The sequence below is a fragment of the Phocoena phocoena genome, chromosome 16 (assembly GCF_963924675.1).
Source record: "Phocoena phocoena chromosome 16, mPhoPho1.1, whole genome shotgun sequence".
NCBI lineage: Eukaryota > Metazoa > Chordata > Mammalia > Artiodactyla > Phocoenidae > Phocoena > Phocoena phocoena.
Window position 1 is genome coordinate 71,388,022 of NC_089234.1, and position 144,179 is coordinate 71,532,200.

The 144,179-nt window shown below is 44.3% G+C and overlaps 1 protein-coding gene across 1 annotated transcript; it reads left to right on the top strand.

Moving 5' to 3' along the window:
- Nucleotides 1–8,610: 8,610 nt before the first annotated feature.
- On the top strand, nucleotides 8,611–118,386 carry CCDC6 (coiled-coil domain containing 6). Its single transcript, XM_065894503.1, has 9 exons — nucleotides 8,611–9,048; nucleotides 62,709–62,858; nucleotides 79,855–79,983; nucleotides 95,549–95,652; nucleotides 97,570–97,730; nucleotides 102,574–102,730; nucleotides 105,793–105,893; nucleotides 115,834–115,958; nucleotides 117,034–118,386. The coding sequence occupies exons 1-9, from the start codon at nucleotides 8,740–8,742 to the stop codon at nucleotides 117,226–117,228; spliced, it is 1,431 nt and encodes a 476-aa protein (XP_065750575.1). The 5' UTR covers nucleotides 8,611–8,739; the 3' UTR covers nucleotides 117,229–118,386.
- The last annotated feature ends 25,793 nt before the right edge of the window (nucleotides 118,387–144,179 follow it).

Here is a 144,179-nt window from a genome sequence, read left to right on the forward strand (position 1 = left end):
AGGGTTAAACAAGTTAATACGTGTGAAGCACTGAAGCATTTAGCCAGTGCCTCGCACAGAGTAAGTGCCTAATAAATATGAGATATTATGTGTTGAGACTTGCTTTGAGACCTAGTTCATTGTCAGTTTTGGTAAATTGTGTGCCTGAATAGAATGTTTGTTCTATTAATGTCAGGTGCAGGTATACACACACACACACGCACACACACACACACACACACACATTTGATCAAGGTTGTTAATTGTGTTCAAATCTTCCACATTCTTTTTAATTTTTCATTTGCTTAATCTTGCAACAGAGATATGTGCTATGATCACATACAATGATTGTGGATTTGTCAATTTATATTTATAATTCTGTTAATTTTTAATACACGTATATGAAGCTATATTACTAGGTGCATTAACACTTCGTTAAATTTTCCTTTCTATTTGTTTCTTTAGTTATTACGTGTCTGCTTTCTGTTATAGTTTATACTGCTTATAGCGCTTTTGATTTCTTTGAGGGGCTTATTTTAATATGGCTTCTTCAGTTTTGGTAAGTTTTTGTATAATATACCTTTTTTCATTCTTTTAATTTTTTTAAGTCCTTAGTTTTAATGTCTTATTTAAAAAAGGCTGAATTTTTCTTTCTTTTTTCCCAATCTGATTATTGCTACGTTTTTATAGGTAGGGTCAATTACAGTTATCATGCTTTCTCATATGTTTGCATAAATTTCTCTAATTTTTGTGTTCATGTGTGTGATTTCTACTCATTCTGATTTTCTCTGTTCTCTTTACTCCTTTTATTTTTATTTATTTACTTATTTATTTATTTATTTATTTTGCAGTACGTGGACCTCTCACTGCTGTGGCCTCTCCTGTTGTGGAGCACAGGCTCTGGATGCGCAGGCTCAGCGGCCATGGCTCATGGGCCCAGCTGCTCTGCGGCATGTGGGATCTTCCTGGACCGGGGCATGAACCCGTGTCCCCTGCATAAGCAGGCAGACTCCCAACAACTGCGCCACCAGGGAAGCCCTCCTTTTATTTTTTTAAACCTCCTAGTGGATTGATCAGCATTTGCTGTTCTCTCTTATTCCCCTTGATTGATTTGGAAGTTAAAAATTCCATTTCTATTCCTTTAATGGTTTACTTTAAATTTTTAACATGCATTATTCAACTTAACAAAAACATGAGTCATTATCTCTACTCTCCTATTAAACATAAAGTTTTTAGAACGCCTTAACTCTAATTCCTCTCTACTAATTTGTTGTTGTTTTCTAGTATTTTAGTTCTCCCTAAAATAGTAATTATTATTATTGTTGGTTTTTAAACTCCCATTATTCAACATTATTATTATTATATATTTATGTAGATAGTATTTATTTAAATTTATCCACTTCCTTCCAGGTTTCTTTGCTCATGGTTCTTTCTTGTATCTTGTTCCTTCCAGTAGAACACCTAGAAATCCTTTCAGCTGGACTTTGTTAGTGGTATTGCATTTGTCTTAAAGTGTCTTTAATTGAGTCTTATTGTTAAACAGTTGTATAGCTGTGCATAGAATCGTAGTACAGTTATTTTCTCTTAGCGTTTTGATGTTATTATTGTACTGTCTTCTGGCTTTTATTGTTGCTATTAAGAAATCTGTTGACAGGAATTCCCTGGTGGTCCAGTGGTTAGGATTTGGCGCTTTCACTGTGGGGGCCTGGGTTTGATCCCTGGTCAGGGAACTAAGATCCTGCAAGCTGTATAGCATAGCCCAAAAAACAGAAAAGAAAAGAACCCAGAAATATGTTGACACTCTAATTTTAGGTAGTTGTCCTTTATAGGTAATCCCTGTTTTCTTTTTTCTCTCTGGTTTTACATAAGATCGTTTTTATTTTTTTTGCACTTGGTCTCCAGAATTTTTACTAGTATATGCATGAATTTCTCTTGATATAGCTTTATTTTTATTTATCCTATGCCATTATCATTTTACCTCCTGAATAGGACCATTTGTATTTTCTAACAATTATGGAAAGTTCTCAGCTATTATCACTTTGAATATTGCATCTTCATCCTAAATATCTATAATATGTATGCTAGACCTCGTCATTCTATCCTCTAAGTCTCCTATCTGCTCTTATAACTCTGTATGTCTCTATGCTGCATTCTAATTTCCTCAGATTTATTTTCTACTTTGCTAATTCTCTCTTCAGCTATGTCAATCTGCTAAATAATTTAACTCCTTGAGGGTTTTAAAAGTTAATCACTTAATAAAATAAAAAACTGATCAGGTGGAAGTTCAGGTGTTTATAACTGAAAAACGACAATGCTAATAGAGTAAAAACAATGACCAGATAACACCCCTCCATCTAGGTGTTTGGAACAAGACAGAAAGAAGTACACTCTGAAGCCATAAGAATAATTAAACATAGTACCCTTGACTAATGTGAGTGACTACTGCTTCTTTGACAATTATAACTCCAGCCATGCTTTAATACTTCTGCTTTTTACATAAAAATTATCAAGATATTCAATCACCAGATTTCCTCCGCTCCTCAACAACATCTGATCTAAAACCAACACCTGCTTTCTTAAACCCTGCTTAGTTCACCAAGTTCAAGTACAAATTCTATAATAAAGCCCTCCAACAACTGTTCTGGTGTACATTCTCCTTTGCTATAGCAAGCTAGATGAAGCTAGTTTTTTTTGACTGCAGGTGTGTTCCTAGTCTTTGGTTAATGGGTTTTACCATACTATGTTTTTAAGTTCTAAATGTTCTATTTAATAATTTTGTGATTCTGATTGTTCTGTCTTCAATTCTGATTGTGTTTTTTTCTGTCTTATGCTTTCTATTCCTTCCTTTGTGGCTCTAGTTATTTTAAACATACTTAATTTTATCCAATCCAACTCTGTCCAACACTGGTCTTAATTAAAGTTCTAGGGATAGTGATAACATCCTGTTGTTTATTGTTTGCTAATTTTTGTTCAAGGTGGATTCTTTCTCTGTGTGTTTTATAATTTTCCGTTGTAATCCCATCTTCATTTTGAGACTGCTTCCAGAGTAAATTTGTATTTGTTTCTGCCAGGTGCACTAGGGATATTACCATCCCTATGCCAACTATTTTTTGTCAGTTTATTTTTTTAGTTGGATTTTACACAGAGTATAAACACCCTTTTAAAGTATGTTTGATGAGACTTGACAAATGTATACATTTGTGGAACCGTCACCATAGTCAAGATATAGAACACCGCATCACCCAAAGAGTTCCCATGCCAGCCCAACTTTTAAGATATTATATCATTTCGGGGATTTCTGGATGAGGTAGCTAGTATGAGGTATATATGTGAAGCCCTTAACACCATGAGGGTTGGGTCTAGATTGTAACTTTTCCAAAGAGATTTTCTTTTAAACTCTGAACCCAGTTTAAGGAAAACAATCTTTCTTGTTATCTTCCTGTTTGCTGGTAGGAAGACATTCCCCTCCAATCCAGCCTTTCAGTATGGTGTAGCTCTTTGACAGTCTGGTATTTTGTAGGTATCTTAGATACATCTTCCTGCCTTATATGGCCTCAAGGCCTCAAAGTCCTGTCCCTGGTGGGCATTAAACTCAAATGTCATGGTTAGGAAGACTCACAAGTCCACTGTTCCTGTTTCAGCCACCAGGTTACTGCTCTGGTTTCTAGTGCGCTGCCCCTTCCCTTTTTGATTCACACATTTTATTGAAGTATAACATACATATAGAAAAGCACAGATTATAAATATATAACTCAATATCTTTTCACAAGTGAACATACCTATGTAACATGTACCCAGATAAAGAAAAAGAACATTACTAGAAATCTCCTAATATTCTTTCCAAACACTATTTCCTCCCCAGAAGAATCATTATTCTGACTTCTAGCATCATAGATTAATTTTGCCTACGTTTGAACTTTATATAAATGCAATCACGCAGCATACATTTTTTGAATCTGGCTTCCTTTGCTTATCATTGTATTTCTGAGGTTCACTCATATTGTTTCTTGGAGTTGTAGTTTGTTTATTCTTATTGTTGTATATTACTTCACTGCATGAATATAACAGGATTTATATTGTAGGTGGACATTTGGTTTGTTTCCAGCTTTCCTCTTTGCTTTTGGAGCCTGGGATTTCCCTTTCTTTCTTTCAAGCTCTGCTGTGTATTTAGTAGGATTTAAAAAGCATTTCCTGCTCAGCAGTTCTGTATGATCTGTGTCAAGATATGTTTTAGGTTTTTCAGACTGCCAGATTTTCAGACATGTAAGTCATATATTTCATTTTTTGTTGAAAATCTTGATTCTCACTTGATTTACTGATGACAGTTCTTTAGACTGCTGTTGGTAGAAATGGTTTTGATTCCTGTAAACAAATAATGAGTAAACACAAGTGTGAGGGTAGAGATGAGATATGTAATTAATCTTGTAGGTTTTATCTCTTGCCTGGGTTGGATACTGCATATGCAAGGGTAGTTAAATGTTAATAAGTGTAAATGTTGAAAAGGCATGTTAAAAGAAATGGGTGATTGAAGACAAACAGTAGTAAGAAGTGTAAGTGTGGATGTGACTGTTTGGGTCCAGGATCTCCTGGCTAGTTGACACTGGGAATTGGTTCGTGTTTTGTTTTGTTTTGTTTTTTTTCTGTAGCGCCATGCAGCTTGTGGGATCTTAGTTCCCCAACCAGGAACTGAACCTGGGCCCTCGGCAGTGAGAGCACGGAGTCCTAACCACTGGACCACCAGGGAATTCCCAGACACTGGGAATCTGATATGAGAGGGAGCCTCTCTTAATGGCTCACTGGTATGTTATCAATATGTTGCCTGAAGAGCCACTCCAAAGTGGGCCTGCTTTTGCCCTGCAAAAGTAATTGTCCTACTAGATCAGTGGTTCTCAACCTTGGGCAATTTTGCAACTTCTGGAGACACTTGGTTGGCACGCTATTGGTGTCTAGTGGGTAGAGGGTGGGAATGCTGGTATACGTCTTACAATGCACGGGACAGCCCCTCTATCCATGCCCCCAGTGAAGAATTTTCCAATGGACCTAGAGATTATCATACTAAGTGAAGTAAGCCAGATGGAAAAAGACAAATATCATATGATATCACTTATATGTAGAATCTGAAAAAAAAAAGATACAAATGAACTTATTTACAAAACAGAAATAGACCCACAGACATAGGAAACAAATTTATGGTAACTCAAGGGGAAGGTGGGGAGGGAGAAATTAGGAGGATGGGATTAACATATACACATTAGTATATGTAAAATAGTTAACAAACAAGGACCTGCTGCAGAGCAATAGCACAGGGAACTACACTCAGTATTTTGTAATAACCCATATGGGAAAAGAATCTGAAAAAGAATATATATATATATATATATATATATATAAACTGAATCACTGTGCTGTATACCTGAAAGTAACATGACATTGTAAATCAACTATACTTCAATTAAAAAAAAAAAAAAAGAATTTTCTGGCTCCAAGTGTTAATAGTGCTGAGGGTGAGAAATTCTGTACCAGACTTAGGGACTAGACTTAGCCTCTAAATCAAGATATATTTAAATAAACACTATCAATTACCTTTCAAGAAAAGATAGCACCCCAGTGGCACATTCTACGATTCTATCCAAATTCTGATAATCTGTGATAACCATCTCATACTTGGCTTCCTCCAATTCTTTTTAAAACTGCAATGGTGGGTTCTGCAACCACTAAATCCTTTCAGAGTTTGAATGAAATCACTTGTATCTCACACTAATGTAATTAGATACGTACAGCAATTTATTTAGAGCCACTAAAAATTAAACAACAAAAATCGCCTATGATTTATGCCCTTATTTTAACTTTATTATTGAAAGTTCCAAGGCCATGGAGTAAATCAGCCGCACAAATGGACTCAGACAGATTTCGATGTTGTGCTTTGTAATTAGACTCTAGGTATTCTTTATCTTTGTTGTCATATTTTTGCAGCTTGAATTTAGGACAAAAGAAAATTTTGTTATTTCTCCAATGGAAGTGACGATCTACATTTGTCTCTTCTTCCTCCAGGCAACACAGACTACCATTTAGTCTTCTGATTCATTTCCCCTGGAAAGCTGGGAAGAAGTTTTATAATGATATTATTGGTTTTGTAACTAGTGTTTTCATTGTAATGCTATTACTGAACCAGTGTTGTGATAAATGGTCTGCTTATAAGGGGAACCACTTTTATAAGTAGAAAATTAGACACACTTCTGCTTTGCAATAACAATAAAAAACCACAGTGAAAAAATATTCTCCAGTTTATTCCCATCTGTATCAGCAGGGAAGCTTTAGAAGATGGCTTTCTCCCTAAAGTCTTCTAAACACAGTTACTGCCTGTGAGTACCAGGTCAGGATGCTGTTTTCCTCCGGATCCTGTTCAAGACCAATCCATTTTAAGTTACCATAACCATGGGCCCTTTAAGAAAGTCAGGCACTTTAAACCCCACCCCTCTGCTGACTTGTAGCAGTAGGTCCTCTTTCTGAGGCAGTTGGTGATAGAGCTGAGAGCCAGCTTGCCCCCTGCTTTGCCTGGAAGGAATGTTTCTAAGTAAGCTTGAAAAGTGGAAGCTTTAAGATACTGTGGGATAGGGAACAATGGAAACTTGTGAAGTATGGAAGCCAGACTGGCTCTTAAGATTCTATCACGGTGCTGGATAAAGTGGAAAGAATGCTGTTAAGTCTGAGTTTCGCCTTGTGGCACTGCTCCCTGCTAGCATTGCTCCTCCATTTCACCCAGCAAGTGAGTTTTCCAGAAGCCGTTTCCAATTTAACGAGCTGCTTGTCTCATGTAGCAGATCCCCAAAAGGAAAAGTCAGCGAGAGGAGTCAGTTTCAGTGAAAATTAAACTGGATCACTTCTAACAGAATTATTTACATTGGTTGTATGCTTCTGAAGAGTAAAGCCAGCTCTCTAGTTTTCTTTTTGTTCCTGCTACAGCAACAGTGACTAAGTCCAGAAGTCCTCTAGTACTAAACTAAAAAATAATTAGGAGAAATTTGGGGCTTAATTGCAGTTGGCATTTTGGAGCTGTCTGCTAGAAGCAGCCATCTTGGTAAAAGACGATGTCATTTGGAACACTTGGAGGTTTCAGTTTACTCCCGGGTACCAATTTTCATTAGCCATTGAATAACAGTGTAATCATTAAGTCAAGTTTAGGTTTAAAGATAATGGAGGAGTTGGAATAAAAATCATTAAAGCCACTTCTTTATTCTTCCTAACACTTTATAAACTTTCCCCAGAGTTCAAAGCAATAGAAAAAATTTTACACTTTATTTTTTCCTATTTTTTGTTTCCATGTGTTCTTCCGTTGGCTAAGCTTGGATAATAAAACTAGTCTGGTCAGTTTCATTTTCTGATTTTTATACATAAGTGAAAGCTGTTCTGTGTCAACCGTGTAAAGTGTTTAGAATCATCTCACCTGCTGGGCCAATTTCCTGTAAGCCTTTGTTTGGGAGGGGAGAGGGGAAATACAACTTTTGATTTTGAATTTCTTATGCTTTTCAAAACTAGAACCCTGAATTAGACCGCAGTAGCATAATTACTCTGTTTTATTTTTGACCTACTAAACTTTCCTAGAAGTGGGCTAAATGATCGTAAAGAAGAATGATGGTTATGTTGTATTCCCACTTAGTCACCACTATTAGTATAGCCGAATGCTCTGTCTGCAGTTACTTTGGAAAATTGGCAGTTAAAAGAGATGTTTTAATCCACTTTCTCTTTTTTTCTTTTGGGATTAGATAAATGTTACTGTCTTAATCCTATTGCGCTACAGGTCCTGGCATTGTCTGCAAGATGCAGAGAGAGAAAAAAGTTGCACCTTGTTTAAACAATTGCGCGCAGTGTGGTTTACCAGATTAGGAGGAGGAGTAGAGAGGGCGGCGTGTCTCTTCTGCAAATTTTTTCTTAACGAGGTTAACCTGTGGCTGCTGTCGCCTCGCCCTACTCGGCTCCTTGCAGGGTAACTTTCTGTTCTGTGAGCGCTATCCGAAGCTTCCCAGGCAAGCTCACGGAGATCAAACTAAAAGGGTTGCGTGTATGTCTGAAACAGACAGAGGGAGACAGGAGCACACACTGTCGGCGGAAGATGGGGCCACGGGCTCGGCCGGGGCTGGATGCCAGAGCCGGGCTGACCTTTCCACGTGTCCCCAGCACCTGCGAGGCTAGTGGGGCGTTAGGTTTCCTTCTCCCAGGAGCTGGCCTGAGCCCAGAAGAGAATGGGCGGCCTCGGGGTTAGGCCAGGGGGCTGGGAGGCCCACCCTCGGAACACTTGTGGCCGGCGAGCGGCTGGCGCGTAGGCTGGCCTGGCCTTCCCGCCCCGGCCGGGCCCGCGCTTCCCCAGCCGGCCGGCGCACGCCAGGAGGAGGGCGGCTGCGGCGGCGGCGGCGGCGGCGGCGGCGGCGGCGGCGGCTGCGGCGGCGGCGGGGGGCGGGTCTCGGAGCTTTCGGCCGGCTTTGCAGGGCGGCCTAGCGAGCGCGCCAGGCCCGGCTAGAGCGAGCCCCAGTGCAATACTGCCCGAGCCCGGGCGGGGTCTCTGTTCGCTGGCAGAGGAGGTCCCTTGGCAGCGGGAAGCTCCCTCTCTTTCTCTCGCAGCCACTCCGAGTCTGCGCCCTGCTGCCAGGCTCCCAGCTCGGCGCTCCCCTGTGCTCGCCCGGCGCCCACTCATTCGCAGCCCAGCCTTCGCCGCCGCCGCCTCCCTGCTCCTCCTCCTCGTCGTCTCCCCAGCCCGCCGCGGCCATGGCGGACAGCGCCAGCGAGAGCGACACGGACGGGGCGGGGGGCAGCAGCGGCAGCTCGGCCGCCATGCAGTCGTCTTGCTCGTCGACTTCGGGCGCCGGCGGCGGCGGTGGCGGCGGGGGAGGCGGCGGCGGTGGGAAGTCGGGGGGCATTGTCATCTCGCCGTTCCGCCTGGAGGAGCTCACCAACCGCCTGGCCTCGCTGCAGCAGGAGAATAAGGTGCTCAAGATCGAGCTGGAGACCTACAAACTCAAGTGCAAGGCGCTGCAGGAGGAGAACCGCGACCTGCGCAAAGCCAGCGTGACCATCGTGAGTGTCCCCCAGGGGCGCGCCGCAGCGCCGACCTCCGCCCGCCCCCGGCAGACGCTGCGCCCAGACCCGGGCGGCCCCCGGGCTCCCCGAGGCTCCCGAGGACCCGCAGAGAGCACGCTCCCTGCCAAGACCCGCCGGCCCCAGAGGGTGGGGGAGAGGGAGGTGTCCCTTCGGGGCCGCGTGGGTCTGCCCTCCCCGGGGTCCAGGCCCCTGGCGGGGTGCGGGGGGAGGCTGCTGGAACCACCACCCGCGTTTCCTTGTCGCCTCTGGGGAGGAGGCCCCTCCCGGGCGGAGCTGGAGGCCGGCGGCGTGGCTGGGGAGGCGGGGTGGGACTTTTTTCAGTCCTAGTTTGCTTGAGGGGTGCGTGCAGAGCCCGGGAGCCCTAGGCAGAGGAAGAGGGAGGAAGCCGGGGCCTGTTCCGGGGGCCTGCGTTGGGGTTCGGGGGGTGCGCAGCTGGGCTGGGCACTTCGCTGGCATCAGGACGGCGCTATAGCTGGATCGCCCGGGGAGGGGGCGGGAGAGAGTGGCCGGGAATCCGGGAAGTGGAGTTTTTCTGGCCAGGATCGAGAGGGAAGGGCGGGTACCGGAGCTGATGCTCCCACCTCCGTTGGAAGCCCTTTTCTTGGGTGGGTGGGGGTGGGTGGCGGCGGCGGTGTACAGCCGGGAGAATGCAGCATCTTATACCAGCCTGGACAGAGTGAAGGCTACGAAGCCTGAACCGGCCGAAACCTGGGTGAAGGGGATCGACTGACTCCCTTGCTGAGCAAGATGTACGTGTGTTTGCTTCATTGGTGGTGGAGTGTCTTGGGATATTTTGCCTCGGAGTCCAGATACTTGACGGGAGAATGGGCTGTCTGTTCTGTTTCCACCTGGCCTCCAGAGGCGCCCCCGAAGAGGGGAAGTTTAGGGGTGTAGGTCTCCCTTTTAGTGTAGCAGGCCTTTAGAAAGGCCACTATTAGCTATGGTGAGGCGAAACATAACTGGAAAAAGTACATTGTGTGCTCTCACCTACCATCCCTGCCAGCTAGCCACATCATTAACTTGCAGGATCCCCATACAGACAACCCTGTTGAGATCAAAACAGATTCACAGCCAGGAGGAGAGAGGAAAGTGTCAAGAAACCAAGGGGATAAATTGCTATTGCTGCTGCAGAATAGCTGAACCTTCAGATGGAGAAAAAGGCATGAACTTGGGGACGGATCAAAGATCACGACCCTGGAAAGGAAATGGGGCGAGTTTAGGATGCCCCTGTGCCAGGAAAAAGTCTTCAGTGGAGGAGGGAGAGTGTGTGTACACTCCCTCCCAGTGCTAGCTCACACTTGGGAACTGGATGGCATTCTGAATTTGCTTAGAAAGCAGGTTTTCACCCCAGTTTCAGTGTGATGGGCAGCCTGAATAGAAATTGATTGTTGAAAGACACTCCGCATGCTCTAATCCAGCCCTGGTGAATGGCATTGGAGCCATATTCATGTGTCTGCAGACTGTAAAGTTCTTGAAGTGCCCTTTTGGTAGGAAGGGGGAGGAATTTGCAGAGGCAGCCACTTCCAAGCCTCTTGAGTAGCTTTTTTGGCTGAGAGAGATGTCTACGGTGAGTGGGGGTTTGAGAAGAGGGGGAAGCTGGTGGAAGCAATTTAGTTAAGGTTGGCGTTAGTAAATGAGAGGGTTCATTGGTCTCTTGGAGAATGTGAACCACCAAAAGCAGCAACACTTACACGAAACAGAATCTCTGGCTTCTTGCGTACTGTGAGCAATTCAGGCTGTTTTTGTTTGGGAGGGAGGATGGCGGGGGTGGAGAGACTAGGAAAGGGTTATCTGTTTGACACCTGGCCATATTAAAAAGTAGGTCTGTAAATTGTACACCACACGTTGGCTTTGCATGGACAAACACATTCGTTCCTGGTGTATAAGAACAGAGGCCTCTGAATACTTGGCGAGAAGAGTGTGCGAGGTGGTGGCTTCCTTGGCACTTCCCTCAACTAAAACTGACATTTCACTAAATACGCCTTGTGAAATGTTCTCTGGCCTCAGTGAGTCAAATTTTAAAATTGTTTTAGATGACAGCCTATACGTACCAGAAATTTCTCCATGCTTCTTTAATCTCTGATTAATATAATCAGGGAAACAAATAAAGTGCTTGTGGTTTCCTGAGTTCCCTAGTACTTGGCAGGTGTTACTAAGGCAAATGCAGAGGAGAGATTCCTTTCAGCTTTTGAGAGTTTTGTTAGAGTTAACTGACCTAGGACGAAGATTGTGTTTAGTGGGTTTGACCTCTAGGGTGTGTAATTTGCGAGAAGAAATGTGTGTGACCACATGAACTGGGTCTGTGGATGTAAGGATTCCATTGAACAACACTGTCATAGTCTGTGTCAAGGTTAAGGTGCACAGCCCCTGACAACTCTAACTGAAATATAGCCCTTGCTGGTAGCTGCCCAGGAAGTGTTTGACAAGGTCTAGATATTCAATTAAGTGAAGGCTTTGCTAGATTTTTCACTATCGAGTTTATTTGAAGGGAAGATGGTACCAGAATCCTATTAGTACTTGCCTTCATAGCTCTCACTAGTTCCTCTAATTGTGATATTAACTTTCATGTTTTGAACACAAGAGGCGATTATGGATGTCTTTCATTTTCCTTGAACGTATTCGGGAAGTTACCTTGCTAATCAGCTACACCCTGGGCAGAGAGCAGTGTGCTTTTATTAAAACTTTTTTTAGAGTAGTTTTAGGTTTGCAGAAAATTTAAGCAGAAGGTGCAGAGATTTCCCCAATATTCCCTGCCCTTCCTCCCATCCTCCATTATCAGCATCCCCCATCTGAGTGGTACATTTGTTACAATCAATGACCCAACATTGAAACATCTTAACCACCCCAAGTCTGTAGTTTACATTAGGGTTCACTCTTGGTGTTGTACATTCTATGGGTCTGGGCAAGTGTAAAATGACATGTAGCACCATAATAGTATATAGAGCAGATCCAGTGCCCTAAAAATCCCCTGTGCTCTGATATTTCATCTGTCCCTAACCCCTGGCCACCACTGATCTTTTTACTGTCTCCATAGTTTTGTCTTTTCCAGAAAGTCATATAGTTGGAATCATACAGTCTGTAGCCTTTTCACATTGACTTCTTTCACTTAGTAATACGCATTTAAGTTTCCTCCATGTTTTTTTTAATGGCTTGATAGCTCATTTCTTTTTAGTGTTGAATAATATTCCATTGTTTGGCTGTACCACAGCTTACTTATCCATTTACCTACTGAAGGACTTGGTTGCTTCCAAGTTTTGGCAATTATTAATAAAGCTGCAGTAAACATCTGTGTACACGTTTTTGGGTGGACAGAGGTTTCAGCTCATTTGGGTAAATACTAAGGAGCACAATTACTGGATGGTATGGTGAGAGTGTGTTTATTTTGTTGAGAAACTGCCAGTTTTTTTGAAGTGGCTGTAGCATTTTGCGTTCCCACCAGCAATGAATGAGAGTTCCTGTTGCTCCACATCCTTGCTAGCATTTGATGTTGTCTGTTTTGGATTTTGCCCATTCTAATAGGTGTGTAGTAATATCTCATTATTGTGCCCTCTTTTTTTAAGCCAAGTCCAAAGGCCAGTAGAAGTTCTTAACCAGTGGTCTTTTCTGTCTCTTTTGGTATGTAGACGTTTACTCTGGTCCAGCTACCCATTTAGTAAAGGACTGGTTTCATGGGTCTGTGTTCTCTGCATTTGTATGATAGAGGTAAACATCATCTGTGGGGAAGAACCAACTGTACGAGGCCCTTCATCCATGTCTACAAGTGTCTGGTGTTACCACTTGCCCCCGGTGTGTTTTCTTTGGCTTAGAGGTGGAATGGAATGTTTTGAGTGATTATCTGATTTCTCCCAGTAAATCAGCAGTGGAACCAGACTGCTTATTATCGATCATAATTTCTCCTTTGGGGTGGAGAAAATAAACAACAAATGCTCAGTCACGCTGTTGAGTAGCTTTTAGATGTTAGGCTAAGTCTATCTGGCTTGTCCTGTGAGTTAAAGTGTAATCGGAGACTATCTGACTCAGTGTAGTAAGATGTGTCCAGGGGTCGCGGTCTCTGAGAAGATGAGGAAATGCAATTGTGGGCAGTAATTGAATGGCTTGTAAGTTCTGGACTAGTTTCTCAGGGTATAAGCAGGGTCTCATACTTGGCGTGGCTAGTTCTCTAGTTCTCTAAGGTGTGTTTTCTATACCACTTCAGGCCTTCGCCATGTGTTTGGTTAGAAAATAAATGCCTATGTTAAATCACTAGAATTTAGTTGTCTTTTTCTATCTATAAAATTAGTCTTTCATTATAGAAGTTTAGGGAAATACAAAGGCATTTTGAAGTTATAGTAGAAAAACATGTTAGTACGGCATGATTAGAAAACCTGGCTATTTTAAACATCAACAGAGTAATGATTTCATTAACCAGTAAAAGCCACTGTATAGTTAATATTGTGGATTTTGGATTATTTGTTCTGGAAGCCTAATACATTATTTTCCATTTTTTAAGACTTTGTTTTGGCAGACTCTGTGAAGCTATCAGATCAACATTGCCCTTATAAAAAGGTGTAGTGTGTGTCATTTTTTTTTTTTTCCTGCTTTAAAACTTTTTTTCTTAGATTCTTATGGTAACACCCAACTTTAGACACAACTCTGAGAAAAGTATGACCTCACAGTTAGGTCTAATCATACACAAATCCAGTCTTCTTAAAGAGGCTATTCTTAGATTTCTTCTATATGTTTCATATAATCTCTTTGTATTTGATTAAAAAAAAATCCCCACAAAACCGTAGAGGACAGTTGTGACAGTCTTTTCTAGTGCTTTTATTTATTTTGCTGAGGATGGGGAATAGTTCAGAGAATCACCAGTATCTAGTTTGTGGTGACTCTTGTTCAAGACCAGAGACACTGGTCTGAAGCAGAAATCCAAGTTGGCCGTTGCTGGCTCACAGATTTCCAGTGGCTTCCATTGCCCTCTGGATCCAGGTAAACTTCCTGTGGTTTACCAGGCACTGTGTGCTCCAGCCCCTGCTTGCTTCACAGACACACCCTTCATGTTCTCAAAGCTCCCACTCTGCTGAACTGCTGATTCCTGGAATTTCAGTAGACTTCTCTGGCTTCTCTAAGATGTACCTCCTGCCCTTAAATGTCCTTTCCTACCCCTTCACCTAGTAAATGCAAGTAGACTATACTTCCTCCCCGACCCCAGCGTGCGCTAGCGCTGCCTGTTTACCAGCCACACGCTGGGTTACGTGCCCATTCATGAGACCGCCCCTTCTCCAGGCCCCCATCACATAGGTCTCCCCTTTGGGAGATGGGAGATGTGTTCATTCCTTCAGGGGCAGAATTTGCCTTGTTCACTTCCGTTCCTCAGTGCTTGGCATGCAGTAGACACTCAACGGGATGTTGGGTTGACCGCAGAGGCATTGGGTGATGAGGTGTTTTTGTTTTGTTTTGTTTTTTACTGGGCAAGGGCACCAAGACTGTCTCCTGACCTTGTGCTCATAGAGCTGCTCTGCTACCTGTGTCCGGAACAACAGCAAACGCCGTCTTCACCATCGTTGGACGGATGAGTGGATATATTTTATACTTTGGTGGAACACTACAAATCAGTGTGTGTCCCAAGCCTTTGCTTTCTAACTATGGATGATGTTGTAGGCTACTTTGTAGCATATACCTAGGCGTTCATGATACATTTCACCTCTAAAAGGGGACAAAGTGTCTTTGGGTTCACCTTTCCAAGGGCTTTGTTGGAAGTGTTCAGATTTGCCACCTCAGTTTTGGTGATGGTGGCAGGTCACTCCAGGTGTTTCTTATAACCGTATTTAATGTTGAAATGCCCCACAGCGGCCTCTGGGAAACAAGCATGGCCGTCAAGGGTGGGGAGGCATCAGGGCAATTACCAGGCACCTGAATCTCCAAACTGAGGAAGTTGCTGCAAACAGGATGGGGAGACTTGCTGAATTCTGTGGATTTCCACACGTGGCTTGCAGAGTGGAGTTTGGGGTGTTGATAGAGTGTCACACCCAGTGTGTACTTGCATTCATTTTTCTTTTTTTCTTCTTTTTTCTCAACTTATGCCTTGCAGCATTTACACCTAGAAATGCTAATATGAGCTTTTAGACTCATACAGCCAGGTTGAGCAAGGAGTAGCAGTCACCTTCCTTGTTCCCTCAGTGGATAGGTGTTGTATTTTGTTTTCAGTCACCGTGCAGTTGCTTTTAGATTGATTGATCATCAAAGCTAGCGAAGTAAACGTTCACAGGTTCAGGGTGTGCTTTCTTGGTGGTGGTTGAAATTTTCTTGACAGGGGAACGAATGTTCTGGAAGATATTTCTAATCGTCGGGATCTTGGAGTGGGGTTAACTTGCAGACTCTTCCTATTTTACTTCTCCAAGGCTGTCAGATTTTCTTATCTTTGATGCTTCTCAAGCCCACAGCTGTGGATTTTATCCCTATTTACTCCTACCAGTAAACTGGAGGTGTCACACTGTGTAGGCCTTCTCTTTTAGGGAGAGTATTAATATTAAACAAAGGGTTAATAGTTTGAAGGTTATTTAGAATGAACTCACCTCCTTACTTGTTATTAGTCCCTAGATGCGATGCATGGGGTGCAGTTTGGTGATTAAAGTTCATTTTAATGCTCACTCGTTGAATGCTGGGAAATGTTCACTTCTTCGGTATGGCACGGAATGGCGTGTGATAAGTACAGCCTGAAATAGGATTCAACCTCCAAGGACTTGGGAACTGCCTACTGTGTGCCAAATACTCTGAAATACCCAGAAGGAATGTAAGGCCTTCTCCAGCAGGACTGCACTTGACTTGCATTCTGCTTGGCCCCAGCTGGGTGCTGTAGGGAATTCAGAGCAGAGGGAATGGTCCTTCCCTCTCCAGCACTTTGCAGCCCAGAGAGTTGTGAAATGCAGAAATAACCAACGTACAAGTGGAAACAAGAAAGGTAGTTCAGGCAGACTGGTTCCAGGGAGGGCTGGCTTACCTTCCACCTTCCAAAATGAAGTTCATCTAATGCGGTGAATACATCTGAGGAAAACAATGTGTCATGTTCACTCACAGTTCAATTAGCTTGGAGTTTATTTTTACTTTGTAAGGCAGAGGTGGGGAGAACTGTTGCTCAATTTGTCTGTCCAGGTGGCACCGAAAGGCTTTTTGTTTGTTTTTAATTTTCCCTTTATGTGCTGATGATTGAAAAGAAATGGCATTGATGTTTTTAATTTCATAATTTACATCTGCCTGTAGATCAAAATCATGTAGGTGTTTTTTTTCATCTATTCCTGTTACACTCTGGGGCCCACCCACTTTCCTTACCTGGAAATTGTTGGATGGACCAAATTTCTTAAGTCTTTAATGGGAAACTGTGTTTACCTTAAAGTTAATTAGAGATACTAGTTTATGGACAATTTCAAACTCCAGTTTTTTAAAAAAGCTGTGTTGATTGATGGGATAATCTTCCACGCATCTGTTCCAAATCAAACCAGCCTCTGTGGGTGCCAGGTTTGTGTCACCAGTGAGCTGGTTAATACCCTTCAGGGCGTCTCAGGGCACTTGGGATCAAATGAGGCCATTCGCTGCTAAGGAGCAGAGTTGGCATATTCAGCTAGACAGACGTAGCTCATAATTCAAAAAAGTTTTCCATAGGAGGAAAGAGGAAAGTAAAAGAATGAAAACATGGAGTATGGGTGAGCCAAGGAGAGTTCTTAGAAATCTAAGACCTGCATTAAACCCTTCACGTGTTTCTTTCCTTAGTGAACAGTCTTGTGCCGTCAAGGTTTTTGAGACTGAATTAGAAGGGCTAAAATAGTCTTGAGAGAAAAATTATTTGGTGTTTAATTATAGGAAGAGCTTCTCAACTCATGAAATTATTTGCATGTAAGCAGTGGGTTTTTTTTTCAATTATCCCAATATACCAACTCAAATAATAAGTTTTATTCTATTGAGATTTTTGTTTTTGTTTGGGGTTTTTTGTTTGTTTTTGTTGTTGTTCTTCACTAGGCAGGCCTTAATTTATCTAAACAGACGTTTGCTAAGAGTCAAAACATTGTGTCTCTGCTTCGTTTAGTAGCTCCTGATTATAGAAACACAAAAATTTGAGGAAAAAAATCGGCTAGATGATTTTAACGTCTTTGTTAATCAGAGAATACAATTTTGAGTATATGTGCCATAAAGCAGAGATTTGGACTTCTTTAGGTCCAAATCACTACCTGGTAAGGTGCCATGTCCTTTGAAAAATATATTAAGTATTTCACATCATTTTAAACCTTCAGTGTGTGTAGCTTATTATTGAGAAATACCCTAAGTACCCAGAGAAGAGGGCCAGTGACTTTTTTTTTTTTTTTTGGTAATTTTTCTTTTTTTTTGGTGGTAATATATACACTACATAAAAGTTACCCTTTTAACCTTCTTTTTCCTTTTTTTTTTTTTTGCGGTACGCGGGCCTCTCACTGTTGTGGCCTCTCCCGTTGTGGAGCACAGGCTCTGGACGCGCAGGCGCAGCGGCCATGGCTCACGGGCCCAGCCGCTCCGCGGCACGTGGAATCTTCCCAGACGGGAGCACGAAGCCGTGTCCCCTGCATCGGCAGGCGGACTCTCAACCACTGCGCCACCAGGGAAGCCCTAAAATTTGTGTCTTTTTTATGGGAAAAATTTAGTCTGATCTACAGAAGCAGCTAGCTGCTTTTTCTTGTCTTGGTGTTGAAGTTGTGAATTAGGACCCAAAGCATTTTAATTAAAGTGCTGTTGATATCTTGCTCCGACTTTGATTTTTATTGCCTGTTGGCCATCCCACATCTGGTTCTTTTCTGTCATTCAGCAAACATGTGGCACCCCAGCTCTGGGCTCTGCACCATCGCTCTGAATTTGCCTTTAGAGTGAGCACCCAGATGTGGAGAACCTGGGGAGGGACTAACCCACAGTGAAAACTTGTCCTCTGGGACAGAGAAAGGACTGGGAAAGGAAAGAAACCTTGTAGATGATGGTTGCCCTTTTTTTTTTTTTTTTTTTAATGAAATGTCTCATGTTTAATTTCCTTGATGGCATTTCGAATAAACCGTAATTTAAGGAAGTCTGAAAAAGAAAAAAAAAGCTTGAGATTCTTCCTTCCAAGCATTGCTCTACTTGCAAGTCATTTTGTGCTGCTGTGACGACAGCTAATGTTTACCCAGTGCTTTTACTGTGGCAAAGGTGCTGTCTGGAGGGCTGGCATATATCCTCTCATTTAATCTGCACCACTGATGGGTAGCCTGCAAATTTGCAAATGTAGGCCCAGAGAGGTCATGTAACTTGCCTGAAGACCCAAGGCTATCAGCGGGGGCTGGAATTTGAACTCCCAGTCTGGCCTCAGAGTTTAAGCACAAGGCTACCCGTAAATTAATTTATGAACAGTTTTATTTTTGTCCTGTTGGGGGCGTTTTCCTCTTAGTTGTTCCCACACTGTTGTATCCCTTCGTTTAGAGTAGTGAGGGCTGCCCCATTAGCACAGCAAATTCCCAGGATGCCAACCCAGGCCTCAGGGAGTGTATCCAGGGTAGCAAACTCTCTGCTTTGGAAAAGAAACAATGATAAAGAGGGTGCCTTCAGTGGGTAGAGGGGCGGTTTGTCAGCACCTTTCTGGCTGTCTTACCCTCCAGTATTGGGCCTTGGTCTGTTCCATCCCTGACCCTGTCTGATGTACCCCAGTAGGTGCCACCTCTGCTGATAGCTCAGCCATCTGGGCGCCTCTCCCCACCTCCTCTCCCCCCACCCAATCCCAGGTTGGAACAAGTCCCGTTGTACTTCTGTTATAACCTCTACTTAAACATAGTCTGACTAGCACAGTAAGAGTGGATTGTTTTTCAGGCACTGTATTGATCACCTGCTGTATGCCAGGCGCTGTGCCACGGATCGCAGCTGGGAGGAGACTGCACTCGGGGAGCTGGGGGAGGGCCCCTGACTGAGGCCGGGAGTGGGAACCACAGTCAAGGAGGGCTGTCTCTCTCTCAGGAGGTGATGCTGAAGCTAAAACCTGAAGGAGAAATTGAAGTTCATGTAGGTGTGGGCAGGGGCGGTGGCAGGAGGAAGCATTCCATGAATGTGGGGAAAGAAAGGAAACTGGGGAGCAGAGCAGGGCCGGCATGGGCTCTTTTCCTGGGTCCCATCCAGGGGCTAATGGCAGAAGCGGGCGGGGGTGGGGGACAGTAGGAGCGTTTCTGCCTTTTCATAATCTGCTCTGGCTGCTTAGTGCAGACATTGGTGTTTCCCTTCTAAACTGCTGGGAGACAGGTACTTTGTCATTTGTCATCTATAAGATGATCTGTCTTATTCCATGATAATAATAGCTACGGATTATGGTCTCACTCTGTGCCCGGTGCATATCTGAACACCTTACTTTCAGGGACTCACTTCATTCTCATAGCAACGTTTTGCTGTCTCTGTGTCCCAGGATTTGAACTGGGCAGTCTGATGGTACCTTGGTCGGCGCATAAAACCCTGCCATTTGAAGCATCATTTGCATTTTTCCATAGCCTTAGCACAGCAGCTGCTCAGTAACGTTGGTGGAATTTATTTTGGGGGGTGCCCAGGTTTACTTCTTATTAAACTCTAATGGAGTTAAACATACAGTAAAGTACCCAAGCTTTGAATGTACCAATTTATGGAAAAGTGCTTAGTGAATTTACAAATGAATTCCCCAGTGTAAATCATTACCCCGATCAAAATGCATGCTGGTATCAGTACCCCCCGAAGTTCCCTTGTGCTCTGTTCCACTCATCACCCCTCCAAAAGTAACCTTGTTCTGACTTCTATCACTGTAGGTTAATTTTGCTTCTTTCTGAACTTCATATGACAAGTGACTTTATACAGAATGTATTTTGTATGTGTGTAGATTCTTTGATTTCTTATCCTGGTTCCTACACTGACTAATTAGTCAGCCTCCGTGTTACCTGTAGCGGTGGTTCTTTGCCACTGCTATGCACTGTCCCACTGTGTGAGAGTATCTGTGGAATTGTTTTCAATTTAGCTCTGCCCCCTGGGTAGCCCCACCCCCTTCCCTAGTGTTGATCACTGGACACTGGGAGGGGACACAGGCCCTGCAGAATGTGTCTCCCAGTTAGTTGAGGTTCTAGCTACCTTGCTAGTTATGTTATGCAGCCCTCAGAGCCTTTGAGCCTTGGTGGACTTAACCTGGTTAAACCAGAGTCTTTAGGGTTAGTACCTGTCTTGCTTCCACCCACTGTCGTTAGGAGGATCAGATGAAACAGTGCACATCAGAGTGTTTTGGTAATTTGTGAATTATTATTCTTGTAGAAAATGATATTAAAGATGATTAGTAACACCGCCCCCCATACACACTTTCTCTTGTTCTCCAGAATGTGTTTCAAGATCAAAACTGTTCTTGTTAATCCTGTATATAACATGATGGTGCAAAGCAGCGTCTGGCAAGCTGAGAGGCGACGGTTTGAGGCAGCAAGAACCAAGCTCTGCGGAGACCTCAGGCTGGGGAGCTCTGCAGCCTGGCTTCTCAGGGCCTGTGTTTTTCTGGCACTTGGGGATGCCTGGGAACTCGGCCGATTTCCTAGGGTTTGGTGAGTCAGGATGAAACCAGCCTGTGTGGCCGTGTAAAAGTAACAGGACAGCAGGAGGCAAACGCGTTTCCTAAAAGATCCATGTTTTCTTATAGGCCAGTTGTCGGGCTCCTTCCGTTATTTCATGAAAAGAGACCCAGCGTGTGCCTTTGCCCGGTTTTCTGCCTCTAGCACTGTGCGCAGCAGGCAGTCATCCTGCTTCTGTGTCGTGTGACCTTTGACCCTGTTTCATGGGGGTGTGGGTTCTAGAGGGCGGACTTTGACGGCTGAGACACGAATGCCTCTCCTGCTTAGCGGCTGGTCTGAAGAACGGAAAGCAAAAACAGGACTCTCTGAAACTGCCCAGCTTCGCAGGCTTGCAGTGCCCACGTGCCCACGTCCGGCCTGTGAGCCCAGAGTGGGTCTGTGGAGGCCGGCAGTTTGCTCGCTGGGGGCTCCTCAAGGGACTGGTTTTCTTTCTGTTGCCTCTGGCTCTCTCTCTAGCAGTAGAAATGGTAGCCTGGGGACTTCGTGAAGGTTGAAGGAGCGTGCTTTTCACCAGGACACCGTTGGGGTTTTACTCTCCTGCTATGAAGGCTTTTGGTGTGATGAGAGGGGGCAAGGAGGACAGACAGACAGACAGATGGGCAGTCGGTGTAATTCAGGGACTCAGCTGGCATTGTCAGTAAACGAGTTGCAGTAGGCCGTCTGGGACCCAGGGATGCCCTTCCCGCCTTCGCTGTCATCTGTCTGCTCTAGCCAAGGCTGGCAGGGTCTTCTGGTTTCTCCCTGCCTCGCTCCCGGGCTACTTGGAGTGCCTGCCCATCGAAGCCTTTGAAGTGAGGGAGAGAACAGCACTGATCACTTGAACCCCTGATTTGTTTGGTTCTTCCTTGACCCCGTGCCTTGCAGCTCTGGGTCCTTGGTACCTGATAGGTGATGTGAAAAGGCACCTGGAATCCACCTGCCAGCCCACACGCGGAAGCCAGTAGGCTGTGCTGATTTTCATGAGTACATTCTTTCTCTTGTTCTCGAATTCCCGTGGGTTCCACCACTCACATTTTTTTGTTCTTAGGCTTTGACATGTTTTAGATTAGCATGCTCCGTGAGGTCGTCTGTGTGAATCATCCCTTCTTTCCTTTTATGCATTAACTCCTTTCTGTTTTTCCACCCCTGGGTTCTTGGAGAGAACTTGGTGGAATGGAGAGAGACTCAGAAACCAGATAGGGGTGCCAGATTCAGCAAAAACAAACACAGGTTGAGGAGCTGTGCTTAAATTTCAGGTAAACAATGAATAGTTTTTTAGTGTCTGTATGTCCCCACTGTGGCATGGAACACACGTGTGCTAAAAAATTATTTGCTGTTTATTTGAAATGCGAATTTAACTGGGCATCCTGTATTTTATCTGGCAATCCTAAAACCCATTAAGACTTAAAATAAGAAACAAACAAACAAACAACTCAGTTCTGCTCCTGCCTCCCTCTGTGATCACATGGCATCTTACCTGACCCCCTAAGCCACTGTGCCTTCTCTAAAAAGGGCTCATGCCGTCTTAGCTCTCAGGTTTGGGGGATAACTGATGCCCTCAGGACACATTCCGTGTCTTCCTTTTCTGTGTTTATGGGGTGATGGTGGATTTCCTTGCCCTTCCTTTGCCTCCTCTCCTCCTCTGTGAAGCTAGCCCACACTGTCCTCTCCTTTAGTGTGGCTCCTTTTTTTTTTTTTTGGCTACACCGAGTGGCTTGCAGGATCTCAGCTCCCCGACCAGGGATGGAACCCATGCCCCCTGTAGTGGAAGCGCGGAGTCTTAACCACTGGACCGCCAGGGAAGTCCCTAGTGTGGCGCTCTGGGGTCTTCTCAGGGCATCACCTCCTCTTCTTCCTCAGGCTGCTCTCAGTTCGCTTTCACTTTTTCTGTCCTTCCTCCACCAGCTTCCTTATTTCTTCCTCCCTGCAAGCTGTCTTTGACTGTCTGTCTCAGGTGTCTCCCTTTATTTGGCCACATGTTACCAGCCATCTTCTTTCGTTTCTCCTTTCCTTCTGAGCCTGCAGTGGCACAGGGAGAACAGGGCCTTTCGGCCTCTCACTGTAGGGCCAGGCACAGATAACAAATATTTTTGGGGCCTCGGTTTTCTCCTCGGTTCACTGAGAAGGCTTGTTGAGAGTTCAGGGATTGCAAACTGGCAGGCTGCTTTTGGCCCACAGGTGAGTGGTTTGGCTTCAGAGTTTGGAAAGCCCCTTGGAAAGAGAGGTCTTAGGGCAGGAAAGGCACGGATGCTCTCGTTTGCCTTGGGCATCATCTCTGTCTGTCAGCTTCACAGGCTGGTTCATTTTGCATCTTCCTGGCAGTCAGGTTTGAAACCCCGGAGCTATGTTTCAGGTAATGGCTGATGAAGCCAGCATGCACTGTTTCATTGAGCTCTTGAAACAAAACCACAGGGCACAGTTGGTGCAGATTTACAGATCGAGAGAGCTGAAGTACACAGAGGTTACCTTGCCAGAGTCATTGGATTGGCAGGCCGGCTCTGCAGCCCCCATTCTTCGCCACTGTGTTGTATTTCTGTGACCACTTGCAGCTGTGAGGTTCCGTGAAATTCCTTGTAGGAGTGCAGAGTAGAGCAAAGTTTGTCTTTTACATTCATAATCTTAAGTCCTTGTCCTGTCATCTGGGCAGTTGCTCTATATTCTTGGGTAGTGAATCCTTAGACTCAGTTTCCTCTCAAGGATCCTTCTTCTTTCCCTTTGTTACCTGAAAACTGGGTTTGCCTCTTGGTGGGTTTCAGGTCAAAAGATACAACCAAGCCAAAGAGGGGGAGAAGGAAAGATTTATTACTTGTGGCAAGTAAGGAGGACACCGGGGATCTTTCCCCAAAGCAGTGTCTCCCCAACAGCAAAACTGGGGTTCGGGATAAGGTTAGCTAAGGGCACATGCATATTTGTGAAGTGGCTTGAGCAGAGACTTCAGCATAGAATTGGGGCAGAGTTTGACAGAGTCCAAGCTTTAGTTTATTGAAGTCACGAGGGTCAGAAAAGGTCATTATCATTCCGTCCCCCACCTGGGTGGGGACCTTTGTCCCTGCGGAACTCAAAGATAGGTATCAGATTATATATCCCTTGAGGAGGAACTAGGACTCTGTTTTATTGCTCAGCTTTTGTTTCCGGGCTGCTTTTCCTTTGTTTCTGCATTCCCTCACTTCCTTTAAGATCGTTAATTACTGAAACCTGTTCAAGGGCAAGCACTGTGGCTAGGCTTTGATCACAGGATGGCTTAGGCCCAAAATGGCTTCCCTTATGTCAAGAAAGCCATGCCTGGTTCTCTTTCTCCAGGGACCCCCTACCCTATCTGCTTCCACCGTAAAGATGTTTCCAAAAGTTTTCTCTTCCTGCGGCCTGCCTCTAGCGCTTAGAGATGATCAAGTGTCCTTGGCGTTCATTTAACTCAGTTTAGTTTTTGGACACCTACTAAGTGCCGGCTGTATGCTTGAGATGTCCTTTTAGGAGTAAGGCAGGGCATCCAAAGCTCAAGGAGACTTTGTGAAGGAGCTCAGAGGCTGCTAGGAGACAGGTGAGAAAGCAGTGACCACAGCATGGTTGAAGGAAGATGGAACCCATTTAGGGTTCACACAGGAAAACAGACCCTGCAGAGTAGGAGGGAGAGAATTTAATCCGGGGAGTTGGTTATCCCAATGATAGAGTCGCTGAGAATACAACTCACCGGGAGGTGCGGTGAGACAGGCCAGGGGTTTGGAGCGGCAGGACAGCACTCCTATACCTCCTCCTCCAGAGGGCAAAGGGTAGAGGTGGTGTTATCAGAGCCCAGGGCAGGGGTCACTCAGGGAGAGAGGGCTGGAACCATGGGGGCCTTGAGACAGGAATGCTGCCCAAGGTGGAGAGGAGAGGGGAGAAACACCCCAACCCTCCCTCCTTCCACCCTTCCAGCCTCCGGCCTGTGCTTTTCATTGGCTGAATCGGCTTGAAGATCTCCGATTCCAGGGAACAGGGAGATGCAGCCTGCAGAGGTTGCCCCTCCCCCGCTGAGCAGGAGAAGGGCAGTCAGTGCAGGCCTCTTGAGCCAGACACGCCCAGGACTGGCTCGGGCAGAAATGAAAATGGAATGAGTGGCGTCGGCCTGGGTGGTCGCTGAACGCTTCACAGATGGCAGAATGTTGGAGGACTTGTAGGTTTTCATGGCGAAGGGCATTCCAGGGAGGAGGACCTGCAGGGACCAAAGCACTGCAGCCGGAAACAGCAGGCTCCGCTTGCAGCATCGCAGGTGGCTCCAAACGGCTGAATTGGTACCTGCGGTCTTGTTCTGTCCCTCTTTCTTCTGCATCAGAAGCCCCTTTCCCAGAGTGCTTTCTCGTGTCCGTGTTCTCATTTATGGCTGAAGTAAGTTTTCCCGCGGGGAAGGCCGAGTGGGGAGCTCTGCACCTTGCTGCCTCCTTCACAGAGCACATGTCCTCTCACAACAGCTGGGGTGCCTCGCCAGCCCAGAAAGCAGTTTATGGCCAATGCCAGTTACACATGGTGCCTGGGACCCTTCCCGCCCCAGGGCTCTGATGCCTTGGGACGAGACAGAGCTGCTCACATTAGTGACTCTTCGTGGCTTGTCTCCTAGCCCCGAACGTCTGGCACTCGATCATGCTGTTAGAATCCATTTCTCACTTTCCCCTGCTGTGAAATCTGTTTTTATGATGATGGAGGATTTTGTTTAAACTTTTTTTATGATGGAAATTTTCAGGCATGCACAAAAGTAGAGTGAATGTACAAACCGCTTAGTTTCACCAGTGATCAACAGATGGTCAGTCTTGAAGTGGTTTCACCCAGAAATGGTTCAGTTTGCATCTCTGATAAGGATTTTATAACCACCATACCATTATCACGTTTGAAAAAAATAGTAGTATTTACTGTAGTAAATTTGTGTTTGAAAGGTAAACAGCAAAGGCTTTTCTGGAATTAAGTGTGTTATCCTTGTGCCCCCTCTGCTTTAATGCTTTACCCCTGTGCCCTGAGGCACAGATGGAAATCTCTTCCTCACCAGTGTGCTGACCGAAGGCTCTGGGACCTTTTACCTGCTGCCCTGTTTCTTGGTACGAGCCCCGGAAGAATCCCAGTCATGCTAGATCTGTCTGTCCTCAGGAAAGTATGCGGACTGGCTTCCCAGCCCCCGTGGCACACAGCGGTCTGAGTCTCAGGTCACCACCTTGTGCATGTAGGGCAAGAATCGTGGCGTCTGCAGCTCTGCTGCGAGGAAATCTCCTTTGCAGTCTTCCCTGGAAGCCGGGAAGTGTCTGCTGAGCACCCTGGAGGAATCGTGCCAGAGCGAGGTGGGCAGGCATCTAGAAAGTCTAGTGCAATGTTGTGTGTGAAGCCACGCAGGGCTCGACAGCAGCAGACAGGGAGCTATGGGCAGTGTGTGCAGACGGATGGCTTCTGGACAGGTAGAAAATGAGCATCTTTGTGCAGAATCTCCAGCTGTGAAATCTGCAGCTTGTGCAGCATCCACAGAATGGTTTCAACTCACCTATTTCACTAGAAATCTCACAGCAAGTCTGTGGGGGAGGTAGTGGGAACCTCACCTGGGCAACAAAGGATCTGGGGCTCAGGTGAAACGCTCAGGGAGGAGTGCCGGTAAATGGGACAGTGGGCTTGCAAGGTGATGACCCGACTCCCAGGCCAGGATGCTTTCCACTTGGCTAGCTCTTCAGCAGAAAAGGAAAAAAAGGGATCTGGTCCTTCCACACTTAGAAACAAGGGGGACTGACTGTAGCTTTGACGGTAACGCATGAAGGAGAGTGAGGTGACAGGTAGCAAGTGTCCTTTTACCGGAATTTATCCAGATACTTGCCAGACCTCTGCCAGGTGGGGCCAGTCCACGTGGGTAATGAAGCCTCACGGGGGTTGGGGCAGGACGGCCAGGCCTTTGACTTCTGTGAGTCTAGGAAAAGAAATGGTGGGCGGTTCACCTGTTGAAATGACCTCCGAGGGACGGTCCAGATTATTTGACTTTGCTCTCGTTTGCCTGTGTGAGCTAGTGTTTAAAATGGGCCGCTGGCTTGGGGGCTTGGGTGCTTGGGCCTTTGGTTACTTTTGGAGCCATTGCTCTTTGTGGGAATAATTTGACCTCTGTAGGCAATAGCCTTTCACTTTTCACTGTGTGGTTCCCAGACTTTGCTCTCCATCTGAATCCCCTGGAGAACTTCAGAAGTCATGATACCTGGTGTCACGTCCTTCAAATTCTGGGGACAGGAGCCAGGCATTATTTTTTATTTTTTATTTTTTTTAAAGGTTCCTAGGTAATACATTTTTGAGTACCTATTAATCTCACCTGAGGCTAGAGAAAAACTACTGCCCCTTTAAACTGTTCTTTTGTGTTTTTTTCCCATTAGTTATTTTTCCCCAGCTTTACTGAGATGCAAGTGACATAAAACATTGTGTAGGTTGGAGGTGTTGATTTGATAGACTCTTACATTGCAAAATGATTAACTACTGCAGCATCAGCTAACTACCTGCATTGCGTCAGTCATGTAATTACCTAAAATGTTCTTTTATTTTTTAATTGCATTTTCTGAATAGCAGAGGCAGCTCATGACGTGCTTTCTCCTTCCCTTTTACAGAGAAGGTGGTGTAAATGATTCTGTGTTCTGTGCCTCTCCCACTTAATTATATTTTGGAGATTTTTTGGTAGCGGTCCGCTGATTGCTTCCTCATTCTTTTTTACAGTTGCGTAGTGATCCATTGTATGGCTGGGTGCTACAGTTGGGTATCTCATTTGTTTTCAGTCTCTGGTCTCACCAACAATGTTACCGTAACCTTGAACATGGATAATTTTGTCTGTGGGTGAGTATATAGAAGGGGATACATTGCATTTGTTAACGCTTACCTAGCGCATATTACGTACTGGCTATCCTTTTAAACCATTTCCTTCTATTGGCTCAATCCTCACATTAGTCTGTGAGGTAGCCAGTATTATTACCTCTGTTTTACAGATGAGGAAACTGAGGCTTAGAGAGGCTTGGGTGATTTGCCCAAAGTCAACACCCCAGAGAGTGGCAGAGCCAGAATTTACACCTAGGCAGGCTGATGCCAGAGGAGTCCCTTCACCCTGAGATATACTACCTTTCTGGGTAAATTCCCAGACATGTCATTGTGGGGTCAGATGCCCTATGCATGTGTAATCTGAATAGATGTTACCAAATTGCCCTCGACAGGGCTTGTACTGATTTATTGACGCTTCCATGTGCAGGATGTGAGAGAGAGTGTGTGTGGCCTCCTACCACGTTTTTATCAAACTTGGATTTTGCCAGTCTGGTAAGATAAAAAATGTCAAGTTGATGTAGTCTCTTTGCATTTCTCTCAAGGGTATGGGTCAGCGTCTTTTCATATGTGTGTGAGAGCATTTGGATTTCCTTTTCTGTCAATGCCTAGTTCATAGTCTTTCACATTTGTCTTTCGGGATGTTGGTCTTTCTCTTACCCATTTTTCTCAGTACTCTCCATATTACAGAGAATTGCCCTTTTTTCTAATTTTGAGTTGCAAAAACATTTCCCACTTGTCATTTATCTTTTGACTTGGCTTTAGTGTTTTTTTGTTTTTAAAGCCACAGTGAAATTTCTTTATGCTTTTTTTTTTCTTTTCTTTTTCTTGTGGTACACGGGCCTCTCACTGCTGTGGCCTCTCCCGTTGCGGAGCACAGGCTCCGGACGCGCAGGCTCAGCGGCCGTGGCTCACGGGCCCAGCCGCTCCGCGGCATGTGGGATCTTCCCGGACCGGGGCACGAACCCGTGTCCCCTGCATCGGCAGGCGGACTCTCAACCACTGCGCCACCAGGGAAGCCCTGTTTATGCTTTCTTAATGCCGTTTATGATCTGCAGGAATTACTGTTATGATAAAACTGGGTATTTACACTTTTGAAAAAAAATGTAGGACAGACTTCTGTTGCAGTTTTGTTTCAATGGTAAACAATGCATTTAAGAGAGATTCAGAAGAAATCATAGAAGTAAAGATGCTAGATACTCTTTGAAGTTGCATTAAACTTCTTGAATTCATAGCTGAATAATAGAGGCACATCTCCTGGTGTCTTTCCCCCTCATATTTCTCTGCAGTATCACTTTATAATTTCATATAAGATCTTGAATTAGGATAAATCCCCTCCTGTGAGGAACTGATCAATTCCTGAATTATGTGCATTTTGGATATTATTACTGTAGCCTTTTCCGCTCTGCAGAACCTTCTTAAATGACCTTCCATTTAATTGGCATTATTTCTCTCTCCTGGTCAGTTTCAGACTGTTTATCTGGTGGTTTTATTTTACTCTGCAGTATTTTCCATTTCCCCTGCTTAAAGAAAGGTTTGAAGCTCTGGAAGTTAAATTTAATTATCTTCCATATTGACCAATTAACCAGTCATCTTTGTTCATCTCACAAATATTTCTGAGGATATCGTGTGGCCAGCTGCTGTGCTAGGGTTTGGGGGACAGTCCCTGCGTCTTGGAGCTTATATTCTAAGGGGGGGACAGGAAGGGTAGGAGGGAATAGACATCAGACAACTGATTTCAAGTTACATTGTGATAGATGCTTTGAAAGATACCCATGTGGTTCTCAGAGGATATGATGGGGGAACTGAACTAGTCTGGGGCAGCCCGGGAGATGCTCCCCAGAGACGCCATGTAGGCTGCCATCATCTGAAAGATGAGTAAAAGTTAGCTACGCAGAGGATTGGTAAAACACGTTCTGGGCCAAGATAACAGGCCATGCAAAAATCCTGAAAGCAACAGAAGCATGGCAAGTTTGAGGAACTGAAAGATGTGGTCAGAGTACGATCTGGATGTGGCCTGAGGAAGGATCTGGAAGTAGGTGGGGCCAGTTTTGACAGGGGTGGTAGTCTCTCTTCTGACGCTACCGTGTATTCCTTTGCATAAACCTTGAACCCTTAGTGAAATCTGTAAGATGTCCATTTGAAGGGAAGAGACCTACTCGTTAGCCTTGTCTCTGGCTGTCTTCAAATTTCTGAGCTGAGAATATCTTAAATGTTGCTTATTGCTAGTCTGATGTTCACTTTTACAGAGTACAGACTAGGGAAATCAAATGACACGAGTCCACACTTTTAGCCAGTGTCAGAACTTGAACCTTGGTCTCCCGGTTTGTAGACGGTGTTCTTTGTACTCTGCACTTCCTCTTCCCTCAGAGAATATGTGTTCTAAAAATGGAAGTGTCTTTTGATGTGTAGTTTTTCCCTGATTTGTATGAGAACTCGTACGAAGGTATACAAATTAAATCATTTAAGAATTTTGTTGAGTAACATTTATTAAAAACACCACACGGAATTCTCTGGCGGTCCAGTAGTTAGGACACAGCACTTTGACTGCTGAGGGCCTAGGTTTTGCTTCCTGGTCAGGGAAATAAGATCCCACAAGCCGCATGGCGCGGCCAAAAAAACAAAAACAAAACAAAACAACCCCCCCCACACACACACCATACAAAAGGGAAGAGAATGCCTTCTAGAAGGTAGGATCTGCTGAGACCACTTCCGTGCCTCTAATCCTACAGCTTCTGTACACCCTTTAGTACCTAGAGCATCTAATTCAAGGAACAATGCTGGCATATATGTCTTTTAAATTAGGAATAGGTGTTTATTCCAGTGTCTGTGCCAATCTAGAACATTCTTCAGATGAATAAATTTGGCCGGCAAAAGTGGCATTTAAATCCATCCCTTTTTAGTTTTTCTTTAGGATGTGTTTTTGCCAATAGCCTTCCTGTTTCTAAACCCATATGTGGCAAAAAGATTTACTGCTTGTTAAGCAAACCTCCACTTGGCTGGAGGATTGAAGAAGGAATAAAGATGGGAGGACTGTTGATATATAGTAAATGTGTCCAAAAATGGGTTTCTCCCTTCCTCGCCCTTGGTTCACACTTTATTGTGTGCCCGTTTGAAGTTGAAAGATGAGTAGCCAGCTCTGGGCTTTCTTTGTATAAGGGAAGAAAAAAAGGGAAGTGGTAGAGGGTATGTCCTCTCTACATCTGTTAGAGTCTTAGATCCTTAGGTGGGGGGGGGGGGGGCTCTTCCCTGTGCTCAGTGGGATTTCTTGGCATCTTACTAATGTGTTGAGGAGTCCTGCAACCTGTATCTGAGTGAGTCAGAGCCTCGAGACCTTCCCTTATTGGAGCCTGTACATTTCTGTGCTGTGGTTGTCTCTCTAATGTCTCAGGTACACATTTCAGATCTTGGCTGCTTATGTGAGCGATGGAAAGGAAACCTGGTGAAAAGGTGGATTCAGTAGTATTACCAATGAGGTGGGCCAGAGGGGAGGTTGAAGTGAGTGGGGAGGAACAGTTAATCTTAGGGTCTTAGATAGGCAGGGGACAGAGGTAGGAAGGTTCCCTCCTGCCTGGATCAGCTGCCTGGGGAGGTGAGTGGAGAAGAATCAGGTTATTTAGGGGGTGGTCTGGTCGGCAGAGAGCACCAGGAACCTGAACAGGGCTCGCTCAGCAAGGTGGTAAGGTAGAGAGCTCCTCTTCTGTGTTTTCTGCCCAAGGTTGTCACATCTCTGCTTACCGGTGGGTTTCAGTCTATAGACGAAGACAGTCAGGAAAGTTCTACTGGCATTTTCCCATTCTGTATTCCGTGTTCTTTCTTAACCCCCTTTCCATCATTAAATATTATTAACTGTTCCTGTTTTGTCCCCAGCGCTGAACCCTCTACTGCTATTTACTTTGCGGACATCATCTGAGACTCTTCTTTCACAGATAAAAAATGCATAGGCTCCATGTTAAAACTGAAAAAGCAAATCGTTTTCTATTTTCAGGAAAGGTAGGTTTAAAAAATCACATAATTGGTGCCTTTGGAATTCAAGGCACACAAATATGAAAGTTAAGTCTCTCTTGTCCTGGACCCTGGTTTGTCCTCATAGCCGTAACTGCTGTCACTAGTTTCTTAGGCAGTTTCTTAAGGGTTTTTTCTGGATATGTTTTACGCAGATGCATGTGTGGGCCTCTGTTGTCCCCCTTAAAACATACATGGGAGCTCATTGTACATGCTGTTCTGGCTCTTGCTTTTTTCACTTAGCAGCGTATGTCATGAGTTCATTCCTGTCGGGCCTAGAACTGTCTCATTGTATAAAGGGCCCCCATAAAGTATTCCATGAAATGGGATTCCGTGAAATGGGAGCTCTCTATTTTTGTAACTCTTTCTCTATTGTTTCCAGTCTTTTGCTTTTTACAGACAAAGCCAAAGTAAACATTCGTTTTTTCTTTTTGACACCTGCAGCAACTTTTTATTTATTTATTTGGCCACACTGCACAGCTTGTGGGATCTTAGTTCCCCAACCAGGGATTAAACCCGGGTCCACAGCAGTGAAAGCCCTAGTCTTAACCACTGGACCGCCAGGAAATTCCCCACAGTAAACATTCTTTAAAAAATTTTTTTAGCATAAATCTTAGTGATAGTTGGTGAGTATTATCTATGGGATAAATATCTAAGAGTGGAATTACAGGTTTCAAAGTATATGTGTTCTTAATGTTCTTGTTTATATTCACTTGGGCAGTATTGAGTCATGTTTTTTTTTTTGCGGTATGCGGGCCTGTCACTGTTGTGGCCTCTCCCGCTGCGGAGCACAGGCTCCGGACGCGCAGGCTTAGCGGCCATGGCTCACGGGCCCAGCCTCTCCACGGCATGTGGGATCCTCCCGGACCGGGGCATGAACCCGTGTTCCCTGCACCAGCAGGCGGACTTTCAACCACCGCGCCACCAGGGAAGCCCTTGAGTCATGTTTTGCTTTTTGTCATCTCTCTCTGCACCTTGTAATCCTTTCTTCTTTTTACTCTCTTGTCTGTTTTGGCCTTTTCTTTATCCCTTAGGTGGAAATATCTTTTATTATTTATTGAATTTTGGAGGGATTGGTTTTCCTTAGAAATAAGTGCCATGTTGTTTACCCTCCTCCCTGCCCCTGAACTTAGTCAACTTTCTTAGCTTTGAAAACTCCTTTTGTCTGCATATTGATAACTTAGAAGTCAGTGAGAGAGCAAAGATACATGGCTTTTATGATCAAACTCTCCTTTTACTAAGAATCTGAATTGGTAGATGTTGGGAGTTCAAAACTCTTTTTGGAGTACCACTAAGACCTGTCACTAGCATGGCCCACTCTCCCAGGTGACAGAAGGAGGTGATGGTCTTTGTAAGATGCTAAGAAGTGTTAAGAAATTTGTTTGGAGTTTGGGGCTCTCCGTTGAGGGTTTTGAACTCTGACAACAACACATCAAACTTTACCTGGCGTGCACTGTGTACAGAGTTCAGTTTCGTAAAACAGATTCTATCCTGATCTCCATCAGTTCACTAACATGATAGGAATCTTAGCCCCATGTTCTCGAAGATATTTTAGGGAGTTTAAGAGTAAAGTGGATTTCCTCATTAAGTACATAATCAATTGAATTCACTCCAATTTATGTAAGTTGAACTGATAAAAGGAACACAAGCTTTTAATATTATGGTTCAGTTGGACAGGATATATAATTTGAGCAACGTTACAATAAAACTTACTAATTAGTTAGTGATAGTTTTCCTGTCATCGACTCGTGCTTATTACATGGGTTCAGTTGATAGAATAGGAAAGTGCAAAGAGAAGGAAAAGGACAGCCTGGATTTCTAAATACAGAGCTGCGCCAGGTGGTGGCTCCCATGAAAGGTACTAGCACAGCTTCTGGTGTCACTTGTGACAGCTGGGTCATTGGCTACCTCTGAGTGTGTCTTAGTTTTTGAACCTTTCATCCTTTGCAAGGTGTTGATGCCATCCTCTCACTTGGAAGTCACAAAAGGGTGCGTTCATTTCCCTTCCCAGTTTCCGGTCCTCCAACTTCACTGTCGTGTTTCCTTCATTGGTAAACTTTAGTCTTTTGCAGAACTGATGTGTTTTGCAGAACTGGAGAGACACATGGTGTTTGAACTCAAAGGATTCTGAAGGCATCGCCAGTACAGAGAAATGGAGAGAGAGAGTGCCGTGGGCAGCGAACCCAGCTGATACTAACTTGAGATGACCCTTCAGAATCCCTGTTACTCACTGTACTTTGGGGGTAACAGTATATCCCCTTTTTTTTTTTCCTACTGAGTTAAATATTTTTTTCACTTAAAATGTAGACAGGGCTTCCCTGGTGGCGCAGTGGTTGAGAGTCCGCCTGCTGATGCGGGGGACGCGGGTTCGTGCCCCGGTCTGGGAGGGTCCCGCGTGCCGCGGAGCGGCTGGGCCCGTGGGCCGTGGCCGCTGGGCCTGCGCGTCCGGAGCCTGTGCTCCGCGGTGGGAGAGGCCACAACAGTGAGAGGCCCGCGTACAGCAAAAAAAAAAAAAAAAAAAAAAAAAAAAAAATGTAGACAGATCAGGGAATTGATTCCCTGGTGGTCCAGTGGTTAAGACTTGGTGCTTTCACTGCTGTGGGCCCAGGTTCAGTCTCTGGTCGGGGAGGTAAGATCCCGCAAGCTGTGTGGCACAGTGCGGCCAAAAAAAAAAAAAAAAGAATGTAAACCGATCAGTACAGCGAAGACCCTTGTACTCCACACCTGAACTCACCAATTTGAACATCATTCGATTCCATCACATACATCTCTCCCTCCCTCTCTCTGTCTCTGTCTCCTTTTGCCCAACCCTCTGAAAGTCAGTTTCAAATATCAGGCCACTTCATTCCTAAGTACTCAGTGTGCATCTCCCAGGAGCGGGACATGAGAGTGAGAATATTTTTGAGGCTGCCATCCACCCTATCACATGGTGTCCCCATTATGGAGACTCACAGAAGAAATTGTTTTCTTAGGTCTTAATACCAAGGAAAGCTCCTCAGCTTTTGGGCAACACAAACTGCTAGGCTGCTAGGACACTCAGAACTAGATTTTCAAAATGCATAGGATCTGTTGATTAGCATCTCTGTAACTTTTAGCTTTATTTGGTTATTAGCCTTTTTTCCCCCCTGTGACCGTTCATACGTCTTTCCCTTTTAAAATCTTATATATTTATGCAGAGAACCCCCATGAACTTGAGAATGAATTGATGTATAAAAATTAACTCGGGAATTCCCTGGCGGTCCAGTGGTTATGACTCAGCGCTTTCACTGCCGAGGACGCTGGTTCAATCCCTGGTTGGGGAACTAAGATCCTGCAAGCCACGCAGTGAGGCGCCCCCAAAATCAACTCAAAGTGAATCTGAAATTGCAGTGTGCCCTCAGCTGACCCTTCAGAGAGGAACAGGTCATCATTATTCAGCCCCCTCATGTTCTTTCTGGGTCATCAGGACAAAGCAGGTGGAATTTCCCCCACCTAAAGTCCCACTACTTCCTTTTTTCTTTTGAGTATACTGCCTCGATGCTCATCTTAAGGGCCTTCTCATCTTAAGTCTTACAGGACGTGTCACACTCCGCGCACGCACGCCTCTCACAGAAATCCCCAGGCCTCACGGTCTCTCTGGGAGAGCTCTGCCCTCTCAGACCTTGGGTGACATCGGTACCATCGGCCCCTGACACTGGTGGGAAGTGAGCACCCTTTTGATGGTTACATCTGTGAGAACAAAGCGAAGACAGTGGGAAGGGTCTGGATTGAATGTTACAGACAGTGCTGTGGGGTTTTGAGAAAGGATGGGTATTACCTGAATTAGTAGAGGACGTGGAGGTGGTCAGAGGGCACCAGTGGCTGGAGGAGCCTGGTGAGACTTGCTGAACAGGTCGGGGGAGGAGGAGATAAAGGGAGTGCGGGTGGGGTCAGACGTCAGTCTGCTCTGTGCCGGCTCCTCGTCTCCTCGGATCATGCCGGAGATGACCACTCCTCCCCGAGGTGTAGGGAGGGGACCCTGCGTGGAGACTGGATGTCGGGATATCCAGTTGGTGGAATCACCATGTTCTGAGCACTGGGCACCAGGCTATGTACGAGTGTTATCTCATGTCGCCCACAGAGGAACCCTGTGAAGTTTAAGCAGTTCTCATTTACCGATGGAAAAGGTTAGGCTCAGAGAGTTTTAAGAAACTGGCCTTAAATGTGGACCTGTGTTACCTCCAGATTCTCAGTTAACTGGAGGCTGCTCTGCGCCATGCTGCTACTTCATCCCCTCCCCCTCCCCTGTTAAAAAATATATTCATTTATCTGGCTGTGCCGGGTCTTAGTTGCAGCAAGTGGGATCTTCGTTGCAGCATGAGGGATCTTTTTCAGTTGTGACATGCGGACTTCTTAGTTGCGGCATGTGGACTGTTAGTTGTGGCATGCAGGATCTAGTTCCCCGACCAGGGAATGAACGCGGGCCCCCTGCATTGGGAGTCTTAACCACTGGACCACCAGGGAAGTCCCCCCCGCCTATTTTTTAAACTTATTTTGAAGTATAACTTCAATAATTTACACATATGCTAAACATACGGCTGGATGAATTTTCACAGATTAAAGGCACTTATATAACTTGCACCTGATGAAGATACGGGAGAAACACCCTGGACTCTGCTTTCCTCCCTTCAGTCATTATCACTCTGAGAATTACCACTGGCCTGAGTTTGAACTCTATCTAACTGGAATCTTATAGTATATATTCTTTAGTATTTGACTTTCTCCCAACATTATGTCTGTGAAGATTCATCCACGTTGTTGCTCTCTTCCTTTTTGACATTGGGTCCTGGGACTTAGAGTATCTAGAAAAACCATTTATACTCCAGGGCTACAAAATTCCCTTAGTATACAGTTAGAATTTTCAAAACTTGTTAATTTGGAAAATGTAGTCAATTAGGTGTCATCACAGTTTGCTGTCCTTTGAACTTTAGAAGAAAAAGCTTTCTGGATCTTCAGGGTCCTTGGTGTAAAGGATTCCCTGTATATTCAGGGAAATGCCTTTTGGTATTTTTAAAAGAACGAAGTAAAACTCTTGATGCATTCAGGGTCTCCGTCAGAGACATTTTCTCTTACAGAGGGCATGTACTTTTATGCAATAGCTAGGATCCTGAAAAGTTTGTTTGTAAATGAAATAACATTTGTTTTTATCAAACAGTAAGCATATGTGGGATCTTCATGGGAGAAGACATTAGAAATCTGCAAAGTGATGGTTGTGCCCTTTTACAAAAGACCCCCAGGGACACACCTGTCACTGAACAAACTGAGTATATTCCTCACTGCAGTGAAAAACACTGGCTGGAGTAAGCGTGCGTAGAAGGCATATCTACTCTAGGGTTTGGGCTTGGGTTGGCTCATCTTGAGAGGGTCTGCAAAAGCACAGGTTCCTTCTAGATGGGGTGTTTCCAAAAAGCGGGGACAGTGCTCTGATTGGGTATCTCAATAAATCTTATCTAGAGCGAGGACAGAGTAGAGTCAGATGAAAGCTGTAACTGGTTAATTGGTAAAGAAGCAGCAGTCACTGATTGTAGCCGAGAGAGGGGATGTTAGGTATTTTGTGGGTTTCACAGGGATCTTGTTTTGTCTCATTTTGTCGTGGTCTCAGAGTGACCTTGTTTGACGTGGATGTTCTGTGAGATCATTTATGTCCTACGGGAGAACATCACGGCCTAGCTGTGTCACATCGGCTGGTAATGTTGAGCTTTAGCTGTGAGCCTCAGATCAGCTCCTGGGTATCAGGGGCTGCTGCTGTTTGTTTCGTTTTGTTTTTCCTTTCTTTCTCAAGGAAAACTTCCAGGCTTTTGTTTCCCATAAATCTACACTTTATAATATGAGTGTTCTTAAAATAGGATTGACCTTTAGTAGATACCTATGCCTTAAGATACTAAATGAGAATTCCAAACAGAAAGTATATTTAGAACATGACCCTTTAGATCCTTGTTTCCAGGCTTAAGTGACTGGGTTGCCCTGTGTGTACTGGTTTTTAGTGGTTTTAGGTGATCCTTGTGAAGTCACATGGGCCTTTGGCAATTGCTCACTCACACCAGACCCTTCTCTCCTTACCTGTTGAGTGAGGGTAATTATAACAGCGACCCCAATTTTTTAAATATTTATTTATTTATTTTAGTCCGTGTTGGGTCTTCATTGCTGCGCATGGGCTTTCTCCAGTTGCGGCGAGCGGGGGCTACTCTTCGTTGGAGTGTGCAAGCTTCTCATTGCGGTGGCTTCTCTTGTTGCGGAGCACGGGCTCTAGGCGCGCAGGCTTCAGTAGTTGTGGCCTGCGGGCTCCAGAGCGCAGGCTCAGTAGCTGTGGCGCATGGGCTCAGCTGCTCCGCGGCGTGTGGGAATCTTCCCGGACCAGGGCTTGAACCCATGTCCCCTGCATTGGCAGGCGGATTCTTAACCACTGCGCCCCCAGGGAAGACCAGTGACCCAGATTTTTTTTTTTTTTTTTTTTTTTTGCGGTACGCGGGCCTCTCACTGTTGTGGCCTCTCCCGTTGCGGAGCACAGGCTCCAGACGCGCAGGCTCAGCGGCCATGGCTCATGGGCCCAGCCACCCTGCAGCATGTGGGATCTTCCCGGACCGGGGCACGAACCCGCGTCCCCTGCATCAGCAGGCGGACTCTCAACCACTGTGCCACCAGGGACGCCCGACCCAGATTTTTTAATGGCCTCTTGTGATCTAATGGTTCGATCTCAGGATGAGATGATAACCTGCTAATTCATATCGTACTTGCTTCCGAAAGAGATTTGAGGTGGACAAGGTGATATGCATTCCCCTTTGAGCAGTCCAACCTCATCTTTTACCTTTTTTTTTCTTTCCTTTCCCTCATGGCCTGGCCTAAATGAGCAGTCACAGTTGTGAGACAACTCTTTGCCCACAAAGAAAAAAATGTTTCTGAAAGCAGCGGGGGGTGGGGAGTGGTTCTTCACCTAAGGAAGCTACATCTAAGGATGCCCCATGGAGGTGCTGAAATACCTCTTGACTGCGTTAAAATCTTTTTCATAATTTTTCTTTTACTTTTTGTGTCTTTTTTTTTTTTTTTTTTTTTTTTTTTTGCAATACGCGGGCCTCTCACTGCTGTGGCCTCTCCCGTTGCGGAGCACAGACTCCGGATGCGCAGGCTCAGCGGCCATGGCTCACGGGCCCAGCCGCTCCGCGGCACGTGGGATCTTCCCGGACCGGGACACGAACCCGCGTCCCCTGCATCGGCAGGCAGACTCTCAACCCCTGTGCCATCTGGGAAGCCCTTTCTTTTACTTTTTAAAAATTGAGGTGTATTTGTTGTACAGTATTATGTATTTCAGGTGTACAGCATAGTGGGTCACAATTTTTAAAGGTTATACTCCGTTTTTAAAAATTTTTTTTAAACTCCGTTTTTAGCTATTATAAAATATTGGCTGTATTCCCTGTGCTGTGTCCTATATCCTTGTAGCTTATTTATTTTATACATTGTAGTTTGTGTCTCTTACTCCCTTGCCCCTAACTTGGCCCTCCCTCTGCCCTCCCCCCGACTAGTAACCACTATTCTGTTCTCTGTATGTGTTCTCATTGCTTTCTAAAGTAGGGTGTGATAAGAAGGCTCGCATTGGGCTGGCCCAGAAGTTCGTTCGGGTTTTTCTGTAGGATGTTATGGAAAATCCCGAACGAACTTTTGGGCCAACCCAGTACTTTGGTGAGCCCTGCATTCTGGTCGCTTATGAAGAGTTAAGGGCTTGTGTGTCACATGCGGGTCACCTTAGACTCCTGCCCTTTTCGCAGGGGCCAGGGATGGGGCTTGATCACATGCTTTTCTAATTTTCTTGTCTGACAGAGCATTTAACCTTCTGATTCCTGGCCCCTCCTTTTTGCGGCTTGAATGCTTGTAAACGGAGCCTTATTTGTGAGCTGCAGCTGTGTATGAATTCTCATCCGGTTTCGTGGACCAGAATAGGAAACTGGCCAGCGAGAGTGGTGTTTTACCTTGCATCATCCAGCCTGACGATATTTAAGAAAGGAAGGGAAAAGGATGAAGAGAGGAGGGTTTGGAGCAATTGAATAAGAGCTTCAAGCCAATGCAAGGAGGTGAAAGAAACAAGAGAGGAGCTAGAAAGTAGATATTTTGGGGGTTGTGTAGCACGTTTTGTGCATGTTTCGATGTACTCTCTAATTTTATTTTTGTCTAAGTCTATGGCTACTTATCCCATTGGAATACCTTGAAATGGCATCTAAATTCATAAATACACAGCTTTAGTTAGGTACACTCTTTTCTGATTTTTTAATCACTGTATTCCTGTGTGAATAACTCTATTTTGATTATTATAACTGTATAGTAGTTTTTACTCTGCCCTGCGGCCAGTTCTGACACATTGTTTTCAGTATTGTCCCGGCTGTGATGACTTCCCCCTCCATGTCTCAGCCCTTAAGTCCTGTGGAGGTTTTAGTTTGGGGAGAATTAACATCTTAAAGAAATCTCCTGTTTATCCATTGATTGAGGTTCATATTTCTTTATTTTAACCCTCTAGTGAGGCTTTTAAAGCTACTCTCCTTTATGTAGGTTTTGTGGACTCTCTATCTTTTTTTCTTGTATCTTGTTCTTGCCATTATGAATAGGAGTTTTTCTGGTTTACTTTCTCATATTTAGGCATGATGATTGTGTTTGTGTGTTTTTAATATGTTGCTTGGCTTCTGGTTTTGTTGCTCAACAATTATTGGTTGGTTCCCTTAGACTTTCTAGGTGGATGACATCTGGAATGACAGACTGGTGTTCCCTCCTTTCTAGCATCTTCTAATCCCTTAGCGTAGAATCAGGTCATACGTTTAATTTAACATGTTCAGCTGTTTATACGTAGTAAACAGAAGAGAGTACTGATTTAAACAGTGTTGGCCCCTCTTTCTCATTCCGTGAGCATTTGTAGGCGCTGGGTCCGTCTCTCCTTGCCTTGGTTGGCTGTTGATGTTTCCTTGTACCTTTCCACTGGTGCGTGTGTTTTTTTGTTTTTGTTTTTTTGTTTTAAAGCAGAACAGGATGCCCTACCCCATCCCAGCCATATCATAATCAAAGGAAAACTGACTTTATGCCATTTCCCACTTACAAGCTAACCTTGAAAGCTAACCCAAACATAAGAAGCCCCCCCACCATATTTCCTGTTGATTGCGTTAAGATGTTGTCTATGGCGTTGAATAATATTGATGATAGCAGGTGTCCTTCTCTTGTTCCCAACTTTAATGGGAATGCTTCTAGAGCTTTATGCATAAATATGTTGTCTGACAAAAGCATTTGGTAGAAGCCTGGACGTAGGGTTTTGCTTTGTTTTGTTTGCTATCACGAGTGAGTAGAGTTTTTGGCAAATGTTTTGCATCTGTTAATATCTTAAAAATCTTAATGTAATGAAATACAATAATACATCATCTCATGTTGAACTATCCACTTATTCTTGAGATCAACCTTACTAGGTAATATTTTTACTTTTAATACATTGCTGCAATCATATTCATTCCGCTAATATTTTAGTCAAGATTTCTGTACATATTTTATGCAAAAGTGGCCTTTGGCTTTTTTGTTGTACAGGTTTGGAAGCATGGTCACTTTTGGGTAGCTTTCCTTGATTTATTTATTTTTTTAAATATTTATATAACATGGCAGTTATCTTTATCTTAAAAATTTGGTGGAACTTAACTGTAAAAAAAAAAAAAAAACCTCTGGCATGGTATCTTTTCTGAATAGGGAAGGCTTTCAGAAATGTCAGAAGCTTTCGTGGTAGGAGAATAGTGGGGGCGGGTAACCTATTCAGTGAGGCAGCTGGGCATGTCACACATCAGTGATGATGCTTTTTAAAACATGACAGGTGTGTCCACACATTCCTGTCTGTGTGCATGCACGTTGCTCACACACATGGCTTGCCATTGTGAAATTGCTCCTCAAGGCTTTTCAGCAACCACTATTTTTTCAGGATTGCAGAACTTACTTGAGTGTTTTGGTATGAGTAAATAGTACCAAATTATATCCACGTGTCCGTGTTCTTTGCATAATTATCAGACACATTCACAATGCCATTTGGCAGGTCTGGAGTGGTCAGCGCTTTTGGTTTGGTCAGTTTCAGCCAGTTCCGTGCCTCTGTAGGTCTTAAAGTATCAAATTGAGTATAGGGTTTCTGCCCTCACATGATCTATGTGTTCCTGAAAAATGTTGCATTCTGCAAAATCACACACTACCAATATCAGGGCTTGGGGGAACACCAGCACTGAGGCAGACCACTCACTACGTGGCGTTGTAACTGGAGAACTAGGCAGATGGTTTTTGGTAACTTGGGAGATACAGCTTGGACTTGTGGAGTAGTTTTCAATAGATCAGCAGCTTTCAAATGAGCTGCCAGTGCTTGATGTTGCCACTGTGTGCTCAGAGGGAAAGATAAAACAGTTCTTTGTCCTTGGAGTTCACCTGGACAGGAATCTTTGAACTTCTGTGGTTTACTAACCTCTTGCGTGTTCTTCATCACCCCTTATAGTTTGTCCTGTATACACTGCCAAACGTAAAATAGATAGCTAGTGGGAAGCAGCCGCATAGCACAAGGAGATCAGCTCGGTGCTTTGTGACCACCTAGAGGGGTGGGATATAGGGAGGGTGGGAGGGAGATGCAAGAGGGAGGAGATACGGGGATATATGTATACGTATAGCTGATTCACTTTGTTATAAAGCAGAAACTAACACACCACTGTAAAGCAGTTATACTCCAATAAAGTCCATCCCAGGCCTTCCCTGGCTCAGTCATGAAGGAAGCTGTCACAGTCATCCTAGATGAGCAGATCTCCGCCAGATTTGAAGTACGTTTTTCTGGAAGGTAAATACTTATTTATTGCAGAAACTTTGAAAAACAGGCTCACTGTACAAAGACGGTGTCATCAGTGCCATCCCTCAGAAGACCCTCTGTTGCTGTGGTTTGTGTGCTTCCATCATTTCTCATGCATCCGAGGGTTGGTGTGGATCTTTCCAGCAAGCACAGTTGGGATCGTGTGGTTCATCCCACCCTGTTCTTTTCCTGTTGAATGCATGTGACAGTCGTTGCTTGTTCTTAATTATGGCAGCAGCATAATTATTCCATCGTTAGAATAAACTATCATTTATCGGTGGCTGCTTCTGCAGCAACAAATTACACACATGTAGTGGCTTGGGGCCACATAAGTTTATTATCTTACAGTTTTGTAGAAGTCCAGCACAGGTCTCCCTGAGCTAAAGTCAAGGCGTGGCAGGGCCGCCTTACATTCTGGATGCTCTAGAGGAAAATCCATTTCTTTGCCTCATCCATCTTGTAGAGGCTGCCTCTGTTCTTTGGCTGGTGGTCCCTCCTCCATCTTCCAAGCCAGCTATGGCAGAACGAGTCCCTCTCACTTGGCCTCACTCTGACCTCCTCTCTGCCTCTAGTTACCGTTTTAAAGGACCCCTGTGATTACATGAACTCATCCAGATATTCCAGGATAATCTTATTTTAAGGTCAGTTGATTAGCAACCTGAATTCCATCTCCTCCCTTAATTCCCCTTTGCCGTGTAAGCTATATACTCACAGGCTCTCGGATTTAGGATGTCAGGATCTTTGGGGCGGGATGGGGAGGGGCATTATTCTGCCCATGCGCATCTCCTGGTTGATGAATTAATTGGTTGCTTGTGTTAGTGTGGTTGACAATTCAGTGAACACCTTCATACGTTGATCTCTGGATCTCTGGTTAGTCCATGGACCACCTTTCTGTAAATGGAATATTTCAAAGTGTTCATTTTCATATGCTTGACAGAAAAAAATGATCAAAGTACTGAAACTCCAGTCTTGGTTGGGTAGGAGAACAGGAGGCAAGTTTAGTGCCAAAGAGAAAATTTCAGAACCCAGAGGAGATCATTTTGTCCCTCTGTTGCATCCCAGTTAGAGTGTATGGTTGTTACTCATTAGAGCGTTATTTATTCCCTGTGGCTTCTGATGTATGTAACATGCGTTTCTTTGGTATCTGTTTGCTGGATGAACGAGTAAGGAAGATACACACACATGCACGCATACACGCTTCACCATTAAACTCCTTCTTTCACTCTGTTTCTTTTCCAGTATTAAATCTTAGTAGATAATCAATCTGACTTACTAGCCATGGTTAATTTTGCAGCATTTTGGATGTTGACATTGTTTTGTGATTAAATGTAATACTGCCTAGACATCACTGAAATGGGGGACATTGATTCTCACATTGAGCATTTAAGATGTACTTGGATAGTTTTAACTGTCCTGTCTTGCTAATTTTTTTTGTTTATAAATTTATTTTATTTTTTTATTTTTGGCTGCATTGGGTCCTTGTTGCTATGTGCGGGCTTTCTCTAGTTGCAGCGAGCGGGGGCTACTTTTCGTTGCGATTCGTGGGCTTCTCATCGGGTGGCCTCTCTTGTTGCAGAGCACGGGGCTCTAGGCGCACGTGCTCCAGTAGTTGCGGCACTCAGGCTCAGTAGTTGTGGTTCCCGGGCTCTAGAGCACAGGCTCAGTAGTTGTGGCGCATGGGCTCAGTTGCTCCGCGGCATGTGGGATATTCCCGGGCCAGGGCTCGAACCCATGTCCCCTGCATTGGCAGGCAGATTCCTAACCACCGCGCCATCAGGGAAGACCCCCGTCTTGCTAATTTTAAAGGCTAAGCATGTGTCCTGTGTTCTCTTTCTCCCTCCTTCCTTTTTCTTTTTTAATACGAAAAGTTTATTATAAAATCTTCACAGATTTATATAAATACCAGTTGCCAGAAAGAGTGAATGAAACTGAGAGTTACTTTGGAATAAGCAGATGACACTTGAAATGACTGTTCTGCAGTCCCTTATCCATGGGGCCAGATATGTTTGAGAATTAAGGGTTTTGGGTCGGGGGATGGGGGTGTATGCGCCTCCCAGGGCTTCCGTAACAAAGCACCGCAAGCTTGGTGGCGTAAAACAGCAGAAGTTTATTCTCTCACAGTTCTGGAGGCTAAAGGTCTGAAATCAAGGCGTTGGCAGGGCTGTGCTCACCGGGAAGCCTTGAGGGGAGGATCCTTCCTTGCCTCTGCCAGCTTCCGGCAGTTCCAGGCGTTCCTGGGCTTGCAGCTGCAGCATTTCAGTCTCTGCCTCTGCCTCTGCAGTCACATGGCATTGTCCCTGTGTGTCTGTTTCCCCTTCTTATAAGGACACCAGTCATATTGGATTAGGGCCCATCCTAATGACCTCATCTTCATTTGATTCCATCTGCAGAGGCCCTACTTCCAAATAAGGCCACATCCACGGGTACTGTTGGGGTTAGGACTTCAACATATCTTTTGATGGGGGAGACACACACATTTGAACCCATAACTGGGTGGGGTGTGGGAAGGTCGTACCGAGCACAGGCATGTGTAACACAGCACCTCCGCTGGGTTGGAGCCGCAGCCCATCATCAGACGCACAGGCAGCCAACCTAAGGCTGGTACTAGAGCTGCAGACAGCCTCAGGTCCTTTCAGATCAGGCTTTGCCACCACCTGAACGCCGGCCAGGCTGGTTGGCTTCCCGCCAGATGGCTGCAGCTTTTGGTTTTCAGAATCTCTTGGATTTGGAGTTGTGTTTAAAGGATTGAGGACCTGTGCGAGCTAGGTTTTCACCTTGATTCTTAACAGCCAGGTAGTGAGCTTTCTTGGCAGTTCTGTCGGGAGAATTGCTGCACATCTACTGTCTAATGTTGCTGTCTTCTTCTTTTTCCCTATCTAAGGCAGTTCCTCAGCCCTGGGTATCAAGGAGCTGAAGTACTTTGACCCCCACATCCTCGCGTCCAACCAGAATAGAAACTGTTCTGAAAGTTAAACCCTTGCTCCAGGTTAAAACTTCTCTCCCTCCTCCCTGAGCATCTCCAGATACCAACAACCCCCAAGTCACAAAGCCAGTCTTCTGCTTAACCAAAGCATTGTGCCTTTCCCCTCTTCGAAGGGGTTGGCGTCCACAGAAAGTCAGCATAGAAGCCAAACCCCTAGACACCTTGGAGCAAGCAGAGTGTGAGTGGATAGCCGATTGGCTACCATCTCCTCACCTGCAACTGTACAGGAAACAGACTCAGCTTTGTAGCTGCCAAAGTAGGAAGTGGTTTGCTTACATCCCCACATCTAGACTGCATATGGAAACCTGCTGGAAGGAATATCCAGCCAGAACAGTATTAGACATTGTTGAAGCATGTTCATTGTAATAGTCCTTATGGCAGAAGTATTGGGAGCATCTGGGATGTCAGGGAGATGCCCATCAGTGGGATAGGACATTCGTGACATTAAAAATTATTAGAGGAACATTTAGTCACAGAGAATTCTTACAATATAGTAAGTGAGGTGAAAGGATACAGTTTACCTGTAATGGGAACCAGTTTTGTCAAATATGTAAACATAGGGTCTAGAAAGCATGGATAACAATGTTGGCAGTGTTTTTGCTAATAGACTACTTATTTGCTTTGTACTTGGGAGTTTTCTACTTTTCTGTAATCTCTTTTCCTTTTTTTTTCCCCTTCCTCCCTTCCTCCCCTCTAAGTCCTTTGGTCTAGGGGCCTGTTACTTTGTAACAGATAACTGTATTCTCTTACATTTAGTCCCAGCACTGTCCTCATTGCTGCCAGTTATCAGCTGAGTTTGGGGGATGCCATAGGGGTTACTGTTCCAAGCCGGGTAGGATGCCCAGCACCCCCAGGGCAGGATGGTGATGAGGGAAGAGGGATATTTGGCTCTGCTTCTCGCTTCCCTACTGACCAGCCCAATTCCTTGGCCTCAGTTCCTCCAATGACAACAGGTTTTCCCTAGAGTCCCTCTTGAGTAGATGACTGGTTTTTCTCAGCTGCTGTGTCATAAGGGATTGTCTCACATTTTACAGAGTGGGGAGTGTAGGCTTAGGGGAGAAGGAAGTTTGCTGAGGTTCATTAAACATTAACAGCAAATGGGCCCCCAGGGCCAGAGCTGAGGTCTCCCCAGGGTTGCTGCAGTGTCCGTCCCTCTGCTGCCGGTTGGAACCCCTGGGGCCCACCCCTCGGAGCTGGCCCAGTGTGCCGGGAGAGGGGCTGAGCATCAGTAGTTTAACTCCCACTCCCACCCTATTTTTGTTTTTTTTCCCTGTGAATAGAGGACGTTCAATATTTCTGTGCTGGTCAAACAGAACGTAGGTGGGGAATACATAGGGGAGGGGTGCCTTGTGAAGGGGTGTATGTGGGGCTTTCCTGGGAAATAGTCCAAGGAGTCTTCTCAGCAAAGGGGCCTGGCCTGGGGTGTCATAAGCATCACACACACCCAGTCCTTGGCCTTAAGTTGGGGTCCCGCATAGGGGGTCTGTGGAGAGTCTCACTTTTTTTCCAGCTCCTTTGCTGGAATCCACACTCCCAGTGCGATGGGGGACTTGGTCCTGGAGAAAGGGGTCTGGAGAGTCCCCAGTACGCAGCCCAGGGTTGGAAAGAGGGCTCTCGTGCCCACCGCCCAAGGGGCTGAGGACCCCGCGGGGTGCTGAGGGCTGCCCACCTCCTCCCCTCTGCCTGCTTTCCTTCCCCCAGGCCAGGCAAGAGCAGAGGGGAGGTGAGCAGGACCGCCAACCTCTACTGTCCCAGGGTCCTCAGGGTGTGGTGGAGGGAGGGTGGAGAGAGAGGGTCTAGGCCACCAGCAGACACTGTAAACTTTGGTTTAAAACAATAACTGAAGTTGGGGAGGGCTTCCAGCCTGGGGCCGGGATGGGAAGCTGGTTGAGCAGGGGGTACGGGAGGCGACAAAGGAAAAAGCCAACAAAACGTTTTGGTTTTTGCTTCCGGCATAAGAAAGGTCTTTGGTCATCTGTGTGAGCGGCGGGGTCGGGGAAGGGGTGCTGAGGGCGGGTGAGGGAAGACGGCGGTGGGGCACCTGAAGGCTGGGGTGGGAGTCCTGTCAGGTCCCAGCAGCCGCTGTGTTCATCCCACCCGCCCCTCAAGCCTGCTTTCAGCCTGGCCTTTCCCCGGGACACAGGCAGGTGCTTCCCCCAGTCCTGGCACCCCGTGGGGCCTCAACTCCAGCCTCAAGGGCAGCTCGACCGCCTTCAGCGGCTGCACCTCCGCGAGTGCACCGGCCACAGGTCTCTTCCTCTGCTCCCAGGCGGGGGGCGGGGGGCAGCACCCAGCAAAGGGGGGTGGAGGCCCAGCTCAGCCTGCGGGGAGTCCCGGAAGCAGGCAGCCCTGCTCCCACGGACCACCCCCCCCCCACAGGGCACTCCGCTTGTCCCCCTCACCAGCTGTGGCTTTTGAATGGGCACGGCTGAGGGGGCAGGTTTTTCCTGGGGCTGCTCTAGGCAGGTTTTTCCAGGGCCAGGTAGGAGAGGGGGTGGAGTTGTTTCTTCACAGTGCAGACAAGAAGGTGGAAGGGAGCACAGACTGCCCACCCCACTTTTTAAAATGAGTATTAGGTGTTGCAGGTGCAGTCTTGGTACTGGATCTCGGAAATCCTTTGCCTACAAGGCAGTCCCTCCCGGGTGTGTGTGTGTGTGTGTGTACACGTGAGTGTGTGTACACACATAGAAATGCAAGGTGAGTATTCATTTTTATAGTACTTGAGTGCCTAGTCTGTACAAGGCAATGCTGTCTGCCTTGTGGATGTCGTGTGACAAATTAGTCACTTAACTCCGGAGGCATTGTTAACATTTCTGGAGTGCAGTTCTATTAATTTTTAAAATACTTATGATGGTTTAGATGCTTGATACTTACATACATTTATATAATATAGTAAACTTTTATAATTTATATTTATTATTAAATAAATGCGTTTTATATACCCTTGTTAAATAAAACTTCATTTGTGGTGGGATCATAATACACATGCTCTAGGCTTTTGCCTTTTTAATTTGCTACATCTTGGGGGAGCTTTTCTTTTCTAAACTTAGATCTGCCTCTCCTCTTGTACTGATGAGTTTTCATTTCAGGAATTGTATTAGTTAAAGTAGATGCTGAACTGCTGAAAGGGAGACACCAAAATCCAGTGGCTTCGAGTTTCTTTGCACCCACTTAACAGCCCGGGGTTCGGTGAGGTTGTTCACTGGCCAGGGGGTAGCCCTGGCCCCTGGTGTGGGAGCTGGTTCCTGACCACTAGGTCTGCTTCCAGCCTGTGGGGATGCAGGAATGAGCCTGGATGACACCCGCTTCCTTTTTTTGTTTTTTTTTGTGGTACGCGGGCCTCTCACTGCTGTGGCCTCTCCCGCTGCGGAGCACAGGCTCCGGACGCGCAGGCTCAGCGGCCATGGCTCATGGGCCCAGCCGCTCCGCGGCATGTGGGATCTTCCCGGACCGGGGCACGAACCCGCGTCCCCTGCATCGGCGGGCAGACTCTCAACCACTGCGCCACCAGGGAAGCCCCCTGCTTCCTTTTTAAAGAAAGATGTGACTCCTGAGTTGTTGCCTGTCACTTCCATTCGCCTCCTGCTGACCAGAAATTAGTCTCATGGCAGCACCTAGCTGGCGGAGAGGCTGGGAGATGTAGTCCAGTGGGTGGACATGTGTCCATCTAGGACGTGGGAGGGTCCTTTTAGCACAAGGAGGAAGGAGTAAGTAAATGCTGGGGGTCCATCACTCACCGTCTGCTGAGCTCGAGCATTGCCAGCAGTGGTGACAGGCTGGCAGGAGGCAAGTTAGAGCTGCCGAGTACCGGGCTGTGATTTGGCAGTGACAGTGTCTGTGAAAGCAGACGTCGGGGTGTGAAAGGTTCTGAAGGGTCTGGAATGACCGGACTCTGAGTTCCTCCAAGAGCAGTGATAGTGCCTCCGTCATGTTTTCTGTCATGCGAACCCTACTTAATGCTTTGACCATCCGCTAGCCAGCAGAGGAGGGGAGGGAGAAAAGGTCCAGAGATTAAGAGAAGGTTTTTTCCCTCATCTTAGCCTGCGCCTCTTGGCGCAGCGTTTGCGCGCTTGCCCTATGCCAGGTGCGGTTCTGGGCTCTGAGGCCGCATCAGTCCCCAGCAGACCCAGCTCTGCCCCCTAAGCCCACATTCTGGTGAGGTGTGGCAGGTGGCAAACAAGTAAGGGGATGAAAAAATTCCAGTAGCAGCAGATGCTCTGATGAAAAGAAAGCAAGGTCCTGTGATGGCAAGCAACTGGGGGCTGACTTTAGGTTGGGTGCAGGGATGACCCCTTTGGGGAGGTGGGAGATGACAGGTAGCCAGCCTGTGTGGCAGAGGGTCTAGCTAGTGCCCGAGTCCCACCACAGGAATTGTGAGCATGGCGTACGTGGGAGCAGATTTGCTGGTGTGGCCCGAGCACCGTGAGCTTGTCTGGGAGAGGCAGGCGGGGGCTGCATCACGGGAGGGCTGGCGGATTATGGGAGGGAATCGCTATTCCTGAGGATGGCGAGAAGCCTTTGGAGGGCTTGAAGCAGGGCAGTGAAGTGATCAGTTTTCTGCCTCTAAAAACACTATGGATGTAGGATGGAGCGTAGATTGTATGAAAGGAAGAGTGGAAGAATCAGCAGGGCCAGCTAGGCGGCTGTTGGAAACCTGAAGAGAGGTGGTGGCGGCTAGACCAAAGAAGAAGAGAACGGAACGTTCTGGATCTGTTTCAGTTAGAAACGGGACTTTCTGGTGGATTGAATGGGCACAAGGCAGCGAAGGAGAGAAAAACCAAGGTTCACTCGAGATGTGTTGGGGATTGGTTGTTTGAGGTGCCTTTATGATCTCCAGTGGGAGCTGGTGAGTAGGGAGTCGATTAAGAGTCTAGAGATCTGGGGAGATTTGTCTGGCTAAGTGGTCTCAGGTCCATCTTAGGTTGCACTTAAATTCCAGACTTTGGGTTATAGCTTGTACCACTCCACTCTGGAAGAAACCAGGCACAAGCTTCCAAGAGTGCTCTCCCAGTAGAGTCATCTAGGATGTACTTAATTCCCCCAGCAACAAGTTTTGACAGCACATGTGAAATGCTGTCTACCAGGGAAGCTCATTAGAGACACAGCACCCAGACTCTTTAACTGGGGACTGGTCCTGTAGGCACCCTCTGCCTAACATGTACCAAAATTTTAGATTCCTAAAGGAAAGCAGGTGTTCATCACAAACCATTTTGTTTGTAAAGTTTTGACACAGTGAGCCACTTTTATCAGGGTGGTGGGAACCCTTCCCAAATCCAAGTGCTGAGTCACCAACCAAGGGCCGCCTTGTAAACAGGCTTTCAAAGGATAGAAGCTCGACCTGCTGCATTAACTCTTTTCTACACATGCAGAGTGTGACTTTCCTTATTCTGCAGTAGACTTAAATCCATATCCTCACTGACCTGCCTAAGGCAGACCTGTTTTCCTGGGCTCTTTTTTTTTTTTTTTTTTTCGCGGTACGCGGGCCTCTCACTGTTGTGGCCTCTCCCGCTGCCGGAGCACAGGCTCCGGACGCGCAGGCTCAGCGGCCGTGGCTCAAGGGCGCAGCCGCTCCGCGGTATGTGGGATCTTCCCGGACCGGGGCATGAACCCATGTCCCCTGCATCGGCAGGTGGACTCCCAACCACTGCGCCACCAGGGAAACCCTCCCTGGGCTCTTTGACATGTCTCTCCTTACCCCCTGACAGCTACACCTTTATTCACTGTCTGAAGGAGAGGGGGAAAAGAACTTGCTGTCAACACACAGGAATGATACATACACGTACACATATGATGTGTGTGCCACCAGGAAATATGTGGTCTCCTTCTTGTAGCAGCAATGGTAGCAGTAGCAAAAAGTGGCTCTTTTGCAGTTCTTAAAGATTATCTGTCATTCACCTAACGTTTACTTACTTTGTTCAGGCAGGGAAATTACGGGGTATCTCCTTGCAAAGATGAACTGCTTTGTCATGCTCAGTCGCTGTGTGACAGCACAGATGATGTTGGCTTTACTAGCAAGTTAGTGGGTTTGGCTTCTGGAGCTTGGTTCTACAGCCCTTGTCCCAGGGGAAGACGTTGTTCCTGGATGGTGGGGTAGGACGTAGAAGAGCTAGGCACTCTGGAACCAGTCCAGGGTGGAAGATTGTAGCCCTGGTATTTAGTAGCTTGGATGCTTGGGCAAGTTGCTTTACCATGCTCAGCCCCTGTTTCCCCGTATATGAGATGGGGCTAAAATGTGTGGAGCCAATGTGTGGATGAAATGAGGGCCCATATGGAAGAGGCTGCTACAGTGCCAGAAGTATAATCAATTCTTTAACGTTGACTGCCTTTATCATTTATTATAAGAAGAGAGTCCAAAGAGTTAAATATGCATTTATAAATAAATATATATATATATACACACACACACATAATATAAAGTTTGTATATTTGTATACGATTACGCTCCTCATTATTCAACAGGTGTATGAGTGCTTATGTGCCAGACCGTTTCTTCTGTTACCGTAGTGGATACAATACTTAGCTTTTTCTTCTGTGCATCTTAATCTCATTTTTTTTTTTTTTTTGTGGTACGCGGGCCTCTCACTGTTGTGGCCTCTCCCATCGCGGAGCACAGGCTCCGGATGCGCAGGCTCAGAGGCCATGGCTCACGGGCCCAGCGGCTCCGCGGCTCCGCGGCATGTGGGAGCCTCCCGGACCGGGGCACGAACCCATGTCCCCTGCATCGGCAGGCGGACTCTCAACCACTGCGCCACCAGGGAAGCCCTTTTAATCTCATTTTAAATCCCTTCGTTCTTCAGGCTATTTTATAGAGCCAAGACCATTCCAAGGCCAGTTGCTAAATGTATGGATTAAGATGTTACTTTTCTTTAATTGCTAGAAGGATTATATACCCCTTCAGGGCGGGGACAATGTCTGTTATTCACTGCCATGTCCACACAGCGGTTACCGTATACGAGATACTCTGTCATGCGTGTTGAAGTAAATTTAAAAAATCTAACGACTGTAGTTTGCTCTTACTTGTCAGCGGTTCTGGTTGGGAACTTATTATTGGGGGAGGGGGGAGCATATGGGAGCGATGTCTCTGGGAGTAGCAATGAGGCTGACCCCTACCGTGTCAGAAACAGTGGGGATGTGGTTAGAAGGACACGTTTCCTGATATAGGGAAGCTTCAAGTTAGGCATATGACGAATGGTGCGTGACCAGTGTTCAATCTGGAATCATTCATTCGCAGTCAGCTTTACCTTCAGGGTGAAATTGACTGCCGGTGAGTTCATTCTTTGCTCGAATTTTGTTTTGTTTTGTCGTTTATCATTTCCTTCACCATTTCTCATTTTGGGGGACTGTACCTTGTATGAGGGGAAGAGTGGAGGAGGGGCGGATTCCTCAGTCTTTCTGTCCGGAATTGGCCTGCCTTCCTGTCCCATAGAGGTCACTTGCCCACAGCTCCCCCTATTGATTCTTTGGCGTAGAGCTTGCCTGACTCTGCACAGGTGGCAACAGAGGAGCAACACGCATTTCCCAAGAGCTGTAGACACTTCATATCCCTGTTCTCCGGGTCTCCGTCACTGCCCCGGCGCCAGGTTGAGAAACCTCAGGGTGTTTGGGTGGAGGTAGATGTATGGAGAGTGTGGCATTGGTGGTTTACTTGTGAAAGAAAATGATAGAGACCTCAGTTTGTTTGTTTTTTAAAATTAATTAGGCTGCGTCAGGTCTTAGTTGCAGCATGAGGGATCTCTCTTGCGGTGCACTGGTCTCTCTCTAGTTGTGGCCTGCGGGCTTAGCTGCTCTGCAGCATGTGGGATGTTAGTTCCCCGACCACGATCGAACCCGTGTCCCATGCACTGGAAGGTGGATTCTTAACCACTGGACCACCAGGGAAGCCCGAAGACCTGTTTTAAAGACACGTATTCCAAGAGCAATGCATAACTTCCCCCATGGCTTTTGAGCCAAAATAACCCCTGGAGATTATTTACCTGTTGAATGTTACCTGTTTCCGTGGAGCTCTTTATTTTTTTATTATTATTATTTTTAATGTATTTATTTTTGGCTGTGTTGGGTCTTCGTTGCTGCGCATGGGCTTGGCTTTCTCTAGTTGCGGTGAGCGGGGGCTACTCTTCGTTGCAGTGCGCGGGCTTCTCATTGCAGTGGCTTCACTTGTTGCGGAGCACAGGCTCTAGGGACATGGGCTTTAGTAGTTGCAGCACGCAGGCTCAGTAGTTGCGGCTCATGGGCTCTAGAGCGCAGGCTCAGTAGTTGTGACGCACAGGCTTAGTTGCTCTGCGGCATGTGGGATCTTCCCGGATCAGGGCTCGAACCCATGTCCCCTGCACTGGCAGGCGGATTCTTAACCACTTTGCCACCACGGAAGCCCCGTGGAGCTCTTTAAATGTATTAAAAGAAAAGCCTTCAACGCAGACGTAGAGAATGGACTTGAGGACACGAGGAGGGGGAAGGGTAAGCAGAGACGAAGTGAGAGAGTAGCATTGACATGTATACACTACCTAAGGTAAAGTAGATAGCTAGTGGGAAGCAGCTGCATAGCACAGGGAGATCAGCTCAGTGCTTTGTGACCACCTAGCGGGGTGGGATAGGGAGGGTGGGAGGGAGATGCAAGAGGGAGGAGATATGGGGAGATATATATACGTATAGCTGATTCACTTTGTTATACAGCAGCAACTAACACAATACTGCAAAGCAACTATACTCCAATAAAGACGTTAAAAAAAAAAAAGGAAAGCCTTCAGTTAATTTTTTTTTTTAATCAACGTGAAGATCATGTATTTAAGTTAATCAGTGATGTGAATCATAAACACACAACACTGATGTGGTCCTTTCTCCCTTTGCATTTCTATCCATATATCTCTGCATCTGTCTAGTTTGTGAGCCCTGTTCTTACAAATCTGTGTGGCTTGAGACAGGCACCGATATTTTTTGTCTGATCTCTTTTTACTTATTGCTGATAGATCTGAGATTACCCATGATAGTACTGCAGGACCCATTCCTGTGTTTTTAATTGGGAAAATGGGCTGTTACTGCGCCAGGAGACTACATTCTCTAGTGCTGTCAGCAAGAGAGGAATGGAGTTTAGAGAACAAGTATATCATGTAAGCTTAACAAGAAAAAAGCTTCTGACTGTACTGAATTTGGTGGTCATTACCAGTGCAGGTAGTCCTCCCACTTAGATCTGACTGCACACACGAACCAAATTCTAGAGTTGCTCCTTTCTCGTTCGGATCTGTTACCGAAAAACTTTGAGAGATTTTAGGAAATCTGTGCCTTCGAAAGAAGGGAAGAAGCTTTGAAAAAGGGAAGTATTCTGGTTGAGTGTGGTCACTTGAAAATCACCAGCACAGTATTTGACTGTTCCTCCCATTAAGACATGGAGTCTATTTGAATCTATTTCCTACCCCTTGATCGTGGATCATCTAGCTCAGCTGAACCTCCAGCTGAATGCAGCCTTGGGAGTGAGCCATGAAACCAACCAAGGAGTCACCCACCCGTCAACCTATAGAATAATGACAAATAATACTTATGGCCTGTTACATGGCAGTAGGTAACTGATAGAACGAACTTGTTCTGAATGAAGATACTCAGGCAGGGATCCTATTATGTCCTCCTGTCTTCTCAGAAAAAAAAAAAAAAGAATCAGGGTTAGGAAAAAAGTCTTTCACATTTTAGTATAATTTAGCAATCAATATGATTGCTTTCTTCAGCAAAGAAAGGGCTGCTAGGTGCTCACAGCTTTGTTTTGTAATGGAAAGAAGGTCGCTGATTTGGGGGCATGATTCATTTTGGGGAAAGGGTTGTTTGGGAGTTATACTGGAGTGGGGACCTAACAGCAGTTTGAGTATACTATGGATCTGGTGACTGTTGCAGTAGGGGATAAAGAATTTTGAGAGGAAGAATGAGAAAATACCAAAGAACCTGTTTGAAAACTGTCTTGAACAAGCAGTCTGTTGCTAAAGAAGGGGCAAGGGTGTGAGCATTGTGCTATACCCCCAAAGCTGAAGTTGGTGTAACCGCGAGAGACTCGGAAGCCAGATAGGGTTGGCAGATTCGGCAAAAACAGACACAGGATGAGGAGTTGTGTTTATTTATTTATTTTTGGCTGCGCCCTGAGGCTTTTGGGATCTTAGTTCCCCGACCAGTGACTGAACTCAGGCCCTGGCAGTGAAAGCACCGAGTCCTAACCAGTGGACCGCCAGGGAATTCCCTCAGGTCTTTCATTAGATTAGTTACGGGGTATTCTCAGATTTGCATATGTTTGTGGAGTTGAAGCCACCATCTCTTCAAATATGCTCCCTCCCTCTTTCTCTACCGTTACTCATCCTAGTCTTTAGTTAGTTGTGTGTTACAACTTTTCATTTTCCATGCTGAGTCGATTGATGTCTTTCACATTTGTGATCCTCTTGTTTCCTTGTGCATGTTTTAGATAAAATTATTTTATAGTTTGTGAGAATTTGAATGTCTGAAGCCTTTGCTTATCGTGAGGATAGGGTAGTTAGTGTCTGTGCGTGGAATCGTAATCAGATAGTTTCTGTTAACTGATGCATAGCGGTTTGTGTCCCTGATGTGTGGTTTTTGTTTGGGAACTCAACCTGGGGCCCTTCCACCTTTACCTTCGCTATTTCACTTGGCCATTTGTTGCTAGACATCTTTTTATGACGGTACATACAAACCATATTTTTTAAAAAATGGTTCCACTGTGTTCCCCCCCGCCCCGTGGATGTGCCATAATTCTGTCCATTTCTCCTTTTAGCTAAGTGGAGATTCTGTAAGATTTCACTGATTTCTCATGAATCATCCTGTACATGCCCCCTCCTCAAGCTTTTTTGTAAATATCTCTTGAGTGCTTACTCATGCGAGGTACTACATAAGCTCTTGATGTGAATTATGTTACTTTATCTTCATAACCAACCCAGAAGGAGGTGCCATTATTTTCACTTTACAGAGGAGAAAGCAATGGCTCAGAGAGGTCCCATGGCTTCCCTGAGGGTCACACAGCTGGAGGTGGCCGTAGGCACCCTGCAAACCAGGCAGCCTGACCCCAGAGTCTGATGGTGTACATGCACATCAGACACATGCCCCCGCCAGTGACATTATTCAGAGTTTGGCCTGTGGACCTGTACTCTTTGTCACCGAGAGATAAGTTCTTAATCCATAATCCATGCAGACATTTAGCAGCTTCTCTAGCAATTTCTCCTTGCTCTGTATCCAAGCAAGTGACCAGTGGACTTATCTTCCTGAGCCAGGCGTGGACCAGTTTGGGTGTTGTTGAATTCATGGGACGAGGCATGTCTGTGGAGCTGTGTTCTCGTCATGTCTAATAGGACATGCACAGAGGGATGCGTTGTCCCCTGCAGATTGGTGGTGAGGACGCGGTCTTTCACTGAAGCTGGTTTGAGAGGCACTGTAGCTTGATGAAGCTCGGTAACCTTTAGGGTCCTTTTTAACATCAAGATTCTCTTGTCCTGAAAGTCACCCTTTGTTGCCGTTTGAGCTCTTGCCCTCCAGTCCTGGAACAGTGGCCTGGGCGTGGTGTCTGGGGCAGAACAGCCCAGTTGTGAGGGCTAATCATGATTCTTTTCTGGCTCCTGGGTACTTAGTGATTTGCTGGCAATACTGGAAGGAAATAAATAATATAAGTGCCTTCGTCCATCAGCTATTAATTGCTTTTACTGCGGGCTGGTACGCAGTGTGAAGGAAGCACAAAATTACCTGGTGCTTTCATAGACTAAATAGAGAGTTGTAATACTTAGGCGTGTAATTGACATCACCTCCCTAGTCCTTTTTTTTAAGTCACATTTTTGCTGTTTTATTTCCCTAGTTCTTCTAATAGAAGAAACGTAGGTGTGCACTTTGGGCTTGTCACATGTATCACTTGTCACCCACCCCTGCAGTACTGGCACTTAAAGTGTTAGCCAGTGCAGGACCACTGCACCATAATGGTTTGTGCTGATAAACCCATGGGTATGACCGATGTTCAAGCGAGTCCTATAAGAGGTGCCAGCCATCAGTCATGAGCTCTGCTGAACGTCGAGCATCTCCCAGAACAATTGATATGGGCAGTGATGCACCTAATAAATATGACAGCAGAGAAAAGAACCGAGTGTTACTCGGTCGCCCTGGTGGTTTCTGCTATCCTGACAGTTTGGTTTCAGATGCTGTTTCGAACTGATGTGTTAAGATGATTAAAATTTGTACTGTAAGTGACTGAGCAACGGGATAATAAATTTAAATAATTAGAAGAATACATTTAAATAGGTTCCTAAATTTAAGGAATTAAAATAATAAATAGAGCCTGCCTGGATTCTTAAGCATTAGAGCTTCAAGGTATCTTATTATTTATTATGATTTTTTGTTATTAAAGCAAGTCAGCATTCAACTTAAAAGTAATTTTTTAAAACAAATGCAAATGTGTTGTCTTGGTAGGCACTTGAACTTTCTCTTGATTATATCCTTTACCCATGCCTGCTCTGAAATAGATAGTGCCTATATTTTTTTGCTTTGGAAACTGTCCTTTTTTTTTTTTTATTCTTGACAGATGATGAGTTGCATCATTTTACATAATTTTGGTCTTGGTACTTGAATTTTCAGCAGTGCTATTGTTGAGAGAGTTTGAATTCTCCTTTCTGTACTAACCCCTGATCTCCAAAATACCACTGATAAAGAACAGAAGCACTAAACAATCACATGGGAATCTCCTGTCAAATTTGTGCCCCAGTCGTGAGAGCAGTGGGTGAGAATGATTTCCTTATCAGAAAATTGTGCCCACCTAGAGTATGGTTGCCTCAATATGTGGTGACTCAAGTGAAAAGAATTTTTTCTGAGAGAGAGAGAGAGAGAGAGAGAGAGAGAGAGAGAGAGAGAGGGAGAGTGTGTGTGTGTGTTTCCCAGAGGACTTGGTAAATTGCTCCTGTCTCTCCCGTGCTCTCCCTTTCCTTTTTTTTTTTTTTTAATTGGACTCTTGGAGGATGGGGGAAGAGTGATGGAGACTTGCTTTGTACTCTAGTCCTCACGTCACACATTGAGTGATCCCTGCTGGGTGAGGGTCAAAGTAGCAGACACCGATAAGTGAATAAGGTTATACCAACATTCACTCTGCTTCTGAACATAGCAGTTAGAACCTTGTTGAACATGAAAATATAATCATATTTTTAATTGAACTGTAGTTACTGTGTAATATTATATAAGTTGCAGGTGTACAGTATAGTAACTCACAATTTTTAAAAGTTATACTCCATTTATAGTTATTAGAAAATATTGGCTATATTCCCCATGTTGTACAATATATCCTTGTAGCTTATTTTATATCTAATTGTTTGTACCTGTTACTTCCCTACTCCTCTAACGCCCCTTCCCCCTTTCCCTCACCCCACTGGTAACCACTAGTTTGTTCTCTATATCTCTAATCACAGGTTTTTAAAAATTTCCCCCCAGATTTTCCCAATCTTCAACTCTACCAACGTATGTAAAACAAAGAGTTCCTAAGTTTTTGCTTCACATTTTCTTTTGAGAGTTTATGGAATTATAGGCAAACCTTGATTTTAAATTTTAAAATAAATTTTAGCTTTGGAAATATAGTTTTATTTTTGAATTTGTTTAGGTTTGCTGATTTTAAAGCATTGCAGATAAAAGGGAAATAGATTGATAAAACTGATGAGATTCCATGTTAGCCTGTTTTATCTTTGCTCTGTCTACCTGCCTGACCCCTGGTTCCTTGCAAATGGCACGTGGCCTGTTTTGCCGTTGTCTACCTAGCTCTTGGCTTGGGGGAAATAAATTGGAAAGGTAATTTGTTTTATGGCCTGAATAAAAAGGCCTGTTTTGGAGTTTAGGGGAAGAAAAAGCCAGGATTTAAGATTAAGATTGAGAAGATAATGCACAAAGAATGGGAAGAAAGCTGCAGGGAGAATTCCAGATGGATGCTTCCTGCTTGTCTGTGATGCATGGTGCCTACTCTGGTTCTTAGTACACTAGAGCTGGTCTTTTAAAGATTTAATTTTTTAATTTATTTTTGGCTGCATTGGGTCTTTGTTGCTGTGCTTGGGCTTTCTCTAGTTGCAGCAGGCAGGAGCTACTCTTCGTTGTGGTGCGCGGGCTTCTCATTGCGGTGGCTTCTCTTGTTGCAGAGCACAGGCTCTAGGCGCGGGGGCTTCAGTGGTTGTGGCTCGCGGGCTCTAGAGCGCAGGCTCCGTAGTTGTGGTGCATGAGCTTCGTTGCTCCAAGGCATGTGGGCTCTTCCCAGACCAGGGCTCAAACCCGTGTCCCCTGCATTGGCAGGCGGATCCTTAACTACTGTGCCACCAGCGAAGCCCCTGGAGCTGGTATTTTAACCAGTTTTCTCTGGGGCTGTATTGGATAGGGCACTTTGTCTTTTGTCCTCATTTACGTGTTAATTTCTAACAGTGCCCCGTGACCAGTTGGAAGAAGGGTGAACTGGGGTTTTATGTTTCAGGGGCCTCGAGTCTTGCCCTTCAGATGTGTGGTTTTTCTCTGGGATGACAGTGGGAGGCAGAGTGACAGTCCCCGTGCTTAAACCTTAGCAAAATGAAGCCTTGAACAAAATCTGTGCCCGGCCTGCTTAACCCCTCGTTAAGCTAGAGAGGCTTTAACTAGCTTCCACAGAACAGTTCCTCACACTGGTGGTGGGTCCTGAGAGTGGAGTTTTCTATAAATGGGCTTTGCCTAGAAATAAGTGGCTACTCTAAAGTGGTGAAGAATTTTGTTGGCTAAAGCTCGAGTCTCTCACAACCATCACTCATTTTGGAAGGCACTTTCAGAGCAGATCTAGCTCGAACATCGCCCTCTCCGAATCCTTTTTATTTTATTTATTTTATTTTTTGGCCGGGCTGCAAGGCATGTTTGTGGGACCTTAGTTCCCTGACCAGGGATCGAACCCACGCTTCCTGCAGTGGAAGCGTGGAGTCTCAACCGCTGGATCACCAGGGAAGTCCTCCCGATCCTTTTTATAATAAATTTGCTACTTTCCCTGGGAAGAATTGCAAAGCAAACCCAATGCTCTGTGAAATACAGGACCCTGTTAATTATTAGAGTTGTTTCCCTTAATCTAGTTATAATTCACATACCATAAAATTCACCATTTTCAAGTGTACAGTTCGCTGACTTTTAGTATATTCACCAGGTTACATAACCCTGTTAGCACTGTCTAATTCCACACCATTTTCGACACCCCAGAAGAATCCCTGTACTCAGAAGCGGTCATTCCCCGTTATCCCACCTCCACCCCTCCCAGCCCCTGGCAACTACTAATCTATTTTCTATCACAGAGTTTTGTTTTATATTACACTGAGACCTGTTACCCCTGTAACTTAATGATGGATGAAATATGGGAAGGGTGAGGGACTGAGGTGGAAGTTTCATGAATAAACCCTTAGGGCCTGGCCTCTTATTCTCAGCTTCTCACTTCTGGGTCCTTGTGCACAGGGGGGAGGTGGTCTGCTGGGCCTCTGAGTCTGGTTCTCTGTTACTGTCTGTGGGTAAATTTCCCAGTCATTGAACATAGGGAAAGCCTGGTAATAGGCAAGAAGTTGAGTCTGACTTGATAACGAAATGAATTTATGGCAAACCTTTTGAAATCTAAGTGCACAGTCACCTGCAAAGGCATTACAGTTCCCCTCTCTACCATTTTTGTCCTGTAGCTTTTAGAATAATCAGAATTCAAATCATATAGAACTTTGTCAGTCAAAACCAGAAAAACAGGTAGCTCAGACAGATTGCGGGCTTGGATATGTGTGTCAGATATGCCTGAAAGAAATGCTTTGGGTTCCTTCCCATTGCACTAGGATGAGATCTTGAGGTCTGAGAGTTTTGAAGCCGAGTTGGAGGTTAATTTAAAGGGAAGCGGGGAAGTGCCAGTCCTGGGCAGTGTTCCCTTGACCATGGAGTAAGGAGTGTGACCTTGAGAAGTGCTAATGAATTACGGAGTCTGTAAGGGCCTGGGAACCTAGGGCCTGCTCCCAGGATGTGCTTGGCTGGTCATAAAACCTTATTAGATGAGTGATGTGTTCTTTGCTGTTCACATCTCCCGGCCTATCCCAAAATGCTCTTAAAGAACTGGACTGCAACACCTCCTCCTGAAGTTTCCATTTTCTACGTAGCTCTGTTTTTCAGTCTAAGTACTACATACACGTGGCTTTCTTTGGTAGATTTGCTTGGCAGGCAGTTCCAGGCCCTGGCATCCTTCTCTCTGCTGCTATCATGGGGAGCAGGGAGGATGGGCTCCCCAGAAATCAGGGCTCTAGGGGGCCCTGGGTGTCGGGGAAGTCAGTGCGTATGTACAGAAATCCAAACCAGCTGAGTTGGGAGTGGTTGGCGGACCTTTTACAGTAAAAGGTGGTAACTGTTTAATGTAGGTGCCCTATTGTCTCCTGCCCTCTAGCTCTCTTGTATTATTATAAGTGACAGGTACTGGAGGCTTGGAATTGATGCAGTTCTCCCTTCCTGGACTTGGCAGATGAAACAGGAATGCATTATTGGGGATTAACACATCAAAATGTTGCAGTTTAAACAGTACTTTGAATAGAGTTGAGTCCATTTGAAAGAAGTACCCTTTTTCTGAAAAGATTAATTTCCTTCAAGGATGGCTGGTTTTTCTGTTTATTCTGTTAGAACATAGGTGGTGGAAGGGATCTGCAGAAAAATATTTTCATCTCCATGGAATTATGCCTGACCCCCTTTTCTTCTGTTTTTAATGCTCAGTAATGCCTGTCCGTGCCCTCACCTCCAGAAAATTCCCAGTAGGGAAATAAATAAGTGAAAAATGACACTCTCATCCGTCCTTACCCTTCACTCCCTGGATTCTTGCTGCTTTGCAGTTAACTACTTTTTAGCCGTTTGCTGTGTTTCCTTCCAGCAACTATTCAACGAACATGTAAATTAATCTATGTCTATCTGTATTGCTTTTTAAATTGCATACCGAAACCCTTTCAGTAACATCTTAAAGAGATGACATGATTTTGCGATTTCACTTTTAAGCGAGAGGTACTTCTCTGCTTCAGTAAAAATGTTGCCTAGGTATTTTACCTCTGAACCTTTGGGATGTGGAGAGTTGTAGAGAGTTGTCATGAATCGATGCATATACTCCAATACTGGACCCGTCTGCCCTATGCGAGAAGAAGCTTTCTGTAGTCTGGTGATTGACTTGGGATGGCTTCTAAAAATTGCAAAACAATCTTTGTTAATTTCTTTGGAATATCTCTTTAAGAAGAGGGGCCATGCATAATACAGGGAGGCCCTTTGGGGTAACAGATTTACTTTTATGGCTGCTACTGAGTTCCTCTGTTTTGTGCTTCTTGGGGTATATTGGTTCACAGTTAAAAATAGAGCTCTAATTAAAATGGGGGCCCTCTCTGGAAATAAGAACTATATTTCAATTAGTAAATTCCTGTTTCCTTAACATATTTTTTTGTTCTCTTTTTTATTTTAACAGCAAGCCCGGGCTGAGCAGGAAGAAGAATTCATCAGTAACACTTTATTCAAGAAAATTCAGGCTTTGCAGAAGGAGAAAGAAACCCTTGCTGTAAATTACGAGAAGGAAGAAGAGTTCCTCACGAATGAGCTCTCGAGAAAATTGATGCAGGTAAATTACCTTTTCTCCCCTCTCCTCTTCCCTGCCTGTTTTCTTCCCTAGGAAAAAAATGACTTTGATACAGCACTTTGCTTGAAACGTTTGCTGATGAGGTTGTAGCTAAAATTCTTTAGAGATTAAAAATACCTCGTGAAGATGGTAGCAGTGTAATACTCAAGACTGCGCTTCTGTGGTTCCTAGCTCGTCTGCCGAGGTAAGGTAAGATACTTTATACCCTGAGCATTTCAAGAAACTGCTGATAAGCCTGAGGCCTCGGCGCAGGAGTAAATGCTGTATGCAGTATTTTGGAATTGTGAGGATTAACACCAAATATGAGATTTCTTTTCCTGTAGCGTGGAATCTGTAATGACTACATAAACATTTTTGGCAAGCAGAAGTGGGTCTTTTGCACGAATATATGAGGACACAAAGGGAAATGTCAATTTGGGGGGAGAAAAAGATACGTATCTGTGATAGTTAAAATTTTACACAATCGTGTTCACATGGGTGAGTAATACGTTACTGAACAAATAACAAATGTTGAAACTTAACATCTATCGCTAATGGTGTATAGAAGACAACACACAAAACATAGAAGTTTTGATGTTTCTAGTTCAGAGATTCTCCTCCTCCCCTTCCTGTTTGGTTTGGTTTTCCTCGAAGCTTACTAGTAAAGTACAAAAGTAGAATTTGTTTAGGGCAAATATTTTGCGGTGTATTTAATATGAACTTGAGAATGAGTAGGACACTGAGTTTTCCTTATTTAACAAAGCGTGTCCAAAATAGTGGGGAGGTATAAAATTTTCCGAGGAGGACCACAATTACCGTTCTGTCAGATGGCTGTAAAAGGTAGGAACACTCCCTTGTATTTTCTATTCACTGGTATTACTAACAATTTCACTCATTAATTTGATTGAAATACATATTTTAGTGAGATTACAACACAAGGCTATTTGGGGCTTTTAAAAAACTTCCTAAATTCTTCTCTTACCTTCTAACATATAAAATATTAGAAGACCAGAAACCTTAGTGTTAAGACCATGCAATGGTCCAGGCAACTTTTACCCCATCTTTCTTTTCTTCTCATTTTCCTACCTAATTACTGAATAAAGATACCATTGCAGTCTTGCACAAAATTTGGTTTATATGGTAGCTGATGGAACGTGACGGATAGAGGTACCCAGGCATTATTGTCTAGCAGAGATTTATGGTGAAATTTCTGCATTGAAACTTTTTCTTTATTCCTGTGTATTCTGATTTAGACAAAAAACGAGGAAGAAGGTTAGTTTGACCTTTGACTCTACCTCACCTTGGCTGCATTAGACGAATCATTCTGCATGTTGCTTCTAGAAATATAAGGATGCGATCGATTATCGTTTGCTCTTCTGAATTTAGTGTGTAATCAGGTGTCCTGATTTTTAACACTTCAAGAAACATTTTTTGGTTTTCAACTTGCATAGCCGTTGGTATTTGGAGTCTGATTAAAGTACATTATAAAGCAGTCAAAACCTAGCCAGGTTATACTCCTTTTCTCTGGAAAGACTTCTTTTCATTGTGAGTGGTCTGTAGCGTGTCGTTTATAACTAATCTCTCATTCACTTATTATCGTGACCCACCTACTTTCCAAGGACGTGGATGTCCCTTAAAATAAGCTGCTGAATAGAGTGAAAGCACAAGAGACACGTGCAGCGAAAAGGAGGTTAGTTATAGAAATATACTTGGCATAAGGAGGTTTGAACTTAAAATTTAAGCTCTGAGCATCCTATAAATAAAGCTATAACTTGGAAAAACATAGTGATTTTTTTTACAATTCTTACATTAAAAGAACTAGTTTTACTTGGTCAAGAGAAAAAAATTTTCATATATCAAAAACTTAAATTCTTTTGAGGGGCGTGGATCTTTCTAAAGGTACTGAATAATAAGCAAACTGAACAGCACAAGAAACTGTTTTTGCCCAGAGTAGTCTGTCATGTGGAGCGCTCGTCTTCACATGGCCGGGTCTTATGTTTGCCCTCAGTCAAAACAAAGCGTCCGGTACGAGGGTGTGAGTCTATTGTTTCGGGAGCTCTAGGTGGGTCTGTAGCTCGTCAGTGGTCTCACCTGTCGAATCTGGACAAATGGATGGTCAGCATGTCTCTGAGACAATCTCTCATGAATCTCAGCTTGGTTCTTACGCCATATATATTTTTTGTTTTTGTAGTAAAATATAAATAACATAAACAAAACAAAATTTGCCTTCTCAACCATTTTTGAGTGTATAATTCAGTGGCATTAAGGATTGTACATTCACATTGTTGTGCAACGATCACCACCATCCATCCCCAGAACGTTTTCGAACTGAAGCTCTGAACCCATTAAAAAATAACTCCTCATTCCCCACTCCTGGTTCTTCGTTTTGAAAGGACACAGTTGGCAGGTAGTTTGAGGTTGAGGTCTCTGGCAAGTTCTGGAGCTATGTCTGTTCTGTGGCATGGTAGGTGATCTCTCACTTTAGACACCAGATATCACAGCATGCCATTTTGTGGTAAATACCCGAGAATCCCTCTTACCGTTGGCCAGTTGGAAGGATCTTGTATAGATGCAGGGAAGAAGAGCTGTAGGCCTACTGTACGCACCCCCCAGGCTTTCCTGAAGGATTTCAGCCAGTCCTTTGTTGAAGGCTCACATCTTCTGCCACCCAGTATGGTAGAACTAATCTCCATCTGGAAGATTTTTAGAGTAATTGGTATCAGTAGACTTTTCCAACTGTGTAATTACTTCATTAAGACTCTCTAGGACGCTTGCTTCTGGATAAGACCTTGTTATGATAGCCTACTAAGAGAACCTGTGTTGCAGGTGACACTGATGGACAAAGAAGTAAATTGACCTGTTCACCAGGGAAGTGTCTAGCATTTTTCACCCAAAGGCTGCTTGGAGGCTATTTATGAAACAATTTTGGTTTTGTCATTTGTTCTATGGCTATTGTGTCCCATAGTGATTGAGCAGTGCTTTTATGTGCATTTCAAAGGAATTCTTTGGTCCTGGGAACAAAACGAGATTATTACTATAGAGGAGATACCTCCCTTCCCATCTGCTATGATAGAGGTGGTATCTAATACCTTTAAAAACTGAATCAAGTTTATTTAAGTGTAGATGAGTGGAAATCCCTTTGCCCTTTTAGAAGGTTAGGTTTGGAAGATAGGTTCAATGTCTCCAAATATGTTAAGCCCGTCTGAAACAAACAAAAACACACAGAGAGAAGCATGCAGCTTTCCTCCCTTGTTTTTGTATATATCTGCAAGATAGTTACCTTGATTTTGTGAACACTCTTGTCTGAAAGATCCACATCCTTCTGAGCCCAGACCATGGGATTGATTGACCTGATTGGTGAAAATGGTCTGAAAAAGAGCCTTCTAGTCTAATGCCAAGCCTACATTAGAACTAAATTCAGCCCTGGAATGCCTTGAAGAGAGGTTTTAGTTTAATCATAATTTGTAATTAAAATTTATAAGAAATGTTTTATGAGCAAACTCTCCAGAAGAATTTGATATATAATATTTATGTTAGAAAAAAAGTCTAAAAGACTCTTCTCTGAAACGTTAGCTGTAATTATACCTGGGTGCTGAGCTTATAGGTTATGTTAATTTTCTTTTTTTTTTTTTTTATCTATAAAACTTTTTTTATACAGCAGGTTTTTATTAGTTATCTATTTTATACATATTAGTGTATAGGTGTCAATCCCAGTCTCCCAGTTCATCCCACCACCACCACCCCACCAGGTGAATTTTCTTATGCTCCTTCTCATTTTGTAGAAAGCAATGTGCGTTACTTCTGTAATCGGAAAATATCTTACTTCCTAAAAAGGAAATTTAAAAATTCTGATGACTGTTTTGTCCTTACCTTTTGAAACCTCCTTCTGTGTCACTGACTTTTACAGCTCACAGTCCTGCAGTTGCTACTGAAGCAAACTTTAGTCTGCTTACCTGATGCGCAAAAAAGCTAGTCCACTGATACCGGGTTGTGGTGAAGGAAAGTACAGTGTTTATTGCAGGGCACCAAGCAAGGAGAACAGGCAGCTTGTGCTCAAAAGACCTGAACTCCCCAATGGCTTTTAGGGAAGAGTTTTTAAAGACAATGTGAGGGGAGAGGGTTACAAGGTGCATGATCAGCTCGTGCACAATTCTCTCGTTGGTTGATGGCGAGGTAATGGTGATATTTCAGGAATCTCAGTCATCAACTTTCTGGTTCCAGTCGGTCTGGGGTCTGTGTGTGCTGGTGGCCAGCATGCGGCTGACTTCTTCTACCTGGTGAGGGTTTTAGTATCTGCAAAACAACTCAAGGATATGGCTTAGGATATTATTTATAGCCCTTGAAGAGGAACTAAAGGTCCTTGACTGTGTTTTATGGCTAAACTATTATTATTCTGTCTTGCTTGACCGTTTTCTCACTTCTCTGGTTAAATTTGCCCTTTGGAACTCAGAGAAGGCCAAGGAGGCTAAAGCTTTGCTACAGACCAAGAGGCAGGGGTTGCAGCAGGGACCAGGGGTAGGATGGAGATCTCTCCCTGGTAAGGCCCTGAAGGGTCCTACTTGGTTTCACTATCATAGTTGCATCTGTTTGTCATGGACAGCAATGCACGGGAGCTCCTTGCAAAGTCAGGCTCGTTTTGCAGTGATGGAAGATTCTGGACTGCCCACATCGTTAAGAGCTAGCATAAACAGAATGCTCTAATGATTGGCTTAACTGTCTTGTCACTCTTGATATGATTCATTCCATTGGCCCCTCAGTCTTAAAACTTAAAAATAAAAAAATCCTTAATTCCGCCGCCTAACTGTTAACCACCAACCACCCGTCACCAGTGCCATCTGCAAGATCTGTTGTTGCTGAGTTTGATGGTGGTTTTAGCACTCGTGGATTTTCTCCTCAGTTTTTTGTAAGCCCAAGGCATCAGGTTCACTTCCTGCTCTTGGGAAGCCCTGTTCACTTGTGGCCTGCACTCTTCTCAACCAAGACCACTGCCAAAAGGTAATGAATATTTTTTTTAAGCTTTTTTTTAAAAGGCTGGAACAGGAGTGAGATAAGAGTGCTAGGTATTATATGTATCTCTGAATCTTTTCCCTCTAATCCAGTATTCAAACTTTAGACCTTAAAATAACAGATAGGTTTGTAGTTTTGTTCTTTAGATTCACACTTGAAATTGGATCTGGTCCTCAGAAAGTAATGCCACTACAGCTATACTAGAAATTATTGTACTCATTTTCTTATGGGGGAGGCACATTCTTATTGATGGTTGAAAGCACTTACGAATAAAGGTCTCCTGGATCTCTTGTTAAGTAGCATGGCTTATTTTTACCATTATTGACTTGCTCCCCGAGGTGAAAATGCCTCCTGGAATTAAAGCAGTTGCAGTTTCCTAGCATCTATGGAAAGATGATATATGGAGGGAAGGAAGGAAGTTGTGGGCAAAAACCACTGCTGAAGCTGCCAATACCAAATGATGTATTGCCGAGCAGTTTGGAGTGAAACTGAGAGGAAGGATTTCGGTAAGTCCCCAGATCTGCCTGTTCATCTAGGCAAAGGCTCACCTTCATTTTCCTTCTCCCTCTCCTCCCCTCAGTCTGGAGAAGTAGTTTCTTCTTCCAATACCAGGTGATTGGATGCAGGATTTTTCTGCAGCGTGCACTTCCCTAGCCCCTGCAAGGCTGTGTCTCTGGGCAGCTGGAGTGTCCTCAGGCATTAGAAGTGAGTGTAGACCCCCAGTTCCCTTCTCAAGCCTGTACACCAGAATCTGAAGCTGCCTTTTTTTTTTTTTTTTAACATCTTTATTGGAGTATAATTGCTTTACAATGGTGTGTTAGTTTCTGCTTTATAACAAAGTGAATCAGCTATATGTATACATATATCCCCATATCTCCTCCCTCTTGTATCTCCTTCCCACCCTCCCTGTCCCCCTACTCTGTGTTGTCAGAAAGCACCGAGCTCATCTCCCCGTGCTATGCGGCTGCTTCCCACTAGCCATCTATTTTACATTTGGTACTGTATATATATCATCAATGCTACTCTCTCACTTCGTCGCAGCTTCCCCTGTGTCCTCAAGTCCATTCTTTACGTCTGTGTCTTTATTCCTGTCCGGCCACTAGGTTCATCAGTACTGTTTCTTAAGATTCCATATATATGTGTTAGCATACAGTATTTGTTTTTCTCTTTCTGACTGACTTCACTCTATATGACAGACTCTAGGTCCAGCCGTGAGGCTCCCTTTTTTTACTTCAAGTTCTCCAAGTCACTAAGACGGCAGTGCAGTGATTTTGTTTGTTCAGACAGCAAAATCACATGTCAGGGTGATAAATATGTATGAAACTCTGTTTAGTTCATTTTAAAGGCACCAAGGCTAACACTGCCATTGCATCCATTCAGGTGAAAACTTGTTCCCTGATGGCAGGGGGGAAGAGCTCTTGAAATATGTTCTTCATTAAGCTGGCTCGACCAGTGGCCCTCTTGGCTTTTAGTTTTTCAGGGCTATTAATGCTGAGCAGGAAAATTGGCCATCACCTAATAGCTAACAGAACATTTGGGGCAAAGTTGGGTTTTCTGGTTGTTGTTGTTTTTCATTCCAAATCATCTGAACCTCAGCTTTGTGTGTTCTTTGTTTCTTTTCACGGAGCAAGGGGCTTATACATTGTGTTCACAATGCATCTGCAAAAGGCTTCTGGGATGTTTTCATTGCATTTTAAATGCTGCAACCACCAGAGGGCAAATTATAAGCCAAAACTTTCCTGTTAGCAGCATGCCAGAAATCTCTCAGTCTCACATAATTTGCACTGTGATTAGAAAATACACTAAATTTGATGCAGTGCTTTAGTCTTCAGAAATCACTGAGTTTTTTTTCAAAGTGTGTGCATGTGTGTTGTCATTACGGCCAGAGTTAATGTGCCAGCCTCCCCAAAGTGTAAGGGCAAGGGCAAGGGCAAGGGCTTAGAAGCCTCCCAGGCTGACTTCTTTGATGAAATACGGGAAAGCACGGGTAGGAAATAAAGGTAGAAGGAAAAGGAAATTAAAAATAATGAGGTGGGCTTCCCTGGTGGCACAGTGGTTAAGAATCCACCTGCCAACGCAGGGGACACGGGTTCAATCCCTAGTCCGGGAAGATCCCACATGCCGTGGAACAGCTAAGCCCGTGTGCCACGACTACTGGGCCTGTGCTCTAGAGCCTGCGAGCCACAACCACTGAAGCCTGTGCGCCTAGAGCCTGTGCTCCGCAATGAGAGAACCCACCGCAATGAGAAGCCCGTGCACCGCAACAAAGAGTAGGCCCCGCTCGCCGCAACTAGAGAAAGCCCCCGCGCAGCAACAAAGACCCAAAGCAGCCAAAAGTAAATAAATTTAAAAATAAATAAATAAATAATGAGGTGAAGCTGGAGTGAGAGGTTGCTTTCTTCACCAGGATAGGGGGTAAGCATTGTTTTTTCTAATTGAAAAGGTGAATCTTGGTGTTTGAAGGATACTTGGCTCCACTGTAGATGGACTTGAGCTATCACTGGAAACACTTTTCAAATGATTTCAAAACTACAGTTATAAATGTTGCAATGTTTTGCATTTATTGGGTAAAATTTTTTTTCATTTTCAAAACAGTTTACACTCAGCCCAGTTAGTAATTACCTTAAAATACAGAGTTATATCCTGCTGCTAATTATCTTTACTTTCCTTTTTCCTCTTTATTCATAAACTAGATAAGAAAGATGGGGCTTTTTATTTTAATTTACAGTAAGGTCTCAGCTTAGAATGAATTCTTTCTTTGGGCTAAATACTCTCTATTCCTCAAAGAAGAAAAGGCTAGTTTTTACGAAATGGATTTTTTTTTGCAGGTTAACTCTAGAGCCTAAAGGACTTCTTTATCTTATTTGTGGAGCATCTTTTTTAAACCTCCCTCCTAACCAGATTTCTTTAAAGGTGTTAATGCTTTTTTTTTTTTTTTTTTTTTTTTTTTGCGGTACGTGGGCCTCTCACTGTTGTGGCCTCTCCCGTTGCGGAGCACAGGCTCCGGATGCGCAGGCTCAGTGGTCATGGCTCACAGGCCCAGCCGCTCCATGGCATGTGGGGTCTTCCCAGACCGGGGCACGAACCCATGTCCCCTGCATCGGCAGGCGGACTCTCAACCACTGCGCCACCAGGGAAGCCCTAAAGGTGTTAATGCTTTAAGCAGCACGATGCTACTGGGAATCTAGGAAACTCAGACTTAGCCCCTTAGGTACTGTGAGTGGACGGGAAGCCCCATGTACTGGAGCCCTCCGCTCAGAGGTGAGAGCTTGTCCTTGGTGTTGAGGATGCTGACAAGAAAACAACATTTAAACAGTAATTAATTTTCTGGAAGGGCCTACCTATTTTTTTCCCTTGCAAAAGTCATATACGCCTTTCCCTTTAGAAAATGACAGGTTCGACAGTTCAGGCAAACCTCACCGAGGATAAATGAAAGAACTAACAAGATCGTGAACAACTGTTGGAGATCTGGGGAGGGTAGGAACTGAGAAGGAGACCCAGCACCCAAGGCTCCTTTCGTCCTGAGCACATTTGCTATTTATTCATTACACAACAGCCAAGAAACTGAATTGTGCTTTTGACAGTTGTGTGGAGCTGGGGTTACAGAAGTCAGAGCTCGGGGCTGGCCACAGGTGAGGACAAAGAAAAGACACCCCCGCTTTAAGCTGGAATCATGAAGAGCTACACCCTCAGGACCAGAGTGAACCAGTTTTGCATCATCTGGGTGAGCTAGAGAGCTAGCTTTGGTTTTGGCTTAAGGTAGACCCAGACCTCTGGTGCCTGGCAGAAGAAAATGGAATTTTCTGGAGGAAGGTACCATCACCCTAGGCCACAGGTTTCACCTACAAATAAAATTTTATTGAATTTTGGGTGCATTTTGAGGGACTATCCTTACAGGACTTTAGGAGAGATTAGAAGTGGGTGTGAGTCAAAGACAGGATCATGGAAGACTTTGGTTTTGGCCTCAATGACTGGAAGAATAGAGTTCTTTCCCACCATTTAAGGTGGAAAAGATGGCAAGCGGAGTAGACCTGGAGTGGCAAGGTCAGAAGTGCAGTTGAGATGTCTAGACATCCAAATGTAAGTAACAGATAGGCAGGTTCTCTCAACAAGAGAAGTCTGGGCTAAAGATACAAATTTGGGGATGTTTTTATTAATTAATTAATGCCTGGAGAAGAAGGCCAAAGACACAGGAGATCACGTAGAGAGACTGCAAGGACAAGCCACAGAGTGGAGGAAGGTATTTTCAACATATGTAACCAACACAAAACTACAGATCAGCAAGAAAAACAGACAGCCCCAAAGAGAAATGGCTAGAGACTTGAACTGGCTCTTCATATAAACAGGTAGCTAAACGGCCAGTAACCATATGGAAGGGTACACAACCCAATTAGTAATCAGGAAAGGTGAAATAAACCACAGAAAGAAAGATATTGCTAGAGAATCCCCATGCATACTGTCAGAGAATGGAAATAGTTTCAACCATTTTAAAAATAATTTGGCATTACCTAATGAAGTTGGAAATATTCATTGTCTTTAACCCAGCAGTTCCACCCCTAGGTATATCTTATAATGTTCGCACGTGTGCACCAGATGTGTAGAAGAATGTTCTTTGTGACATTGCTCATAATAGTGAAAAACTAGAAATGACCTAAATACCCATCATCTGTAGAGTGGATAAATTTTGATATACTCATCCAATGGGATATTAGCAGGCAATAAAAATACACACCTCAGCTATACTCAATAACAGGGGTGAATGAAATCACAATTTCATTTAGCAGAAGGTGCTAGACAAAAAAGAATATAAAATCAAGGAAAAACTAATGTTTAGGAATAAAGTAAAATCTTTTAAGATAAAAGGTGCAAAGAGGGCTTCCCTGGTGGCGCAGTGGTTGAGAGTCCGCCTGCCGATGCAGGGGACACGGGTTTGTGCCCCGGTCCCGGAAGATCCCACATGCCGCGGAGCGGCTGGGCCCGTGAGCCATGGCCGCTGAGCCTGCGCGTCCAGAGCCTGTGCTCCGCAAGGGGGAGGCCACAACAGTGAGAGGCCCACGTACTGCAAAAAAAAAAAAAGGTGCAAAGAAGTGAATACGATAAGAATCAGGAGAGCAGTTACCTCTAGGGGATAGAGGGTGTGATCTGGAAGGGATGCACTGGGCTTTGGGGTGCTGGCGATGTTATATTTCTTGATTTGGGGCCATATATATACAAGCCAGTGGTATCCTTTCTACTTGCCTGGTTATTTTGCTCATCCGGAGGCTTAATCTAGGGGGAAAGAGTCTGTAGGAAGTGAGGTCATTACCATTCATCCAGTCAGCATTTGCATAGATAAGACATTTTTCTAGATGCTCTGGGGTAGAGTTGAGCAAATCCTGGTCACTGCTGTTCATAGAGCTCACAGTGCTGTCAGGGTGATTGAGAGTGCACCCAGGTGCTCAAGGGTGGCAGCACACGTCAGGGATGAGAATAAAGGCTTTGAAGCCAGAAGCCTGTATTTTAAGCCAGGATCTACCTGTTACCAGCTGTGTGACTCTGGGCAGCTTACCTCATTTCTCGAAGCTGTGGCTTCATAATGTGCAAAGTGCAGATGGTAGTGTCTACCACAGAGTTAGGAATGTTAAGTGCATTGATGTGCGTAAAGTGCTTGCTCCACAGTAACTAGTGCCTTGAAGTATTAGCTGCTTTTTGAAGTAACTCAGAGAAAGGATATGAAAGCACCGTGAATGCAGCTCATAGAAAGGATATGAAAACACCATGAACAAGATGTGGAGATGCACCGGAAGCACACTGCGCACATCCCAGCCTGAAGAGCGGGGAGTATACATGATGCTGAGGGCGTATGGGAAGGAGCTGTGGGAGTTTCAGAAAGTTGGAGGGAGGGGTCCAGGTACCCTAGGCAGAGGGCAGTGTGACCAGGGCTGTGGGCTCGGGGTGCAGCAGCTTGTGTTAGCGTAGTCCTGTGTGACCGGCAGGGCTTGTGGTCTGGAAGCCCCTGGGCTGGAGTGGTCTGTAGACACGTTTGCCTGGGATCATAGGCTTTTTTTTTTTTTTTTTTTTTGCGGTACGCGGGCCTCTCACTGTTGTGGCCTCTCCTGTCGCGGAGCACAGGCTCCAGACGCGCAGGCTCAACGGCCATGGCTCACGGGCCCAGCTGCTCCGCAGCGTGTGGGATCTTCCCGGACCGGGGCATGAACCCGTATCTCCTGCATCGGCAGGCGGACTCTCAACCACTGCGCCACCAGGGAAGCCCATAGGCTTCATTTTTTAATATGTGTTTTTTCAGGGAAAGAGTTTAGAAGAAGACACGAGCTGTGCCTCTAACCACAGTTACTACCACTCTCTGTGCTGAGACCCATCATTCTTTGTTTGCCAGGTGCCTGGACCCTGAAGGCATTAATGTTTATAAACCTTAGACTGTCATTTGGGTTGAGTGTGAAAGTAGCATGAGGAAACCATGGGAAACTTGCATGAGGAGTGGATCATGGGAGGAGTTGAACGTCATACCAGTGAGTTTGGACTTACTCTGCAGGTGGTAGGGAGCCATTGCAAGGTTTTGAGCAGGGTATTGAATGAATAGAACACTCTATTAGTTTAGTCTAGCATGATCTACACTGGACCTGGGGGCATCCATTAGGAGGCTTTGGCAGTGGCCCGGTGAAAAGGAATAAAAGACTTGAACTAGAGCACAGAAAGCACAGGGTATATTTGACAGCCGTTCTGGGGGCTGACTTAATGCCATTTGGTAACTGATGAGGTGTGTGTTGAATGAGAATAATAGTACCAGTGACAGAAGGAGGAAGGAGGTGGGCATAAGTGTGGGCCCAGGAGGCATTTAGTGGTGAGGCACTGAGTTTGAGGTGGGAGGCAGGCTTTCTGCTCAGCAGAACGGTTTAGAGTTGGTTAAGAGACTCAGTGTTGTGAGAGAGTTCTGAACTTTTTTCTCAAAGGCCATGTTAACTGCATGATACAGTAGGTCCTCCACATGCAAACGAGTTCTGTTCCGAGAGCGCGTCCGTAAGTCCAATTTGTTCGTTAGTCCAACAGAGTTAGCCCAGGTACCCCACTAACACAATCATCTATATAGTACTGTCACACAAATAATGTTAATACATAAAAAACAAACAAACACAGAAAAGAAAACATTTTTAATCTTACACTTCAGTACCTTGAAAACTACAGTAGTACTAGCTATATCACTGCTGCTTTTTTTTTTTTTTTTTTTTTTTTCCGCGATACGTGGGCCTCTCACTGTTGTGGCCTCTCCCGTTGCGGAGCACAGGCTCCGGAAGCGCAGGCTCAGCGGCCATGGCTCACGGGCCCAGCCGCTCCGCAGCATGTGGGATCTTCCCGGACCGGGTCATGAACCCTTGTCCCCTGCATCGGCAGGCGGACTCTCAACCACTGCGCCACCAGGGAAGCCCTATCACTGCTGCTTTTACACTTGCTTCCGGACATCCTGGGCTTGAAATAAAGATATTGTACCACTGTACTCTATACAGTACTTAAAATAAAGTACACAAAAGCACAACCACTCGCGGAGGACGTGCGTACATGACAACCTACGCCAGACACGTGAACTAACTTACGTGATTGGATGTGTCGAACGCACGTTCGCATCTTTGAAAGCTTGCAACTTGAAGTTTCGTGTGTAGGGGATTTACTGTAATTGTTTTTGACAGTCCAATGACTTAATGTGGTCACTGTCCTATGGTGGGCTTTACTTGGTCCAGTGCAAGTGGCCCTAGTCCTTGGTGGTTGTCAATAAACCAGGCACGTTGGTTGCAGAACTGTGGGTGGTACACAGAGAGAATGATTAGTGTTGACTAGTGAAAACAGAGGTGGGGGCATCTTGGGTTTATCCTCAAGTTGCACTGAGAAGGGTGGGTCCCGGGGCTGGTGGCCGGAAGGCATGCCTCATTTGGCACTGGCTGGATTGACAAGAAGCCCAGACACACTTGCAAACACACTTCGCCCAGCCTGGGATTTGGCACACCTGCTGTGTGCTGAGTGGGTGGCCTGACGCATCCATGTGCACCTGCGGTGGTGCCTTTACCTGGTGGAGAGAATTTTTGCCCAGAAGAAAAGCCATTCAGTGAAGAGTTCTTGAATCTCCGATATAAGAAGCCTGGTTTACTGAAGTGGCTCCAGAAAGCTTCTGTAAATTATGAGAAAGACAACAATTATTGGTAATTCACTGATGCTTAAGGCTTGCCTGTTTTTAGATCAACTTAATGCTATACTTGTGCTTTTTAATGGGCTGGAAATTGGCTTTGGGACTCCATATGTGAGTGGATACAGTCAAAAAATGCTCGTGTTTGAGTACTTAGAATTTTACAGGTTTATAGTTGTATTTTTGCTTATAGCTTTTTCACTTATGTTAATATATTTTTCATGCTGAATCCTAAGGAACAAATCTTTATTTATATAACCCTAATTCCATTGAAAATGTGCTGCCAGTGGATCATCAGTTATATAACATAATTTCCATTCTGTAAGGTTTTTTGTTGTTAATGTTAAAAATGTATTGCACAGGTAAGAGTTCCAAAAGTTTTCCATAATCTTTGAGATTGACTTTATAGGAAGTATATTTACAGAAAATCCTGATTTTGGAAATAAATTTTAATCTACTTAAGCATTTTGCTTTAGATATTTTGAAGGTAAACACATGCATTTTTTTCAAACACATGAATAGAATTTGCTTGACTATTTACTTCTTAGGCTGAATGACTTTTGTTCTAGCTCAGGATCTCTGACCTAATTGAAAGATTAAAAATCGTTCATAAAGTGTTAAGACCTTTGGTAAGAAATTTAAAATCATGGCTTGAATTTTATGCCCACGTTGAAGATGCTACTCAGAGATGAAACCGGAGTTTGGTTCTTTTGATAGGTCCTAGGTCAGCCTAAACCAGGCTTCCTTTTAGGGTTTTTGTTTATGGTGTCATGGGCTACAGCTTTAAAATAGGCAGGTGGAGGGAATTCCCTGGCGGTCCAGTAGTTCGGACGCCGTGCTTCCACTGACGGGGGCACGGTTGGATCCCTGGTCAGGGAACTAAGATCCCGCATGCTGTAAGGCGCGGCAAAATGCAGAAAATAATAAAATAATAATAAAATAAAATAGGCAGGTGGATTCAGGGTGTTGGTTCCAGTCCTCTTGGGGCCACATGGCTTGAATATACAGAAACGGTTTCTGAATTTTTCTCAGGCAACCTGTTATGAGGCAAACTCTATGGCTGTTAGTTCCTCAAGTTCTCTTTCCCTGCTCTGCCCCCCTTCTCCTTGCCCATGTTAATTCTCATCTCATAATTGCTTTGGCGGGGGTTGTTTCTGTATTTTTCTCTGTGTTTTTCTTATTGGCAGTGTCTTTGTTCCAAGGAAGAACCAGATTTTCTATTTCTGGTATTCTGTTCAGAAACTCCATGCCCTGCCCCTAGATTGCCTGTCGCCCGAGAGATGGCAGAGCAAAGCAGGCAGCAGAACCATTTGTTCCAGGTCTGTCTTTGGGGGATGATGAAAACTGTGAGTCTTTGGCAGAGTTAGAGCTCAGGATGGCTTGACATTTTCCCAGTGGGTTAGCATAACCCAGGGACCTCGTTTGAGTCCTGGTAACGACAGCTTAACCGTCAAATTTTTCTTAGGGTATGGCTCTTGAGAGGAAAAAGCCTTTTCAAATTGAGAGCTTTTTACAGATTTCATTACTAGTTGAATCTGTATTCTTATAGGAAATACCTAATCAGATATTGACGGTGTTAGGCCATCTGTCTGTATATGAGTATTTTCCTCTAAGCCAGTGAGAACCTTACCTTTGCTCAGATTGATATTCTGTGACAACTGCTGCTTGGGGGGCAAGAGATTTTTCAACATTAGATTGCATCCTTTATTGTTTTAATTTACTTCAAGGCAGAAGCATAACGCTAAAAAAAGGCGGAAGGGGGCTCTTTCAAGTAAAAAAGACAGCAATTGAAAACATATTAGAGGAAAACACAGCTAATATTTTAAAAAAGCTATGCAAATGGTTTAAAGATTTTAAGACTACAGTTCATTTTTCTAAAACCAGTAGGTATCACTTAAGCTTAGTGTTCATAAACTATTTTAGGGCAAGGATAATGTCTTAACCATAGATTGTGCTGCCTCTAACATAATACATTCAGGTAGAAGACATGCCACACAGGTAATGTTTATAGAATACAGGTGTTAGTTGAAGATGTACATGTTTTGCTATTTTTTCCTCGTAAGTGATGCTTTTCCCACTCAGGTCTTTGTGTCCAAAATGCTGGAAACTCTTCTCATTCTCTGTGCGTTCCTCTTAGTTCTTTTAATTACTGCTTGGTCTTGCAGAAACTGAGTTTTAAAGGGTTAGCTAAAAATAGACTCATCGCTGTAAGCACCTCTTCACATCTGCTTTCTTTCTCGGTCCCTGCGAGGTTGACCAGTTTTTTTTGGAGTTGTGCATCAAAAACAGTTGGAGGGAAAACAGCATCTGTTTAGTCAACATTTCCAGTGTTGGAAGAAGATGTCAGATTTTTAACTTTTTTTGTTTTCTTTTTAAACACCAAGTATGGTGCTTTCAGAGCAATGGAAATTGTTTCAAATGTGGAGATGGTTAGGTGTAGCCTTTTGAGGTCCGTCAGGCCCACTGAGCTCTCTGTTGTCCATCTCACCCTGTGCAGAGTTTACAAAGAAACATAGCATCCACTGGGCGAGCGTATATGGCTCACTGTTTTCTACATTTAGTCATTTGACCTTCCGAATGCCAAGGGCGCACTAGGCACTTGTGGATGGAGGAGTGTGAAGCCAGCCCCTCTGAGGTTTGCTCAGGATCTGGTGGGAGAACTCTGGTTTAGCGTTCAGAGCAGGGTTTGGGCGCCAAGCTCTGCCGCCTTCCAGATGAATTACCTTGATCCAGTAACCTGTTTTGTCACATATGAATTGGGGGTGATCATGCCTGCCTAACGCATGTGATGAGCCTGGTACGCACTGCCTGCCTGAGGAAATGGTTTTGAAGGTAGAATTAGGGAGTGGTGTCATCTTAGACCCCGCAATCCAACTAGGTGTGCTTCATTGTTTTTAGTAGTTTTTGCTTAATCTGTCCATGGTTCTGAAAATACCAGGCCCTGTGGCTCTCATTCCCTTCACCCCCTACCATGAATCAACAGCCCCTCCCAGCTGAGAACATTAGAAATAATGCACAGTGATTCATGAGAACCCCAGTCGTTGTGTGTCCACTGAATTTCTTTTATTCTCTTTTGGTTTTGAAGGTTGGAGTACATTTTTTTTTTAATTTCTTTTGCAGCAACACCATAACCATATCTTTTAATTTCATAAATAAGAGGCCTTGCCTTTTGGTTTTTTAGGAAAGATGTAGGAGGTGTGATGTTTGGTCTCATTACAGAAAGTTAATTATTTGTACTTATTTTTGCCAAGCATGCTTACTTAGTACATTGGGAAACAGCATTCAGAATAATTTACTAAGTATTTTTTGTGATTGTAGCATCTCTTCCCTCTCTCCACACATTGTATAAATGCAAGTAAACTGTAATTCATTCAATAAAAACCGACAGTTGCAAAATTTCTATTTTTTAATAATTTTTATGCTCATGGTATAAAAATTTAAGAGTACCAAAGGGTTATATATATGCTGGAAAGTAAGTTTTCTTCCTTTCCTCATCCCCAGTTGTTCCCTACAGAGATAACCACTTACATGTTCTTAAAAATGGAAATCGGTGTTTAATCATGGTTTGATGCTCTGATGTATTTGCCCTATCATTTCTCGGCCTTTTCACTAAGATCAAGTGCCTCTGACTGTGCACTATAATTTTTGGTTATAAGTTAGAGGAATCAGGAGCAAGTTACTAGGTGTACGCTTGGACATATGAGCAGAAATGACTAATGTAACTTTTATGATATACTCGGTTTAACTAGCTATCGGAGCCGTTGTTCCCATGGCTTTTGAGTGTCTTGCTTTCCACATCTGTGTTTTTTCATTTTCCAGTTGCAGCATGAGAAAGCTGAGCTAGAACAGCACCTCGAGCAGGAACAGGAATTCCAGGTCAACAAGCTGATGAAGAAAATTAAGAAACTGGAGAATGATACCATTTCTAAGCAGCTTACGTTAGAACAGGTAAAAATGTATAGTTCTCTCTGTACCCTTTTTAGGATCGTTATAGTTATATATATATATGTATTTCTTATATCATCAACTGTTCTTTCAAGCTTTAAGAGGTCCTGAGGAGTATCAGTGGAAAATGTTTTTCAACTTTTTCTTCCCACAGTGGCGGCTTCCTCTCTGAAGTACACATTGGCAGATCTGCATAGCACCTGCTCACTCTTTCACGCACTTGTGCTTTTCTTAACCACAACTAATAAAGTTTCAGGAGATATGTTGTGATGTACTGATTTATAGGCAGGAAATGTTAGGTTCCTTTTGCCAAAGGGGGAAGAATATGTTTTTAACCACAGGATCGTTTCTGTGAAATTTCCTGAGACAGTGTGGCTATGGAACTAAAACTTTTCTTTCAAGCGTTCTTCAGAACAATTAGCATTTTCTGTCTTTGAATTATTAGCAATCTTATATGAACCCTGTATTTTCCCACCTAGATTTGTTGATACGGGTATGGAGCCCTAGACTTAGTTGCACGTCCTGGTTCAGCCACTGATGAGTTTTGTGACCTTCCATTAACTTCATTAACTTCTCTGGGCCTAGGTTTTCCATTTGCAAACAGAGAAGCACAAACTAAAGTCAGGTGTGGCAAGCTTAAAAAGGTACAGAAGGCGGAAGGCGATAGCGCACAGTTTCTTTGGCCATTGCCCTTGGTAGACGTTGGTATTTGAGCACAGGTCTTGCCTTAGGAGGCCAGACTGGTCCTTATTTGCCAACTCACAGAATCATGGGCCACCATTATCAGTCCTTCCAAGTTCGGGTGTCAGACAGAAGCTCCTAGCGCTTTTCCCCACGCTCTTTTCCCAAAGTTAGAAGAGGCTGACCGTAGTCTACTGCCACCTGGTTTCCATGTCAAATTCAGTGTATTCACATTTTCTAGTTCTTTGCGATGTGGATCCCACTTACCACTTTGATGATTTGGCCAAGCTCTTCATGCAGAGTTGTCTGATTTATCCCACTTTTAGGATCTTTCTGTGCGTCTTACTCCATGCTGACTGGTTCTTGAATCACCCTCAGGACCATTCTCATTTCATCATTGTACTTGAGACTGAAACCGTGACGGGAATGTCAGGCTTGAGAGGAAGCCAGGGTTTGTTTTAAACTAATTGGACTGACTTTTGGTTTTTGTGTTATTCTTGTATCTACCTATATCAAAGGGTGGAACGTCACTGGGTTTTCTAAGACTATGAATAATGGCCTTGGAAATTTTTCCATTCCTTCTAGGTTAAAGAACAAAAAAGCTTCATTTCCAAGGGTTGGCTGTTTTACACATATCCAGAGTAATCGATTCTTACCCGTCCTCTTTGGAATTTAGATGCAATTTCTAGAATTAGAAAACTCCCCCACGTCCCCCACCCTCCCCCCGACCCTGCCTCCAGCTTAAAGCATTTTGTTCCAAAGTTCACCTGTTTAATTTCCAGGGTAGGCAATAGCCAGTTCTTTCCAATTAAAGTTTTGAAGATTCTTGTTTAAGTCCCTGATATAACAAGAACTCGTTACTGGTACCCGTTAATCAAGAGTTAACCAAGTGGCCAGGTGAAATTTTCACAGTGGTTGGTATTGTGAGAACTTCACTTGGTCAACACCTTCCCTGTGATGGCTGTCAATAACGGAAGTAGCTTCTATCTTGTATTTGTTTACAGGCTCCTTGAGGAGACTTTGGAGCTCTGACCCCCACAGTTTAGTTGTGGCCACAAGGTGGAGGTAGTGGCCTAGAGTCAGAAAGAGAAGGGTTGACTGATCCTACTGTCCCTGGGAGAGAGGATGGATGGCTGCACGGTCTTAAGGCTCTTTAGAAACTTTAGTGACTAAATGCTTTTAAAATGAGGCCCAAAGGCATACATTCTCCCAAAGTTAATGATTTAGTCCACTGTAAGGCTTCTTTCAGACCTCAGCACCAAAGAAATGGATTTCCACGATGGAATGTGTGCATTGCAAAGCCCTAAACTAGAAATTATCTTCAGATCTGGGATATCAAGTCCTTATTTTATTTTATTTTTTTAATTTTAATTTTTAAAAATTTTCATTGGAGTATAGTTGATTTACAATGTTGTTAGTTGCAGGTGTACAGCGAAGTGAATCAGTTACACATGTACATATGTCCACTCTTTTTTTGGATTCTTTTCCCATATAGACCATTACAAGTCCTCATTTTAATTAAGATGGAGAAAAGTAACACCATACTAAAACTTTCCCCCCTTTCTTTTGGGTATATCTAGGATGATTATATGTTGGGGAATTTATTTAACTACAAGTAGTTTTAGTCGGTGTTTAGGGGGGAATGTTTTTTTTTTTCTACTGTAGAAATAAATGTCTTCCATGTTTCCATGGATGTGATCTGATCCTCTCTTGTGGCCATCACTTGGGATTATCATCTGTATTATAATATTTACGGTATGTCGTAGTCTGTATAATATAATATATCCTATACTGAAATTATTATCAGAAGAGCCAAGGCACGTGCTGTACTATGCATTGTAATGATATATGTGTGTGGTACATGCCTTTGCTTTTCTATCTGACAATAAACATATTTTTAAAACTAAAAGCTATTTGAAGGCAATTATCCTATGTGTCCCGTGCCTTGCCGCTGCTTTGTTGGAAGAGTTTAAATAAAGTGTGGATTTAGACAGGTGCCTGAAGAGCTGTCACTTGTACTTTGAAAGGCGGTGTAGGGTAGGTTCAGGGTCTGGGTATTGGACTTGAATGGAACCAGATGTGAACCTCTTTCCTCTGCTAAATATCTTAATTTGTTTATTTTTTTGGTAGCAGCTTTATTGAGTTATAATTCACATACCATTACAAATCATCCATTTAAAGCATTTACAAATCATCCATTTAAAGTATATTTCGTGTTGTGTAACCATAACCAAAATCAATTTTAGAACATTTTCATCACCTCAAAAGAAACCTTGTCACTCAATCCCCTAATCCCCTTAAGCAACCACTAACTCTACTTTCTGTCTCTGTGTATTTGCTTATTCTGGACACATCCTATAAACGGAATCATATAGTGTGTGGTCTTGTGTGACTGCCTTCTTTCACTTAGCATGATATTTTTATCCACGGTGTAGCACATATCAGTACTTCATTCCTTTTCCTGGCTAAGTAATAATCCATTATATGGATGTACCACATTTTGTTTATCCATTCATCCTTTGCTGGACATTTAGGTTGTTTCAGCCTTTTGGTTATTATGAGTAATGCTGCTGTGAACATGCATGTACGATTTTTTGCGTGGACATGGGTTTGAGTCTTTCTTGGAAATTAGAATGGAATTGCAGGGTCACATGCCAACTCTCTGTTTATCTTTTGGAGGAAATGCCAGACAGTTTTCAAAGTGGCTGCACCATGTCATTGCAGCCATGCCGGTGGATGTGAAGCAGCATCACATTGTGGTTTTGTATTTCCCCGAGGCAAATGATGTCGAGTGTATTTTCAGGTGCTTCTTGGCCATTTGTGTATCTTCTTTGGAGAAATGTCTATTCAAGGTCTTTTTATTATGGAATTCTAAGAGTTCCTTATATATTCTTATACATATAGTACTTGTATTTTATAAGATACAAGTCCCTTATGAGATACATCATTGCAAATATTTTCTCATTTTCTGTGGGTGTTCTGTGCACTGTCTTGGGCGTGTCCTTTGAAGCATAGAGCTTTTTTAATTCTGGTGAAGTCCAATTATTAATTTTTTTCTTTGGTTGCTGCGTTTTGGTATCATATCTTAGAATGCAGTCACGAAGATTTACCCCTGTTGTCTTCTTTGGGTGCTTACATTTAGGTCTTTGATTCCTTTTGAGTTAATTTTTATATGTGGTGTAAAATAGGGTCCAAATTCATTCTTTTGCATCTAGTTGTCTCAACCAGTCTGTTTCTGAGCCTCAGTTTCCTTATCTGTAAAATGGCAATAATAGCAAACCTGTGTCAGGTACAGTGAATGAGAGTGTAAGGTGATTTGCATAATGCCTGCTACATAAGCACTCAACATAAGGTAGCTGCTGCTGTTAATTTTTAAATAAGCATCTATATATGTGTGTATAACTGAATCACTTTGCTGTACACTTGAAACAAACACATCTTTAATTAACTATGCTCCAATTCAAAATAAAAAGAAACTAAAAAAAAAATCATCTATATTTTGAACCTAATGGGTTGAACCTGCAGAAGGGGTATTGGAAGGTCTCTGCCAGGGATTCATGTTGGCCATACGTGTTTGTTTTGAAGGTGTAGCTTAGGTTGTAACGGTTTTTAAGAGGGCACCTGGGGACTTCCCTGGTGGCGCAGTGGTTAAGAATCCACCTGCCAATGCAGGGGACATGGGTTCGAGCCCTGATCTGGGAAGATCCCACGTGCCGTGGAGCAACTAAGCCCCTGAGCCACAACTACTGAGCCCATTGTGCCACAACTACTGAAGCCTGCGTGCCTAGAGCCCACGCTCCGTGACAAGAGAAGCCACCACAATGAGAAGCCCGCACACTGCTACGAAGAGTAGCCCCTGCTCTCTGCAACTAGAGAAAGCCCGCACACAGCAACGAAGACCCAACGCAGCCAAAAATAAATGAATGAATTAATTAATTAAAAAAGAAAAGAAAGAAAGAAAAAGAAGGCACCTGCCTATTCTCTGTAAAGCAGAACTTATCTGGGTTTGGGACTAAGTCTTAGACTCCTTGCAAGGTGGGTGCCAATTAACTCACGTGCTGGAGGCCTAATTTTAAGTTAATCTCACCAAAAGTCAGGCCTTCGGCATGGACCCTCGAATTAGTCAGATAGCATTTGTTCTTCTCTTAGAATCTGAGATCTTTTCATTCTTTAAGAAGAGAATGTTACCAGCTTGATCATCAAGGGCTCTGGGCTGTCAATGGTTCTGTCGGTGTTTTGCAGGATGAGAATTCATAGAATTGTAGAGCTGGAAGGCCACATTGCGGGGGAGGGCTACTCTGTCATTACTTTGTCCCCAGCCCCTCGTGGGGATGTTAGAAAGTGGGGAAATCACAAGGAACTCCAGGGGCAGGGGCATCAGATCTGCCCAGGCTTTGGAACCACAGCTACCTGCACCTGCTTCCTCTTCCTCCAGAACTTGCTGCCTAGGAAGCAGGCTTGCGAGGAAAATGGACCAGCTTGGCCTGTAGGTGGCCCAGCCTGCTCATACCTGCTCGCACTTTTTCAGAGAAGGAAACCCAGAGGGAGATCAAGAGGCTTTCTTCAAGTCACACAACTTAGCATTCTGAATGTTTAACTCCAAAAGATACTTTATAAGCAGATGTAAAAAAGCATGTTCAGAAAAATGTAACATTAGTAGGTCTTTGCAGCACTAATAATTAGTATTAGTCTAATAAACTGGATTACTTTAGTCAATATGACTTCAGTACTCTTAAGGGCTCTTTTTTTTTTTTTTTTTGCGGTACGTGGGCCTCCCACTGCTGTGGCCTCTGCCATTGCAGGAGCACAGGCTCCGGACGCACAGGCCCAGCGGCCATGGCTCACAGGCCCAGCTGCTCCGCGGCATGTGGGATTTTCCCAGACCAGGGCACGAACCCGTGTCCCCTGCATCGGCAGGTGGACTCTCAACCATTGCGCCACCAGGGAAGCCCAGGGCTCTTTTTAACACACATTGGTGGGCACTGCCTATTCCGACATGTGGTCACTGTTACATTTAGGTGATAAGAACATTCGAACTTAAAATATTCTCTAAGCGTCAAGAACTCTTCATCAGAATGTGTTCTGTCAACTAGGAAGGATTTTCCTTCTCCGGAAGATAACTAGCATGAAAGGGCACAAATTAGCTTATTTATTAAGGGAAGTTCAGCTCAGCACATGTGAGGACCTTCTGTGCACTTTGCACAGAAAATTATAGGAAAAAAGAAAACAGCCATAAACGGGAGGATTTGACACTTAACTATTATCAGCTAGTACAGTAGAAAAATCTGGAATAAATTAGTTGGAGAATTAGTCATGTAATTCAGCTAACACTTAATGACGAACAGGGATGCCTGTCATGTACTAGACCTCTTACTCTTTTCTCCTGTGGTTGGCCCAGTAAAGTTTTCTCAGTTATTTCTAGAATTTGGGGTGTATTTTCTTATCGGAGATGCCCTTTCTTCCCAAAGCACAGACACCCATTTCTAAAGTTTGGCTTTAGGACTGGAATGGTCATTTTATTTATTGGCATCTACGTGTAATGACAGTATCTTAGCCGCTGTAGTTTCGGGACGCTCTTGGGTTCATATCTCCCTTTCACCTGAATAAGCTGTGTGAAGTCAGGCCAGCGATTTGATCTCTTCTGTGAACAGACGTACTCTCTAACTTGTAGGTTTGTTGGGGGAATAAATCTTCCATTCTGCCTCTCCTCGCGCTCCATCCCTATTGAAGTTCTTTCATTTGTCTTGTCGGGGAAGGAGAAATTATCCTCTTCCCTTCTAGGTTTTTCTGGCAGAGAAAATCAACAGAAGTTTAATGACATGTATACGTGGGAGAGAAAATTCGTCAAAATTGTCGAAGCCCTCACTTTAACACTGTCTTCAGCACTAAAGACAAAAGAGGATGTTGTGGGCAGAGGTTTGGAACTTCAGAGGAGGAGAGGAAGGCAGTTGACAGGCAGAGGGAAAAGCAAACACTGGGCAAACAAATGTTTGCTAGGCAGAGACAGTGGGACACAGAGAGGAATTTCAGCAAACAGGCTTTGCTGGATTCCTCCCACTCTACATACCTAGGTCATGCTACCGTTATCATGGTGATAGCTCCCTTTCTGGAACAGGTCCTCTACCTACATTCTTTTAGGCAGTTAGGGGGAAGGTCAAAGATTCCTCCTGATTCTTTGGGGCCTTAAAAAGAATCAGCCTAAATCATTTATTTGTTTATTTATTTAAAAATTGAAGTATAGCTGATTTACAATGTTGTATTAATTACTTCTGTACAGCAAAGTGACTCAGTTATACATATATATACACTCTTCTTCATGTTCTTTTCCATTATAGTTTGTCACAGGATATTGAATACAGTTCCCTGTGCTATGCAGTAGGACCTGGTTGTTTATCCGTTCTGTATATACCAGTTTGCATCTGCTCATCCCAGACTCCCAGCCCATCCCTCTCCACCCCTCCGCCACCTTGGCAACCCCCGCAGTCTGTTCTCTATGTCACAATCAGCCTAAATTAATCCTTGTGCCAAATAGACCTATTTTGGGTGGCAAGTTTTGTTCCCCTGCACAGAATTGTTCCCATGTGGATTGCACACCAGTAAATAAGTTTACGTGGTGACCCAGTACACTGATGTTTTTGTAACTGTATTTATGACTGGGACAAGTTCTGTGAAACACTTGCTTATGTGCTTTGCACTGATTTTCTGTTCAATCCTATTTTGTTTTTAGCAAAATGTAGGTGACAACTGACTTGAACTAATTTCCTAATCCAATAGTGGGTCACAACCTGCAGTTTAAAAATCATGCTCTGATGTGCCCAGTGCTTTCCTGCCCCCAGGTTTCCATGGATCTGTGTCCTCTGCCTGGCCCATTTTCTCCCTCCCCTGCCCCATCCCTACTTAACTGTTACCCAGTTTGCTCCTCTAGTCACTTTGGGGTCTGTGCTCCAAAGTGTTTCCATGACGTTCAGTCCTTTTCCTGTACCACTTGGTACACAAACAGCAGTTAACAATTAAACCATTTCGTTTCTGTGAGCTCCTCATAAGGTAAAGGAGGGAAGGTACGATGTTAACCTCACCCCTGTATCCCTGGTGACTCACATATAGTAAGCACTCCAAAAATTGTATGTGCTGCCCTTAGTAATCAAAGTGTTCATCTAATTTCTGTGGTACTTTGCCCTCCCCATTTTCCAGGAAAATGAGCATACATCTTATTTGAGCCTCAAACGTCTCACCACCTTCCTTGATCTGGTTATCCATCTCTTTAATTCATGGATCTGTGTGACTGTCTTTTTTGTCCATGCTGCACTTGTGTGGCACACATTCTGCGTTAATTCAACACACCTTTATTAACATGCCTGTTGTCTGCCACAAACTCTGCTAAGAAAGATGACGTCGGGTCCCTGGCCTCGTGGAGCCTGGTCCAGGGAGGCCAGTGGACCTGTGGACAGTGACGAGGGATGCCCTGTGCCGAGCTGTGCTTAGGGGAACAGCATTACTGCTGCAGCAGGATTCCCCCCTCCCGCGTAACCAACTGAGAAGGACCTGAAGCTCCTTGGCATTTGGTTCAATTGTTTGTTAATTAACACACATGGGCTGGATAAATCTAAATCGAGCCTTGTTGCAGGGAAGCAGGGATGTGAGAGGAAACAGAAATGGGGAAGAAAATAATGCAGTAAAATGTAGATACAGGTTGCATGAAGTAGAGATGCCGAGAACACAGAAGAGAGTTCCTGCAGAAGATGTGCAGTGGAATCCCTCTTCTTTGTTACTGGGAAGGAAAACAGTAGGAATTTTGGCAGTCTGCATGTGCGGTGTCTTTGAGGACATAAGCTAGTCTTTTTTTTTTTTCTTTTTGCGGTACACGGGCCTCTCACTGTTGTGGCCTCTCCCGTTGCAGAGCACAGGCTCCGGCTGCGCAGGCTCAGCGGCCATGGCTCACGGGCCCAGCCGCTCCGCAGCACGTGTGATCTTCCCGGATCGGGGCACGAACCCGTGTCCCCTGCATCGGCAGGCGGACTCTCAACCACTGCGCCACCAGGGAAGCCCTTGAAAACCTTTTCAATCAAGCATTTGCATTGTAAAAGTAATCCATTGCTCTTTCAAGAAAATGTGGTAAATGTAAACACAGAAGTACAAACATGAAAAAAAAATTACCTAGACTACAATCCTCCCCAAACAACGGCTGTTGATATTTTTTCTTGATGTGATAGTGTATTTGCAGCATGCACTATGGTATGTGTTCTTTCCCCAGGATTTCTCCACTGTGCTCTTGATGTAGCAAAAGAGTTTATACCCCAGACTTTGAAACCTGCTTTCCACCAATGGTAATTATTTGGTAAAAGAGTCCCCTGGAATTATGAACCCATTATGCACATTTGTATAATACTGTGCTGATGTCAAAGTGATAAAAACTTGAGCTCGGAAACCATATAAATCTGACTAATTATATATGTATCTATTGCATAAAAGACCTTCATTTTCAGTGTCATTGAACAAAAGCAAAATTTACTGAGCTGGTAAACTATGAAAGTGTTGTTTTCACATATTAAATATTAACGAGGTTTTAATATTATCCTGAAGTTCTGTCCATTTCAAAGAACAAATCTAATTTTTATGGGAACACAGTGTTTGAGAAGAAAAAAGTTATAAGCTATGGTAAAGAAAGTTAACTCTTGGCTATCTGGAAAATTCTGTCTTCCAGATAGCTAAGCCTTCACTATCATTTCTCCTCTGAGAGTTTATTGGTTCACTCTGTATTTTAGATATGTGAATTAATATCCTAAATTAATGGATGTACTATTAGGAAATAGTTAATTTTTAAGATTAGATGTCTTTAAATTTTTTTGTTATAAAAATAGTAAATGTTCATTAAAAAATTGGGTGGGAGGGCTTCCCTGGTGGCGCAGTGGTTGAGAGTCCGCCTGCCGATGCAGGGGACACGGGTTCGTGCCCTGGTCCGGGAGGATCCCACATGCCGCGGAGCAGCTGGGCCCGTGAGCCATGGCCGCTGAGCCTGCACGTCCGGAGCCTGTGCACCGCAATGGGAGAGGCCACAACAGTGAGAGGCCCGCATACCGCAAAAAAAAAAAAAAAAAAAAAAAAATTGGGTGGGAGCTGGAAAAGGTAGGAAGATAAATTACCACCAACATTACTTTCACCCAAGGGCCGACCCTATTTATCTTGCTATATAGTTCTTCATGATTTTTTTTTTTTTGCATATTTTTCTGTTCTCTATCAGTATTTTTTTTTTTTTTTTCATTTTTTGGCCGTGCCACGTGGCTGTGGGATCTGGGATCTTAGTTCCCAGAGCAGGGATGGAACCTGGGCCCTCAGCAGTGAAAGTGTGGAGTCCTAACCACTGGGCCACCAGGGAATTCCTTCTATCAGTATATATTTCTTTTTCTTTTTAAAAAATATTTATGGGCTTCCCTGGTGGCGCAGTGGTTGAGAGTCCACCTGCCGATGCAGGGGACACGGGTTCGTGCCCCGGTCCGGGAAGATCCCACATGGCCACGGAGCGGCTGGGCCCACGAGCCATGGCCGCTGAGCCTGTGCGTCCAGAGCCTGTGCTCCACGACGGGAGAGGGAGGCCACAACAGTGAGAGGCCCACGTACCGCAAAAAAAAAAAAATTATTTATTTGGTTGCGCTGGGTCTTAGTTGCGGCAGGCAGGCTCCTTAGTTGTGGCCCACAGCCTTCTTAGTTGCAGCAGGCTGGCTCCTTAATTGTGGCATGTGAACTCTTAGTTGCGGCATGCATGTGGGATCTAGTTCCCTGACCAGGGCTTGAACCCGGACCCCTGCACTGGGAGCTCAGAATCTTATCTGCTGTGCCACCAGGGAAGTCCCCCTGTCAGTATATTTCTGATGCACATAGATAAATTTCTTTTGAACTGTAATTTCTGACCACCTAGACTTGAAAGTGATCATCCTTTCTCTCCTTTTCTCTTGCTCCTTACTGATGAACTTCCATTGGCTCTTTCTGGGCTCAACATTACACAAGCCAGTGGCGATGAACTAGAACTTGTTTTTCATTCTGAAACCATATGCACTTGATTGATCAAATAGGTACCTTGTGAGCTCTGTAGTCTGTGAACACCTGTCTCATCTATAACACAAATTGGCTGCTTGATTTCTAAAAGATATATATATGTTTTCCAGAAGGCAAAGGTCAGATGTCTTGCAGCCTAGGAAAACTGCCAGGGCTAAGTAAAATTCCGCTGATTGCTACAGCAGCAGAGTCAGTGTTTGAGTTTTACTTTACTTGTCTCTGTTGCTTTAATTTGTGAGGGACCTTTACCACAGAGCAAGGACCATTGTGCATGATGTCAGTGCTTTTCACATCATTTGCATGTGGTATGTTTTAATAGCCCCTTCATGAATCCTATTAGTCACTTCTTTCCTATATATAAGTAAAACTATGATTAACTCAGATGTATTGGCAAAGTAGGATGGAATGAGGTAATATCTTTTACTGTCTCTACTCTTGCAGTATAAACAAAACTGTCTTAGCCCATTTGGGCTGTTTTAACAACACAGACTGGCTTATAAACAACAGAAATTTATTTCTCACAGTTCTGGAGGCTGGAGGTCGAGGATCAGGGTGCTAGCTTGATGGAGTTCTGCCGACTGCTGACTGTGTGTGTCCTCGATTGGTAGAGAGCAGAGATCAGCAAGCTGCAGGGTCGCTCATGACTAGAAAGGACACTAATCCCGTCATGGGAGTCCCACCCTGCTGACCTCAGCTAAACCCAATCACCTCCCAAAGGCCTCACCTCCAAATACCATCACACTGGGGATTTAGGCTTCACCATGTGAATTTTGGACACAAACATTCAGTCCATTACAGAAACTGCATTCATTTTTCTGACTTTGATTTAGTCATGTTTTGAATATTGTATTTTTATTTTCCCAGGTGATTCTGATATACCTCCAAGGTCCCCACTTTGAACATCTATGGTATTATGTAATAAATTGATGGGAAATCGGGCTGAACTGTTAATGGCTCTCAGATGCTACCTAACTTGGAAAGTTTGGGGGGATTGTGTTAATCCCCACACCCATTTGTTTTCTTAGGATTTACCCAAATCTCTTTAAAAAAACAAAAAACAATTAGCCAACTAATAAGAGTTTGGTCAACGTAGGTCTTAGAGTACTCTGCTATTTCTTACATCTGGTATACACCTCTTGTATCACCATCATTCTAAGTGCTTTTTGCTGTACGTTGTAACAAACTTTGTGTCTCTGTTCCGTGTATATGGTAGCCCTTACGTGGACTAGTTGTCATGGGCTGCCTTCCAGAATTCGTTTTTTCAGTCAGATGTTTGGGGTTCAACATATATTTTCCCATAGAAATGATGATAATATGGCAGTTAGGCTAAAACCAAGTAGCTTGAAAAGGTGCACTAAAACCTTTCAAAATTCTGTCGTTGAGCGCAGTGGTCATGGTAAAGTTCTCATCAGGCTTTTTTTTTGGCCAAGTACTCCCTTCCGCTACCTCTCCCCCCAGCCCAGCATCATGGCTCTCTTTAAATGGGAAAATGCTGCGCTGAGAGAGAAGTGCTATGGTGTTGGGAGCCGTCTCTTGGCTGCCCCCTTTTTCTGCCTTTTTAATGGTGAGTGTCTGCCGACTGCAAAGACACAGCTAGGGTGGGCTGTGAATTCAGACAGCCAGCTCTCTTTTTACACTCTAAGTTTATCCATTAAAGAAGTTGTGTATTTATTTGGGGAATACAATAACAACTCTTGGTGCCACGTTAATTAACTTTCAGCGGGAGGAAGGGCTACTGAAGAGGAGTAAAGAGTTTGGCTGGGAGGCCACTGACCTGACTTAATTACAAAGCAGCCTTTCAAATAAATATTCTACGAATCGTCTCTATCCGCTGCTGCCGTGTGCTCACAGACTATGCAGTCAGAAGGGGCTTGGGTTAGCCTGAGAATTTGATGTCTGGCAATGGAAGAGAGTAGGTGCCTGTTGCGCGAACACTGAGTTTAAAAGCCCATTAGCTATTATGAGGAAGGAGATGGGGGAGAGTATTGCAGATGGAGACCAGCATAGAAAAGATCATCTGCCCAGGCAAGGAATGCAGCGCTGGGCTGCTGTTTCCATTCTAGCAAGAATTTCTGACTTTGCACGCTGTAAATTTAACGTATACTGTCAGATTTGAGGGTTGTTTGATCTCAGGGCAATGCAAGCACTGAAAATCTACTTCTGTCCGAATTGACAGCACTGGTGTGGACTCTTTTTAGGCTGTGGGATTAGGTGGACAGGAGATGGAAGGGCAACTCTGATAAAGAACTTCAGGGGGAATTAATCATGATCATAATTAGTACCGTTTCCTCTAACTTCTCTGGTCTTTAGTGTAAGAGCTCCTCAGCAATGCTGAAAAGTTAAGATTTTTTTAGCTGAAAAAACAAGACTGGAAGCCCTGTTCTTTCTAAGGCCAGAGAGAATATGGACTCCCATAGCACTGCCAGCCTGTGTAATGAAACACCCAAATCCAAGCTGCTGCGCTGGGCTTCCTGTGTTGCCTGCTTCATGGAAACAAATTAGTAGAGCAAACTGGTACAGGAAACCCAAGTTGCACCCCCAGGAGGCCTTGGTTCACTGAAGTGGGCAGCAAATTGATAGCTGGTAGCTCTACCAATAGATACCAAAAAGAAGCTGAGATTCATGTTTGTTTTCAGCTCCTGTTTTTCCTGCTCTCTTTTTTTGCTTCTGCATACTCTCGGACTCACTAAGCTACCCCTACTCGGCTACTCCCCAGTATTATTGGATAATTTACCCCAAATCCTACTTGCCCCTCAAGATGCTCTGAACTCACTGGTTGGGTGGGACCCAACTCTTTTGGTCACCATGGTGACTGCTACCCATTCCTCTCCTGGCAGCATCCATCACTTTTCCTGAGTCACACCGTCTCCCAGGCCAGTGGTTTCCTCAGCTCTTAAATGAAAGGGTGGATTTAGATCATTTCTCTTGCTGTTTCTGGCTCTAAAAATCTCTTACGGAGCTAGTTCAGACTGAAGACAGCTGTCCTCTTGAGATTGACAGAGAATGATAGAGTGGGTGGCCCTGGAAGGGACCTCGGCCGTCATCAAGGCCAGCGTAGATGAGGGCAGGTGAGTACCTACTCAAAGCCACACGCCAAGTCAGTTATACGTGGGCAAAGAGAGCTTTGTCTTGACTTGGCTTTTCAGAGTTACTGATGAGCAGGGTGCATGATTACTCTAAAATTAAAAGTCATTGGGCATAAGTTTCCACCAGGCATCTCTACTACGAAACGATGCCTCGCTTGAATTTTTTTCTCACCTACCAAGTACCCCCTATCGTGTCTTAGTTAAACCTGGGTGTAGAGTCCTTAAAGGGTAAATGCCATGGCATTTTGTTTCTTTAAGTGAATGGCTGTGAATTGTACTTCAGAGCTTGGCCCAGAATGTGGTCAGAGGATCGCCAAGGTTCTTAGGAGTTCTGCGAGGTGTTCCTGGGTTTCTCTCCTTCACTGCGGGTAGGAACTGTTTAGTATCTTGAAGAGCATTTGTGCATTAGGCGGCTCCAGGCTTCAGCACAGAATGCTTCCGACTCAGTGTGACTCCTCTGCCTTTTCCCATGCAAAGAAAGTGTACCGAAGCTATGTTTCCAGCTGACTCTGTGTGATCTTGGCTCATTCGCTTGTGCAGTAAGGTCTGTCTGCTTTGGTTGCTTTAAAAGACTACCTTTTGTCCATGGAACTGGTCTCACTTTACTGTATATATAGGGATCTTTGATCAAAGAGAACTAACCTGCTAAAAAGATACGAACTCTGCTACTTCGACGTCTTTACAGCTGTGCAATCAAAAATAATTTGTTGAGCCTGTGATTGAAAAGGTAAATTGCTATTGGTTGAAGAGACAGCATGGGGCAGTAACACCACCTTTTCCCCCTTTTAAAAAAGATTCCTGTTAAAATTACTTAACATCTCAAGCATATAGACAAATACAAAGAATGATATCACACCTTCCCTCTACCCGGCTCTGTGAAGTCTGTTCATCGTGGCACTTTCTACCCCCCTCACTAGCCCTCTTTTTTCTTCCTCTCTCTCTCACCCTCTACCAAAGTCTATAATTTGTTTCGTTTACTGTCTTGGCCCCCACTACAATGTAAGGCCCCTGAGGGCAGACATTTCTGACTCCTTAGTTCCCTGTTATATCATCCCTATTAACCAGTGTCTGACATTGTTCTCTATATTTGCATATTGCTTTACATTAGTGGATTAAATTAATTGCTTCCACGTATTGCTTCTTTTTATGAAGTAGAATGCAGTTCGGGGTTCCCTCTGCAACCGCCCACCCCCCCACCACCAAATCAAATTTTCCTTCTTCCCTACCTCACCATAGGTAACCTGTATTGTGAATTCGGCGTTTATCCTCTTTGCCTATGCTTTTTATATCTTAGGACATATTTATGTGTACCAATTAACCACTACGTAGAATTGTCTTCAGGTATTTGAGTTATTTATGTAAATAGTACTGTAACCTTTCTGGTTTAATGTTGAACTACATGCAGGACTGGGGGGACAAACCCAGTTAAGTCCTGGGACAACTAGTAAGCAGAACTCCTCAAACCCTCTTTAAGGAAGACTTTTCATGTGCCTTGAATAAATGCTGAAGCAACCACTGTGATTCACGTACCAGATAGCAATTAAGCTTTAACATCAGAGAATGAACCTGTCTCGATGTTCTCAATTAAAGTTTAAGAACTAGATGCGCTTAATGTATCTGTGCCAGAAAATTGGCCGTTCCTTTGCAGTTTTCTCCATGAAAAGGGGTCCTAATGGTCCAATCAAAAAGAATCTAATTAACCAAGTTTAAGTGGTCTGCAATTCTCAGCAAAACTGTTTTCCTTCCTTCAGCTGAGACGAGAGAAGATTGACCTTGAAAATACTTTGGAACAAGAACAGGAAGCACTAGTGAATCGTCTCTGGAAAAGGATGGATAAACTTGAAGCTGAAAAGCGGTTCGTTTAGTCTTGCTGTTCGGTGTTCTGTACGTATGTGTGTGTTGGAGGAGTGGGGTAGCTTGCTGGGTGTGACCGAGGAATGACAATGGGACATTTTAATTCCTTGATTGACGCACATCATTTTAATTTGACAAGTGGAAAAAAATGTTGATAGCCTGTCCTGTTGGTCACTTCTTTATACCTCTCCCTCACTGACCCGGTAGAATTTCTTTTCATTTGGTATTAAAGCCTGTGAAGAAATTCATTAAGGAGCCGTTGTTCACCTCTGTTGTTCTAGAGGATGGTTGCAGTTCCAGCTTTTTACCTAATTGAACTGGCTTCCCCATTCATTTTCTGAAGTGCTTCGGATATGTGCTGGGTACTGTGAATTATCACACATTTCTAGAAGGTACTTCATGAGGAAGGCTGGGATTTTGATAGAAAAATGATCATCTGTGTGTTTTAAGACTTGCTGTAAAGAAATACCGGTACATATTTAAGGTTAGGGTTCTTGGTGTTAAATGTATATACATGGATATGGAATACTCAGCCGCACATATCTCTTGAACCCCTGTGTGCAAGATCCGGTTGGGCCCTTAGATTTAAGTACCATGTGCTTTGGGGTGGGTGGAGCGGAGCTTGAATAATGGCAGGAGGTTCTGTGGGTGGGACGTGTGTCTGGGTGTAGAAAGGGAGCTCCTTGAAAATATTCATCTACTTCACCACGATCTTCTGTTTGCTAACCAGAGACATTTGCCATAAGTACTTGGTTTGGATAGACTTCCATAAATTGAGTTCATCTCAAGATTTGCAACATAGAGCCATACCACAGGCTTAAGAAAACTGACAATCTGAGGTATATCTATACGGAATTATGCAAGCAGTAGTCGAATCAGCTGTGTTTTGCCTTATTACAGTAGTGTTAATAAATTGAAGCTTGAAAAATTATTTCATATAATAGATAGAGGGACCATTACAATATTTAACCTACTAGTTTTCTCAACAAGGCCTGAAGGTAATTCACAGTTTGCACTTGGGTAAACTCAAAGGTAAAAAGGTGAAAACCAAACTAAACCAGAAACTTCCCAGCAGCTTATAAAAAGGGGCAGAGAGGTCTGTTGCCAGTCTGTCTTCCTTTTTAAAAAGCAGTGGGAGGTTTTATATATATAAGTACCAAATTATTGCATCGAACATTATGAAATTGTCACTTTGTAGAATATTCATGTTTTATGTGCTTCAAAATAATGATAATTGGTAGAGAAGGTGGCACCACCAGTTATTAACCCAGTACATTTTGTTTTTGTTTTTTACCTTTTTACCTTTGCTGTGGCCTGAAGCAAAGGGCCTTCAGTCCAGTTTGCCATACCTTCAGGATTGGTTTTTCAGGAGGGGAGTTGAGAAGTCAGTCTCTTTACATGATGTCACTCTCCAAGGAGAGTCATAGTCTGTAAGTTTCAACTGAAAGCCTTGAACGGAAATTCCTCCCGTGTCGCCGTTCCCTCCAACCCAAGCATGTGGACCATTTAGTCAGCGGATCATTCTGATTGCCCAGTGTATTCCGGCATGATAATGAGAAGCCAGGGTTACAGACTTGTTTTTCATTAAGGCTTAATTACCAGTGGCCGTTTGAAAGGAGAAAAAGGAAGGTGGCTCCTTCAGCTCTGCCCTCTGACTTGACTGTCAGGTAAGGGCGACCAGAAGTTGATGGAAAATGGGCACAGGAGTCAAACAATTCAGTGGATTTTGGCGATTCACATGGGCATGCTGTTAATGAACCTCCCGGCTAGAATTTGTTGTTTTTGTCTTTATTTATTTTTCTGATTGCTGAGAACTTATTCATGTATTTTTTAAATAGACGATGGTGAGCATCAAATCAACGTTTTGTGTTTTAAAGGCAAACTGTTTTTCATTGTTGGAATTTTCTTTTCAATGAAGAATCCTGCAGGAGAAATTAGACCAGCCGGTGTCCGCTCCCCCATCGCCTAGAGACATCTCCATGGAGATCGACTCTCCAGAAAACATGATGCGACACATCAGGTTTTTAAAGAATGAAGTGGAGAGGCTGAAGAAGCAACTGAGAGCTGCCCAGTTACAGCGTACGTAGCCTTGGTGTCACTGGTCATCTGTCCACAGAATTAATCCACTTACCAAGTATAGAGTTTTACCTATATTTACTATTGAATTTGTATAAATCAAATTCATATTGTGTTTCATTGCTAGTACATATTTATATGTCTGTCATCCTGGAATAGATTATTTAAAAAAAAATTACAGTAGGGCAGGGCAAATAGTTTAGAATACTTCTAGAAAATCACATAATTTCAGGATGGTCCAGAATCAGAGGTACTATTTCTTTCTTTTTTTTTTTAATAAATTTTTATTGGAGTATAGTTGATGTACAGTGTTGTGTTAGTTTCTGTGGTACAGCAAAGTGAATCAGTTATTCATATACATATATCCACTCTTTTTTTTTGGGGATTCTTTTCCTGTATAAGGTCGTTAAATAATATTGAGTAGAGTTCCCTGTGCTATATACAGTAGGTCCCCATTAGTTATCTATTTTATATCAGAGGTACTATTTCTAACCTTCTCCCTGGTGTTCACCTCTCGGATGGTGCTAACAGAAGCAATGCAGGAGACCTCAGTGTACTTTGGGGGCATTAGGCAGAGAATAGTATTTATCTTCTTTACTACCGAAATTTGGCCTCAGCTAACGATTGCTCGTGGTGGTTGAGGAATAAATGCTTTTGAAATTTCTCCTTTTTATTTTTGGAAATCAAAGGAACTAATTTCTGGACACTTGATTACGTCACTTTGCATTCACTTGGGTTTCTTCTGTTTTGGTTTTTAGGCCGTTCAACTTATTTGAATAGATAATACAGTGAAAGGTATGCAGGGGGAAAATGTCTCCCTTTCACCCCTGATCCCCAGCCGCCCAGTTCTCACAATTAACACATTTTTAATATATTCTTCAGGGGTGTGTGTGTATGGGCTTCTTTTTTTTTTTTTTTTTTTTGTGGTACGCGGGCCTCTCACTCTTGTGGCCTCTCCCATTGCGGAGCACAGGCTCCAGACACACAGGCTCAGCGGCCGTGGCTCACGGGCCCAGCCGCTCCGCGGCATGTGGGATCTTCCCAGACCGGGGCACAAGCCCGTGTCCCCTGCATCGGCAGGCGGACTCTCAACCACTGCGCCACCAGGGAAGCCCTGTATAGACTTCTTTTATACAAATAGTAGCACAATGAACATACCCTTTTGCATTTTTCTTTTCACTCACTATGTATTACAGTTTTTTCCCTGCCAATATATACAGAGCTGCCTTACTCCCCCTGCCCCTTTTTTTTTTGAATCTTTTGGCCGCACCGTGCGGCACGTGGGATCCTAGTTCCCCGACCAGGAATTGAACCCGCTTTGGAAGCACGGAGTCTTAACCACTGGACCGCCAGGGGAGTCCGCTCCCCCTGTTAAAGGCTCTGTAGTATTTGAGTGTATGGATACACTGTAACTTATTTAACTCATCCCTTACCAACAGACCTCTTTGGGTGCTGATGCTACAACCATAGCGAACATCTCTGTACAAACATTTGAAACCTGTGCACGAACACCTTCAGGGTAAATTCCACGGCATGGATTTGCTGAGTCAGATGAAATGTGCATTTAAAATTTCAGCGCTTCTTACCTTTATGTTTTCTTCTCCGAAGTTGATTTCAAGTTCTAGTGCAGTAGTGCATCTGGGATGGGTGCATCAAGGTTCTCCTGGGAGCCTTTAGGAAGTACAGTGTGGTCAGTTTCCTGTTGCCGCTGTTAACAGATGAGCACAAACTTAGTGATTTAAAACAACACAAATTTATTATATCACATTTTTTGGAGGCCTGGGTTCAAAACAGGTCTCACTGGGCTAAAATCAAGGTGTCAGCAGGGCTGGTTCCTTGTAAAAGGCTCTAAGGGAGAATCCGTGTCTTTGCTTGTTCCAGCTTCTGGAGGTTGTCTGCATTCTCTGGTTCATGACTCCTTTGCATTGGTACCACTCCCACCTCTGCTTCTTGTCACATCTTTTCCCTCTGACCCTCCTGCCTTCCCTGTGTAAGGACTCTTGATTGCATCGGGCCCAGACAGATAATCCAGGATGAGTTCCCATCTCCACGTCCTTAATTTAATCACACCTGCAAGTCTCTTTTGCCATGGAAGGCAACCTGGACACGGGCTCCAGGGATTAGGATGCAGACATCTTTGGGAGTCCACTGTCCTGTCTAACCCCATCCAGGGTTCTGGGCTTTTTTACTCTAGGGGTGGAGCCTGGTCCTCTGTATTTTTTTAAGTAGAGGTGATTCTGAATGTACCCTGGCTTGAGAACCATAATGGATGTGTATTCCGTGAAAACAAACCACAGGGTTCTCAAATATTAGTTGCTTTAGGTTAGGATATTTTTTGAGTTTTTGCCGTGTTGGACAGACACAGGTCTTGTGAGCCCCTTTCTGAGCTCTTTCCACTGCTGTCAGTTTATATTTTTCTTTCTTGTATAGACTTGCCTTGTTGTTCCCCAGACAACATTTTTAGAAGAAATTTGGGAAGAATATCTTACTTCCTCTGCTTCCTTCCTACTGTACTGTTCGGTCTCTGGAGAGACTGCGGATGTCAGCAGAGGCTTCTGCAAAGTGCTGTTTGGATTCTGTGAGGACAGGGAAGGCCGTGGCACTTAGCTGTACACAGTAGCTTTGGGTTGGGTGTAGAGTATGAGTTAATGGCTTTCCTCATCCACCTGCCTCTGCCTCCTTAGGTTGGATAACCTTGTCCACTTTGAAAGCTCCTGGGGCACTTGGTCCCTCTCCCCCAAGTCCAGCTGTGTCTGAACTTGAACCGCTCTCCCAGTAGCTCTCAACTGACAGAGTCCCCTGGGGAGTTTTCGGTAGACCAGTGGAGAGGCTTCATTCTCGGGGATTCTGATTTAAGTGGTTTGGATGGGGTCTGGGCACCCCATCCAATACGGCTAGTATTTTCTAGCCATAAACCTGAAAGGGAATTTAAAAGGTACAGGCCACCTTGGGATCAGGTAGGACTCGTCTCTTGGGAGACTGTCCGTAAGTCACCCTCAGTTGACACTATCTTGGAGTAACTGCTATGAGATGGCTGAAGATGGGGGCAACATAACCTCTGGACCCTGAGTCCTAGGGAGCTCTTTGTGGGAGAAAGAGGAAGACTCCTGAGAGTAAATCTATGGTCCTTTGAAGTCAGGTGTGCGGTAGCCAGCAGAGGGCACCCAAGGAATGCCACGGGGTCAGCCATCTGTGCCTGGGTCTCTCACTCCCAGAGGCTGTGGGCCTGGTGCCTTCTCGGTGCCTCCGGCTTCTGGGTTAATTGCCAGACTGCCAGGAGGTCTTTTCAGCCATCACCCCTGGTGACTGATGTTCTTGTCGGTAGCTTATTGTTGAAGGATCCCCCTGCTGGTTTCCCCAGATGCTACAGGATTGCCATTTTCTTTGAAAGACAGTGTTTCCTCTTAAGTAATTATTCTCAAAGCCTCATGAATCCTCAGTTCTGTGAAGCTTTCCTATTTATGGAAAAGAAAGGCAACCTCCTCCGACAACTGTCCCTCTCGTCTAGAAACAGTAGATACTCCAAGAGGTCAATGTAGCGATGCCTGTAGAGCAAGTGAAAAATTCCATCTGCTGACCTATTTGGGATGAAATAACTTAAATCATTTATATTAAAAGTGTACTTTGTAAATATTTTCCCAGCATGCCTTCCATTAAAGTGATTTTTGCATCTGGATTAGACAGCAGGGTTTCTGGTTAGATTGAAAACGGCCCAGGAATATAGTGTTTAATAATGTTGGTATTTCCATTTGAATTTATGAAATAAGGATATTCAAGATAACCAAGATAAGTATTCAAGATACTTAGTGACAACACAGGACAGCGGGGAAGGGTCATGTTTTCCCTTTGCCTGAAAGGACACTAGAGGGCGCCACAGAGTCCTGCACAGGGTCACTCAGAAGGGCAGGGGTTATAGTGGGTCCAGGCAACTCAGCAGAACGAGATTCCAGAGCCCCAGCAGGGTATCAGTTCCACATTTCAGATTCACAGGAAGGATGATCTGGCCGGCTTAGCCTGGGTCCAGTGTCTCGCCCTGGGGCTGGTTAGCTCTGGCCGGCGCTGTAGCAGAGACCTCTCCGCATACGGGGCAGCTCCCAAGGAAGGGGTATTTGTCATAAGCATGGTGCCATCCCAAGATCCTGGCTGCATGTATGTCTTTACCTGCTGTTTGACTCCGAAAGACTGTGCGTAAGTCAGGAAATAGTAACACAAACACCAAAAACTAGACTGATTTGAAATATTGATCTAAAGTTGCTTGTTACGTCAGTTTCTAGTTTTATAAAAAGATTTATAACTGTTACCTAGCACGTTGAGTACACTGGTTCTCCGTGTGCAAACCGCTCCCCCCCCCCCCCGCACCTCCCAGTGCGCTGGGGGGTGTGCTAACAAGTGTGACCCATGGGTGTGCTCCCATAGGTGACCTACCCCGCTGTGTCTGGAGTTGACAGACAGCAGAACTGGTGCCTGGAGGGGAGCCCCGTGGGCTGAGTCTGTTTCCCCAGCTGGACCCCGTTCCCTCTCTGCTCCAGCAGTATAGAGGGAGCTCTGGGAGCTGCTCGGGCCACACGTAGCTCCAGCATTCCTTCCTCTACATAAAGCACTTTAGAAGGCAGGGAAGCAGGATGGAAGATGCCTAATCTGACAGCACTGCTTTTCATATGTTTTTCTAAATGCATATTGTGGGTCAACCTTGGTACCTGGGATAAACTTGAAATCCAGATCTCATCTGTGTGTGGGAGAGTGAGAATGGCTGTCTTTCAGCACTTCTTGGTCTGTGGCACAGGAGCTGGACCACCGTCTTTTTGAAGAGTGTACTCTGGTTTAATTGAGAACTCTGGCCTTTCAGATTCCGAGAAAATGGCGCAGTATCTGGAGGAGGAACGCCACATGAGGGAAGAGAATCTGAGGCTGCAGAGGAAGCTGCAGAGGGAGATGGAGAGAAGAGAGGCCCTCTGTCGGCAGCTCTCCGAGAGCGAGTCCAGCTTAGAGATGGATGACGAAAGGTGCGTGCGTGTCTCACGAGCCTCGGGAAAGCAGCCAGCCCAGGCTCCGGCCCCTCTTCACCTCCTGTAAGATGAGGCAGCAGATGGCAGGAACGTTTATTTATTGTGATGATGAGTACCGTGGCCTCGGTGCGGATGCTGAGAATGGGATAAATGAAGAAGTTTGACCGTCCTCCTTAAACACAGAAAGACACACAAAAAATGGCCTTTCCCGAATTACTCAGTGGGACAGACACGGAGGCGGGTTTTGTGTCGGGAGGCAGCGTTTGCAGGTGTCGTTGAATCGTCCCATCCTGGAGCATGGGCGCATATCTTAATCCCTAGGTACTGGTGAGCAGGTGGTGTGCGGTGCAGCCTGAGGAAGCACATACACCCAGGGGGCGAAAGAGTCCACGGCGGGGTGGGTGGAAGTTGTTGAAAGCCAGAGGCTTTGGTTTACCACACTTGGTAACTTCAACCTTTTTGCAGCTGGTTTTCAAAAACAGAACTCACGCAGTGCGTTTATCTGCTCAGGTCGCAATGTCAAGTCCCCTCCCTGGCCCTCTGGGAAATGGGCCGGCATAAGAGAGGTATCCTTTGGTTAACTAGAGGACACGGCTCAGTTCTCCTTGCTCACCCAGATTTTCCTTTCCTTCCCCACCTGCCCTCCTCCTGTGTGCTTGGGAGTGAGGTGATCGTTAAGATAAGCAACATCCACCTGTGCTGGGCAGCCAGCGCCTCAGACCAGGGTCTGCCAACGGCTGTGAGGACTAGTACAGGCTGTCGATGCCAGAGCATGTTGTTTGAACACATGTGGGCAGTGTTAGCAGATCAGCACTCTGTTTCTCTTATTGAATAGATCCAGAGGGCTAACAAGGCTTTTTTTTTTTTTTTTTGCGGTACGCGGGCCTCTCACTGCTGTGGCCTCTCCCGTTGCGGAGCACAGTCTCCGGACGCGCAGGCTCAGCAGCCATGGCTCACAGGTCCAGACGCTCCGCGGCATGTGGGATCTTCCCGGACCGGGACATGAACCTGTGTCCCCTGCATCAGCAGGCGGACTCTCAACCACTGCGCCACCAGGGAGGGGCTTTTGATTAATTTGCTGTGGACAGTATTTGCTGTGGTATTATCGTTTCATGAAAAATGTAAATTTTTCTATAATGAAGATCTAGTCTTTTTTGGGGGCTGCACTGCACAGCTTGCAAGGTCTTAGTTCCCCGACCAGGGATGGAACCCAGGCCCTCAGCAGTGAGAGCACAGAGTCCTAACCATTTGGACCACCAGGGAATTCCCGATCTACTTTTATAATTTAAAAAACTTTATAAAAAACAGACTTAGAACTGTTTTTTTTAAAAAAATATCTTCCTCATTTGAAAAGAATAAAGAGGATTCTTTCTCGGAAGTTTCTATCATAAAACTATCAACCTTAACTCTGAATTTCACTGATCTGCTTCTGACAGTGTCTCATTCTTTCTGAAACTCTTATCCTCTGAAAACCATTTCATTGAAAACATAAGCTACAATAGTAGATAACTTATTAACTACTTTTTTAACTACCTTAAGACATGGAGCAGAGCATGTATTAACACACACAGTACCCTGTGCTTGATTTTGATTACGACATACTCTGAGGGACAGTTTCTTTGACTGTGGTGACAACACTGAAGCTTCTTCAGGCTTTCCAGATAAATTTTTTTTTTTCCCAAGGATTGGTATTCACTCCAGAAGGTTTGCCTTACCTTTTTAGGTCAGATTATCCCAGGTAGAGTACAGCTGTTGAATAAAGACATCTGCTCTCTCTACTGGGAATGATGATGTCAGATTTGGGAGGAAGAAAATAGTCAGACACTTGAGACGTCTACAAGTGTGTTTAATTCCTTAAAGACCAAGAGGCGGTCTTAGCCACCCCACTGGCTGTAGAATACAAGAGGTCCAGCCTGGTGGCACTGTGGTGGGCCGTGCTAAAGAGAGTAGGAAGAATTGGTGGTAGGTAGCTCGTTGAAAGGTGCATGCCAAACTTGGGAGTCTAGCTTCCCTGGTGGCGCAGTGGTTGAGAGTCCGCCCGCTGATGCAGGGGACACGGGTTCGTTCCCCGGTCCGGGAAGATCCCACGTGCCACGGAGCAGCTGGGCCCGTGAGCCGTGGCTGCTGAGCCTGCGCGTCCAGAGCCTGTGCTCCGCAACGGGAGAGGCCACAACAGTGAGAGGCCCGCGTACAGCAAAGAAAAAAAAAACAAACCTTGGGAGTCTGGTTTTCTTCGAGTTGAATAAACTAGCATAGGAATACCTGTGTTAAAAGTTCCTCACGTGAACTGGTTGCGTATAAGGGCTGAGATGTTTTCTGGGATAGAAACGCCTGCACATGTGGCCGTTCCTTCCTTTGGCCAGAAGGCCTGGGAAGGATCGCTTATTAGGGAGTCTCTCAAGCAGAAATTCCTCCTCCTCAGCTCTCTGTGCTTGTTTTCACAAAGTGCGGCCTGATGTGACTCCCGAATCCAGTAATGAGTCAGACCCGGCACGGCGTGACCTGCAGAGGTGCTCAGCCCATGTGTCATTTATTATATTCCACGTTCTGCATTTGAACACATGACTGTTAGTTAAGCAAGCCCTGCCTTGTGGACAATTGACATCCATTTCACGGGATCACATTGTCTCCAATTCGATGATATGCGTCTCAGAGGGCTTGTTTGGTTTTGCCTTTCAAGTAACAGTTTACAGGTAGCCACTAGAACGTGGATTTGTCTAATTCTTGGGACAGTGGTGGTGAATGTCTGCATAGCTATAGTGTGATGGAGAAAAGCCTGGTCCTCTCTGTTGCATGACGCAGCTCTGTCACCAGGCCTCCATCCTGAGCGAAAACACCCCGGATTCCCTCACCTGTGGCCCTGGGGAGAGAGCTTTGCCAAGCAGTGGAACAGCATGGCTCTGGGGTCCATATTATACATGTCTCCCCACTGCAGCATTGATTTCTAAACATTCAGGAGTTTGACCTCAAGATGTGAACCCCAAACATTTTCTCATAGGAGCTTTCTTAGGAACTACTGCAACGCAGGTGGCTCTAACCATCTCCTTCACTCCTCTTAGGTATTTTAACGAGATGTCTGCACAAGGATTAAGACCTCGCACTGTGTCCAGCCCGATTCCTTACACACCTTCTCCCAGTTCTAGCCGGCCGATATCACCTGGTGAGTACGTGTTCTCAGCTACCTCTCTTTCTGCTGTATTTAACGTATCCCTGAATACATTCCCTTCTAGCATATGAAAAGCTTGTAAACAGAGGGTGGTCACGTGTTGTCCAAAAACACCAGAAATGATCAGTGCTATCACAACTGAGTCTTAGCTTGCAATTTTAAAACAGTGTCAGCTGGTGGTTTTCTGGAACCAAAAAAGTAACTTAACTCTGAAAAACCTTATCAAAAAGACTATCTTTGACTATGATTTTAAGTGCCGGTGGTTTGACAAAAACCTCGGGCAGATTTCGGAGATGCACCATAGCATATCTTTTATGGGTTCTCTCATTATGGTCTACATACCTCATCTCCTTTTTATCCTCAGAATAATTAACGCAGGCGTCGTGTTAAAATTGAGGAAGCAGTCATTTGGTGGGTCTGTAGTTACTGGTCTCGTGGCCAGGAAGTGGCCGGGGCCAGGCAGGGCGTGTCTTGCTTCACACAAAGCCTGTGTTCTTTCGAGCACGAGCTGCGTCCTGCTATTTCCACTGATGGGTGAGTGGGCCTCGGCCCTAGTAGGCAGGCCGTGCAGGAAGGAACTGGTTGCGCTTCTGCCTCTGGCTTTGCCCCTCAGAAGCCTTTCCCTCAAAGGCGTGCTTGTGTTCATCTGACCCTGAAAAACTCTCTCCCCAGGGTCTCTGGCTCGGTACCCACACAGCATGGGGCTTTCGGGCCAGGAGGGCAAGTAAATGATCCAGCAGGGAAGAAAGAGGAAGCAGGGGGCCGGAGCGGGGGTGTGTGGGCAAGTGGGGTGGAGGGAGGAAAGCAAAGGTAGTCGGCCAAGGGATCGTGTCTTGTGACTGAAGTGTCCAGGCTGACGTTCTTGTGCGCGCTGGTAAACAGATTTTCAACAGAGTTGGGGAAAAACGTGTGTGGGGAGGGGGGAAGGGCGGTGGCGGAGCACTTTCACACAGAATACAGTGACGTGACGGCTTAGAAGGGTGGCAGCAATAAAGGTTTTGTGGCTTCAGACAGTAAAACAGCTTCAGGTTAGGGTGACATCTCATTTTGTCTGTTTGTAATCATTAGACACCAGGGACGCCCTTCAGGTTGACCAAGGGGAAATGCTGCAGCCTCGCAGGTGGCCGTGGATAGCGGCAGGCAGGAGGGGCCTGGTTTTGTGAGTTTAGGATCCAGCCCAAGCACTGTGCCGCTGTGACTTCTTGTTTTTGTAAGAGGGGTGATTTTTAAAAAGTCCAACACGAAGTGTGGCAGCTTTTGTCCACTTGGGGCCGGCACGCTCTCTGGCATGTGACGGGGCGGGGGGAAGAGGGGCTGTGTGTGAACCAAAAGGACTTTCTGTTGTGGATCCACAGCACAGTCCTCAGCTGTTCTTGCCCAGAGGATGTTCCTGAATCTGTTTCTCCTGCTCTGCAGTGGCCTTGAGGTCTCTCCAGAAGCTTCTCTCCCTAGCCGCCTCTCAGTTTTCCCCAAATAGCACTTGGATTTCGTTACCATGATAAAGGTTGTCTTTGCTTTCTGATTTATTGATGTAAAAGGAAGTCATGAGTTAGGAAGAAGCAAGGAGGGAGGCTTTTATAGTTGATCGTGATGCTGATTCATGCTAATATAAATTCATGTTCTCTTTGATTTATTTAAACCTACAGGCGTGTAACTTCCAGTTCATTAAATATAGTGTTGTGGTCATTGAAGAAAGAAAAAAACAAAAGTGAGGCCTTGGTTGGGAATATTAACTTCTATGGTAACAAATACTCTGCAGGAAGATTTTATTCCATGCACAGAATTTTGGCTTTCGCTGGCCCTGTTCCTGTAATGCGGGGCTTGCTTGTATAGACAAGCTAGGTGGTTTTCCCTTAAACTACATCATAATAAGTAACACCTAGATTTTTTTTTTTCTCTCAGCCAGCCTTAGTGAGGACATTTGTATCGTATTTTAAGTTCTATAATATCATCAAAGTAGATTATAATCTCCTATTTGGCGGTAGAATTACTCCTATTCTGATCTAGTCCATTGGGTACATAATACATTAGCAAAATCTGAATTTTCAAGTTTTCTTTTCACTTTATTTTTTATTGGAAGAATTTGTGCTTCTCAGTATTAAGAATATCTAATCACTTCTCTAGTGGAATTATGCTGTTTGTATAGTTTTCGTTTCCATTTGAAGCATTTTGGCTTTTCTTCTTCCCTTACCATTTCTGGTTAACATTGACATTGGCAGTCTTGCATTTTCACTGACTTGGAATATTTTGAGGGCTATCTCACAATTTGATTGAAAGGTACATTTCCCAGTACTTCTGAAAAATCTTCTTCTTGCTTATGTGTGGATTTATATATGTGGATTATATAGAGGGACAGTATTATTTTTTCAACAATTTTTTTCAGGTTGTTCACTATTTTATATAGCCTGAGAAAAAGACATTCCCAGTTAACATATTTTCATATGCCTGTATCAGCCATGGGGAATACTGAAGTTGTAAAAAGGATCTACATCCCGCTAGCAACAGGCACACCCACCACCCAGATCTTGGTTTCTAATTCCATTCTCCAATGAAGAGAACTAGGGCTCCTGGAAGAAATGGATGTTTCTAGGGCCTTGGACAGGGAACATACAAGATGAACGTGGACAGTCTGGTAAGGCCAGAAAGTTAGGTCTGAAAATCGTATTTTAAGTTCTATAATATCATCAAAGTAGATTATAATCTCTGAAAGATGAGGATAGGTCCAAGAGACGCAGGAGGAAACTGAAAGTGCTCCCAAAGGCCCAAACTGGAACAATTTGAGCAATGAAATAAATAATGTAATACTAGGTTATAACCCAAACATAAAACAAATATGCATTGGTTCACACTGATATAAACAAATGACTGACTGAGTAAATAAACACGGGAGAAGAGATAAATCACCTATACAGAAGAATTGCAAATAATTGACATAGAGACTCCATCTTCACGGAAGTGGAAATAGCTCCCTACTCTTTAAATGTGGGCTAAAGGTAGGGACTTCCTTGCAAAGAATACAGTGTAAAAGGGAGGGGGGAAAAAAAGAGTACCTTGGGGGCTTCCCTGGTGGCGCAGTGGTTGCGAGTCCGCCTGCCGATGCAGGGGACACGGGTTCGTGCCCCGGTCTGGGAGGATCCCACATGCCGCGGAGCGGCTGGGCCCGTGAGCCATGGCCGCTGAGCCTGCGCGTCCGGAGCCTGTGCTCTGCAACGGGAGAGGCCACAACAGTGAGAGGCCCACGTACCGCAAAAAAAAAAAAAAAAAAAAAAAAAAGAGTACCTTGGGACTTCCCTGGTAGTCCAGTGGTAAAAAAATCCACCTTACAATGAAGGGAGCGCGAGTTCAATACCTGGTCAGGGAACTAAGATCCCACACGCCGGGGGCCAGCCAAGCCTGCGTGCCACAACTACTGAGCTCGCGCACCTCAACTAGAGCCCACGTGCTGCAAACTACAGAGTCCACGCCCTCTGGAACCCGTGCACCACAGCTACAGAGCCCGTTCTCCCTGGGGCCTGTGTGCCACAACTAGAGAGAAGCCCGCGCACCACAAGGAAGATCTCGCGTGCCACAACTAAGACCCCACACAGCCAAAAATAAATAAAATAACTAAATAAATAATACTTTAAAAAAACTTCTTAGCTATTTAAAAAAAGAAAGTACCTTTACAGAGGAAAAACTTGACAGGCACTGCCTCATCTGGGAGATCAAGGTCAGCATCGACAGTGGTCAGTCATGTCAGTAGTACGTACCCTTGATACGATGTGATGAGAAGGGCCCTTTACCTCTGTAGTCTTCCTCCTCAAAACGAATCACCCCAGTCTAACCACGTGGAAAACATCAGACAGTAGAGGGACAGTCTGTCTATAAAATACCTGATCACCACACCTTGAAACTGACAAGGTCATCAAAAACAAGGAAGTTTGAGGAACTGTCTCAGCCAAGAGGTGCCTAAGGAGACATGAAAACCAAATAGCATGTGGTATCCTAAATGGGTTCCTGAAACAGGAAGAGGACATTAGGCAAAACCTCAGGAAATCCAGATAACGTGTGGACCTGAGTTAATAATAATGTGTCAACATTGGTTTATTAGTTGTGATGAAGGTACCACACTGGCTTAAGAAGTTAATAATAGGGCATCTTTCAGAATTCCCCAGTGGTCCAGTAGTTAGGACTCTGCACTTTCACTCCCGAGGGCCTGGGTTCGATCCTGGTTGGGGAACTAAAATTCCACAAGCCTCGGGGCACGGCCCAAAAATAATAATAATAATAATAACGGGGAATCTGAGTGTGTGAGATGCAGGAGCTCTGTACTATTTTTGCCACTTCTCTGTAAACCTAAAACTATTCTAAAATAAAAAAATTTATTTTAAAGAAAGCTACTAACATAGATGAAATCACCTGGTCGTGGAAGATGGAGGGAGAAGAGGAAAACCCTCCCATCTGATCCTGAAGGATGTAATATTTAGAGGTCAGGTACAGGAGGAAACCTGGTGAAGGAGATTGGGAAGTTGCTGCCAGGGAAGGGGAAGGGAAACTGGGATCCGATGTCACTGAGGTTAAGATAAAGCATTTCAGCAGGAAGGGAGGGGTCAGCTTTGTCTGTCGTTGCCCCAAGGTCAAGTGCAATGAGAGGTGGAGAGTAGCAGTGCACCTGGCAGCACGGAAACACTGCTGGCCTTGGCGAGAGCAGCCTTGATGGGGTGATGGGGACAGAGCCAGATCAGAGAGCGTTAAAGAGGAAGTCGTATCTCTAGCGTATGAACGTTAACAGAGACATGTCTGACTTGTGGAACTAAGATAAATTTCAAAGGAACAGAAGGTGTCTGCCTTTAGTTTGGTTCGACGATGCTTATTTTTTTTTCTTCCTTTAGCAAAGATTTATTAGAGGGAATTTGGGGGTAGTCGGAAGGGTATAAAGAAGCAGAAATAAAATCATCCAGAATCCTTTTATCCGAAGGCAGTGTTAATATTTTAGTGTTTTCAAGTGTCTCCTCTCCCTATCCCCCCGACCTCTTGCAGTTTTCCTTTAGGTAGTTGGTTTTCTATGGATTATACACTTTGGTATCTTGATGCATTTTGCTCAGTGGTTTTTGGTCATGAATTGCTTTTCATGAGTCATTTTTAAAATTTGTTGTCTTGAGCTTGTGGACAATGAAATAAGTCTTAAAATTTTTACTCTAGTTAATGCATTTGTATAGCACAGCAAGCTATTCCAGGAGTAGCTTTATAAAGCCACAGTATTCTGTTTAGGAGATATTTTCTACCTAGGTTTTTTGGGATTCTTATTGTTTATTGTATTCCTGGGCAAGAGGGTCAGATGCATGATGATTAAGGGAAAACAAAAACTACTAAGACATGGTCTCTGGCCTCTAAGAGCTTATAGGGCCTAGGGAAGTAGGGGGCAAAACACAAGAAATAAGATAATACAAGGCCAAGTATAATGAGTTTTATATTTTTTTTGTTTGCTTGTTTTTTAATAAGCAATGCCTTTTTTATAGGTTTTTTAAAAAATTTATTTAATTTATTTTTGGCTGTGTTGGGTCTTCATTGCTGCACGTGGGCTTTGTCTAGTTGCGGCAGGTGGGTGCTACTCTTCATTGCGGTGCGCGGGCTTCTCATTGCGGTGGCTTCTCTTGTTGGCGGAGCACGGGCTGTAGAGCGCAGGCTCAGTAGTTGTGGCACACGGGCTCAGTAGTTGTGGCTCATGAGTTCTAGAATGCAGACTCGGTAGTTGTGGCACATGGGCTTAGTTGCTCCGTGGCATGCGGGATCTTCCTAGACCAGGGCTTGAACCCACGTTCCCTGCATTGGCAGGTGGATTCTTAACCACTGCGCCACCAGGGAAGCCCGCATTTTATGTATTTTATATCCCCTCAAAAGTTAAGTTGTGGTACACCCACTCAATGACATACTACCCAGAACTAAAAAGGAATTAACTTGATACACACAATAACTTGTATGGATCACAGGGGCATTGTGATAAATGAAAAACTAATCTCAAAGGGTTATATACTATATGATTTCATATCTATAACATTCTCAAAGTGACAAAATTACAGTGGTGGAGCACAGATCAGTCGTTGCCAGGGGTTAGGATTAGAGGGAAGGGGTGACTATAAAGGGACAACACAAGGAAGCTTGTTTGTGGTTTTGTAACAGTTCTTTATCCAGATTGTGGTGATAATTACTTGGATCTATACAGGTGATAAAAATTACACCTGTACCCACACACACACGAAGAACGCATTAAAAACTGATGAAATCCAAGTAAAGTCTGTACCTTAGTCACTTGTATAGGACCAGTGTCAATTTTCTGGTTTTGACAGTGTGCTCTGGTTATGTAAGATATCACTGGGGGGAGCTGGATGAAGGGTAGACAGGGACCCTGTAGTATTTTTGCAACTTCTTACGAATCACAAACTATTTCAAAATAAAAAGTTAGGATAAAATTAAAAGGTATAATAATAAAAAAAAAAAAGCACTAAATAGAGTTTCAAAGAAGAGAGAGCTACCAGCTTAGAGAGCTTTTGAGAAGAGCCCTGCAGGAGAGGTTAATGAGCTGAAACATGCTGAGCCCTTCCTTTGTGCCAGGCACTCATTTCATCCTCACAACAGCCTTATGCAGTCACTGTGATAATCTCATTTCACAGTCGAGGGATCTCAAGTCCAGTGTCGCTCAGCACCAAGTGGCAGAACTAGAGCCCCAGATAATATGGCAGTCGGCTCTGGAGTCTGGGCTCTTTGCCCCTCCAAAGGCTGAGTGAGGTCCTGATTGACAAGGGGAGAAGGAGAAACCAAGTCCTGCAGTAAAGAGAAGACATCCCAGGCAAAGGCCATGGTGGGAACTGAGACGTGGAGGTCAGAATCAAGAGTGATCAGGTCACTGTGGTTCTTATCACCGGCTGCCCTGGGGCCCTGCTCCCCATAGATTCGGATTCACTTGATTTGGGGTCGGACGAGGGCTTTGATTCTCGGTATTGAGAACCACTGACCTAGAACATCAGGAGATAGTTTGGAGCCAAATGCAGGCCTTTTTAATAGCCAGAGAAGGGACTTTTTTTTTTAATTTGGGCAGGCAATAGGCGGTCTTTGAAGATTCGTGATTAGCAGTTTAACATATTCATCATTATTAACCTCGTCATACTGGGCAATGGGCTTGATCTTATTCATTTATTTTGTATTATGAATCGAACCCCCTGAGCTTCTCTATCTTGGGATAAGGACCTACATTCAAAGCTTTTCTCTTAAATTTCATCACTTTCATAAGAAATGGAATTAGGGTTGTATTTCCCAAAGTTGTTTAAAGAAAACCCCTTCTTCCCTCCCCAAGCTGAACGAAGTTCTTGCGATACAAATACAAGTCCCAGTAAATGACCACTGAGCTCCCAAAGACTTGTGCTTTACCCCAGACCTCCATTTTGTACGTGTGAACCAAATCCACAATTGGAAATGGAAATACGTCAAATAGAAAGCAGCACACTAGTTCATAGTCACAGCAAGAAATAAAATCCTTTACAATAGGTGTGGAGGGCACAGACAAATTCTGGGACAGGACAACTACAGATAGGCGTGGTGGCTGCATGTCTCAACCGTGGAAGTCAAAAGACACTATAGAAGAGCGTCTCTAAGGACTTCCCTGGTGGTCCAGTCGTTAAGACTGCTCGAGCACTGCAGGGGTACGGGTTCGATCCCTGGTCAGGGAACTAAGATCTGGGCATTAAACTTTGGAGCTGATTCTGGGGTCCTAGATGAAGACTATGCAGAAGGTTATAGTGGGCTGGGGGTGTTTCTTCCTTAAATATCAGTTTCTTTGGGGGGAACATTGGCATATGTAGGGCTTTTTGTTTTCTTCATTGACTATCCTGAAGTTGCCAAGTTCTCAGTGGTGAATTTTTTGTTTGCTTTGTGGCTGCTATACACACCCATTGGTTTTGTCTCGTCATTATTGGTATATCTTTTGACACTTACCCTTTCCTTGCATCTGATTTTTACCCCTTTGCTCTATTTTTTCCACTTTACTCTTGTTTCTTCTCATGTCTTCTACTTTTGTACATCTCAGTTGGACTCCTGTCAAGGCTGGACTTTGGTTTTTTTCAGTTGTCATAAGAACACTTTCCATGAGCTCTACCCTCTTAACACATTATTAACTGTACAGTACAGTATTGTTTAAAAAGCACAGTGGGGCTTCCCTGGTGGCGCAGCGGTTAAGACTCCACCTGCCAATGCAGGGGGCATGGGTTCGAGCCCTGTTCCGGGAAGATCCCACATGCCGCGGAGCAACTAAGCCCGTGCACCTCAATTACTGAGCCTGCCCTCTAGAGCCCACATGCCACAGCTAGTGAAGCCCGCACACCTAAAGCCCGTGTTCAGTGACAAGAGAAGCCACCGCAATGAGAAGGCCATGCACCACAATGAAGAGCCCGCTTGCCGCAACTAGAAAAAGCCCACAAGCCCAACGCAAACAAAAATAAAATAAATTAAAAAAAAAACAAACCACAGTGTTGTGCAGTAGATCTCTAGAACGTATTCTTTTTCTAAAATTGAAACTTTGTGCCCATCAAACAACAGTCCCCCATTTCCTCTACCCCCAGCCCCTGGCAGCCACTGTTGTGCTCTCTGCTTCTGTGAGTTTGACCTAGATCCCTCATGTATGTAGTATCATGCAGTATCTGTCCTTCTGTTATGGGCTTATATTAGCATAATGTCCTGCAGGTTCATCCATGTTCTTTTTTAAAGTAATTTTCTTCTTTTTAAGGGCTAAATAATATTCCATTGTATGTAATACCATGTTTTCTTTATCCACTCATCTGTTGATGAACTTTTAGGTTGTTTCCACATCTTGGCTACTGTGAATAGTGTTGTAATGAACACATGAGTACATATTTCTTTTCAAGATCCTGTTTTAAATCCTTTTGGATAATAGCCAGAAGTGGGATTGCTGGATCATATGGTAGTTCTATTGTTAATTTTTTGAGGTAGCTCCATACTGCTTTCCATAGTGGCTCTACCAATTTACATTGCCATTAGCAGTTCCCTTTTCTCCACATCCTTGCCAACACTTTAAAAATGTTTTTTATTTTTATTTTTTATAATAGCCATCCCAACAGGTGTAACATGATATCCTATTATGGTTTTGGTTTGCTTTTCCCTGATGATTAGTGAAGCTGAGAATCTTTTCATGTACCTATTAGCCATTTGTATGTTGTCTTTGGAAAAATGTCTATTCAAGTCATTTGCCCATTTTTAAATCAGGTTATTTGTTTGCTTTTGAGTTGTAGGAGTTCCTTATATATTTTGGATACTAACCCCTTATCTGATCTATGGTTTGTAAATATTTTCTCCCATTCCATAGGTGACCTTTCTGTTGATGATTTCCTTTGCTGAACAGAAGCGTTTTAGAATGCTGTAGTCCCACGTGGTTATGTGTGCTTCACTGCCCGTGCTTTTGGTGTCCTATCTAAGAAATCATTCCTAAGACCAATGTCATAAAGCTTTCCCCCTGTGTTTCCTTCTAGGAGTTTTATGGTTTCAGGTCTTATGTTTAGGTCTTTAATTCCTTTTGAGTTGATTTTTGTGTATGGTGTAAGATAGGGCTCCACTTTCATTCTTTTTGCCCATGAATCTCCAGTTTTCCCAGCACCGTTTGTTGAAGAGACTACCCTTTCCGCGTTGCATATTCCTGGCACGTTCACTGAAGGTGATCTGACCATTTACGTGTGCACTTATTTCTGGGCTGTCTAGTCTGTACCAGGGCTTGACTTTTATATCCCTTGTTATCCATCCAGCAGGCCACTTGGTGAGCCCACCACTCCTCTCATCTGTTTGCATTTTTGTGGGTGACTAAGAGCTTCTGCATTTTAAAGCCTCCTAGATGCTTAAAGACACCAGATAGTTGAGTTTGTAATAATACTTACAAGTTGTCGTTATATTGCAGGTCTCTCGTATGCGAGTCACACAGTTGGTTTCACGCCACCGACTTCACTGACTAGAGCCGGAATGTCTTATTACAATTCCCCAGGTCTTCATGTGCAGCATATGGGAGCCTCCCACGGTATCACAGTGAGTATCCATGGGGCGGGCAGGGAGCAGCGCTTTCCTCCTGGTGGTGGTAGCGACTGGTCCTCCGTGGGAGCCAACGTTGATGTCCTCGGACATTTACCCTTCTTCTTCCTTCCTTCCTTCAGTTCACCTTAAACTTCTAGAGACCTCCCAACAGTTTGATGCTACATTCTGGTGTTGAAACTAAAATCCTTCCCAGGAGGCAAAACTTCACCTTCATTTTCTATGAAATATTGCCCTCTGTGAAACGTAATTTGACCTCCGGCCTATGCCTCGTTTGAACTCTAGCCAGCTCCTTGCCATAGCGAATTATCGTTGGTTGCTAACAATGTCTAAAATACTTATTGTCCGCACCTTCACAGTTCACTGACCCTCAGTATTCTTCCTGGAATTAGACTTGTTTCTAGTTTCATCCAGAATTTTCTTTCCTGGAATTAGAAGGAACCTTAAGTGTATCCGGTTCAGACGCTACTCAGGGGAGTGTTTTCATTAGAGCTGACTATTTAGTTGACTAATAGACCGGTTAGAAATGTCGCTAATAGGGGTTTGAGAATAGGGTAGAACTGAGGGTATTCCCAATGAGGGAATCTTGAAAAGAAGAACCCCGTTCTCTAAAAAAAGCATGTAAGATATTTCTGAATCTGTTTTGCTGGTTTGATGAGCTTTACATTAAAGCAGGAACGTTTTTGGTTGAGCTGTAGCTTTCATGACACTGACAACTTGTTTGAGGGATGGAAGGAGCTGGAGACATACAATGAACAGAAAAGATTTAAGGGGAGGACGTGACAGCTGTTTTTTTAATTTTAGGACCGTCTCATCGAAGGGCGAAAGTCCAGTCGTTCGGTCGATGCACGTTTCATAGTGATTTTGCATAGCTTTTTCATAGATGTCGGTGTAAACTCTACCTTGTTGACGTTTTCCTGACGGGTTCAGAAGCCAGTAGGGATGGACAAGGACCTCGCTGGTGTTTGGTCTCTGTGGGTCCGCTTTGGGGCATCCTGGGCTCCGAGTCACACTGGGTTAGGGATGAGCCGTCTGTGCCTGCTCTGACCTGCTGTTCCTGTCCTGTCTACAGAGGCCTTCACCACGGAGGAGCAACAGCCCTGACAAATTCAAACGGCCCACGCCGCCTCCGTCTCCCAACACACAGACCCCCGTCCAGCCTCCGCCACCTCCACCTCCGCCGCCCATGCAGCCCGCGGTCCCCTCGGCAGCCACCTTGCAGCCCGCCCCCTCGCAACATTCGGTGCACCCCTCCTCCCAGCCTTAATGCATGTGCGCAGTCCGAACCTCACACTGGGACTCGTTCGTGCAGTGGAGCCGTCGACTCAAGACGCCACAGGCTTCCTTCCCTGGCATATTCGGATCTGACTTATTTGCACTGAGGTTATCTAGGCTTCACTATTCATTGTGTTGTAAACGTGTGTCGGAAACGCAGCCAGTGTTGTGGGTCTACAACACTAAACAGACGACTTTCTCCATCGGTGTTTTACTTGAATCTTCATGTGCGTCCATTCCCTGGTTGGGACGTCGGCTATTCGACTATTTGGTAGTTCAGCAGCGGTGTGCGGTTTTGTTGCTTGGCCCCAGAGCTTCATTTTCCTGGCTTTTAGGTTTGTAAAATAAAAAGGGATATCTTTTTTATATTTTTTTTCCCATGAATTTGCAGAAAATAACTGAGCTGTTATTACCCACCTCTCCCCCAACCCCCATTAGAATAGTGTTTACCAAGCATACCAGTAATTCAGCACTACAATTCAGACCTTTGAAAATCTAGCTCTCACTATAGAATGGGAAGTTGGATGCATCAGTGCCCAAGACAATGTTTAATAGAGCTTTCTACGGATACACTTTGTATGGGTCATTTTCAGTATATCTCAACATCCATGTCTCTTGTAAAACAGATCTCCTGAAGTATTGGATCACATGGCTGTACCTTTTCCACATACATGGGATAGATAATTATCGTATATCCGGGTGTGAGTCTTTCTTTATCCTTGATGTTACCCTACCCAAACTGGCCCTCCCACGTGAGTCGATAACTGTTGTCCTACCCGCCAGTGGTTGCGATGGCTGATTAGAACGTGCTGTGTGATTTCTGCTGCAGAAGGCAATGTGATGGTGACAGAAACAGCTCATTTCCCTTTACGTTCTTTACTCGCGTTCCCCTAAAATAGAGTTCGAACAGATATTTTAAAGGTGCAGAGTACTATGAGAAAATACTATGTGAAATGAACATTATAGGAACATCTTGGCACAATGGCCAAAATACTTTATTGCTGGCAGGAAAGAGGCGTAGAGGAAAGTAGCACATTAGCATTGAGGACTGCTTAGTTCGCCCAGTAAAAGCAAGCGCAGTGTACAAAGAAGTATATCCTGAATGCGTCATTTCCATTCATTTAGCACAAATACATCGTCTGGTTTCACTCTAAAGTGGAACGCCGTGAGTCAGTCTTTTCTTAACACTTGCAACACCTTTATTTTGGCTTTTCAGCAGTTACTGATTTGTACTTTGGTCGTAAAGTGATTTTTACCACCTGTGTTTGCATATTTATATATGCTGTGGACAAAAATAACTTACTAGAGAATGTATATTTTATGACGAGAATGTGTATCTGTTGGATATAATCAGAGAACTGAACATTAATTTATCCGTAATTTTTAAGAGTCCATGTTTTGTGACAGCCATCTCTAATAGCTAGCTCTTTATTAAACACACTCCTAACCATAAGGAACCATGACATTGTAGATATTTAATATTGTACAGTAGAGAAACCTCCATTTTTGCCTTTGAATGCATATTTACAAGTTACAGAATGAGAAAAGGTCTCGTCTCACTGGCTCATAGTGTTTGACGAGCATCTTAAGAACTTGAGAGTAAAAGCAACAATAGGATTTTTTTTTTGACTCTTTCGGTTTCCACCTCCAAACTGAGAGTGTCACTCCTCAGTCATTTGAAAGAAATCGTAGGTCTCTATAAATTTTATTTATAATGTATAATATACCTAATCATAGTACAGTTTTCAAATATGGGGAAGAAGTTCGGCATTTAATTATTGAGGCTTGAGGTTTTTAATTCAGTCAGATGGGGTCCTGTCCAACCCGGGGATTTCACCAACGGCTCACCGTCCCTCCTGGCACCTGGCCATTTTGAGGAACTCTGAGAGCAGGCGAACAAATGTTGCCTGCATCGTACAGTTATCGGTTTTTCTTATAGGAGAAATGGTATATGTTTACAAGAATCTTCTATGAGACTATAGATTTCAGTGCTGTTGAGTAGTGTCTTGCACTCAAACAAGAAAGTCTAAAATGTAATCATCTTCCCTCCACTTGCTAGCAATTTAGTGACCTCCTGAAAGCACAAAAGTCAGTACATTGCCCTGTGGTGACTGAAAAAAGCACTCGGAGTGAGCAGACAGTTCTGATAAATGCCTTTTGGAGACAGGTTCTTGACCTCCAGACTTCTACAGAAATGTAGCGCCGGTTTCCTTAGACTAGTCGTTTCACTGCAAAATAAAACACAGCTCCTTCAAACAGCACTTTCTCACCATAAATCTAGTTGCCTCTCCCGGTGGACATTCTGGATTGATAGAACAAACACTACTCTTTTGAAATGATGCTGTTTCATGTCCTGTTCGAGTGTTTTATGACCCCGTGTGGGGCCTGTCACACTTGGGCAGTACCTGCTAGGGCAGCTCCTTGGCCATGGTTTAGCCCCCAGGGACCCCGAAGATTCCAACCCCAAGGCCACGAGAAGCTGACTTATCTGGGGCACTTCTCGGGTGGGGGGGGTGCTGAACTTGGTTCCTGCTATTCCTGTTGCCCACCCACCCAGGGCAACTCCGGACTGACTCCCAGAGGCCCCAGAGGCCTTGGAAGGCAGGTGGGAGCCACAGCAGGTTCAGTAGCTTCATTTTCCTGTCTTGCTGACAGAGACCCTTGGCTACCACTGTGCTGCTAGTAGGATAAGTACTCTTCGCCAGATGACCATGCCTTTTATACAAAACCAAATTACTTTCCCTAACACCTGAGGCCTCTCTGGGCTCTGAACTGCTCTCTCTTTCATCCAGCATGCTGGCATTCTAGACAGACTTCTAGAGATTTGGCAGATGGTGGAAGTATTTCAGATTTGATTTAACTTGCTCCTTTGTTAATTGAAAGGAGTTTTAAACTCTGAGCTCCTGAGAGACTGACCACAACCATGGAGTGAATGTGTGACCAGAACATGGCTTTGACACCAAGTGCTTGCTGCCCCTTTGTCATCGGCTTCTAGCTGATTTGACCAGAAATAACGAATAATGTGAATTTTCGTTAACTGTTCAATTGTAGGAAGATAGAGTATGTATCGCCCTTTGTTAGGTAGACATGAACTTTTCCTGCACGAAGCCTTGCTTGTAGAGGAAGCCCAATAAGGCAAGAAAAAGCATAGTAACTTGTGCTTGGAGAGCTCACTATTTTTATCTTATCAGTATAGAAGAAATATTTCTGCGTAACTTTATCTTCTATCTAGTACTTGTCTTATAGGTAACCAACACTGAAAACTTTGTAGTGAGGACTACCAAAGAAATACATAGTAAAACAACCTTTTATTTCCAAATTACTAAAGATCCAGCCATCGACGCTGCTACGTGAGTTCCATGCTCAAGAGCCATTGTAAGAGATTAAGGGGTTTTTAGGTTTGGGGTTTGTTTGTTTTTTTTTTCTTGTTGTTTTTTTAGTTTTCTTTTTTCCTTTTTCTCTTTTTTTTTTTTTTTTGTGATAAAACATACACACACAGCTGTTAGCATAAAATTATGGGGGGCATGCTTCAGTATGCTCAGCAGTTGTGGTTAACTGCCGAGCCCTGGTTGCCTCTCGCTAGGCAATGGAAGGAATCCTATGTTCATGATAGCGTGGGTGCTGTGTGTGTGCACATGTGTGTGCATTCATGCCTTAACTCGGGTTACTGCTCAACTTTAGTTCTTCACTTAGTCCGCACCGTCATCTAGATTGTATCGTACATCTCGATCTGAACTTCATCCTGGCAAAAACAAAGTTGCAGGTACAACAGTTTGAGAGTGCATTCCTCCAGCAGAGTGTTGGATCAGGTTGACCCTGAGCCTTCTTTGGACTTTATTTGGAACTAGGCATGGACAGCAAAAGTGGACTGTCCCATGGAAAGACATCAACAAGGAAGAGAGGACAGCCAAGTGCTAGCATGTCTCTGGCCTCTGTGTATGTGTGCACACTGTACGTCGTTCATGATAGCTTGTCTACAACTTGACTAGGTTGGAGTTCTGGTAATAGTGGCAATCTTGACATTCTTGGTCAGAGTTTAGAGAGATGTAAGACTTCCAATTAATGTCTTATTTACTTCTTTATGTTGATTAGTCTTTGATACATGTGCTGAATCGGAAACCTAAATAAAGATAATTTTTTAAAATGAATCTTTTGAGCTTTATACCCTATCTCTTTCTTTCTGGTCTTTGAGTCGGAAAATGAACCTTGTTTCCCTTTTGATTTCTGATAGATATCCAGCTTAGATTCTGAATACTAAAGGCTGCCTTAGAAAGTGAACTTAAGGTGAGGACACAAAAGGGATTGGTACTGCTCTGTTTCTTAATCAGGATGCTGGTTACCTGGATGTATTGAGTTTTTGAAAATTCATTGAGCTGTGCGTTTATGATCTGCGCACTGTCCCGTATCTGTGTTGTATTTCACTTGAAAACCATACACCTAGGGGATTATGAAAAGGAAAGGAAAAGCACACTCATTCCCAAAATGTTATGTATAAACAATTAGATATAGGTATATACATGCACATATATCGTCAGGCTTTGGAAATTACACTCAGTATATTAGCTTATTCTTAAATTTTTAAGTCTGTTTTTATGGTTTTCTCTTCCTACGTATAAGAAGCATGGCTTTAGAATGAGTTCTAGGTTTGAGTACCAGTTCCTTCACTGGCTCAGTTACTTAACCTCCCTGGAACTCAAGTTTCTTACCTGTAAAATAACAATACTATATGCCTTGCGAAGATGAGAAAATCAAGACGAAGCCCTCTAGTACAGGCCTTCACATATACAATAAGACACAAGTCCTTTCCGTGTCCATTCCTTGAGGTAGAAAGGTAGAATGAATATTTGGGGTGATGTTTTATACACCTTGCATTTTAGGAAGCCCCTGGCAGTTAGTCCACGTTCTGTAGGGGAAAAGCAGAGACAGGATCCTGCCCTAGGAGCACGGTCTTCAAGAACACAGTTGTGATATCATCTTAGGAGTGCGAACTGTTTAAACCTAGGTCCTTTTCCATATTAAAGAGCTAAATAAACCTTGAGTGAGTCTTGACTCACTCTGGCTTAAGCAAGATCTCAAATATTAACTATTCGTTAATGAAAAGAGTTTTTAATTTGATTTGTCATTTGGTGAATTGACCAAAATCTCAAAATGCCTCTGTTCTCATGGCAGCGAGGTTTCAGTTGTAACTTGACGAAAACATTGACCAAGAAATTACCCAGGACCTCTGAATTTAGGACTTGGCTGCATCTGCCGGCTTCAGTTTTCTAATCTATATAGTGGAGATAGCCATTCGTATTTTATGTAGAATTTGAAGAAAATGGGATTCAAAACAAAGTGCTTTAACAACATGTAAGTTATAAAGTTTAAGCTGTATGTACACTTTTTTTCTTTTAACACCTTTCAGAGGCTGTGTGTCCACGTGGTGCTTCTAAGATCGAAACGGTTGGTTTAGAAACTTTTTGTATTTACGTAAAACTGTAGGTAAATCTGGGTCCTGTTTTTAACGTATGGGCTATTTAAGTTAAAAAATACTTGGGGAAATTCAGTTGTATTCACTAATGTCTAATTCAGGCCCAAACTTTTAAACATTCTCTTTAGAAACAGGAAGACGCCAGTGCATGGTAAATATGGTTTGTGCCAAATGTTTCTGTCAACATGAGACGTTGAATTTCTGTCCTTTAAAGTTTTTTTTTTCTGTCCTTCACATCACCCCCATTTCCATATTACATTGAATCCTTTTGAACTAAATGTATTTAGATCTTTTTCTAAAGATCATATTTTCTGATACCCTACTCATGATTGAGTGCAACTTTCAAGATTACTAATTATCCCAGAGAGCTTAGTAATTAACCTGAAAATTTTTCATCTTAAAAATCAAGAAGGGGAAAAGCCAGACTCAGAAGTGAAGCAAGATGATAGGATTAGTAGACAAGGATGTGAAAACAGCCATTATAAACATTCTTCGTGCATTCTAGAAGGCAGAAGAATACATGAGCATAAGGAAAATGAAACGTAAAAAAGCCTCCAGTTGAACTTCTAGAGACAAAAAATACAGTATATGAAATACGTAAAGCAACAAAAAAGTCTTTTGTGGACTCGTATCTGTGTTCTTTAAATGTTCCTTTGAAAGGCAACTGCTGAAATTCAACGTAAGCCCCCTTAACCTACTTTTCTCCCACCGCATCTCCCCAGGGATAGCTTTGTCTGGGTCCTGGTGAAATGCTATTGGGAAATCATTAACCTGGGGAACTGACTGACTACTGCTATTTGTTACTTTAATGTTGGGCACGAAGCCTCAGATTTAAGGTACCCAGGTACAGTAGAAAGTGTCCTGTGGGTTCAGGTCTGACCTAAGTCCAGTTTTCTGGGCTTTGGTTTCCTCACCTACAAGATAAGAATGAGAATGTGTTACCGAGTCCAAGCTCGTACTGCTCACCAGGTGACAGGCCGGTACATCGAGAGATGAGTTGGAGCAAGGAACAGCGACTTTATTTGGAAAGCCAGCCAACTGAGAAGATGGTGGACTAGTGTCCCAAAGTACCATCTTACCAGGGATAGAATTCAGGCTTCTTTTATACTAAAAAGGGACGGGGGGGTGGGGCGGGATGGAGGTTGGTTGGTGCAGGCTTTGTGGCGCCGGGATGCTTTGTTCTTACAGCGGTCCACATAGATCTGGCCACTGTGTTCCCTATGCACCTCCAACCAGACAGATGTTATTCTCTGTTCTGCAACTTTGCATCTCTGAAGGTCAGAGCCTTGAGAGTCCTCCTGTGTATTTCAGGCTGTGGGCAACATTCTTTTCCAGAGGTGCAGAGCCAGCACAACTGAGTACAGGCCACAGAGCACAGGGGTTAGAGCTAAAGGAATAGATCTAATATGCCGTCACGTTTGTTCTTCTCTGTTACGAATGGGGTGGTTAGGATCCAGTGAACATTGTTAAAACATGGGAGTGTATCATAGTGTCGCTTCTTAACTACTTCTAATATCATTTCATTCACTCTACAGCTGTTTTAAAAATGCTGCTCACGCCAGCCGTCGTGTGTGGTGCTGGGAATTCGGGGGATGGGGCAGGGGGAGAGGGGACATGAATACCGACTTCCTTCCCTTTTGGCGTTTCCCAGTGCGGTGGGTGCTGTGAGCGGGGCAGCAGCGCAGTGGGACCCGTGGCATTAGAAGAGAGGGAGGGTCAGAGAGGATTTCCAGAGGGGTTGATCTCTAAGCACATTCTTGAAGAACAGGTGGAAATTGGGTGGAGTGTTTGGGACAGAGGGAATAGCGTGTGTGGAAACCTGCAGGTCTGAGCATGACACAAGTGGTGACTGTTTGGGTTCCCTGAAAGCAAACTGAGACAGGGACTTGGTGCAGGGAGCTTCCTTGGAAGGGGAGTCCAGAAAGCGGAATGAGAACGTGGAGAAGGTGAGGCCAACAAAGGGTGCGCGGACGAGCCCGTTAGCATTGGGAGGCAACTGGAATTCAGTCCCACTGGGTGTCCCCGAGGAAGAACTGAGAACATGCCTCAGTACTATCCCACCAGAGGACAGGAATGCTGTCCAACGCACCTACTCCTTCCTCTAGGGGTTGAAGGTGACCCCGGGGAGAATGACTCCCACATTTGAATTTTCTCCGTTGTGTGTGAGGCTTCCTGGAAACCCTGAGACAACAAAGCCAAGAGTGGCTGCTCCATAGTTTTGTTTGTTCGTTTGTTTAGCACTTAATCAGCAGCTTTGAAAATCCTGTGTCTGGGAATGGAGGTATCGATACCATAGTTCTGAAATGGTCATGTTTTGAAACTCAGAAGTAATGTTATATCTGAGTGGAATGCATATTTACAAACTCCCATTGCTTAATAATCAGGACACGGGGACATGCATATGTACGACACATATTCATGGGAGAAAATATACATCAACGATGACAGGTTTTTACAAAACATACACCAGCCCCAAAATAACCACGGGATTCTGTTGACACCAATTATTTGGACCAAGCTTCTTCATCACATCACCTTGTAGACACTAATTCAGGTACCACTGTCCCGGATCTTGTGGTCAGAGTTGTCCCAGAATAGGCAGCTGCTTGTGTGATGTGGCTTAAGGTATTGGACAGGTCCCTTCAACCGAAGGTATCTGTTCCTCACTCTGCCCATGCCCATCGCCCTCCTTCTAGGTGCAGGGATTCCCACAATTTTATTATAATCATTTACAGGCATGTTTGCTTGGGACCATGGTAAATAGTCAAGGATGTACTTCAATAAGAAGGATCCTTTACTGAGGCAAAATCTGTCAGTTACAAACAAGTCATGGAAGACCACAGTACCCCCTCCTCCCTCCAAAAAGAACACTGAAAATGAACATACAGAACCCTCTGTAAAACACAGCAATGCTTTCTTCTTAAGGAGAACCATATTTTAATCTATTTAAGGCCTTTCACAGGTATTTAAGAACCAGAGTTCAGCTTACAGGGTGTTCTCAGTCTTCTGCGGAATCTTGTGTTTACCAGCTCCTCATGGGTGGTCTAAAGAACACAGAAATGAATTAGTGCCGTTTGCCGAAGCCAAAGCCTGAGCAGATGACCCTGTTTCTCAAGACAACAGAACCATACTCTATGCTTTTTTAAAAAAAATAAATTTATTTATTTTTGGCTGTGTTGGGTCTTCATTGCTGCACGCAGGCTTTCTCTAGTTGTGGTGAAGAGGGACTACTCTTGGTTGCGGTGCACGGGCTTCTCACTGTGGTGGCTTCTCTTGTTGCGGAGCACGGGCTCTAGGCATGCGGGCTTCAGTAGTTGTGGCACACAGGCTCCGTAGTTGTGGCTCATGGGCTCTAGAGCACAGGCTCAGTAGTTGTGGCGCACAGGCTTAGTTGCTCCGCGGTATGTGGGATCTTCCCAGACCAGGGCTCGAACCCGTGTCCCCTGCATTGGCAGGTGGATCCTTAACCACTGCACCACCAGGGAAGTCCCAGAACCGTACTCTATGCTTAAAATGACCTTCCTGCAATGTCCTTTTGTCCCTTTCCACGCCATCACCCAAGACCCAATAGTAGTTTTCTCTTTAATCTGTAGATCATTTTCATCACCCCCAGATGTTTTCCTCATTCCCTTTTGTATCCAGTCACCTCCTTCCGCCACCACGGGGCAGCCACTGATGTGTTTTGTGTCCCTATGATGGTCACTCCCTGTTTGATGAGGGATGCTGGCGAGGTGTATGAGTGTTTACAGTGAAATCAGGTGGGCCGGGGGGCGGGGGTGGGATGGATTGCATCAGCTCTGCTACAGGTGGCCTGGGGGCTAAACACCTCCCACCGTCATTTGGTTTGGCCTAAGTATGCATGAAAAACGGTTTTTCCCCAAAGGTGGAAAAATGTAATGTGTTTTATTTTCCATTCCCCCCCCCCGCATCTTATTGAGAAATAACTGGCATATAACATGGTGTAAGTTTAAGGTGTCATGTAATATTTGATACATAGATATTGCATAATGATGAACGCAATGAGGTTAGTGAACATATCTGTCGCTTCCCATAGTTACAATTTATGAAAAGTTGAAATGCCTTTTGATTTGAAATGAGGGAGACTTTCATTTTTTAAAAAATCCAGATTTCTTATTATTCTTAAAAAATAAGAGCTCAGCAGGGCCTCGCCATCCATTGCTCAGTCAGCAGGGGCTGAGCAGTAGCTATGCCAGGGGAGCAGAGAACACCTGCCCCTCCAGAGCCACGGTGGTCCCCCTGTCCACCACACAAGTTGTTACAGTGTGGTCCCTGCGGGCTTTGAGTTCTTGGACCCCTGGTATAGGCTTCTTGAGAAGTGAAGGCTAGAGCTTGTGTGTGTGCGTGAGAAAGAGAGAAGGGGGCAAAAGCAGGAGAGTGAGGGGTGGAAACTGAAGCCCTGTTTGGAAAGAGGCCTATACCAGAAGCTCCCAGCACGAATCCAGCTAATAAGAAAGTGGTTTGGGGACTTCCCTGGTGGTCCAGGGGCTAAGACTCCGCACTCCCAATGCAGGGGGCCCAGGTTCCATCCCTGGTCAGGAAGCGAGGTCCCGCGTGCATGCCGCGACTGAGACCTGGTGCAGCCAAATAAATAAATATTAAAAAAAAAAAAAAGAAAAGAAAAAGGTGGCGTGTTGATGCGCGATGGACTTCGGGAAATCAGTCTTTCTTGTGAGCCTCGTAGGGATGGTTGGCCAAGGTTTGAGATGGGATTAAAGTGCTCCTGGATTCCCTTAGCTGTGATGCCATCTACTTTGCCCCTTGTTCTCCCCAAATTCGACAGACAGCGTGGTTTCAGCAGGCTGAGAGGAGGATGTACCCATGGGTGGAGAACTATAGAGGAGATGAGTCAGACAGGGTTGTTGTTAAGTGTCTGCCCTCTGGGAAAACAAACCTTGGTTTGTATTGCTTATGGATGTTCCTGGTGTAAATACTCCCCACCGTGGCTGATTTCAAGCCACCAATGTGAAGTCACTAGGAGAGAGAGGTGCAATAGTAACACCGTATATGGTATTTCTACCGTACAGATATATTAGGTATAAATAACCGTAAATGCATAGTAATAGTAAAATGTAGTCAAATAATTAGGAAGCGGGGTGGTTTGAGTATTCTACGTGTTTTTTTTAAACCTGTGGGGTTTTTTTGGCCCCACTGCGAGGCATGCGGGATCTTAGTTCTCCTTCCAGGGATCAAACCCGCGACCCCTGCAGTGGAAGCGTGGAGTCCTAACCAAGGAATTCCCTTCACCTGTATTTTCGATACAATCTTGTAAATTATCTTAAATAATTTAATTTTTAATAGTATCTGTGTTTAACAACCAGCTCACAGAATTCCTGGCAAGTTAACAGTCAGCTTTCTTGAGCCTTTTGAGCTTGTTCTAGGATACCTGTGGGCCAGAGGTCAGGGGAGGCTCCTCTGTCAGAGGCCTCTGGTGTTTATATGTCCCACTGCAAGGGCAGTGGTGATGGTAGGGAAAGTGATTTACTTGAGGGCGCTTAAACCCCAAGCACAGGTGCAGGCTCTGAGCAAGCCTGGGTCTGGACTTGGCAGAGGACAAAAGGTTGAGGGTGAGACTCCCTCAGGAATCTCAAGGCAGCTGAGGCAGCTGCCCTTGCGGGAAGGATCCCAGGACTGTTGCCTAGACCCAGGCACGCTCAGGCGGCACAGTTTCTGCAGTCACAGTGTTCCCCCTACTCTCCCTTTACCTCCCCTCCCCACCATCCTAGCTTTCAGCGGGACAGGAGGTTAGAGCTTCATTCTGCAGAAGCAAGGGCGTTACCAGCTCTGCGGGGTGATGGGTTCTCCCTCGGCTGTCCTCGAGACGGGCTGCCTCTCGTCCCGTTCCTCTTTGTCTCGGTTGGACTATCAACTGAGCAAGACACGTAAAGTTTAAATAACTTGCCCAGAATCACGCGGTAAGTGGCAAGGCCAGACCGTCTGGCTCCAGATCGTGCAATCTTAACCACTTGATGGAAAAGAAATGTGGTAACGGGGTGGGTGTATCACCATGAGGCAGGCAGGCCTCACAGACTTAAGGTGCGGTGGTCATTGGCAGCTGCCACAGAATCCTTAGGAAGATGTGTTGGGATATGGGAGCAGAGGAGTGGGGTTGGAGGCGTTGGTTCAGAGTGGAGGGAAGGGAAGCCTGTGAACGTTGTTTGGAGAGGTGCCCCATTCATGTGTGTCTAGGTGTGTGTTGGGGGACTGACTGGGCCCTCAGAAGCAAAGAGGCTTCCTCCCTCCGTGCCCAGTCGAGTACCTGAGAGACCAGGGCCACCTGGATCAAAGCAGAAATGGATCCAACACCCCCTGGATAGTTGGTATTAAAGAACTCTTGTTCATTTCTTTTCCAGCTGTGATAATGGTATTGTAACTGTTTCCTTTTTTTTTTTTTTTTTTTTTTTTAAGGTTTTTATTTTAGCCAATGACTATTTCCCCTAGAACCTGGGCCGCAGATCCATGAGAAATACCAGGACCATGGAATGAAGGTGCTGGGGAAGGCTACAGAGATGGAAATCCATCTGGGGAAGATTCCAGGTTTACCGTGAGACCTTTCTCATGGCTTTAGGCAGATTAGTTACTTGGGGGAGCTTTGTCCTTAAACATGAGTTCAAACACTTACTCAGCAGAGCCATCAGAGATAGGGTTGCCTGAGAGGTCACAGAGTATAACTGCAGAAGGACAGAATTCCAAGCAACAGAAGATGCAGATTACAGATAGACTCACTTTTGCCTGGCTCATGACTTTATGGAAGTTACTAAATCTCTCTAATTTTCCTTTTTTTTTTCTGTTTTTTATTGATGTGTAAGATGCATTCATCCTATCGTTTATCTGTAAATAAAAATAATATTTCTAAAAGATCTGTATCTTTTAGAAGTTCCTAAATAAAATACTTACTGATGCAATGATATGGTATTGTGGGTTCTCTTTGAAAAGGTTCACTGAGGGGGCAGGTGGTAGGCAGGTGGATGTAGGTATAGAGGAAACAGGAGAACAGGATGGGGAGCATGTCGATGCCCTAAATTCGGTGATAGACGCCTGAGAGTTTGTTATACTATCCTCTACACTTGTATGTTTAAGATTTTCTTAGTAGATTTTTCAGAAATGGAAGGGAGGAGATCAAGAGATTTTTAAGGATGGAAAGGGAGAAGGGAGTCTTGGGAAAGTGAGAGAGATGCCGCCATAGAAGATTCTAATTTTTGCAGGAAAGCGGGAGCGTTCTGTACACCACCCTCCAACCTGAGAAACCTGGGGATAAGTTGCTCTGAAATGAGCACGTGTATCTGGGTTTGGGAGTTGTGGACTCTGGGCAAATGGCTTGGAGTGACTGATAACCTGGTGAAGTTCATCACAAGAGAATGTCCTCTCCTTTTTTCTATTTTGTTCTCATATCTACATTTCTGCAGATAGCAGGGCTGGCTGGCATGGTGGGGCTTCCCTTTCACTTGGGAAAGGCCGCTGCTTGCAGGTGTCCCATGGGGTTCTCATTTTTGAGTCGAGACGTGATGTCACTGTCACTAAGTTTTGGGTTGGCCTTATGGAACTTTGGGACCACAAGAGACTTGGGGTGAATTCATACAGCTTGGGGTGAATTCATACAGCTTGGGAGTCCTGAAGAAGGTAATCAGTAACGAGGTTTCTGAAAAAATAGTCTATACTTAACTGAGTATTGAGTGAGGCTCCCATTAGTATACCTGAGCTAACAATGAGATTAGGGAAAGAAAATCACTTTGGCTTTTCAGTCTCTTTGTGGGACTCTGAGGTTCAACTTAGGGATGCTTTTTATTTTATTTTATTTTTTAAGAAATCCAAGAAGAGTTCATTTTATTTCTTTTTATTTTAATTCACACTTTCTTTTTTTGAATTTATTTATTTTTGGCTGTGTTGGGTCTTCGTTGCTTCTCACGGGCTTTCTTCTCTAGCTGCGGCAGGCGGGGCCTATTCTTCGTTGCGGTGCACAGGCTTCTCACCGTGGTGGCTTCTCTTGTTGCAGAGCACGGGCTCTAGGTGCACGGGCTTCAGTAGTTGTGGCTCGCGGGCTCTAGAGCGCAGGCTCAGTAGTTGTGGTGCACGGGCTCAGTTGCTCCACGGCATGTGGGATCTTCCCGGACCAGGGCTTGAACCCATGTCCCCTGCATTGGCAAGCAGATTCTTAACCACTGCACCACCAGGGAAGTCCCTGGGGGTGCTTTTTAAATTGCTGGACTTTCCCTGTGGGGAGTGTTCATCACTCATTGTATTAGCCTTTTAGGTTATATAACATATATATAACCACAGGTCAGGTAGCACAATTGGGCATAAATCAAGGTGAGATGCAGAATAAGGGGTCAGTCCTCCAAGGGTCCAGCTCTGAAGTGTGCTTAATGTCCGGTTTGACCAATTTCAGACCTTGGGTGCAGCTTCTACCTGGCTTGTCTCACTAACCCTAGGTCAGTACTTAAGAATAGTAATTTTTAAAAAATTCAATGGCTACATGGGTGTGGACAGCGCATTTCTGATACTCTCAGCTTCTCTTAAAGGGATAATCACATATTTCGTGTTGGCTGTGAAAGCGAATGGTTAATAAAACTAAATGTAAAGAAATGTTGGCTGGGGCTTCCCTGGTGGCGCAGTGGTTGAGTCTGCCCACCAATGCAGGGGACATGGGTTCGTGCCCCGGTCCGGGAAGATCCCACATGCCGCGGAGCGGCTGCGCCCGTGAGCCATGGCCGCTGAGCCTGCGCTTCCGGAGCCTGTGCTCCGCAACGGGAGAGGCCACAACAGTGAGAGGCCCGCGTACCGGAAAAAAAAAAAAAAAAAATGTTGGCTGGAGGAAAGCTCTTAAATTCTCTACTCTCCTCCTAGCTTCCCCCCAAGGGTAGAATTTGTTCATTTGACTGGGTGAGAGTTTGGGACAGTGACATCGTGAGCCATGGAACCAGCAAAAGTTTGATTAGATTCTTCCGGTCCCCAGATTCCCAGCCACCTTCCTCATCTGAAGAACCCTGTCTTCAAATTCCGTTCCCTCATCTGGAAAAGTTTGGTTTCAGATCCTTGGTTTCCTTGGTCCTAAAGAAAATACTTCAGAGACTAGTTCGGCTCAGCTCTCCAGAGCTGATTTACCAGATGGCAATTGTAGCAGCTTAAAGGGGAAAAGGAATGATTTTATTTGTAAAGCAATTAAAAACCAAGTGCTCTTTAATGTTACTTACTATCTGTGTTTTAGGAAAGCAAATGCCTTAAATTGGCATTAAGATCCTCAAATTGTTAAGTAAGTTTTATTACCATTTAGATAAAGGGCAGTTTATTCATGTTATTGGCTTTTTTTTATGCATTCAGAGTCCCTCCAAAGGTTAGGTGGGAAATACCCACATTTCAGACTCTGAGCCAGGTTTGAAATGAAATATCCATGAACCCATACCCTGAGTTGCATTTTTGTTTGTTTGTTTTTGCGTGATAAATGGAATTCTCTATAAGCTGGATCGGCCTATTTATGTCTCTGAAGGAAAGTTCAGTCTGTATCTAAAGAGGGTGCTGTGGACTTCCCTGGTGGCGCAGTGGTTAAGAATCCGCCTGCCAATGCAGGGGAGACGGGTTCGAGCCCTGGTCCGGGAAGATCCCACATGCTGCGGAGCAACTGAGCCCGTGCGCCACAACTACTGAGCCTGTGCTCTAGAGCCCGTGAGCCACAACTACTGAGCCTGCACACCTAGAACCTGTGCTGTGCGGCAAAAGAAGCCACTGCAGTGAGAAGTGCACCACAGTGAAGAGTAGCCCCTGCTCGCCACAACTAGAGAAAGCCCGCATGCAGCAACAAAGACCCAAGGCAGCCAATAAATAAATTAATTTTTTTTAATTAAGAAAAAAAGATAAAGAGGGTGCTAGCGCTCATCCGATTGACCTCTCTGATCAGCTGATATGAGGTGTGGCTCCCCCAACTTTTTTTCATTGCATCAAAACATATGCTTTTAGGGAATTCCCTGGCAGTCCAGTGGTTAGGATTCCAAGCTTTCACTATGGAGGGTGTAGTTTCAGTCCCTTGTCAGGGAACTAAGATCCCACAAGCTGCATGGCGTGGCCAAATTAAAAAACTAAAAAAATATATGCTCTTGTTGTAGCTACCCATGTATATTTTGAAAGCGTAGGAGAGAGACTGGACCTTGGGACCTGAGTGCCTGATTTTAGATATTGGCTCTGAAACTTAGATCCTTGGACAAACTGCATAAGCACTCAGAGTCTGTTTTCTCATCTTCCTCATAGAGTTGTGTGGAATAAGTATGTTCCTACAGTACAGATAAAGCTCTTAGGACAGGAACCTAGAACTTAGGACAAGTTAAACCCTCAATATACAAGAACTATTATTATACATTTCTGTATTCCCTGGGTTTACCATTCCAGAATTGTCATAATATTAAGTTCTAATGATAGATGCCACCTTAGTTTCTCATACCTCTAAGTTTTTCTTTTTTAATGTTTACTTTCTGAAAATGCAATTAAATAAAAAAGACAGTTGCAGTCTTCAAAATTGACTTACTTTTCTTGCTGGTAGTGGTGTGTGAAAGATGCATCCAAATATGTAAGATTACCTTACTGATTTTTTCTGAGTTTTGTTTAGTCTCCTTTGTAGTGTCTTAAGAATTACTTATGTGCTTAATCCTTATCAACTTCCCACCTGGAAAATGTGATAATGTTACCGAACCAAACTTGGGTCCACTCACCCGTGTACAGCAAAGCCAGTCTACTGACACCGGCTTGTGGTAAAGGAAAGTGCAGGGTTTATTTCAGGCACCACGCAAGGAGTCCAGGGCAGCTAGTACTTAAAAGACCCAAACTCCCCAAAGGTTTCAGGGAAAGGTTGTTAAAGACAGGGCGAGGAAGGGGGTTATGGGATGTGTGATCAGCTCGTGGACATTCTTCTGATTGGTTGGTGGTGAGGTAATTGGGAGTCAGCGTTTATCAACCTGCTTCCAACCTGTCTGGGGTCTAAGTGCTCGTGGGCAGCATCAGTTAACTTCTTCCACCCGGTGGGGCTTTCAGTATCTGCAAAACAGCTTAAAGGATGTGGCTCAGAATATTATCTATAGCCCTTGAGGAGGAACTAAATAAAGGTCCTTGGCTTTGCTTAATGGCTAAACTATTTTTATTTTGTCTTGCTTGACTGTTTTCCTTTATTTCTGCATTTTTTCACTTCTCTGATTAAATTTATTCTTTGACTAAAGTTTTTCTATGGACAAAAGGCAAGTGGAGGACATGATGGTGGGGAGGTCCTGCTCGGTTACAATGACTTGCCTGTCCGTCCTGAAAACTGAACAGAACTCTCTACCTCCGAGGTCCATGCCTGTATCAGCCACACAAGTTTCCCCACACTTGCCCAGAAATTGAAACTGGGCCAAAGTTGAGCCGGTCAGGGCAGAGACACTAGGCAACAGCTTTTGATGACTGTTCTCTATCACTTCCTCTCCACTGCCCCCTACCATGCCCAAGCCATTCTCATCTCTTTAACAAACAGTGGGCTGATTAAGGACAGGAAGTTAATTTCCTGATAACTATCAAGGACTGAAGGGCAGTCCTTTAGTTGCCGGTTGCCAATTACCTTCACTTGAATGAACCTTCCTGCCAGAAGCCAGTCCCCCTCCCGCAAACATCCTGTGCCTTCCACTAAGCGAAAACACCAGCAGGCTCTATCTGGTGTTACCAGTATTGTCGAGGGATGTTCAGAGCCCGGACTTGGATGTATGCTTCCTTCTGCTGCTCTGAGAGAGCTGGAAGGGGCCGTGGGCTTCTGAGAAGAGAGTGTTGCTTCTTGAATCTTATCGATTGAGGATTCGCTGAGTTTTCTTACTTGCTTCACGGACACCTTCATTCAACATACATTTATCAAGCCAGGTTCTGCTTCATAACAAAAACCCAGGGAACTCCCTGGCGTTCCAGTGGTTCGGACTTTGCGCTTCCATGGCTGGGGGCCTGGGTTCTATCCCTGGTCGGGGGAAAAAACCAAACCAGCTTCTTGAGTTGAAGTTGGGGAAAAATACTTGAGAAACAGCTTGCATACATAATCCCATAGGGTGTTTTTTTCATATAATCACTGGCAGTTTTTAAACTACAGCCCTTTTCGAAATTTAAGAAATAAATGTGAGAGGTCTGGCTCCTGCAATAAGAATGGATGTTAGAGGCAAAGTATTTAAGTTTGTATAACATGGATTGCATCAAAATGAATGGAATAAAAGGAATTTGCCAAGGGGAGGTGGCTTGAGGTACACTTTTATTATATATATATATTTGGTGTGGAAAGACCTAGCAGTTCAAAAGTAGCCCCTCTCATCTCCCCCAGTGCCTGAATTTTCCTTGCTGGTTCTTCAGGGTTAAGAGCTGTGATGTGAGGCAGAAATCTTATCCCTGGAAAGGACCCAGTTCTTGGATTGGAGTGGGGTGTGTTGAAAAGTGCATAAACCGGGCGTCAGGTGACAGAGTTTCAAGTCTTATTTGGGTTTATTTTTAAGTGTATTTATTTATTTATTTATGGCTGCATTGGGTCTTCGTTGCTGCACGCGGGGCTTTCTGTAGTTGCGGCAAGTGGGGGCTACTCTTCGTTGCGGTGCACGGGCTTCTCATTGTGGTGGCTTCTCTTGTTGCAGAGCACGGGCTCTAGGTGCATGGGCTCAGTAGTTGTAGCTCGTGGGCTCTAGAGCACAGGCTCAGCAGTTGTGGCACGTGGGCTCAGTAGTTGTGGCTCGCAGGCTCAGTAGTTGTGGCACATGGGTTCTGCTGCTCCACGGCATGTGGGATCTTCCCAGACCAGGGCTCGAACCCATGTCCCCTGCATCGGCAGGCGGATTCTTAACCACTGTGCCACCAAGGAAGTCCCTCAAGTCTTCTTTGGCCACTTGCTTGCTCTGGCCCTAGACCAGTTCCTCAGCATCTCTTGGCATCAAGCATCTAGCTGCGTGCCTGGCACATAGGAAGTGCTCACAAACTCCTTGTCCTTCTGTATCTTACCCACTCAATTTGCCTAAACCACAGATCTGGCGCTGTCCTGGGCTTCTTGCAGTCTCTCTCCCCCAGTTCTCAGCAGGCGGTAAGTCTGGCCAGTTTTACCCTCTAAATGCTGCCGAATCCTGCCCATCCTCTGCACTCCTGCCCCAGGTCAGTTCGTCCTTATTGTTCATTGGACCCTTGTAGGAAATACTTTCTCTGTTCTGGCCTCAGGTCCTGTTCCACCAACCACATCTCGCTCCTGATTAGAATAGAAGCATTAGCCCCATCTTGCCTGTAGAATGAAGTCTTCAACATAGTAAGAACAGCAAGCACTTCCATCGTTCCTACTGTGTGCTCTTCTAAATGTTCCATGCGTGTTAACTCACTTAATCCTTGCCACAACTTTATGTGAGGATGACTGTTCTGATCCTCAGTTGACAGATGAGGAAACTACTGCGTAGCGAGGTTAAATAACTTGATTGGAGTTAAACTGCTAGTAAGTGAGGAAGCAGAACATTAAAATTTTGTGGGGCTTCCCTGGTGGCGCAGTGGTTGAGAATCCACCTGCCGATGCAGGGGACACGGGTTTGTGCCCTGGTCTGGGAAGATCCCACATGCCGCAGAGCGGCTGGGCCTGTGAGCCATGGCCGCTGAGCCTGTGCGTCCAGAGCCTGTGCTCTGCAGCGGGAGAGGCCACGACAGTGAGAGGCCCGCGTACAGCTAAAAAGAAAAAAATGTATGTATCCCTGTTCAATCTCAGTCTTGTCTCTGGCCACTTCTGCCTTGTTTTTTTGGTGTTTTTTAAAAAAATATTTATTTAATTATTTGGCTGTGCCGGATCTTCGTTGTAGCATGCAGGATCCTTCAGTTGCAGCATGCAAACTCCTAGTTGCAATCCCTGACTAGGGATCGAACCCGGGCCCCCTGTGTTGGGAGCTTGGAGCCGTAGCCACTGGGCCACCAGGGAAGTCCCTGCCTTGTTCTTTATTCTCCAGCAATGCAGGCTCCATGCTGTTCTCATCCCACCCATATCCATTCCTCGTCCTCCCATACTTTTGCTCCTGTTAATAGCTCTGCTTGGAACGCCTTTCCTGTTGACTCCTTGGCAAATTCCTACTTCTCCTTTCAGACTTGACCCTGGCATCACCTCCTCCATCATTCAGTCTTCCTACCTGGTTGCCCTTGTGCTCCATGCACACCTCTGAGTATCTGAGGTGCTGCTTTGTGTTAGGGATGAGACAGACGATGGAAACCCGGATCGAGAGGTGTGGTCTTCAGGATCTTAGGGCCCTTTGGGGAAAAGAGGCAAAAACCTTGGAGCAGAACGGCATGAGCATCCCAGACAGATGGACACCCGGCGCTCTGAGAGGACTCCAGCCTGGAGTGTGGGGAAACTAGAAACACAGATGGGAAGAAACTCACAGATGGGAAGAAATTCACAGTGAGGAACTAGGGCGAGGAAAGGCTGTCTAGACAGAAGGGATGGCATTTGCAAGCTCAGAGCCAAGACAACCCCTGGTAGGTTTGGGGAAATAACTGAGCGTATTCATCTATTTACTTGTCTCTCCCACTTGGCTGAGCCCCTCAAGGATGTCAGATCCCTTCTGCCTTCCTCACAGAGGGCTCAGTGGACATTAGACTAGAACCCAGATACCGGAATCTCTGGGATCCTGTCTCCATCAGTTAAAGATAAGGGCCGTGTGAGGAGATAGCGAAAGTCCTTTAGATTTTCTGAGATTCTATGAACCCCCTAAGGAAAAGAAGGCAAGCAAGAAGGCCTCAGTTTGGATAGCCTGAGAGTCCCGGGAAGCTGGAGGTGATGCTCAGGCCCTGATTTTCACCTGTTGGTGAAAAAAGAGGGTTATGGGGGGATTGTAGTTGAGGCAAACTTAGCTGCTACATACTTTCCCTCCTACAGACGGGAAGCAGAAAGCGTTTTGCCAGCATCCCTGGCCTGAGTGTGGAATCATCTGCGGGGCTAGTCAGATGTCTGAGAGCCTCTTCTAAATGCAGGGTCCCTGTAGAGACTTGGAAGACCGAATACACAGTGTCCAGGATATAAATTAAAATGTAACCCTGGCCCACAGCTTGCTGCAATCCGCCCAGGAAGCCAGGCTACTGTATCCAGTAGTAGCAACAGTAATCAGTTGCTACAGTAACCAGTAACCAGTTGCTACAGTAACCAGCAACAGTAACCAGTCCAGGAAGTTAGATCATAACCCCTGTGGCAACTGGTCCCAAACATCCAGGACTTGATTAATAATTGACAGCTTTGCTAATATTTGCACCCGCTTCTAATTTAGGACAGACAGGAGAAAGCCAATATGTCCCCCCAACCAGTCACACAGGAGCCCCCGCGTCTAGCCGGCCTGTCTATTGCTTCCTGGTGCTAATAGCCTCCAGTCAGGGCATACCCGAAGCCTTTCCTTTTTCTTTCCAATAGAAAACTTTCACACCCTTCTGCCTGCTTTTGAGTTGTTGCCCAATGCAGGTGATGGTGGTCGACTCCTTTGCTAGAGCAAAAAGCTTTGAATCGGTAGCCTTTGCTTGTTCTCATCTGGATGGTCTTCATTCATTTCCACAAATTAGAAGAAGTTCCCTGAAGCTCTGGGTATTCTATTTATTTTTTTCACTCTTGGATCCAATTTCCCTTTCTTTGAACACTGGAGAACGGTTTTTGCCAAAGTTTTTCAGTAATTTGCCCAGACCCACCCTAAACATTGACCAGGATTGGGCGTGTTTGTGCTGGAAAGAGCACTGTTTTCTCTGAGATGAGAGATAGCACCTGGATTCCCAACTCTGCCCTTGGTGCTGTGAGTCAGCAAGTCTCTTAGCCTTTTTATACCTCCATCTCCTTACCTGTAAAATGGGACTAAGAAATGATTGCTTGCTTAAGTGTTGGACCATACCCCATGGTCCTTAATGTTTACAACTAGAGGTGCACCCCTCAGCACTTTCTTACAGTCAAATAAAAACAAATGTAGATGAAGGTATGGAGAGCCATTATTTGGAAAGACTATTGCAGTGGGGCGGGGGGCACTGTTGCAATAGAGAGAGCACACGGAGCCCAAGATCTGTAAGAGTCTCAAACGTTGTGTCAGACAGGTTTGGTCAGGAAGGGCTATTCGGTATTCTGAGGCTGGCTTAGGTTGAAAGTGGGTCAAAGTTCAGGCGCCCATGGGGAAGGAAGAAGCCACAGTAAAGTTAGGTCAAGTCACATTAGCAGGTATTTTGTCCCTGTTGGTCAGTGGGGGTCAAACAATTCAGCTAATCATTGATGAGACAAAGAAGGGGAACTTGGAGCTTGTGTCTGGCTTGGTCCTAGGTAAATAAAGGGGTATCCATGAATCTTATCTAAGTTACACGAAGGATGTTTTTTTTCTTCTGATTTTATTGAGATATAATTGACATACAGCACTGTATGAAGTTTTAGATGTACAGCATAACGATTTTTAAAAAGTTTTTATGGGAGTATAGTTGCTTTACAATGTTGTGTTAGTTACTGCCATACAGCAAAGTGAATCAGCTATTATATACATATATCTCCTCTTTTTTGGATTTCCTTCCCATTTAGGTCACCACAGAGCATTGAGTAGAGTTCCATGTGCTGTACAGTAGGTTCTCATTAGTTATGTATTTTACACATAGTAGTGTATATATATGTCAATCCCAATCTCCCAGTTCATCCCACACACCCCCCTTTCCCCCCTTGGTATCCATATGTTTGTTCTCTACATTGGTGTCTCTGTTTCTGTTTTGCAAATAAGTTCATCTGTACCATTTTATAGATTCCACAGATAAGAGATATTATATGATATTTGTTTTTCTCTTTCTGACTTACTTCACTCTGTATGACAGTCTCTAGGTCCATCCGCGTCTCTGCAAATGGCACAATTTCATTCCTTTTTGTGGCTGACAGCATAATGATTTGACTTACATACATCATGAGATGATTACCACAGTAAATTTTGTGACCACACATCATCTTATGTAGACATAAAATGAAAGAAATAGAAAAAAATGTTTTTTCTTATGATGAGAACTCTTTGGATTTATTCTCTTAACAACTTTCATATATAACATACAGCATGTTAATTATATTTACCGACGACATGTGGTATAGGTACTCAACAGAATATTATTCAGCCTTAAAAAAGGAAGGAAATTCTGACACACGCTGCAACATGGATGAATCCTTTTTTTTTTTAACATCTTTATTGGAGTATAATTGCTTTACAATGTTGTGTAAAGAGCCAGGAGGTGGACCCTGGGGATATCCAGTCCAGTGGATACCAGGAGATAGGTGGATGGAAATCTTTTGTTAATGCAACGCTGCTCATTGAGTTTGTTGTAGCCAAGCTGTCAGTGCGCTTGGCAATGCTGTTCATGGTCTTGGTTACCTCTCTCATAAAGGCGTGCGTGACCTGAGTATTTTACTAGACGTTTTTTGGTAGCCAAGAGAGTGCCTTTTCCAGGGAGAAATCTGTCCCTTGCATGGGCTGCTGTAGGGATAAGTCCTTCAAGGTATATATCAAGTCAACAGGGCTTTAAACTGTAGTATTTCCTCAGATGCTGGCGGGGTTGGCGGGGGGTGGGGGTGGGGGCGGGAACGCCAGCTGCAAGGCAACCTAGAGTTCCAGTAAGAATCTGGGCAGTTGTATTTCAGTTTTTGGTGATGCCAAGACAACAGGGAGGGAGGAACATTGACAATGTTAGTTTGTATGGTTGTAGGCAGCTTCCGAAGGAAAATAAAGGAACTGAAAATTTAATAGGGTTTGACAATGCATGCAAGATGATAGGATCTAGTCTAGTTTACAGGTGCTCATATCTATCAGTTACCTGCAATTTACAAAGGCTTAAACTAGTTCAAAAACAATGACCAGGGCCAGAATTTGGTAATCCACAGGGTGTGCTATAGTTTTCCAATGAAACACAAAAATTCCCTCCATCGTTACCTGTTTTGATCAAAGATAATCTCAAAGGAAGATTATTCTTTTTTTTTTTAGAAAGATTATTCTTGATCATAAAATAAAGCTCATCTCATTAGATATGGCCTGATTATTTACCCAGGCATAGCAAGAGTGGTGCTTAATGTATAGACCTTTTAAAGTTTGCTTTGCTGGAGGTCTTCATAACGAGTCTTAGAATGGACCTTTAAAATCTTCTTGAGGCTGGGAAGCCAAGCCGAGAACTAACCATCAGGTTTCACCTGCATTACCCATAAATTTGGGTGTATTCCTCTTTTCTCAAGGTCCCTCAGATAGCCCAGCTTTCCTGGGCCCACCAGCAAGAGTTCATCTCACTCACTTGTAAGCTGGGAACCCTATAAGCCACATACCACACTGCTTTTCCCAAGAGAGCTTTGTAAGCACTACCCCCATAAAGTCAACCCTAGTTCCTTAAAACTGACTGGTCTTATCTAATTCATTCTCAAATATAACATTCTGGACAAAGCCTTTGTTGTATAATCAATGTTTTCTATCATATCCTGTTAATAAGCAGATAAAATTCTTATTGAACTGATGCAATTAATTATATTACCGTGAAAGTAAGAATATTCCACAGGAGTTTCTGAATTTTGGAGGAGTCAGACAGGGAGAAAAAGGTAAATGTTTCATTTCTAGTTTTCAAAAACGTAGTCACCAAAATTGTTACAGACAGTTTAAGGGAAAAGAGAAAGGAGCTCCCTATATACAGAGAATAGAATATTAAAGTATCAGCAACATTCCAAACCATCCCTCATTAGCTCATTCACTTTTCTGTGTGATTCTTTTTCTGCTCTGTCTTGGTTTAGCAGCCTCAGGAACCCATGATAGAATGCTGGGAATCCTGACTCAGTTCAGTGGTAGGGTCTGAAAGTTGTTGAAGCAATACCATCAGAAGCCTGTGTTCAAGGGTACTTGGCTTAGCCCTTTCCCACGTGGCTCTGAGACCATTCTTTGTTAAAGTCAAAACATTCTGGACTGTAGCTGACTGGCAAACATGTTCAGGAAACCAACAGCGTAAATTAAAAAAACTATCTGTAGATGGTAAAAGACAAAATGGCCATGGTTAGCTTATTAAAGATAATTTTCAAAACTGAAAGATCTGATAAAAGTTTATTACAAGTTTGGGATTAACATATATGAACGAGTATATGTAAAATGACTCTACTATTTATAAACTAGATAACCAACAAGGACCTATGGTATAGCACAGGAAACTATATTCAGTATTTTGTAATAACCTATAAGGGAAAATAATCTGAAAAAGAATATATTAATATATGTATATGTGTGTGTGTGTGTGTGTATGTGTAATGCCTTTGCTGTACACCTGAAACTAACACAACGTTGTAAGTCACCTATACTTCAACTAAAAAAAAAAGTTTATTATAAAAACAATGCAATTGACAAGGAAATTTGGTTGTTTCTGGGCATATGCAAAACAAAATAAAATCCATCTGAAATCAAAGTGACCAAAAATATTTTTAAAAATAGGAGATGGCATGATTGTTAAGAACCTTAGCTCTTCCAAAAGTGAGAAAACTTTGTTCCTTTAAGTCATCAAGGACATGATAAAGTAAAGCACAGAAAAGTATTCTGGTAAGACACAGGATCTTTGCCTTTTAGGCAGATCTCTCAGAAGGTAAACAGAAACCTTTTATAACCTCTTGAGAGGCAGATCAATAACCCAAGAAAATTTTGTCATTTAGCAAAGAGGAAATAAAATTTTAGTTTTGCATCAGTATAATATTTGATACTAACAATCTTTTAAAGAAAATCTTATAATAAGCCCACCAAACCTTAGCTAACATTGACCATGACAAATACAATTCCCTTTCTATAAACCTTCTACGACTTTCTATATCCATTCAGATTTTGTCCTCTGCATTCCTATTCCTTGTTCTGGAGCAACCAATCATTTTACTTTAGGACAAAGCCACTCTTCTTTCCCTTAACAAAAGCACATCCTGAAAACCTTGCATACAAAGTTATTTACTATGCAATTATTTCTCCCAGAGAGTCTCATTCACATATATTGATCATAACTTTTAACCACAGTAACTTTTATTTCACAGAAATAACTATGAGGTGGATAGTTGTGAACTGTGTGTCACACACCAATGTTTTGTAGCAGAGCTTATGACTCACAACTTTTTATAGCCATATACATCTTTACAGTACAACTTCTCAATGTGGCAAAAACGAACACATTCATTAACAGATCAAAATATATAGTCCTAAAATTATGCTCAGTAGTTAATATTTCAGTATTTTATCTTATTAGAAATTATGTCAATAATCTAGCATACGTTTTTAAGTTACCAAAAGACCTTAGAGAGTATCCTCAAGCTGACACATACTAGAAAACATAATTACTGTTAAAGTATGTCTGAATAATGATAAATTTGGTTAAACCCAAATTTACAGCTTTCATCATCTCAAACACCTGGTAGATATAATGCTAATTTATTCAATCAATACACCTGTGTAAGTTCAGGAAGAACATGCCCAAATAGAGTAAAAATGTATGCTTGTATTATACTTAACTCTGATAACTGAGAAGACATCTGTTTTTATTAAACCAATAATATTAAACTAGTCTTGTTTGTGAAAGATTAAACTTTGTGAACTTGAATTCTTAATGCATTTGGGTTAGTTTTTATAAGAATACTTTTTAAAGTATTAGAAGTTAAATTTTCTTAGTTTCTAGAAATTTTAGGAATCTTTAATTTATGTCAGGGCTTATTTAACTTCAATTAAAATAAAGCTCCTTTAGAGGTTTTTATAATCTAACTTGGTAATGTCATCTGAAGGTAGGAAAATTTTACACATATATAACGTACCTACATTACATACATGTAAACAGAGAGGCAGATCGAAATATGGGGGCTTATAGCTTCAATTTTAAAATTTCAATTCACTGGTTCATATGAAAATGTGGGCTCTTGTCCTTATCCCACCATAATATTTTTACCAGGATTATGTTTCTGGCAGATAGGGTAAGTTGAGGTTATCTGCTCAACATGAGGGCTGAAGTGTCCGCCAATGTGGAGGAGATCCCTTAAGATTTCCTTTGCCTTAATGTGTGATCTTATGGAAGCTAAATTATGCACTAAATTTGGGGCAAGGGGCTGAGCAGGACCAAGTGGCTATCCAGGTGTCTCCAAAGCTCATCCTTGTGGATAAAATACCCAGCCTGCTTCCAGGTAGTTTTTTCAGCCTCAGATGATTGCTCCTGGGCTCCTTGAGCCCCTCCAGAACCCCTGACGGGGGACGGCCACCTAGACCTCTACTGGCTATAGGGAGTTGAGGGGCCAGAGTGGGAAAGGGAGGGGAGAGAGGGGTGGAGCAGGTAAAGGTTTTGAAGGGGAGGAGATCAAGCAGTTCAAGGGAGTTAAAGGGACGGTCAGATTTAGTTAAAAGGAGGAAGAAGGGGCTTCCCCGGTGGCGCAGTGGTTGGGAGTCCGCCTGCCGATGCAGGGGACACGGGTTCGTGTCCCGGTCCGGGAGGATCCC

Bases quoted from the DNA above. Each gene is read 5' to 3' on its own strand.
- CCDC6 (XM_065894503.1), top strand. From the start codon at position 8,740: ATGGCGGACAGCGCCAGCGAGAGCGACACGGACGGGGCGGGGGGCAGC. The intron at 9,049-62,708 runs GTGAGTGTCCCC...TTATTTTAACAG, and splicing joins GCAAAGCCAGCGTGACCATC to CAAGCCCGGGCTGAGCAGGA. The intron at 62,859-79,854 runs GTAAATTACCTT...TTCATTTTCCAG, and splicing joins TCTCGAGAAAATTGATGCAG to TTGCAGCATGAGAAAGCTGA.